The 133,588-nt window shown below is 44.6% G+C and overlaps 9 protein-coding genes, 3 long non-coding RNA genes and 3 pseudogenes across 14 annotated transcripts; 10 read left to right on the top strand and 5 right to left on the bottom strand.

The window, feature by feature from the left end:
* Nucleotides 1-2,374: 2,374 nt before the first annotated feature.
* LOC130140800 (vignain-like) lies at nt 2,375-3,989 on the bottom strand. Its single transcript, XM_056321243.1, has 4 exons — nt 3,499-3,989; nt 3,073-3,305; nt 2,850-2,990; nt 2,375-2,720 (listed from the first exon to the last, which is right to left on the bottom strand). The coding sequence occupies exons 1-4, from the start codon at nt 3,947-3,949 to the stop codon at nt 2,475-2,477; spliced, it is 1,071 nt and encodes a 356-aa protein (XP_056177218.1). The 5' UTR covers nt 3,950-3,989; the 3' UTR covers nt 2,375-2,474.
* Nucleotides 3,990-14,604: 10,615 nt separating this feature from the next.
* On the bottom strand, nt 14,605-15,501 carry LOC130140828 (uncharacterized). Its single transcript, XR_008818836.1, has 2 exons — nt 15,236-15,501; nt 14,605-15,163 (listed from the first exon to the last, which is right to left on the bottom strand). It is a non-coding gene; the product is annotated as an uncharacterized LOC130140828 (long non-coding RNA).
* A 280-nt stretch (nt 15,502-15,781) lies between these two features.
* Nucleotides 15,782-18,772, top strand: LOC115667989 (serpin-ZX-like). Its single transcript, XM_056321347.1, has 2 exons — nt 15,782-16,196; nt 17,841-18,772. The coding sequence occupies exons 1-2, from the start codon at nt 15,810-15,812 to the stop codon at nt 18,606-18,608; spliced, it is 1,155 nt and encodes a 384-aa protein (XP_056177322.1). The 5' UTR covers nt 15,782-15,809; the 3' UTR covers nt 18,609-18,772.
* A 7,521-nt stretch (nt 18,773-26,293) lies between these two features.
* Nucleotides 26,294-27,312, top strand: LOC130140833 (uncharacterized). 3 transcript variants are annotated; one of them, XM_056321361.1, is made up of 3 exons: nt 26,294-26,496; nt 26,626-26,910; nt 27,009-27,312. In XM_056321361.1, the coding sequence occupies exons 1-3, from the start codon at nt 26,430-26,432 to the stop codon at nt 27,080-27,082; spliced, it is 426 nt and encodes a 141-aa protein (XP_056177336.1). In that variant the 5' UTR covers nt 26,294-26,429; the 3' UTR covers nt 27,083-27,312. The 3 variants fall into 3 exon arrangements, with proteins under 3 accessions (XP_056177336.1, XP_056177335.1, XP_056177334.1); XM_056321360.1 differs by having other exon boundaries at nt 26,620-26,910; XM_056321359.1 differs by lacking the exon at nt 26,294-26,496 and having other exon boundaries at nt 26,503-26,910.
* A 1,580-nt stretch (nt 27,313-28,892) lies between these two features.
* On the bottom strand, nt 28,893-31,926 carry LOC130140787 (serpin-ZX-like; annotated as a pseudogene).
* Nucleotides 31,927-59,950: 28,024 nt separating this feature from the next.
* Nucleotides 59,951-60,577, bottom strand: LOC115666381 (uncharacterized). The gene has a single exon (XM_030588117.2). It carries the CDS (start codon nt 60,575-60,577, stop codon nt 59,951-59,953), a length of 627 nt encoding a protein of 208 aa, XP_030443977.2.
* An 8,972-nt stretch (nt 60,578-69,549) lies between these two features.
* LOC130140794 (uncharacterized) lies at nt 69,550-70,951 on the top strand. The gene is made up of 3 exons (XR_008818790.1): nt 69,550-69,781; nt 69,917-70,161; nt 70,432-70,951. It is a non-coding gene; the product is annotated as an uncharacterized LOC130140794 (long non-coding RNA).
* Nucleotides 70,952-73,465: 2,514 nt separating this feature from the next.
* On the bottom strand, nt 73,466-74,717 carry LOC130140793 (uncharacterized). Its single transcript, XR_008818789.1, has 2 exons — nt 73,796-74,717; nt 73,466-73,594 (listed from the first exon to the last, which is right to left on the bottom strand). It is a non-coding gene; the product is annotated as an uncharacterized LOC130140793 (long non-coding RNA).
* Nucleotides 74,718-74,737: 20 nt separating this feature from the next.
* LOC130140863 (serpin-ZX-like) lies at nt 74,738-77,271 on the top strand. Its single transcript, XM_056321412.1, has 2 exons — nt 74,738-75,127; nt 76,828-77,271. Exons 1-2 carry the CDS (start codon nt 74,738-74,740, stop codon nt 77,269-77,271), a joined length of 834 nt encoding a protein of 277 aa, XP_056177387.1.
* Nucleotides 77,272-86,881: 9,610 nt separating this feature from the next.
* On the top strand, nt 86,882-88,021 carry LOC115662897 (uncharacterized protein At4g26485-like; annotated as a pseudogene).
* A 9,692-nt stretch (nt 88,022-97,713) lies between these two features.
* On the top strand, nt 97,714-100,427 carry LOC115666698 (disease resistance protein RPM1-like). Its single transcript, XM_030588378.1, has 2 exons — nt 97,714-99,503; nt 99,617-100,427. Exons 1-2 carry the CDS (start codon nt 97,714-97,716, stop codon nt 100,425-100,427), a joined length of 2,601 nt encoding a protein of 866 aa, XP_030444238.1.
* Nucleotides 100,428-115,843: 15,416 nt separating this feature from the next.
* LOC115661663 (uncharacterized protein At4g26485-like) lies at nt 115,844-117,158 on the top strand. The gene is made up of 4 exons (XM_056321411.1): nt 115,844-115,956; nt 116,042-116,244; nt 116,451-116,652; nt 116,810-117,158. Exons 1-4 carry the CDS (start codon nt 115,844-115,846, stop codon nt 117,156-117,158), a joined length of 867 nt encoding a protein of 288 aa, XP_056177386.1.
* Nucleotides 117,159-118,197: 1,039 nt separating this feature from the next.
* LOC130140862 (uncharacterized protein At4g26485-like) lies at nt 118,198-119,593 on the top strand (annotated as a pseudogene).
* A 525-nt stretch (nt 119,594-120,118) lies between these two features.
* On the top strand, nt 120,119-121,041 carry LOC130140792 (disease resistance protein Piks-1-like). The gene is made up of 2 exons (XM_056321212.1): nt 120,119-120,240; nt 120,413-121,041. Exons 1-2 carry the CDS (start codon nt 120,153-120,155, stop codon nt 120,757-120,759), a joined length of 435 nt encoding a protein of 144 aa, XP_056177187.1. The 5' UTR covers nt 120,119-120,152; the 3' UTR covers nt 120,760-121,041.
* A 387-nt stretch (nt 121,042-121,428) lies between these two features.
* LOC115661660 (uncharacterized protein At4g26485-like) lies at nt 121,429-122,605 on the top strand. The gene is made up of 3 exons (XM_030583890.2): nt 121,429-121,618; nt 121,743-121,941; nt 122,064-122,605. The coding sequence occupies exons 1-3, from the start codon at nt 121,429-121,431 to the stop codon at nt 122,341-122,343; spliced, it is 669 nt and encodes a 222-aa protein (XP_030439750.1). The 3' UTR covers nt 122,344-122,605.
* Nucleotides 122,606-133,588: the final 10,983 nt, after the last annotated feature.

Here is a 133,588-nt window from a genome sequence, read left to right as displayed (position 1 = left end):
CGACTTTAGTTTATCTTAGGCTAACGGGTGGCTCATTGGGATTACGTGCTCTTGACCCGTGACCGACACTAAGTCAAATCACGTTTAAGTTTGCTCGAGCCAAGGCGACCTCGATTGTCATATAATTGCGAAGGTCTGTCGCTAGTTCCCTTCGGACACGATCAATCAAATAGACCGGTCTCGGTTGGCTCAAAACATTCCCTCGTCAATCCATATGGCCGAAGATCGAACCCAGATCGAGTTCTTTGGTCGTGCGAACTCAGTCCCGTAATGGCCTTACCCATAAGGTTAGCATCCCGTGAATGCGCATTTCCGGGTGAGATCTCAATATAGTGCATTGATCAATATTAATTTCCTAAATCCCGGGAAAAGGATCGAAAATTCAGACTGTTACAATTCTTCCCCCCTAATAAAAATTTCGTCCTCGAAATTTACAACTATACCTGCTATCCAAACAGATGGGGGTGATGACGTCTCATTATTCCTTTCTCCCAAATGGTACCTTCTGTCCCGTAATAATCTCAAACATCTTTGACCAATGGGACCGTCTTATTCCTTAAAACTGGTTCCTTCCCATTTGCCCCTAAAATCCAATATACATATTCCCAACATATCCTCTACAGTCCGTATAGTCCTAGGTTCCTTCTCGACTCCTTACAACCTCAAATCTAAGGTGTCCAGCCAGACTAAACTGAATCACCCTACTACTGCAATCCATTACATCATTATGTTTAACTAACCAATCCAAGCCCACAATTATCTCAAAATCACACATGATCAACACAGCCTATCCATCATATTCCCAATCCTTTCTAATACTGTAACGACCTGGGTCCCACTCGCAAGATATTGTCCGCTTTGGACACTAAGTCCTCACGGTTTTGTTCCTCCAAGGGCAGCTCATACTACCCCCAGAAAAGGCCTCTTGCAAGTTAAGGTTTCCTAAGCCTTTATAAGCAAGCCCAAAGCTCCCTCCCTAGGCGATGTGGGATAAGAGACATGCCCCCCCTTACCATCCTAGAAGCCTGCCGGAAGCCGCTCCTTGTCCAGGTCCTCGGACCCCGGCGACCACTCCCCGCCCTCGTCGGACCGGGTCGTTACAAAAACGATGACAGGAGATGATGATCGAAGAAGCCACAAGTTCCTTACGGGCATCAACAATCACACACCGCGTTCATTACTAATTTAGATGAGATTAACGCACACGAGCAAGCCCAGTTTAGAGAAGTGTACATGACTTTGCAAAGCTCATTAAACAGCCTGCAAACATCCGAACGAGAACTAAATGGAAATGCTAATAAAAATGGCAATCATCTTCAATAGAAACTACTTGCTTTTTGGGTGTGAACTGCAGTAATTTTTTGGAAAGTTTTGGCTACATGCAAGTAATTATATCTTCACAGTTCCTCACGGGCATCAACAATCACACATCACGCTCATTACTAAAATAGATGAGATTAATGCGCACAAGTAAGCCCGGTTTAGAGATATGTGCATGACTTTGTAAAGCTCATTAAATAGCTTGCGAACACGAGAGCAAGAACTAAATGGAAATGCTGATAAACAAGGTAGTGATTTTTAATAAAAACCACTTTGTTTTAGGTTGTGAATTGCAGTAATCTTTTGAAGGGTTTTGCTATGTACAAGTAATTGTATTTTCACAGTTCCTCATGGACATCAATAATCACACACCGCGTTCATTACTAAAATAGATGTGATTAACGCGCACAAGCAAGCCCGTTGATCATGTCATAATTGTTGATGTAGTGATTGTTTCGATAGAGTCGTCCTATCATTGCTCGTATTTGACGGACCCTCATTTGCTGCGGATGGATCGAAGGGAAGTACCCGGAGTAGGGATCGTGCTGGGTTACGTACAGGGTTATCATGGGCTTGCTTAATAGGCCTTTTTGCTGGGGACCTAATTTCTAATGGAAGTGTACTTGGCCTGCTTGTGCGCTACGTAGATAAGATGGGTTTTTGAAGTGAATCATCAGCTTATGGAAGCTTATCTGTTGGAGACTTGAAGCTCAAGAACTCAGCACAACCTCATTTATAAGCTATCGGGCATAGAACTTCAGATGCAGATCTAATTGGACGATTGCGTTAGTTGTCATTTATATGCTATGAGGCATAGAACTTCAGATGCAGATCTGATTGGACGATTGCTGTAGTTGTCACTTGCGTATTGGGATTGTTTCTCCATCAATACAGATGAAGGTGCATCATGCAGATGTGCTAGGACAGAGGAATTGAATCATTGTAGATCTCGCATCATTAAAATAAAATTCTAGGAAAGACCAACTTATCTCGCTGCCTATGAGACCCTATGAACACGCATAAAGGAATCATTGGGAGCAGAAATTATTTGTGTCTATGTGACGGGACATGCCCACTTCAAACAGAGGAAACAAATGAAAGCCAAGACACTCTTTATCACTAGTCAATCTTGAGTCAGTGCTTAGAGTTCATCCTTAATAGGAATAAACTCCACCAGGATTATTCGAGTTCTTGACGGGGTATGAGGCCCGCATGGCTATGCCACAGAGCCCTTCCTTAGCAGCGATGCCACGCTGCATCCTTATGTAGCCCTTCTCGCCCCAATCCGGACCCCACGAGTTCTTCACGATCCAGTACTTGGTCCCCTGGAGAGTGCTCCCATAGCCGATGATCGCGACTTCATGAATTGGCCTCGTGCCACACTGTCCAGTGAATATGCCCTGATAGTTTCGCCGATAAGAACGGTTCCAATGAACATATTCAGTAGCTTTTTAAATGGAAGCAAGGACGAGAAGTCTGCTAATTACTCGTAATTATCTCCAGTCAGATTTATATCGAGTAAATTTTACCTCTGAGTATAATTGGAAATCAACACCGCTGGCATCGATGGTCACAGAAATGGGCTGATTTGCAACCGCCTTCAGCAGCGCATCCTCGTCGTTAAATGGCACATATTCGTATCCGTCGATCGACACAACAGGAGAATTCACCTGCGTTTTCAAAGAGAAATTTATAGATTAATGACAACATTTCATAGGATATAGAGTTGAGCTAAGATTGTGGTTAATTAACCTTGGCGACGTCACAGGTCCCATGGATAGCTTGGTACGGGTAATTCGACTCGGACGTGATGCCCTTTTCCTTGATGAACTCGAATGCATATTCCTTGTGCCCGCTCTCGCACCCTTTGTTTGGTGGGGACGCGCAGTCCACCAGCTCTTGCTTGGAAAGAGAGAGGAGCTTGTTCGTCCTCAAGTAATTGATTCCCTCGACCGCTGCCACGGCCGAGAATGCCCAGCAACAACCTGTTCCATAAAAAACAACACCATGAAATTCAGCTGCAAGCAATCGAAATTTAATGAAACTGAAATGAGACATATGTGAAATTTAATGATCGGGTTTGGTGAAGAATCTTAGGATGCATAGCGACTCAAGACCTCATTAAAATAAGAGATGTGAAATAGTCTTAGAAAATTCTGCAGTGAATCGTATACATACCGCAGCCGCGTTGGTGCATGACATCGGTGACCGCGCCCTTCTCCCTCCAGTCAATAGACGGGGGCACCAGAGTGTCGTCCTCGTACATGAAGCTCGTGGAGCCGCGTTGCGCCCCATGGAACATCCTGTGGTGGTCATCGTCCGCCCCAGCACACGAGCTCCTCAACTCGTGGTTGGTCATGTCAGCGAACTTGTTGAGCTTCAACTTGTAGGGCTTGTCCTGCTGGTTCACCCGGTGGACGTGCATGACCTTCTGCTTGAACACGTTGAACCGGTTGTGCTTGTCATCGGGGCTCCGGGACACCCCGTGGTGGCTCTGCCACCGCTCATACAGGTCCCACAGGCTGTCCTCTGACGCCAGGTCCCTCTCGTGGAAGTCAAAGCTCTCGGCGATCCCGAGGATTGACACGAGCGCCAAGGCAACTAAGAAGAAGAGTTTCTTGAACCCCATTTCGTATTGGACAGCTCGAACTCAATGCAACGTGATGGTATGAAGGATGTCGGGAATTTGGAGGAGTCGAGTGTTGTTTATATAGAGGAATGACATGAAAACGGTGACAGGAGATGATGACCGAAGGAGTTACAAGTTCCTTACTATCATCAACAATCACACACCTTGTTCATTACTAAAATAGATGAGATTAACGCGCACAAGCAAGCCCATTTTAGAGGCATGTGTATGACTTTGCAAAGCTCATCAAAACAGCTTGCAAACACCAAAACGAGAACTAAATGGAAATGCTGATAAAAATGGCAGTGATCTTCAATAGAAACCACTTACTTTTTGGGTGTGAACTGCAGTATTTTTGGGAGGGTTTCGCTATGTGCAAGTAATTTTATCTTCACAATTCCTCATGAGCATTGACGCAAGACTAGATTAACGCGCACAAGCAAGCCCAGTTTAGAGATATGTGTATGACTCTACAAACTCATTAAACAGCCTGCGAACACCAGAATGAGAATTAAATGGAAATGCCGAGGAACATGGCAGTGATTTTTAATAGAAACAAATTGCCTTTTGGGTGTGAACTACAGTATTTTTTGGATGATTTCGCTATGTGCACGTAATTCTATCTTCACAGTTATCACGGGCATCAACAATCGCACACCGCCTTCATTGCTGAAATAGATGAGATTAACACGCACAAGCAAGCCCAGTTTAGAGATATGAAAGCTCATTAAACAGCCTACAAACACCAGAACCATAACTAAATGGAATGCTGATCAATATGGCCATGATTTTTAATAGAAACCAATCGCTTTTTGGGTGTGAACTGCAGTAATTTTTTGGAAAGTTTTGGCTATGTGCATGTAATTATATCTTCACAGTTCCTCACATGCATCAACAATCACACACTGCGTTCATTACTAAAATAAATTAGATTAACGTGCACAAGCAAGCCCAGTTTAGAGATATGTGCATGACTTTGCAAAGCTCATTAAACAGCCCGCGAATACCAGAACGAGAACTAAATGGAAATACTGATGAACAAGGCGGTGGTTTTTAATAGAAACCAATTGCTTTTTGGGTGTGAACTGCAGTAATTTTGTGGAATGTTTTGCTGTGTGCAAGTAATTCTATCTTCACAGTTCCTCCCGGGCATCAACAATCACACACCGCATTCATTATGAAAATAGATGATATTAACGCGCACAAGCAAGCCTAGTTTAGAGATATGTGCACGATTTTGTAAAGCTCATTAAACAGCTTGCGAACACCAAAACGAGAACTAAATGGAAATGCTTATGGACATGGCAGTGATCTTTGCATGCCGAACAGGCGATTATGTTGACACGCTTTTGCACAATCTCCTCTGTCTTCAATAGAAACCACTTGCTTTTGGGTGTGAACTGAACTGCAGTATTTAACAGACATCAAAAGCTTTCCCACCCACTTGGCTTTTGCGTGTGAATCGCATTCCATATTCCGCCCCAATGCAATTGATTGACTCTTCTCTTACTGATAAACTAGTGGCCATCGTGCTAATTATGGCATCAGTGACTATGCAGCAGCAATCTGCACGGCTTAATAAAGCTGAATGATTTTCATATGAGAATAATTCAAGATGATCATATTACGTGCAAGGACAAGCAGTTTGATGTTATCAGCGGCAGTTTTGTTGTTAGGACAATAGTTTTTTTGCATCCCAGATATGCCATTTCTTATTCAGTGCTATTTTTTTTTAGGGATATATGCACGGGAGAACTCAATTGCACTGTCGCGACAAGTTTTAGGACTTCCAATGAAATTCCAAGCACAGGAAGTTCTTCGCCGCGAAGCCGGCGCTGCAATCGCTTCAGGGGTTTCCTCGGAGATAACCATCTCTCCCATGGTAGCGCCTTGGTTAAGTTCATGAGGTTTGGGCTTGGAAGCAAAGGGACCATGCTAGGCTCGACCCCTTCTTTTTCTTTTCTTTTCTTTTTTGCGCGCAACACGGCGTGAGCTTAGGCTTGCCAGGCCACGTCGTGTTCAGGCCAACACGGCCTGTTGCCCGCACGTGGGTGCTTTTAGGCTCTCCTTGTTTCGCAAAAAATGAGTGATTCACAAAATATTTTCCTCAAAACATCTTGCTTAAGAACGATCGCTGACAAAAATAAATGGATGAGAAATATTTTTCCCGGTTCACGGCAAAGTTTGATAATGAAAATATTTTTCATTAACTAGTTATTTCAAGGAGTGCAAGCCATCGTTTTTATGGGAATATTTTCTAAATTATTCAATTTTCGGGAGACAAACGAAATCCTAAGGGGTTGGACCAACGAGGCCTTTGTCAATCATCCATTATCTTGCTCTACTTTAATGATGTCTAAGATCGATTTGAACTCTTTCGGGCGCTCGGGAAAAAGTCCAAAAGAGAACATTTACAAACGTCTTGGGGCGTCCGTGTTTCGTTTCTGTATTTTGTCTCTTACCTTTTTCTTTACATCTTTCAGAATTTGACTATTGGAAATCTTTCGAGACATATTGACATGGTCATACACAATTATATATTTTTACAAAAAGTGAACGTTCGAGGAGTAAAAGCTCCACAAAAAAAGAAATGAGATTTGCCGGTTGAAAATCTCTTCCGGTGGAGGAGCATGAGCCGAGATTCACTCGTTGCTATCGGTTGGTCGGCATGTTGCCTTTGAATTAAGCCAATTGTTAGAAAAGATTTTATCGAAAACGTGGAACGTCACTGGAAGTGGTGATTGGGATTTTAGTTCATCAGCCCAGCCTATATAAAAGAAGGGTACGGAAATATAATTATTTCAGAAAATCGGCCATGGTTAAATCTTCGCCATACGAGGTGGCATGACCGAATGATATCACGTTAACATTAGATGGCACCGGCATCGATCTCCCGTCCGACAAGATCTTTTTCGCGACACCTAGGAAAGACTAACGTTTGAGGTGAGGTGGATGCTGGATGATTCCATCGTCATCCTCCCGCACTTACCTTTTTTTTGCCGCCATATTCACAGCATTCGATCCATTCCTCTCTCTCTCTCTCTCTCTCTCTCTCTCTCTCTCTCTCTCTCTCTCTCTCTCTCTCTCTCTCTCTCTCAATCGCCCGAGAGAAAGCGGAATCACCCATCATCGGATTCGTAGCAAAAACTCGATTTTGTGCGATACCCAGAACCGTAGATTTTACTAAAACTAGCAGTTACGGCGACTCCCAGGCTCGATTCACCCGCACCTCCTCCAGTTACGGCGAAGTTTGCAATTTGCGTCCACTTGCAAACGGTTTGCATTCGGGGATCTGCTTCGTGTCAAGACCTAATGTGTTTAATGATACTGACCCGACTTGTTGTGGTGGCGTTTGCTGTCTGTTGGCACCAGGTTTCATACCCTTTCAGAAAGCCAGAGGTTTCGGATATACTATTATTGTTCCAGGCACCGCCAATATTGCAGATTTCTTTTAATGGTATTTGAAAAATTGCGGTTAACCAAGTTGTGATTGCTCCGCAAAATTTGCACATTGCTTATTAGTTTCTTGCTTTGTTTGTTGCATGCAGGAAGTTGGTTCAGTTCAGAACAGTGTGTTAGTATTTAGTTGTGCGAAGCCTTGTTGACAAGAGCAAATGATGGTATAGCAATGAACATCAGGATGATACTAGGAAATATGGTCCGAAGAATCTCGATAGTAGTCCCACGAACAATCCTTTGCGGGATTGGATTTTTTTGATAGTGGAAATGCCAAAAAACGCGAACCAAGATCCATGATTTTGTGGCAAAGGCTGGGGACTACGTTGAAGTAAGTCTTTATCTTCAATCCTGCCCCTTTTATTCCGACTTGTTTTTTACATGTACCCTCCTGTCCACTCTCATGCGCGTAACAACTACGTTTCTCTTTGTACTAATTCTGAATGCCTGGTGGTGTTTATTGTAGGTTCGCGATGGTAAACTATTGGTGAACAGTGCTGCTCAAGATGAAGATTTCCATCTTAGAGCCACTTTCTTATGAGATGGAACCATTGGCGATGCTAATTTGAAGTCATACCAACTTAATTTGCTAATAGCATCACACAGCCGACATTTTGATCAAGCTTTCTGACCGTTTCAATTGCAGCTTATTCCTGAAGGATATGTATTTGTAATGGGAGACGAGAGGAACAACAGCTTTGACTCCCATAACTGGTGAGTTTTGAGTCTTCCGCTAATTCCTACTCCTTGTGTAAAGTGATAAATCGAGTAAATTGCATCTGGGGGAATAGAGAATTTTGCAACTTTTGTATGCACCTTCTATTATTTTAGTTGTTTTCAGAACGTTAGGAGCTTGGTTCTGTTTAGTTTTCGCAGTTGAGCAGAGTGATTATCATTTTTTGTTGTATATTTGTGTATGCGATGGTCATTCGCTTGATTTGATTACTATGAATTCTGACTCGTGAAGTTTTGATACATGCAGGGTCATTCGCAGTTTTGATTACTATGAATTCTGACCGCTTCCTATCAAGAACATTGTTGGCAGATCAGTGTTCCGGTATCGGCCTCCTTCCAGGGTCTCCGACACTAGATCTGAGCCTTAATCTGCAAAAGAAGATGTTGTTTCCTGACATAGCCTCATGCTCGCTGATAGGGCAATCGGCTGTTGACTCCTTATCTAATTTACGTGGTGATTTTTACAATTATTCTCCACTCTTTCCGTCTCATTGTTGAGCGTATGTGAATATGTTCGAGTCTTCCTTTAACCTTGCGCAGGCAGCTTGCTTTTGCCTGTTCTTGATGGATTGTCTCATCCATCTTGTGAATAGTGAGAGGTAAAAAGAACCGAGAAAAGATCCAAAAAAAAAACAGAAAAACCAAAAACCCAAGAAAAGGGAAAAAGAAGAAGAAAGACAGAGACTGATCCAATAGTTTGTTCATTGGTTTACTTAGCCAGTGTGGAAATTTTTGCCTTCCTGTAATGACATTTTGTTACATTTATAATAGAAGAGTGGCGAGAGCCTAAGATTTGAGCCGTATGTGGCACTATTTTCATCTGTGTTTGAAGTGTAGTAACCGAGAAATTTTCCAGTGTATTCTGTGAACTGCATAATCCTTTCTGTCTGTGTTGATTTAGTGAAGGGAGTGACGAAATTTAATCGGAATGCAAACCAAATGTTTGTGCCGTTCTAGTTGAAGGCATGCGTTCCTTGGTTAATTTCTTCAGAATGCTGTAGAAATTCATGAACAGTTAGAAGGGGATCCCTATCAACATATTATTTGTGCAGTAGATTATTTTCTTCAGCATCTCGTAGCTTTTCTGCTGGATTGCGCATTATTTTACTTTTGTCATTTCTTAGGTATGTATTAGCTTCTTCACCGTACGCATGTCTCGGTTCAACTTGGCAAACGTAATTCATGTATGCGAGGTCACATTTTTCTTCATCAAATAAGCTTAATTAATACTTTTCTTTAGTTATTAGGAAAAGGCTCTACGGCAGCGCCATGAAAAAAGTTCTTCAGCTTACCTCTGCCCTTTCCCTGAAGCCAGAGATTCATGGATACAGTCCATTCTTTAACCACCCCCCCCCCCCCCCCCACCTCTCAAAAAAGAAAAAACAAACAAATGAATGCAGATTCGAGAGGTATCCACGGAGTGAAACAGTTCGAGAGTAGTACAGTGGTGGTGATGAAGCCATGGATTATATGACATGAACACTGCAATGGGATTTTAAATGGATTATATGACATGAACACTGCAATGGGATTTTAATCAACTTAATGAAGCTAAATTTCTAGAGCCTACCCTTTCATGGTTGCATTAGAATTAAAATCAACCCCAGTCAAACCACTTGCTTTAGAATCACCAGCAGTCAAAGTCAAACCGTTTGCTCCTCCATTCATGTCCACTGTCTGGTATCCATACCAAGACGCACACAGCAAAAAGAACCCAAAATTCACGACGCTTAGTCCTGCCAATAACCAGTAGAAGTAATTCATGAGGGTGAAATTTAAATTTATGTCTTTTTTTTGGTTTTTGTAGAATATTTTTATAAATAATAATAGAAGCTCAATTAGACTCAATATGGCTCCCTAGCTTGTCGAGTGGAGTATTGGTGAGCTCGAACTCAACTAGACTCGAAATTAGGCAAGTTGATTTCGAGTAATAATTGAGCCGAGCCCGAGGTACTCACGAGCTGCTTGACTCACATTTCACCTTATCCTTGGCTTTTCCTATTATTATTATTATTATTTTTTTGTCAGACCTTGCTTTTGGCTTTTCTTATTGAGCAGGCGGAGAAAGGGTGCTTTTATGGGAAGGGGGGGAGGTTTCTTTTTGGAGGAAGAAAGCCTGAATCCTCAAAGATGTATTACTTGTTTTGTAATAGCAGTATTTCAGTCATTATCTGTTTTGGTGCTGCCCTTGTGCTCGCACTTGACATCCTGCTCTCCCGTGGCACTTATATAACCTCAATTGTGATGTAAATCTATTTGGTTCAAATTGCTCTCCCTCTTCACCTGCAGGGAAATTTGACGCTATCAGATAGTGGATTGGCTGAGAAGCAAATATACCACGCTGCACTTGATGGTAACTGCATGCAGAAAGGCGATTAAGTTACGCCATTGTCAATTAGGTTATTCTATGGACACGGTAGATATTAAAGTTCATTGGTCAGATACCTCATGCTGCTTGACGCAATCCCTTCTCTGAGCTAATGATTTGCATAGTTACACAACTACACATAGACAAGGTTGAAGCTCTCTTGTGCCGTTGCAAGTCTGATTAGTCGAGGCTGATCAATATGCACAGCAATGTACATTCGTTCTCTTTTAATTTTGACATTGAAAATCTATATGCAGTGTGTCATCCTCAAATTTCGACCCTATTCGGGATGTAATGAAATGATGATTTTAATCAATGCACTATTAGTAATTCTCGTTCTGAATTGATCACTCATGAGAGACTAACCGATAGGGAAAGACTGTTAAGGAATTAAGTACGCACGACCTGAGAACTCGACCATGGATTGACAATTCGACCATAATGATTGACGAGGGACAATTTTGAGCCATTATAGACCGATCAAGGGATGGTTATAGAACGATTCGCCAATAGCATACAATCGGATCGCGGGTGATTCTGCTTGACCGTTGTATGTATTGCGAACGATCCTAAACCCATTGACTGATGATCGCGTATTTCGGAACTAGTGATTGATCCCTCGCAATTACATGACAATCGAGATCATCCATGGTTCGAGAAAACTTAAACGTGGTTTGATAACGAATCAACCATGGGTCGAATTCGCGTAACTCCTAAAAGGCACCCGTTAGTTTGAGATATACGAAAGTCGCAATTGATTAATTTTTATCACGAATTAGACTCCGAATTTGGATGTCGAATCTCCGAGGATTTCAAAACTAAATTATCGGACACCGCCTCATTGATTTGCTCGTTTATCGGTTTACTCGAAATTCTCGGAAAAGGATTTAACGGGCCGAGAATTTGAGCCCAAGAGGAAGTGGGCCGGATGAAGGCACATTGGGCCTCAAGCCCAATGTGATTCGGCCACATGGGCCCAAGCCAAACCCAAGTGGCTCAATTTAGCCCATCGAACCCAATTTCAAGCCCAATTGCAATTCAAGCCCAAGTTTGAGCCCATTAGCATTTTCAAGCCCATTCATAATCCGTTTGAGCCCAAATTTGATTATACAAGCCCGTACGAAATTCTAGCTCGTATACGCGTATAAGTATTTTTATACCTTGTGAAATTACCAAAATGCCCTTCTTGCATTTATGACCAAGAAACCAAAGAAAATGATGAAGAAGACTTTGGGGGTTTGGCATTTATGTTGGGGAAATGATGATGAAGACTTTGGGAGTGGATAAAATCTTCCAATAACTCTCATTCTCTCTCTGTTCTCACGTTGGACCCCTCTCTCTCTCTCCTTTTTCCTCTTCCACGGCAACTTCCCCTTTTCTCTTTTTTTTGTTGTTCCTTCGGCTGAGCAAACAGAACAGCCCCCTTGCTGTTGTGTTGCTGCTGTGTTGCTGCTGTGGAGCAACCAACAGCCACGCCGTGACTCCCCGCCGCCGTGCGCAACCCATCCGTGCCGTTTTCCGTCGCCAAATCGCCTCACCGAAGCCAAACCGGTTCTGTGGCTGCTGTTCAGCCCTATTCCGGCCGCGTGTCATCATTCCGTGTCGATTCCGGACCGTGCAAAGCGTAGCCCTCGCCGCCGCCGACGCACCGGTGTCTCCGGAATTTTAATCGGGTGAGTTATCGCCCTAATCCCTTGCTTAGTAGGTTAAACTTGATTAGAGCGGATTAGTTTAAGTTAATTGTGCTTAGTACTAATTGATTAGGGATTAGTGATAATCTATTGGATTAATTATATTATTATTTTATTAATTTTCGGTAATTAAATAATAATATTTTATTAATTTTCGGAATTAAAAATATTATTATTTTATTAATATTTTTGTGGAAATTCCGAAATTAAATTGTGTTTATTTTAGGCTTAAATTGTGATGCCTAAGCTAGAATTTGCCTTATATATTGGTTTGCATGCCAAATTGAATTGTTTGGTTACGGTGAAATATAGAATTACGGGTATTTAATTAATAAACCCTAAGGTGTCGGGTTTATTTGTTAAGTTTTATGTGAGGAATATGTTGTGGATACTTGAATATAGAAGCATGCCAAGTTTGGGAATTTATTGATATGTGCATAATCACGTGTGAATATTTTGGTACATTTTTACGCGTGGAAGTTGCGATATTTCAACGTATTAGCACGAATTATGTTTGCATCGGCTATTGAAAATTATAATGATGGAACCTGAGTGTTGTTATGTGTGTATGATCACCTAAAGGTTCTTTTCGTGCCTGGTTATATCGGAAAACCGCATATCGGATGACCGCCAACCTAGGGTTTGGCTGTGGCCCTAACGGGTGTCCCCAATTTGGTAATTGGAAGCCGTCGCTGGTAGTAGGGGAGACGTAGTCATTCGCGAATCGGATTCGGAATGAACCCATTTATGGGATATGCCGTTATTGTGGTCGGGTGAGACGATGCCATGCCCGACGGGGCGGGATGATGCCCGGTTATGCCGGAAGACCGCCAACTTGATGCGACTAACGCGGGTTGTGCCGTAGCCCCTGGTGTGGTTGTAGTAATTGGAATACGCGTGAAAAATTGTGGTAGCATTGCGCTTGATTATAGAATGAAATTGTTAGGCACGTTATGGGACGGGCCGAAACGGTTTCACTTTATAATCAGGACACGTGTGAATGCATTGTGCTTGAGAAAATTGATGCGTATTCTGATTGTATTATATGCTTATTGCATTATTATGGCATACGGTGAATCATAACGTACAGGGCGTGTGCATGTGCCCGGGGCAAGGTAAGGTTGCCTGTGATTGTGTTGTGAAGTACCTGTATGTTCTATATTGAGTTGTCTGCCATCAATGTATCGTTGCATGGGTTAGGTACATCCGAGATGAGTTGACCTCCTAGTCGAGGCTTAGGTCGTGAACTCGCAGAGATTTATCTCATCCGTTGTTGTTAACCACTTTTCAGGTCATCCGATATGAGTACACGTACCGTTCCTTGGGAACCGGCTTTTTGAGGGAGAACACTTTTTGAGGTTATCCTCGTAGATAGAGGAGCTAGGTTAACCCGTACCTGTTCTGGTTGTAATCGGGAAGGTCCGCGTAGCGGATTTGTAATATATTAACCCGATGTATTGCTGATGATGTTGTTTAAATTGAGGTGTGTTTTCCTGACTATCCCTGTTATTGTGATTGGGAGTTTTTAATTCGCTTCCGCATGCGTTTAATCGTTAGTAATTCGATTGGTCGGCGATGCATCCTGGGACGTCGCATTTATAACGACCTTGGTGGGATGTTAACACGTCGGGGCGTGACATGCAGTCCTTTGCAAAGCTACGGTTATGAAGCTCTTCTACTGTTCTTAAGCTCTTATCTGTTTTTGGTGTTCTAGCCAGTGCGGAGTTGAATTTGCCCTCACTTCTTTGTCTAGGCGAACATGGGTTTGGTCTGCTTTTTCTTCTCTGTGCCCGTGTCTCAACATCTCTAATCCACACAAAACATATAACAGCAGGGAAATTTGAGTGATCCCTTAGGTGGCGAGTTCAGAACACTAGATCTTACAAGGCTTCTTACGTTGATGCAATGTTGATTTTTCCTCTGGAAGTACTATTCTGCGAATCTAGGGTAATGGGGTGTGCCGACAAATACGTGATCTCTGGATTTTTTTACTTTGGTCCTGTTCCATCTATGTATGAAACTCGTAATGATTATGATCTGAAGATGGGTTCTGTCCGCGATGATTCTTCTGATGCACAATTGAAGGACAAGTGGGCAAAACATGGTCAAGAGAGAGGGGTGGCTTCAGATTCCAGGTTCCATTAGACAGTAAAAATACTCTCCTCGGTGCTCTATACGAAGCAGTATGAGAGGTAAGACAGAAATGGAGTGTGTTATTGACCGACACCGCTTTGAAAATCACTCCACCTTACCTTGCAAATTGGTCTAATTGTGTGCTCCTCAACTGGTGTGCTATGTACTGTGGAAAGCAATTCCATATCCCGTGCAAGCAATTGCTGGGAAAGAAGAAAAGCAAAATTTGATGGCTCATATAGATCCAATCCATGTCCTTTGCAATCAATTGCTGAGTATGAAGTAAGCAAGTTTTGATGGCTCATATAGATCCAAGTGAATAGAAGTGAGTCCATGCTTCCTGCAACACGACAGTACACCTCTCGTGTTATTCCAGTTCATCCTCGTTGAAAGTCGACAAGAGTTTGCAAACTTGTGATGGACATGGATTTACGAACTATAGCCAAACAAGTTTTCATGAGGCAATGAACCTAGAACCGAAACAGCACCAACATGAAAGCTGGACGAAGACAAACAGCAGCAACAACACGAAAGCTCCCACCTTGAGGTCAGACGTCAACTTTAGGTTTCAAAGCAGCTTCCTGATTGAAGATATTCATGAACTCTTTGACCTTTCCTTTCGCGCTGCTTCTACCAATGCCATCTCGTTGACCCGTTGGCAATCCCTGCGATGCAACTTTTGTTACTCCTTTGCTGTTCGAACCGCGCCGACCATCTTGTTTCTTTACTCCTTTATCAGCATCATTCTGCCCAAGAGACTGTTCAGTACTCATCAGGAGACTGTTCAGTACTCCTTCTTCCCGTCTGCCATGACCTCATTACTCTCTGCAACTGGAAAAAAGAGATGCTGAATTCGAGATTTCATGGAAAGATATAAAAGCTACAACTCTGAACGTAGACTACCGTGTTCATCTTTATCACTTAGCAAAGAACGAAGAGGTTTTAATTTGGGCTTGGATAGTTCTTCCTCTTTCTCCCTATTCTGACGCAAACCTGTCTGGGGGAGAGCGTGGGATTTTGTTTCTCCTCTTATTGCATGGCATGGCATCACTATGACCATCTGATACTGTTCCTTAAGCTGCTCAAAGTTTTTGGTCTGCTAATATTGATGCCTGCTTCTTCAGCAGCGTGGCGTGTTTCCGCTTGGACTTGTAAGCTTGATTGCTCCATTGTCACGGGAGGCTGGAAGATGATGAGGTCAATAGAAGTTAAAACAAAGGCATTAATTGGAAATGTTTTACCTAACATCCTAAAGCGATTTCTATAGAGTATCCTTTTGCAGCCAAAAAGATGACGCGGAAAACATTTATTCAATATGATCGAAATTTGCCAAAACAAGTTTTCTTCTACTGTAAATGGAAAGCAAATTGAGACACGATAGCACCACCCTAGAATCACTTTTTTCTCCCGACCTAGCGGTCTCACAACCGAGCTCTCGAACGCGTTTCTTCTCACGTTCACACCCAGCTGCCAGAAAATGGACCTGAGAGAATCCATCGCCAACCAGACCGACGCCGCCCTCGCCCTCTCCAAGCAGCTCCTCTTGACCGGGGCCAAGGACTCCAACCTCGTCTTCTCTCCCCTCTCCATCCACATGGTGCTCGGCCCGATCGCCGCCGGCTCAGCGGCCCACCCAGACCAGCTCCTCTCTTTCCTCAAGGCCAAATCCACCGACCATCTCCACTCCTTAGCTTCTCAGCTCCTCCTCGTAGTGCTCGCCGACGACAGCGCCGCCGGCGGGCCCAAGCTGTCCTTCGCGAACGGCATTTGGATCGATAAGTCGTTGCCTCTCAGGCCTTCTTTCCAACAGGTGGTGGACGCGTCTTATAAGGCGGCCACTAATTTCGCTGATTTCAAAACCAAGGTTAGTTCTTTCTCTTTCTTCTGTTTATTGGGTCGAATACATGCGCGGCTTTCTTGGTTTCTTTGGTCGGATGGTTCTGGGAGGCTGAAGTGACTGTGCTTAGATATTTTAACTAGTTGTTCTACCCATTTGCTGTTTCGTGGGTGGAACGCTCTTTTGTGGATTGAAACGTAAGAATATGTTTTATTCGTGAAAACAGTTTTGAAAATCATTTCCTCTTCTAATTTTTCTTCGGTTTGGGATTTGAAATACTGCTCGTAATTGGTTTACTTGTTTAACAGAAACCTCCCGGAATGTTAAGGCAATAGCTCTTTCTTAATGAAGTATAATCCAAACATGCACAAACAACATGTAAATCCGCTAAAGTGAGCTCATAGTAACCTTGTGTTAGAGGCCTACATGATGAACATAAAAGAATGGTCACAAACTCTGGTAAGCTTCAAATGAAAAAAGTTCAAACCAGATGCGTTGGTCAACAATCATACAAAGTTTACTTAATCAGGGCTTTAGATGATGTTGTTTGAAGCTATCAAGTTGGAAGGGACCACGATCGTGCCCTGTAGGTGCATTTACAAGGATTTCCTATTTTCTGTCATATTCTAAGCATGTTAAAGACGTAAACTTTATGCTCCCAGATTGCAACTCGCTAGTGCAACAAGTTTTACCCTCCTAACCTTCCCATTCATCATCAATGTACTGATTTTCCACAGATTTACTACATGGGAATTTGTAGCAGGGGCAAATGTTGATATTGCATCTGGCTCTTGTGTAGTTCTCACCGTAGCCATAGATCATGTAAATACAGAGAAATCGAAATGACCATATTAGGAAAAGAAATTTAGCATAGTTATTACATAATACATTGCCCTCTCGCTGTGCGAACCCCAATCACAGGTTACGCTATCATTTCTAATTGGATATTTGCATACTTGTCATGATCAAGCAATTTCAGTATGGCTGTAGACCGGAGTGAGATGTGTCATTGTAGATGTTTCTGGAAAATATAATTGGAAATTAGTTCTACAGCTTCTGCTACTGGTTTCCACACGGTGCTTAACTTAAGGATCGTGGAGAACTGACTTAACATGCAATCACCATGTTGAAGAACATCTTTTGTAGTCAAATACTTCAAGTAGTGCAATATCGACTAGTCATACTCTCGCATATGTGCCATGAGTACTAGTGTGTTGCCTTTGGTAGGACTTTCAGCAGTCCACTATTTGAATTTGAGACTTTCACTTTGTTGGTGCATGGGGTTATAGAAACATAGGGTGACCCTTTTTCGTGGGGATTTCTTTGCTGATGGGCTTACCCTTTTTTTTGTGCCAATTATTTTCTTGGTTCTCTAATGTTCCTTTTGTTGCCTAATTTTCTATATCAATGGTTCCTCTATACTATTTTGAATTGTGAAACTGAAACTTTTGTTCTTTCTTCAGTCATGGTTGAGAATGTGGTTCCGTGCTAATTAACTTTAGTATTGACCCGTAATTTTCATCCTTCCATAAATGGCTCGGATTTGAGTTGAATTGCAGTCTTTTCTAAGTTCTTACATGAATGTCCTTTCTATTCGTTAAACAATGGCATTAGCTGCTTGCTTTTTGTATTGCCTGGTATTCTATGGACTGATTAGAAGAACCCCATTAGGCTATTGAGGTGACTAGCGAGGTTAATACGTGGGCTGAGAAGGAGACCAGTGGCCTCATAAAGGAGGTTCTCCCGGCTGGCTCAGTTGACAGTTCAACTCAACTCATTTTTGTGAATGCCCTTTACTTCAAAGCTGCTTGGAATGACAAGTTCGACTCTTCAAAGACAAAGGATAGTGACTTTTTCCTTCTCAATGGGAATTCTGTTCAAGTTCCTTTCATGACTAGTGAGAACAAGCAGATCCTCGCAGCTCACGACGGTTTTAAAGTCTTGGGACTTCCTTATAAGCAAGGGGAGGACAAGCGTCAGTTTTCGATTTACTTATTTCTTCCGGATGCGAGAGATGGACTCCCGGCTCTCGTGGAGAAAGTCTGTTCTGAATCTGGCTTTCTGGATCGCCATCTTCCCTACAAGGAATTGGAAGTGCGGGAATTCCGAATCCCGAGATTCAAGATATCATTTGGATTTGAAGCTTCAGAAGATCTGAAGAAGTTGGGATTGGTATTGCCATTTTCGGGTGGAGGATTGACGCAGATGGTGGACTCTGTCAATCTCTATGTCGCACGCATATTTCACAAATCCTTCATTGAAGTTAATGAAGAAGGAACAGAAGCGGCCGCCGCTTCTGCTGTTCTTATGTGTGGGAGTGTGCCTTTTCCGAAGAAGATGGACTTTGTCGCCGATCACCCGTTCCTATTCTTGGTGAGAGAGGATATGACTGGCACGGTGTTGTTTGTGGGTCAGGTGCTCAATCCGCTAGCCAGCTGATCATAAGTCGAACAAGAGCATTAGTATTCCTAACTCTATTGGCACTAAAACGAGAGGTTGTTTGGTTTATTGCATATGTTTTGATGTATTAATCGGTCAATGCACAATTAGGGAGGATGCAATATCTTTTCGTATTGTATCAATTATCATGACATGTTCGTGGACACCTATGTCTTCCAATGTCTTTGCCCCTTCTATTTATTTTTTCTGAGTAAAAGTATCGGGAATATTGCATCTAGTTCATTGATAATTCAAGTTTTTTTTTCTTTTTCTGTAAGCATCTGTGCCTATGAACACATTTGAGATTTGCGTGTTCAAAATCGAGTACGTCCCAAATCAGCTTGAGTACAAGTACTTCCGCATCTTGGATTCTCCCTTCGCCTTTCGCATCTGCATGAATAAGAGAGCTTATATGTCCGTATGCTTTGTTTGTGTGACTTGACTTAGTGGATGTCTCTATCAAAAAAAGGGAACACCACACTCATTGAATTCATTTTCACGGAGGGTGAGTCTGGACACAAATGCTCTTTCCATTATTCTTCATTCAACAATATTTTCCATGGCCTCCGAGAATCCACCTGCAACCAGGGCGAAGTCGCTCCGACACTCGGGAAGCACCTGTTCCCAACTAAGATTGAGGACTGGAACGTCATCTTCTCTCCCCCATTCGATCCTCGCCGTTTTGAGCCTGCTCCCCATCGGACGAACTCAAGCCCAGCTCGTCTTTGTCGTCAAGGCGAAGTCCATCGACCACCTCAACACCTTTTAGCTAACGGAAGGGGCACAGAGGGGCCGAAATTGTCGATCCGGAATGGCGTTTAGGTTGCCGGTTACTTGCCTCTCCGGAATTGTTTCGAACGGGCGGTGGGCATGTCACGCCCCGAATCCTATCGAGCTCGCGACACACTTCTCTGGTCAATTAATGCGACATCCCAGGGTATCGCCGACCTCACTTATAATTATTAGAGATTTGAAGCGATAAGCGGAAACCATAAATACCCGGACAATTAAAACTGGGGAGAATAGGGAGAATGCACATATTCGTTTCTCATTCAAACTCACATAATATTCACAATTTACAAACCACCAATATACATATGCACACCGTACTACAACCACTGATATCAAAAGGATCGATGACCTGGATATTCTATCATAAAAAAATGGTATGCTCCAAAAAGTCTAAACCCAACCCCTGCTCTAGCCTCTACGCCCTCTACTTGGCGCCCACTCTGAGTCAGACTCCTCGTCCTCTGAACCTGAATTCCCCTGGACAGTCTGTTCCTCCGAAGACTCCGGCTCAGTTTCAATCTCAATCGGGTGATTTATGTCACCCGACTCCGCTGGGGCCTCGTCTCGCTCCTCCGAATCGGACTCCTCATCAGACCCGTACTCTGGTACCAACTCAGGGTCAATCCACTGCTCATACGGGGGTATATACTCCGGTTCTCCTTCAGGCTCGGCGGGTTCGTTCTCAGATTCGGCCTCGGGCTCTTCCTCTTCCGGTTCTTCCTCTGGAATCGCCTCAAGATCCACGTCCATCGGATCGTACCCCACCTGCGACTCTTCAGGCTCTGGGTCATGCTCGGCCCCCGCAGGCTCAGGTGCTACAGGCGCTGGCTGCAGTCCTGACTGTGCCAGACTAGTTTCCAAACTAGTCATCTCACCGTCGAGAGGGGGTATAGCAGACGGGTCCAAGTCCCCGACTCCATCAAAGGGGACGTCAAATCCTCAGACGGGACCAAACTCGTCTATCCCGTCTCGGAAGAATTACGCGGTGTATGTATGGGCCTCCCATAGGGGTAATCCCACATCTACAAAGACTACGGTGGTATGCTTAATCCAGGTCATATGGTCATCTATAGGAAACTCCACACTATCGTGTTCGGTGTGCATCGGTACTCCAAAACGCTCAGGTGGTGGCGGCGGCGGAGGAGGATTCATTGATCGGGCCGAGGTTCTGAAAAATATTGGTTGAAACAACCATGAGATTACATCTCAGTAAGTACACCCCTAAACCCCACCTAGGCTATCACGTACCTCCAAACAATCACAAACATCACAGCACTCAACAATCATATAGCAGGCACCTCATTCACACTTACCTAGGCCTTTCCAGCGTGCAATCTGCACGTTAGCCACAATATTATATTTTCCAATCACATGCACATTCTCATAACATTTCACGCATTCGTTCCGATTTCATCACATCTTTTCTACACCACTCGCCGGTGACCCGCGTAATGAAACCGCTTCAGGTACACTGTGACCATCTCACACTTGCCTCGCTAGTGGCCCGCGTAATGGTACCCCCTCAGGCTCACTGCGACTAACTTATAACAACACTTCAAGGCCTGCGTAATGGTACCGCCTCAGGCCGTGTATTTTGCACGCGTAGTAGTACCGCCTCAGGCTCAACACCCACCACCTACGACACAACCCACGTAATGGTACCGCCTCAGGTTGGCCGTTTTTCGGTAATACCGGTCATCGTCCCGCGTAGTAGTACTGCCTCAGGACGGAAATATCCCCGCGTAGTGGTACCGCCTCAGGGATTTCCACGATCACACATGCCACACCACACACAATCTCTTACTCATTCACATGTTCAACACTCACTTGCTAATAAATTGGCCAATCACACGTGGCCCGTGTACGCATCAATTCACACACATTTTCATGCTCAATAAACATCCAATATGGCCAATTGACAATTAATTCAATTCGGCCCGAGCGTGCACATAATCAAGCATATTTCAATCAATCAATTGCACATTAATGCACCCACTTTCATCACCACAATTCAGCCACAGTTCAAAACGCACAACCAACATATAAATTGGCATTTTTCCATATCAAAACCACGGCAAATCAGTTCCGGCTCTTCACGACATTTTCCCACAATTAGTCGCCGGATCTAAATACACAATTTACATACCGAACCGTATTTTCCAGCATTCAAACTAGCAATTTCTAGCATATACTCGGCCTCTAAATTTCCATCAAAATCTCCCAAATCCATTTCTTAGGCCCGCTAATCAATTCCGTCCCAAAAAACTATACCAATCCGCGTCTAATTAAACCCGATTTCACTCCCAATTTTGTCCGTCGATACCCGACGTCCTAAATAGGGTTTAGGGCGCGACTTACCAAACTCTAGACTAACGCGGCTAGAGCGGAAAGCGGCGGTGATCGGCGGCGAGCGGCGGCGGCGGCGCTCGGCGGCGGCGACGGCCTCCTTGCCGCGGTTCACGGCCACGGGAGAGGGAGAGAGAGGGATGGCGGCGTGAGGGTGGTGGTGGGGCGGTATGGTGGTGGCGGGACGGCAGATGGGCTGTGGCCAGCGGCGGCGAGCGGCCAAGGTGGAAGAGAGAGAGAGAGCTCTCGGTGGGGGGGGGGGGGCTGCCGTGAGGTGAGGGGAGAGAGAATGAGGAGAGAGAGAGAGAGTCTTATCTCTTTAATAGTCCAAATTTGACCAATTTTGGCAAATTACCAACTTGCCCCTCTCTAATCTTTTTAATCAACGGCCGAGATTCGATCTTATCTTGGAATCGACGGCCGAGATCGAATCTTTTCCAAAATATCCAAAGGCAATTTGAGGATTTCTCAAAAAGTCCAAGGGCAAAATTGTCCAATTCAAAATTTAGGGCAAAATGACCAAAATGACCTTCCCCTTTAACACTTGCCCTTTATAAACTCCCAAGGGTAAAATGGTCACATTTTCTTGCCGAAATTGAATTTTTTTGAAGGATCCGGGAAAATCCAAAGCTGTACGTTCCAACCACAACGTCGTCCTAACGTCTCGTCGTGACTTCCTAATTTTCCGATGTCCAATTTGGGCTCTAATTAATAATTAAATTTTATTAAACGTAACTCGAGTGTTTCTCAACTAACGGGCGGCTTTTGGGGAAATTTGCATATTCGACCCGTGACTAATAATAAATCGAGTCACGTGCAAGTTTATTCGGTTCGTGACGACTTCGGTTGTCATTTAAATCGCGAGGATCGATTGATAGATCCGAGGGGCACGATCGTTCGGTATAGGTTCTGGATCATTCGTCAATTCATTTTGTAGTCCAGCGATGTAACGACTTAGGTCCCACTCGCAAGATATTGTCCGCTTTGGACACTAAGTCCTCACGGTTTTGTTCCTCCGAGGCAGCCCATACTACCCTCAGAAAAGGCCTCTTGCAAGTTAAGGCTTCCCAAGCCCTTATAAACTAGCCCAGGACTCCCCCCTAGGCGATGTGGGACAGGAGACATGCCCCCCTTGCCATCCTAGAAGCCTGCCAGGAGCCGCTCCTTGTCCAGGCCCTCTGGCCCCGGCGACCACTCCCCGCCCTCGTCGGACCGGGTCGTTACATTCTCCCTCCGTTTGGGCACAGCGTCCCCGCTGTGGCCCCACACGCGGTCGGGAGTCGGCTCTGATACCATTTGTAACGACCTGGGTCCCACTCGCAAAATATTATCCGCTTTGGACACTAAGTCCTCACGGTTTTGTTCCTCCGAGGGCAGCCCATACAATGTAACGACCCGGTCCGACGAGGGCGGGGAGTGGTCGCCGGGGCCAAAGGGCCTGGACAAGGAGCGGCTCCTGGTAGGCTTCTAGGATGGCAAGGGGGGCATGTCTCCTGTCCCACATCGCTTAGGGGGGAGTTCTGGGCTAGTTTATAAGGGCTTGGGAAGCCTTAACTTGCAAGAGAGGCCTTTTCTGGGGGTAGTATGGGCTGCCCTCGGAGGAACAAAACCGTGAGGACTTAGTGTCCAAAGCGGACAATATCTTGCGAGTGGGACCCATGTCGTTACAAGCGAAATCACCTGCGATCCACTACTATGACAGTGGCGAACTGACCCCTGGCTATACTTGGATCGGCCTACAGTGGCTCAAAATGTCACCTCGGCGATTTTATGGTCGAAAATCAATTCACGATCGAATTTTCTTTTAGTCGCATGAATTTAAATCCCTAATTAGCCTTTCCCTAATGGTTAGTATCCCAGGAATGATCAGTTCCGGGCAAGAACTAACTACGAGTACGTTCATAAACCCAAGCATTTCATAAATCCCAAATGGACAATTTTCAGGATATCACAGGGCACCCGCTACAAGGCCGCCATCGTGGCCTTTGAAAAAAGATTTTTTGGCCAATGTATTATCTTGTTCACTGCAAGAACTTTCAGTCTGTCATACAATATAAATATCTTTCTTTTTGCCGGCGAACATCGATTTGCACATTGCAATATTAGAAACTAATTTGTATGATCAAGAGTCAACCATTCGTCGGACAAGTATACCTGTATATGTTGTCTACGAAGCACAATGATATGCCCAGCTAAGGCTGTCATCATTGCTAAATTCTGCATTTTCGCCAAAGCATTGATTCTTTTCAAGCATTATCTACATGTATGATCAAAATTGTTTTTACAAAGAGTTCCAATTTACTGAGATTGTCACTCAAGTAAAATAACTTGCTCATCGCTTGAGTGACAATCTCACTTCGGTCATTAGCTATACTGAAATTACTTGATTATGACAAGTATGCAAATACCCAATAAGAAATTACAACGTAACCTGTGATTAGGGTTGACACAGCGAGAGGGCAATGTATTCTGTAATAACTATGCCAAATTTCTTTTCCTAATATGGTCATTTCGATTTCTCTGTATTTTATATGATCTATGGCCATGGTAAGAAGTGGACAGGAGCCGGATGCAATATCAATATTTGCCTCTACTACAAATTCCCATGTAGTTAATATGTGGAAAATCAGTACATTGATGATGAATGGGAAGGTTAGGAGAGCGAATTGCATTCTGGGAGCATAAGGTTTCCGTCTTTGATATGGCTTAAAATATGACAGAGAATAGGAAATCCTTGTAAATGCACCTACAGGGCAAGATCGAGCTCCCTTCCAACTTGATAGCATCAAACAACATCATCTAAATACCTGATTAAGTAAATTTTGTATCATTGCTTGGGAGAATCAGTTGACCAACGCATCTGGATTGAACTTTTTTCATTTGAAGCTAACTAGATTTTGTGAGACCATTCATCAACTTACTCTTCTATGTTCATCATGTAGGGCTCTAACACAAGGTTACAATGAGCTCAATTTAGGGGATTTACATACTGTTTGTGCATGTTTGGAGTATAATTCCCACCCAGGCGAAATCCAAAGCAAGCCAACAAGAAAGAGATATCGCCTTGACCAGACCAAATGTTCCTTTCCGGGAGGTTTGGTTTAACAAGCAAACCAGTTACAAGTATTTCAAATCCCGAACTGAAGAAGAATTAGAAGAGGAAATGATTTTCAAAACTGTTTTCATGAATGAAACGTACGCTTTCATTTCAATTCATGGAAGAGCGTTACACCCATGAAAAAGCAAATGGGTAGAACACCTAGTCAAAATATCTAAGCACAGTCACTTCAGCCTCTCAGAGCCATCCAACCAAAGAAACCAAGAAAGCCGCACATGTATTCGACCCAATAAACAGAAGAAAGAGCAAGAACTAACCTTGGTTTTGAAATCAGCGAGATTAGTGGCCGCCTTATAAGACGCGTCCACCACCTGTGGGAAAGAAGGCCCGAGAGCCTTTTTGGACTTTTGTCCAGCAATTACAATCGACTTTTGGATTTTGTACTTTCTTAGGTAGCAACTGCATATCATGGAGAGCTAAAAAGCAATGAACGGTTGCTCGATCTAGTGCCAAAGCAGAGTATCATGCAATGGCATCGACAGCTGCAAAGATTCCATGGATATCATTCTTTTTAAGAGATTTGGGTATTCATCTCTCTAGTCCACTAATATTATTTTGTGATAATATCAGTGCACTTTATATGTCGATTAATCAAGTGTTTCATGCAAAATTTAAACATATCGAATTAGATTATCATTACGTGTGAGAAAAGGTGGCTCTTGGAACACTTGTGTCTAAGTATGTCCCGTTTGTGCATCAAATTGCTGATCTTCATGGAACCATTGTCTACAAATGGATTTGGAAACTTATGTCGCAAATTGAAATTTGGGATTCTCCTATTCCCAATTTGAGGGGGAAGTAAAGATATTGATTTATCGATCAACGAAGAAGTATATAGAGATATCAATCAAAATCACAAGATAATTCTTGGAGATGCTAGAATCAAGTGATTCACAACTCTTATAATATAATGATCTTTTCATTTATTATTTTCATTGTTGTATTGTTTCCTTACGAATTGTAACATTTGTAATATATATAATGGAAATCATCTCAACAATGGTACGTTGAGATCAAGAATCAAATTCCTTTGTTCTTTTAGAGAGAAGACGAGGTTGGAGTCCTCGACCCGGGTCAAGAGGAGCTGCTTGGAGAGGGCGAGAGCAGCGTCGGTCTGGTTGGCAATAGATTCTCTGAAGTCCATTTTCTGGTGGCTGGTGTGAACGTGAGAAGAAACACGCGTTACTGAGAGCTCTGGTTGTGAGACGGCTAGGTCAGGAGAAAAAAGTGATTCCTGGGTGGTGCTATCGTGTCTCAATTTGCTTTCCATTTACAGCAGAAGAAAACTAGTTTTGGCAATTTCGATCATATTGAATAAATGGTTTCCGCGTCATCTTTTTGGATGCAAAAGGATACTCTATAGAAATCGCTTCAGGATGTTAGGTAAAACATTTCCGATTAATGCCTTTGTTTTAACTTCAATTGACCTCATCATCTTCCAGCCTCCCCTGTGACAATGGAGCAATCAAGCTTGCAAGTCCAAGCGGAAACACGCCACGCTGCTGAAGAAGCAGGCGTCAATGTTAGCAGACCAAAAACTTTGAGCAGCTTAAGGAACAGCGCAGATGGTCATAGTGATGCCATGCCATCCAATAAGAGGAGAAACAAAATCCCACGCTCTGCCCCAGACAGGTTTGCGTCAGATTATGGAGAAAGAGGAAGAACTATCCAAGCCCGAATTAAAACCTCTTCGTTCTTTGCAAATACTTTTTTATCTTTCCATGCAATCTCGAATTCAGCATCTCTTTTTTCCAGTTGCAGATAGTAATGAGGTCAAGGCAGACAGGAAGAAGGAAGCAGAATCTAAAAGTTTGAGGAGTACTGAACAGTCTTTTGGGCAGAATGATGCTGATGAAGGAGTAAAGAAACAAGATGGTTTTCGCAGTTCGAACAACAAAGGAGTAACAAAGGTTGCATCGCAGGGATCGCCAACAGGTCAACAAGATGGCATTGGTAGAAGCAGCGCAAATGGAAAGGTCAAAGAGTTCATTATTATCTTCAATCAGGAAGCTGCTTTGAAACCTAAAGTTGACGTTCGACCTCAAGGTGGGAGCCTTCATGTTGTTCTTTGCATTGTTTGTCTTCTATGTTGTTGCTGTTTCGGTTGTAGGTTCATTGTCTCATGAAAACTTGTTTGGCTATAGTTCGTAAATCCTGGAAAACGACATCGTGGAATCATCATGTCCATCACAAGTTGGTAATTCTTGTCGACTTTTAACGAGGATGAACTGGAATAACACGAGAGGTGTACTGTCTTGTTGCAGGAAGCATAGACTCACTTCAATTCACTTGGATCTATATGAGCCATCAAAACTTGCTTACTTCGAACTCAGCAATTGCTTGCAAGGACATGGATTGGTTTGCTTTTCTTCGTACCCAGCAATTGCTTGCACGGGATATGGAATTGCTTACCATAGTAAATAGCACACCAGTTGAGGAGCACACAATTAGACCGGTTTGTGAGGCAAGGTTGAGTGATTTTCAAAGCGACATCGGTCAATAGCACACTCCATTTCTGTCTTACCTATCATACTGCTTCATACAGAACACCAAGGAGAGTATTTTTACTGTCTAATGGAACCTGGAATATGAAGCCATCCCTCTCCCTCGACCCATGTTTTGCCCAACTTGTCCTTAAATTGTGCATCAGAAGAATCATCATGGACAGCACCCATCTTCAAATCATAATTATTACGAGTTTCATACATAGATGGAATCATGGAACAGGGCCAAAGTAAAATAAATCCAGAGATCACCTATCTCGTGGGCATACCCCATTACTCTAGATTTGCGAGAATAGTACTTCCAGGAGGAAAAGTCAACATTGCATCAATGTAGGAAGGCTTGTAAGATTAGTGTCCTGAACTCACCACCTAAGGGATCACTCCATTTTCCCTGCTCTTATTTGTTTTGAGTGGATTAGAGATGTTGAGACACGGGCACAGGGAAGAAAAAGCAGACCAAACCCCTGTTCACCTAGACAAAGCAGTGAGGGCAAATTCAACTCTGCACCGGAATAGAAAAGCTAGAACACCAAAATCAGATAGAGCTTAAGAATAGTAGCTTTGCACGGGACTCTGCACATAGATTTTTCAGTGTCGACATTAAAAGAGAACGAATGTACATTGTCCTGCATATCAATCAGCCTCGATTAATCAGACTTGCAGCAACACAAGAGTGCTTCAACCTCGTCTATGCGTAGTTGTGTGACTATGCAAATTGTTAGCTCAGAGGAGGGATTTCGTAGACAACGAGAGGCATTTGACCAATGAACTTTAATAGCTACCGTGCCCATATAATAAACTAATTGACAATGGCGTAACTTAATCGTCTTTCTGCATGCGATTACCATTGAGAGCAGCTTGGTATATTTGCTTCTCAGCCCATCCACTATCCGATAGCGTCAAATATCCCTACAGGCGAAGAGGGGGAGCAATTTGAACCAAATAAATTAATATCACAACGAAGGGCAATAATATAAGTGCCACGGGAGAATAGGATATCAAGTGTGAGCACAGGGCTTCACCAAAACAGATAATGACTGAAATACTTCTATGACAAAACAAGTAATACATCTTTGAGGATTCAGGCCTTCATCCTAATAAACAAACCCCCCCTCCCCATAAAAACACCCTTTCCCATGCCCCCTCAAAAAAGAAAAGCAAGGGATAGGGGCGAAAAGTGGGGTAAGCGGCTTGCGAGTCCCTCGGGCTCGGCTTGAGAGAGCATTTGTGTTGTGTTCCTTTCTTTTGATAGAGACATCCACAAAGTCAAGCCACACAAAGTATACGGACAAATAAGGTCTCTTCATTCACGCAACTGCGAAAGGCGAAGTGAGAATCCAAGACGCGGTAAGTACATGTACTCAATGCTGATTTGGGAAGTATTCGATTTTGATCGCGCAAATCTCAAATGTGTTTATAGGCATAGATACTTCCGGATCAAAAGAAAAACTTGAATTATCAAAGAACTATTCCCTATACTTTTATTATGAAAAAATAAATAAATAGAAGGGGCAAAGAGATGGGAAGACATACATGTCCATGAACATGTGATGATAATTGATACAATACAATAAGATATTGCGTCCTCCCTAATTGTGCATTGATGAATTAATACATCAAACCATACGCAATAAACCATACAATCTCTCGTTTTAATGCCAATATAGTCAGGAATACTAACGCTCTTGTTCGACTTATAATCAGTCGGCTAGTGGATTGAACACCTGACCCACAAACAATATCGTGCCAATCATATCCTCTCTCACCAAGAACAGGAACGGGTGATCGGCGACAAAGTCTATCTTCTCCGAAAAACGCGAACTCCCATACATAATAACAACAGAAGCGGCGGCTGCTTCTGTTCCTTCTTCATTAACTTCAATGAAGGATTTGTGAAATATGGCTGAGACATAGAGATTGAGAGAGTCTACCATCTCCATCAATCCTCCTCCACTCGAAAACGGCAATACCAATCCCAACTTCTTCAGATCTTCTGAAGCTTCAAATCCAAAGGATATCTTGAATCTCGGGATTCGAAATTCCCCCACTTCCAATTTCTTGTAGGGAAGATGGCGATCCGAGCCGATTCGAAACCGACTTTTTCTACGAGAGCGGAAGTCCGTCTCTCGCATCTGGAAGAAGTAAGTACATCGAAAACTTATGCTTGTCCTCCCCTTGCTTATAAGGAAGTGCCAAGACTTTAAAACTGTCGTACGCCCCTAGGATCTGCTCGTTCTCGCTAGTCATGAAGGGAACTTGAACAGAATTCCCATTGAGAAGGAAAAAGTCATTATCCTTTGTCTTTGAAGGGTCGAACTTGTCATTCCAAGCACCTTTGAAGTAAAGGGTATTCGCAAAAATGAGTTGAGTTGAACTGTCAACTAAGCCAGCCGGGAGAACCTCCTTTATGAGGCCACTGGTCTCCCTCTTAGGCCACGCATTAACCTCGCTAGTCACCTCAACAGCCTAATGGGTTCTTCTAATCAGTACATAGAATACCAGGTGACGCAAAAAGCGAGCAGCTAACACCAGTGTTTAACAAATAGAAAGGAAAGTCATGTAAAGAACTTAGAAAAGACTCCAGTTCAATTGGAATCCAAGCCATTTATGGAGGGATGAAAGTTACGGGTCAATACTAAAGTTAATTAGCACATAACCACATTCTCAACCATGACTTAAGAAAGAACAAACGCATCAATTTCACAACTCAAAGTAGTATAGACAAACCATTGATATAGAGAATTAGGCAACAAAAGGAACATTAGAGAACCAAGAAAACAATAGGTACAAGAAAAAAGGGTAACCCCGTCAGCAAAGATGTCCCCACAAAAAAACGGTCACCCTATGTTTCTATAACTCCATGCACCAACAAAGTGAAAGACTGATATTCAAATAGAGGACTGCTGAAATTCCTAACAAAGGCAACATACTAGTACTCACGGAACATATGTGAGAGTCTGACTAGTCGATATTGCACTACTTGAAGTATTTGACTACAAAAGATGTTCTTTAACATGGTGATTGCATGATAAGTCAGTTCTCCAAGATCCTTAAGTTAAGCACAGCGTGGAATCCAAGCACAAGCTGCAGAACTAATCTACAATTATATTTTCCAGAAACATCTACAATGACACATCTCACTCCAGTCTACAGCCATACTGAAATTGCTTGATCATAACAAGTATGCAAATACCCAATTAGAAATAACAGTGTAACCTATGATTGGGGTTCGTACAGCTAGAGGGCAGCGTATTCTGTAATAGCTATGCTTAATTTTTTTTTGCCTTATATGGTCATTTCTATTTCTCTGTATTTATATGATCTATGGCTATGGTAAGAAGTGCACAGGAGCCCGGTGCAATATCAATATTTGCCTCTGTTAGGAGGGTAAAACTTGTTGCACTAGCGAATTGCATTTTGGGAGCATAAAGTTTACGGCTTCAACATGCTTAGAATATGACAGAGAATAGGAAATTCTCGTAAATGCATCTACAGGGCACGATCGAGGTCCCTCTTAACTTGATAGCTTCAAACAACATCATCTAAAGCCCTAGTTAAGTAAATTTTATATGATTGTTTAGGAGAATCAATTGACCAACGCATCTAGATTGACCTTTTTTCATTGAAGCTTACCAGATTTTGTGACCATTCATCAAATTTACCCTTTTATGTTCATCATGTAGGCCTCCAACCCAAGGTTACATGAGCTCAATTTAGAGGATTTACATATTGTCTGGGCTTGTTTGGAGTAAACTTCACACCTAGAAGAAAAGCAAGCCAACAAGAAAGAGCTATTGCCTTAACCAAACCAGATGTTCCATTCCGGGAGGTTTGGTTGAACGAGTCAACCAATTACAAGCAGTATTTCAAATCCCGAACCAAAAGAAAAATTAGAAGAGGAAATGATTTTCGAAGCGTTTTTACGAATAAAACAAACTCTTACATTTCAATCCACGGAAGAGTGTTAAACCCATGAAACAGCAAACAGGTAGAACACCATCTAGTTAAATTCCTAAGCACAGACACTCAACCTCTCATAACCATCCGACCAAAGAAACCAAGAAAACCACACATGTATTCGACCCAAAAAAAAAACACGGAAAAAAGAGCAAGAACTAACCTTGGTTTTGAAATCAACAAGATTAGTGGCCACCTTATAAGACGCATCCGCCACCTTATAAGACGCATCCACCACCTGTTGGAAAGAAGGCCTGAGAGCCAACGACTTATCGATCCAAATGCCGTTTGCGAAGGACAGCTTGGGCCCACCGGCGGCGCTATCGTTGGCGAGCATGACGGCGAGGAGCTGAGAAGCTAAGGAGTGGAGGTGGTGGGTGGATTTGGCCTTGAGGAAAGAAAGGAGCTGGTCCTGGGTGGGCCCCGCGGAGCCAGCGGCGATCAGGCCAAGCACGACATGGATGGAGGGGGGAGAGAAGACAAGGTTGGAGTCCTCGACCTGGGTCAAGAGGAGTTGCTTGGAGAGGGTGAGGGCGACGTCGGTCTGGTTGGGGATCGATTCTCTCACGTCCATTTTCTGGCGACTGGTGTGAATGTGAGAAGAAACACGAATTACTGAGAGCACTAGTTGTGGTGTCACGCCCCGTACCCCACTGGAACGCAACATCCCGTCATGGTCGATTATGGTGCAACGTTCCCAGGAAACGTCGCCAACCCAATACCCAATCAGAGATCAATCGCATACGGAAGCACGTATATAAATAAATAAATAAATATATATATATATATATATATATATACACACCTGTACAAATAAACACATGAGACCAAGGTAGAACAACCAGCAATCAAACAACTCTGAAAATATATATACACTGGCATTGCCATAGAAAACTTTTTACAACCTTCAACTATACAACGATAGTGAAAAGCACACACCAGCAGCTACTCGATCAAAAGTGGGGGTCCGGTCACGCCGTCAGACCCCCCTATAATACCAAGCCACGTACTCCTGGGTGTGGTAGTAATCCTCCCCCACTTTCACAACAAAATCGAGTAATATCTCACATAGGCTGTTCCGTCTCCACAGGGATGTACGCTAGACGACCGCTGGATATGATGCGGTATCCCAAAAAGAGGTGGTGTCCTCGGCATCCTACGGCTGGGGGTCTGAAATGTTTCGGTTTACATAACTGTGAGATAAATCTCAGTGAGTTCAACCCCTAAACCTAGGCTAGGCTAGTATGCAATCTCTTGACCGGAAACAAATATTTATAATCACAACACGACAATAATCAAACCATTCTCAGACCCTGCAGGTTAGACGGATCAACATATAATAATCACGGCACATACGTGGCACGCATGATCACCCGTATGCCAATCACATACTCATGCACTGATTCTCACACCTTCGTATGCCAGTCTATGCATGTTCATGCATGCAAATGTCGTCGACATGTCATGCGTATTTCTCCGGCCCACTGGCCCACACTGGCACACTTGCCTAATTCATTATTATTACGACTCGAGTCATTAATTTTTCACGGCCCGATGCGTCTAGCCTGCTTTAAAGTGCATGAGGCGCAGCAACCGATCTGGCCCAGTGTCTCTAGCCTGCTTCAAAGTGCATGAGGCGCAACACTGTTCTCCTTGCGAACCAGAGCCTGCTTCAAAGTGCATGAGGATGGTCGCCTTCCGGATGTACCGGGCATCGTCCTGCTTCAAAGTGCATGAGGACGGTATCGACCCGAAGGTCACGACCCGAAGGCCCTTAGGTGATCACACAACTCATTATTATCTGAACCCAGCGTAAAACGCTTCAGGGTATTTTAGGTGATCACATGCTCATGGCAGACACGCATTCTCGCACAACTTCATCACATGCCTCACTCTTGGCATACACAATGCGTGTCCATGTTATGCAATGTAATGCACCACGAGCACCAACATAATTCAAACACTCAATATCACAACACGTGCTCAATTGGCCCAATTAATACCATGTGGCCTAACGTGCGATTCACAAATCAATAAGTAATTGCAAGCCAAACAGTGGCCAATCGCACACCACAATAATCAGCCACACAACAAGCGACATGGCAGTACACAATTAATCACACTTAAGTACAAATTACGTACCACCAGTCAACCCGGACATACCCGGTAATTTTCCAATGGGCTCATAAATTGGTCATTTAATCTAATTACTCTCCCCAATAAATCCTCAATGATTCACCACAATCTTCCCGATAATAATTCCTATCGATCGGTACACAATATTTTCACTGCCAGTACTAACATCCCTAAACCAGTCCAGAAAAACTCACTATCAGTCCTAATCCGGGTTTAAGAATTTTACTCACTTAATCAAGGGTCACGACGACGGGGAATGGCGGCCGATCACTGGTGAATAGTGCAACCGGCGGCGAATTCCCGGCGACGGTGTACGGACGGGTGAACAGTTCCCCTGTACGGGACGGCGTGAACAGTACCACACGTATGGACACTTGTACGGACAGATGGGAACGATGGCCGGCGAGGTGCCGGTGACGGCCGAGACGCACCGTACGGTCTGGATGAACAGTGACCGTACGAGGGGACGTGAGCAGTACCCGTATGGTCACTGTATGGACGGGCTGAACGGCGACGTATGGACATGTTGAACGGCCGGGTGTCGACGGAACGGCGATCGGAGCTCCGGCGAAGCTCCGGCGGTACTGTTCACGGAACGGAAAATGAGAAAAAGAGAGAAAAAGAGAGAAAAAGAGGGGGAAAGGGAGAGAGAAATGGACGGAACCGAGGCTGAGCTGAGGTTGGGGACCAAGAGGGTCGACGGCGAGGCACGGCGGTCGGCGGCGTGCTCCGGCGAAGCTCCGGCGAAAGAGACAATGAGGGAAAATTTGAGAGAAAATGAGAGAAAGTGTGGGAAAAAATGGAGAGAAAATCTGCTGAAGGCTGGTCTGGTCGTGGAGGGTGAGTGAGGAGAGAGAAATTTCAGTCCAACTTAGTCAAATTATAGGGCTAGGGTGCCATGTGTCAAAATTTGACAAAAAGGACTAAAATGCCCTTAATCAAATGGTTCCTATGCATTCTTATCCAAAAAGGGAGGGGCAAAAGGGTCAATGGTGTTCAAAAAAATGCAACTGGTAATTATCCATAATTATCCCAAATTATCCTAAAAAAATTCGGAACAAAAATAGCCGAGGGGCAAAATCGTCATTTTTCCGGTCCCAGGGCGAAATTCCAATTTTTGCACATACGCGTTCCATATGTGCGTGGCCAACATAATATGGCGTCGGATTCGTGAAATTCACTTTTTAAGCCCTCGAAAATCGACTGCAAAGTTCCGGGAATAAAATAATATTATTTTTCTAATTTTTGTCGAAATTCCAATTTTTGTCCATAACGACTCCCGGTATGCGTGGCCACCCAAAAATGGTGTCGGCCTCGAAAAATAACCTCAAACGGCCTCCGAATCCGGCCTCGGTGCCCATAGGGGCAAAACCGTAATTTCTTACCCCCGGACCGAAATTCCAATTTTCACTTGTACTAACCCCAAACGTGTGTGGCCAGCGTAATATGATGTCAGATTCCCCAAAATAATCTCTTAAGCCTTCGAAAATCGACCTCGAAATCCGGGTCCAATTCCGTGAACAAAGCTCGCTAAACTTTCAATTTCAGGGTCTCTCACTAACGGGCGGCTGTTTAGGGTTTACACGTATCGACCTAGAGTTATCCGAGTCATGACGGTCCCGATCACTCAAAGAATGAGAGGAATTATCATTAGTTCCAAAGGTCACGATCGTTCGATTCAAGCTCGGGGCCGGTTGGCCACGTGCACTCTCGGACTTGCGGACTCACCCGCGATCCGTTTGTACATCGTTGGCCTTGGCTAGACCAAACCCGTCACTTTTCCTAAGATCGGCCCACGTTGGCCCAAAATATTCCCTCATCGTTTCTCAAGATCGATACTCGGTTCGTGATCGGGCCCTTGGTCCACGTACCATTTTCCTAGTTAGCCGTACCCTTTTGGTTAGTATCCTGAGAGTGATCAGCTCTGAGCAAGACTTACTAAAATGAAATGCGAAATATTGTCAATTTTATTGATCCCGGAATTTCGTCGAAATTCGGGCTGTTACATGTGGAGCGTGAGAGAGAGTTAGAGATGTAAAATGGGTCTAGAACTCATGACAATAAATGGGTGATAAATGGATTACCTAATGAGTATTCAATGGGTCATAAATGAGTTACCTAACAAACTTAGATGAATCATAATAAGTTTATTTCAACTAATAGAACAACATGATACCAGCAATAATGTTATGTATACAAATCGCAAATGCATTAACACCCATAGCCGCATTCATTGAGTAGTATACTCGCTACAGGGGATAACATATGTAACAGTCGGAATTTTCGATCCTTTTCCCGGGATCGATGAAATGAATATTTTGGCCAATGCACTTATAGTGAGATCTCACCCAGAACCGCGCATTCTTGGGATGCTAACCTTAGGGGTAAGGCCATTACGGGATTGAGTTCGCATGACCAAAGAACTCGACCTTGGTTCGGCCTTCGACCATAAAAATTGTCGAGGGAATGTTTTGGGCCAACAGAGAGCGATCTATTTGATTGATCGTGTCCGAAGGGAACTAGTGACAGACCCTCGCAATTATATGACAATCGAGGTCGCCTTGGTTCGAGCAAACTTAAACGTGATTGGACTTAGTGTCGATCACGGGTCGAGAGCACGTAATCCCAACGAGCCACCCATTAGCAAGAGATAAGCTAAAGTTGCGATTGTTCGATTCTAGTCATTTCTTGGAATTCGGGCTCGGGAATCGAGAATTTTGAAAGTGACAATTTCGAGCGGCCGATGACGTTTTTGGCTTGGCCAACCTTGGGGCCACCCATTTCTGCAAAAAAATGGATTTCGGTTCGGGACCGGAAAAATTACGATTTTGCCCCTCTGGACTCCGACGTCAATTTTCGAGATCATATGAGATTATTTTTTGAGGGCGATGTCATTTTAGGGTGGCCACGCACATTTGGGGTTGGTATAGGCAAAAATTGGAATTCCGCCCCGGGACCGGAAAAATGACCATTTTGCCCCTAGGCTATTTTTGGGTTCCGAATTTTGGGAATTAATTGGGATAATTAATAATGGATTTTCAGCTGCATTATTGGACCTACAGACCCTTTTGCCCATCAATTATTGGATAGGGATGATTCAAGACCGTTGGATTAAGGGCATTTTGGTCAAATTTCCTGGATCGGCGACACGTGGCGCCCATTAAGCCCCTATATTTGACCGGTCTGACTAGCCCACTCTCTCTCTCCTCCCCCTCATTCAGCCAACTCTCCCGATCACACACTCTCTCTCCCACCTCTCTCTCTCTCTCTCTCTCACACTTTCTTCATCTTCGTTTCCTCCCATTGTCGCCGTGAAGACCGACCAGCCATCGCCGGAGCGCCGTCCAGCCGAGCTGCTGCCGCCGTGACGCTTCAGCCATCCCGTCTCTACGTCGCCATCCGTACGTCGCCGTCCGTACACGCCGCCGCCGCTGCTGTTCCGGCCACCGCCCAGCCCTGTTTGTCTCGCTTTTTAGTGTAAGTGTCTTCCCCAATCGTCACATAGGACTTCGGGTATCGTAGGACATGTTTAGGGTTCGGTTTAGGGGTTTATGTGGCTGTTTTGGGGGCTGAGATGAAGGCTGGTATTTGGTAGTCGTGGGCTGATTTGGGGACTGATTTGGCGAAAAAATTTGTGAGGATTTGGAGGCTCGATGATGGCTGTGATGTGTGGAGCGATCGCGGTTAATTTGTGTAATTGATTGGAATTATTGTGGCTTGAATGGGCTGATAGGAATGTTTGTGCTGGTTGTGTTTGTGGACTGAATTGGAATGTGTTCTGGACTGATTGTGGATTGGTGGTGTGCCGTATGCGTATGGCCGTAAGGTGTGGTGGTGTGGAAATGTGAATGTGCATTGAATTCGCGTGCTAAGTGTGTGTGGGTCGTGGGGTGTGTTCGTGTAACGAGAATGTACATTTGTGGAGTGTGTATGAGACGTGAAGTTGTGTATGACCGTGGGTGTGGTTGGTCGTGTGTATGTGTGGTTTGAGTGGAACGAGGATACAGAAATGTAGGATTGGTTGAAAAGGGTCCGTCCTGAGGCGTGTTCGTTTACGCGGGACGATGTCATCCCTGACGAGGTGACGATGCCCGGCCCGACGGGGTGACGATGCCTGACGTGGTCAGAAGACCGTTGACCTGATGCGTTTTACGCGGGCGCGGTAGAAGGAAAATGTGTGTAGGATTCCGTCCTGAGGCGTGTTCGTTTACGCGGGACGATGCCGTCCCTGACGAGGTGACGATGCCCGGCCCGACGGGGTGTCGATGCCTGACAAGGTCAGAAGACCGTTGGCCTGATGCGTTTTACGCGAGCGCGGTAGTGGTGGAAAAGTTGAGAATGAGCGGGAATTTGGCTTGAGGTGCGAGGTTTGCGAAAGTGATGCGTGGTGTGAGTCAGTGTGCGAGTGTGTTTGTATCGCGTGATGTGACGCTTAATTATGGGGTAAAAACTGCTAGGCACGGTATGAAACGTGCCCAAGTGGGTTTTATCTTATAATTGAGGCACGTACACGTCTGTGATTCATTGCTGCGATATGTTGGTTGTGTTATTGTCTAACGTGCAGGGACGTGTATAATGGATTCCAGGTAGGGTCGTGTGTGGTTGTTAGTTGATTAATTGTCGTGTGTTATGCATGTTTTCGTCTGGCGGTATGTGAGTGCCTACGTGGGGTTTGGGGTTGTATACTTATTGAGATTCGTCTCATGGTTGTATAACCACCACTTTCAGACCCCCAACCGTAAATCCAGGGAGCCCGCTTCCTCTTTTTGAAGCACGAAGAACAGCCATGGTGCCCAGTGGAATTGCAGACGATGCCTAAGAAATTTTCCGGAGGATCAAACCGGATGAATCAGGAGCGGAATGGAGGAGGGCGACCCGTAGGCTCTCCCTAGGGAATTTAAGGGGTTGCGTAGAATAGGTTGACCGATAGTGAAGTTAAGATAACCTGACCCCTGATCTTTTGTTAAGCCGGTGACTGTGGATGTTTAATTGCATATTACGCTTGTAAATAACGTTTGTATATTTGGTGCAGTAATATTTCATGAAATATTGCTGTTGTTGTCTGATCGTTATGGTGTTCTACCCTGTGGTCGTCATCTTTTTGTCCGGGGTTTTTTTTAATAGCCGTTTCCGCATGTGGCTCTGATGTTTGGGTTGGATCGGCGACGTTCTTGGGACGTCGCATCATATCGACCGCTTCGTGGGATGCTCGCGCTTCGTGGGGTGCGGGGCGTGACAACATAATACTAATAGCTTGCGAATGTGGAAAGAGGCATGAGATTTAACCTTAGCTCATCATTTTCCAACACCAAACAGACCTTGTTATTGCTAGTCTCCGAGATCTTTGACGGAGTGTACTTATCGGGATGCCACCACTTCTTCGACTGGAGAGGCACTCCAAATAGCTTCTACATCTTGCTTCTACTGCAATTAGTCGCATCTTCCCCATCGAGAATCATGACGGAGCTCCGTGAAGTGTTGGTTGGAGAGTCTGTAACATTATTACCGACTTGAGCAATGTGGTTCTTAAGACATTCATCACGGGAAAGTTCCTGAAAGCCTGGTTTGAAATGACGGAATTACTCGGAGCGACGGGCTTCAAATGATTCTGTACGAAGTAGATGATGTCATTGTATAGCTTCCTCATGTGAGCGAGCTCGGGAGCAAGCATGTCATTGCCTCTTCTCAGCTTCTCTGTTAGGATGCACGTGTGAGTTGTGGTAGAAAAGTCTCACATTGAATAATTAATGTGGTGTTGAGCAGTTAATATATCCTAGTTGGCTCATAACTCATTGGCTTAAGCTTATGAGTGAAGGTGGGTCCAACTGAATATGTTGATGGGCTCGGACTTGAGCTCTCTCTTGGTGATCTCCTTAGGTGAAGGTATCTGGCTTCTTAAACCTAAGTGAGAGACAGTGGAGATTGTTGTTTTATCTGTATCAGCAGTTGAAGGTAACTCTCCCTCTCATTCATATGGTGGGAAAGACTGAAGAGAAGCTGATGCATGGGACGACAAGAAGCGGTTTTTGACTTTGTCTCCGCAACGCAACTTAAGAACTCTAAAATATGATTAACACAGACAAGTGCCACGTGATAAAACAGGTTAAATAATATAATTCGCATGACAAATTTGCAAAGTAGTTGCATAATCTAGGATGACCATGAAAAACTTTGTGCTTTTTATACAAGTTTGAAAAACTACGGTAGTACAACCAGTGATACAGTGCCTTCACGAGCAATAGTAATTCGAGAACACTGAAAACTTTCTATCGCATGTCTTCTGAGTACTACCGCGATCTTGCATTATCGCAACAATCAATCATGACAGTAAACCGGGCACTCTCAACGGTTCCTGGGATTGGACCAATTGAGCTAGAATAGAAGATCTCGCAATCTTTCGGTCTTGTGACTATATATGTGTTCAAGCTGATTATTCGTACAGTTGTGCAAAGAGAAAGTGAGAATCCAAGGTCCTGCGACAATATGTGTGTTCAAGCTGATTTGGGATATCTAATTTTGAACACGCAAAGTTCCAACGTATTTATATGCATAGATTCTTAGGGATCGAAATAAAATTGTATTGATTAAGAACTATAAACAATATTCAAGATACGTCGTAATCGTACACATTATCACACGTACGCCAATCACATGCTCATGCACCGAGTCTCACACACTCGCATGCCAGTCCATGCATGTTCATGCATACAAATGTCGTCGACAGGTCACGTGCATTTCCCGGCCCACTGGCCCACACTGGCAATCGCCCAATTTATTAATTATTACGACGACTCGAGTCAACAACATTCATGGCCCGGCGCGTCTAGCCTGCTTCAAAGTGCATGAGGCGCAGCAACCGATCTGGCCCAGTGTCTCTAGCCTGCTTCAAAGTGCATGAGGCGCAACACTGATCTCCTTACGAACCAGAGCCTGCTTCAAAGTGCATGAGGATGGTCGTCTTCCGGACGTACCGGGCATCGTCTTGCTTCAAAGTGCATGAGGACGGTATCTATCCGAAGGTCACGACCCGAAGGTCTTTAGGTGATCACGCAACTCATTGTTATCTGAACCCAGCGTATGACGCTTCAGGGTATTTTAGGTGATCACACACTCATGGCAGGCACGCATTCTCGCACAATTCCACCACATGCCTCACTCTAGGCATACATAATGCGTATCCATGTTATGCGATGCAATGCACCATGAGCACCAATGATATTCAATCACTCAATATCGCAACGCGTGCTCAATTGGCCCAATTAATACCGTGTGGCCCAACGTGCGATTCACAATTCAATAATTAATTTCAAACCAATCATTGGTCAATCGCACCCCACAAAAATCAGCCACACTACATGCGACATAGCAGTACTCAATCAATCACAATTAAGCACGAATTACATACAATCAGTCAACCCGGACATACCCGGCAATTCCACCAATGGGCTCTTAAATTGGCCTATCAATCCAATTACTCTCCCCAATAAATTCTCATTGATCCACTACATTTTTCCCGATAATAATTTCCACCAATCGGTACACTAATCCCTCTCAGCATGTACTAGTATTCCTAAATCAGTCCAGAAAAATGTACCATCAGTCCTAATCCGGGTTTAGGAATTTTACTCATCTAATCCAAGGTCACGACAACGGGGAACGGCGGCCGATCACTGGTGAACAGTGAAACCGGCGGCGGAATTCCCGGCGACGGCGTACGGATGGCGTGAACAATGACCGTACGGGGGGACGCGGTGAACAGTAACCCCTGTACGGACACTATACGGACAGGCTGGGAACGGTGGCCGGCGAGGTGCCGGTGGCCGGCGCGACGGCCGTACGGACGGCGACCGTACGGCTCTACGGTACCCGACCGTACGGACACTATACGGATAGGTACGGTTGGCGTCGTACAGCATGGCTGGACGGCTGGGTGTTGATGGAACGACGATCGGAGCTCCGGCGAAGCTCCGGCGAGGCTCCGACGCTGCGGCGGTGCTAACCCGGGAGAGAAAAAGAGAGAAAAAGAGAGGGAAAGAGAGAGAGAAATGGGTCGGACAGGGACAAGGCCGAGGCTGAGGGCTGTGGTGGTCGACGGCGGGGCACGGCGGCCGGCGGCGGCGCTCCGGCGGCCGGCGGCGAGCTTCGGCGAGGCAAACCGAGAGAGAAAATGAGAGAAAGAGAGGATGATCTGCTGGTGGGGGTGGTCTGGCCGAGAGGGAGGGTGAGGAGAGAGAGAAAGCAGTCCAAGTTGGTCAAATATATCAACCCACAAGTGCCACGTGTCGCTGATCCGCGAAAAATGACCAAAACGCCCCTAATCTAACGGTTCTAAAGAGATAGGCTTAAATAATTTAGGGGCAATTAGGTCTTTGGTGCCAATAATGCAGCTGATAACCTCTGGTAATTATCCCAACAATATTCCAAAAATTCGGACCCGAAAATAGCCCAGGGGCAAAATCGTCATTTTTCCGGTCCCGGGGCGAAATTTCAATTTTCGCACATACGCGTTCCATATGTGCGTGGTCAACATAATATGGTGTCGGATTCGCGAAATTCACTTTCTAAGCCCTCGAAAATCGACTGCGAAGTTTCGGGAATAAAATAATATTATTTTCCCAATTTTTGTCGAAATTCTAATTTTTTGCCATAACGACTCCTGGTATGCGTGGCCACCCAAAAATGGTGTCGGCCACGAAAAATAACCTCATTTGGCCTCAAAAAACGACGCTGGCGTCCCGAGGGGTAAAATCGTAATTTTTCACCCTCGGACCGAAATTCCAATTTCCAACTGTACTAACTCAAAACATGCGTGGCCAGCATAATATGGCGTCAGATTCCCAAAAATAGTCTCTTAAGCCATCGAAAATCAACATCGAAATCCGGGCCCAATTTCGTGATCAAAACTCGCTCGATTTCCAATTTCAGGGTCTCTCACTAACGGGCGGCTGTCTAGAGGTTACGCGTATCCACCTAGGGTTATCCGAGTCATGATGGTCTTGATCATTGAGAGAATGAGAAATTATCACTAGTCCTAGAGGTCACGATCGTCCGGTTTAAGTTCAGGACTGATTGGCCACGTGCACTCTCGGTCATGCAGAATCACCTGCGAATCCGATTGTACATCGTTGGCCTTGGCCAAACCAAATCCGTTACCTTTCCTAAGATCGATTCACATTGGTTCATAATATTCTCTCATTATTTCTCGTGATCAGTGTCCGCTTCGCGATCGGATCCTTGGTCCACGTATCGCTTTCTAATTAGCCATACCCTATTGGGTAGTATCTCGAGAGTGATCAGCTCTTGGTGAGACTTACTAAAATGAAATGCGAAATATTGACAATTTTATTGATCCCGGAATTACATCGAAATTCGGGCTGTTACAACTCTTCCCTCCTTACAAAAATTTCGTCCTCGAAATTTGTAGTCTACACTTACTCCTCAAACAAGTGGGGGTGTTGACGTCGCATGGCCTCTTCGCTTTCCCTGGTGGCACCTTCCGTTCCGTGGTGCTCCCATACAACTTTGACCATCGGGATCGTCTTATTCCTTAGCACACGGTTTTTCCGATCTTCGATCCTGACTGGCCTTTCCACGTACGACACTTTGTCGTCCACGTCTATTTCCTCGTATCTTAGGACGTGAGTCGAATCTGGTTCATGCTTTCTCAACATTGACACGTGGAAAACGTTGTGCACTTGGGACAGGTTGGGAGGCAGGGCAAGTCGATAAGCCATATCGCCAATCTTTTCCAATATCTCGAATGGCCCGACGTACCTTGGACTGAGCTTTCCTTTCTTGCCGAATCGGGATAATCCTTTCATTGGCGACACCTTGAGAAATACATGTTCTCCCATCTGAAACTCTAAGGGTCGTCGTCTCCGATCGGCGTAACTCTTTTGGCGACTCTGCGCAGTTTTCAGTCTATCTCGGATGATCTCGACAGCTTCCACCGTCTGTTGTACTAACTCTGGGCCTATTATACTTCGCTCACCAACTTCGTCCCAACATAATGGCTTTCTACAAGCTCTGCCGTATAAGGCTTCGAACGGCGCCATTTGAATACTCTGTTGGTAGCTGTTATTATAAGCAAATTCCACTAAATGCAACTGCTCTTCCCATTTGCCTTGGAAGTCCAATACACAAGCTCTCAGCATATCCTCAAGAGTCTGAATCGTCCTTTCCGATTGACCGTCTGTCTGCGGATGATAGGCCGTACTGAATTGCAACTTGGTTCCCATAGCCACTTGCAGACTTTTCCAAAAATTTGCAGTAAACCTCGGGTCACGATCTGATGTGATTGTCACTGGTACTCCATGAAGACGTACTATTTGCCGCACATATAATTCTGCATATCTTTCCAGCTCAAAGTCCTTTCGCACTGCCAGGAAGTGCGCTGACTTAGTTAAGCGATCCACTATTACCCATATTGAATCATGCCCTCTCTGGCTTCGTGGCAATCCCGTCACGAAATCCATCGTGATGTGCTCCCACTTCCATTCAGGGATCTCTAACGGTCTCAATAAGCCACCTGGCTTGCAGTGCTGTGCCTTCACTTGTTGGCACGTCAAACACTTGGCCACATCTGCCTTCATTCCGTTCCACCAATAATGTTGCCGTAGATTCTGATACATTTTCGTGCTGCCGGATGGATACTATAATTGCTCCTGTGAGCTTCCGATAAAATTTCTTCCTTGAGCTCTGCGTCATCAGGCACACACATTCTTCCCCGAAACTTAGACCTGTTAAACGGGTGGGTCGGGTCATAAATGGTCCGACCCAAATTAACCCATTAACCCGTTTATGACCCATTTATTCATAGTGTAAATATCCTGACCCATACCCGACTCGACCCATGCCCAACCCATACCCGACCCGACCCATATTGCCAAAACATTTTTATATTTAATCTAATCTAGGAATACTTGTTTCTTATGATTTTTTTTTAAAATTATATTGTTAAAATATTTTATGTAATACAAAGCTAGTGAAAATTTTTTATAATTTTTTTTAAAATTGAGGTTTTGTTTGTTTTACAAAAAATGCAACATTTCTAGAACATATTTTCCATAAAGTCATTATCCAAGAAAATAAAAAAAAAATTAATATATTTTTTAAAGGGTTAATACCATGAAAAACCCTAAACTGGTACACTTGTGATAATTTTACCCCAAACTATTTTTTTGATCATAAAAAACTCCAAACTGGTACACTTGTGATAAATTTGCCCTGAACTATTTTTTTTACCATCAAAAACCCCAAACTGGTACACATATGACAATTTTACCCCGAACTAATTTTTTAATATTATTTTTTATTTTTCGAATTTTTTTATTAATTTTTTTTATTTTTTCTTTACTTTTTTTTTCTTTCTCTTCAACCTCTAGCCGGTCGCCGGACCGGCGACCGGCCAGAGGTGGAAGCCGGCGAGGTCGGCCCCGCCGGCCACTGGTGAGGCTCGACCTCGCCGGCGTTGGACGAGGTCGGCCTCGCCTTGCAATGGCGAGGTTGACCTCGCCCAACGCCGGCGAGGTCGTGCCTCACCAGCGGCCGGCGGGACCGGGCCCTCACCAGATCCGGCGAGGCTCGACCTCGCCGGCCTCGGGCGAGGCTCCAGCCTCGCCGATCTGGGCGAGACTCGAGCTCGCCGGCCTCTGGTGAGCTCAACCCCGCCAGATCTGGCGAGGTGGAGCCTCGCCCGAGGCCGGCGAAGATCGAGCTCGCCAGCCTCAGGCGAGGCTCCACCTCGCCAGAGGCCGGCGAGCTCGAGTCTCGCCAGATCGGCGAGGCTGGAGCCTTGCTGGGATCGGGCGAGCCTCGAGGTCGCCGGGATCGGGCGAGCTCGAGGCTCGAGCCTCGCCGGAGGCCTGCGAGCTCGAGCTTCGCCGGCCTCCGGCGAGGTCGTCCCGCCCCGGTGGCCGGTCGTCGTGGCCGACCACCGGCCGGAATAAAAAAAAAAGAAAAAGAAAGAAGAGAAAAGAAAAAAGAAAAAATAAAAGAAAAAGAGAAAAAATAAAAATAATTAAATTTCGATTTTTTTTAAAAATCTTTATAAAGAGGAAGAGAGTGTGTGGATGGGTCTAGTGAGTGGGTTGGACATGGGTTCCAAACTCAACCCATTTAGACCCATTTATCTTTAAGCTTTAAAATTTAAAACCCATTTAAGGTTGACTCTTTAAAATTAAAGTGACCCATATATGACCCATTTATTTTTAAATGGGTCATATATGGGTTTAAGACCCATTTTGACACCTCTACCGGAACTTCAAGATTCCATTTTCACTCACTTGGAAATCTGACTTCCTCTTAGCGGTATCCAATCCGACAATCTTTTGGATCTCCTGGTCCGTAGACTGCAGTTCCTTGATTCTAGTTTGAATCTCCGGCTCAATTCGCAATGCAGCTAGCAGACTGGACATCTGGCTCACTTCGAACTTGAATTCTGAATCTCTGAGCCTTTCCAATAATGTCCACTCCTTGACCATTAGGTGCGCCATACTAGACTTGCGGCTTAAGGCATCAGCGACTCGATTCGCCTTACCTGGGTGATACAAAATGTCGCAATCATAGTCCTTTAAAAGTTCCATCCATCGGCGCTGCCTCATATTCAACTCTTTCTGCGAAAATAGGTACTTGAGGCTTTGATGATCGGTATAAATCTGGAATTTCTCTCCGCACAAATAGTGTCTCCAAATTTTGAGGGCGAAGACGATTGCAGCTAATTCCAAATCATACGTCGAGTAATTCATCTCATGAGGTCTCAACTGACGCGACGCATACGCAACTACTTTTCCATGCTGCATCAGAACACAACCGAGTCCTCTTAGTGACGCATCGCTATAAACCTCAAATCCACCCGGTCCAGACGGAATGGTTAAAACCGGGGTAGTTGTAAGCCTATGCTTCAACTCCTGAAAACTATTCTCACACTTATCGTCCCAAACAAACTTGGATTCCTTCTTCAGCAATCGCGTCAACGGCATGGCTATCGACGAGAATCCTTCTACAAAACGTCGATAATAGACAGCTAATCCTAAGAAACTCCGGATCTCGATCACCGAGGTCGGTCTAGGCCATTTCATTACCGCCTCAATCTTAGCTGGGTCTACAGAAATTCCATCTCCAGAAACTATGTGTCCAAGAAATCCTACTCGGCTGAGCCAAAACTCACATTTACTAAACTTGGCATACAACGCGTGTTCCCTTAAGGTCCGGAGCACTACAGCCAAGTGCACCTCATGCTCCTCAAGGCTCTTAGAGTATACCAGAATATCATCGATAAAAACTATCACGAACTGATCTAGGAATTCTGTCACGCCCCGTACCCCATTGGAACGCAACATCCCGTCACGATCGATTTTGGTGCGATGCTCCCAGGAAGCATCGCCGACCCAACGCCCAATCAGAGATCAAACACATGCAGAAGCACGTATATAAATATATATATACACCCTGACAATAAAACACATGAAACCAAGGTAGTACATTAAGTAAACAGCACCTCTGAAAATATGTATACTAGTATTACCATAGGAAACTTTTTACAAAATTCATTTATACAACGGCCGAGAAAACACACAGTCAGCAGCCACTCAGCAAAAATGGGTCAGCGTATATCACTTAGGGCTCCTCAGCTTCCTCGACCATGGCTGCAGGTCCATCCCCACAAGGGTGCACACTAGATGACCGCTGGATGAATTGAGGTATACCAAAAAGAGGCGCTCTCCTCGGCATCCTACGGCTGGGGGTCTGAAATGTTTCGGTTTACACAACCGTGAGACGAATCTCAGTGAGTTCAACCCCTAAACCTAGGCTAGGCTAGCATGCAATCTCCTGACCGGAAAATAAATATGTGAAACCATAGTGCAACAACAATCAAATAATCCTCCGACCCTGCAGGTTAGGCAGTTCAATATATAATAATCACGGCACGTACGTGGCACATATTATCACACGTACGCCAATCACATGCTCATGCACCGAGGCTCACACACTCGCATGCCAGTCCATGCATGTTCATGCATGCAAATGTCGTCGACATGTCACGTGTATTTCCCCGGCCCACTGGCCCACACTGGCACACTGGCAATCGCCCAATTTATTATTTATTACGACTCGAGTCAACAACATTCACGGCCCGGTGCGTCTGGCCTGCTTCAAAGTGCGTGAGGCGCAGCAACCGATCTGGCCAGTGTCTCTAGCCTGCTTCAAAGTGCATGAGGCGCAACACTGTTCTCCTTGCGAACCAGAGCCTGCTTCAAAGTGCATGAGGATGGTCGCCTTCCGGACGTACCGGGCATCGTCCTGCTTTAAAGTGCATGAGGACGGTATCGACCCGAAAGTCATGACCCAAAGGTCTTTAGGTGATCACACAACTCATTATTATCTGAACCCAGCGTATAACGCTTCAGGGTATTTTAGGTGATCACATGCTCATGGCAGACACGCATTCTCGCGCAAGTTCTTCACATGCCTCACTCTTGACATACGCAATGCGTGTCCATGTTATGCAATGCAATGCACCACGAGCACCAATATAATTCAGACACCCAATGTCACAACACGTGCTTAATTGGCCCAATTAATACCGTGTGGCCTAACGTGCGATTCACAAATCAGTAAATCATTGTAAACCAAACAATGGCCAATCGCACTCCATAAAATCAGCCACACCACATACGACATAGCAGTACGAAATCAACCACAATTAAGCACAATTGACGTACAATTAGTCAACCTGGACATACCCGGTAATTTTCCAACGGGCTCCTAAATTTGTCATTTAATCCAATTAATCTCCCCAAATAATTCTCATTAATCCACTAAATTTCCAAATGATAATTTCTACCAATCCGTCCTCAACCCAGTCTGAAATACACACTCGATACTATCTAAGCCACCCAAATTGTACCGATAATACCTAAACCATCCGTAAAAACGCACTAACAATCCTAATCCGGGTTGAGGAATTTTACTCACTTAATTTCTGGACCACGGCGACGGGGAACTGCGGCCGATCACTGATGAACAGTGAAACCGACGGCGGAATTCCCGGCGCGCGTACTGTTCACGCGGCACTATTCATGGAGTATTGTTCATGCGGTACGGGGACTTGTACGGACGGGCGAAAAACGGTGGCAGGCGAAGTGGCAGTGACGGCACAGTGGCCGTATGGCCCGGCGTGAATAGTGATCCGTACGGACGCGATGAACAGTACCGTATTGACACCGTACGGACAGGGCTGGATGGCGACGGAACGGCGATCAGAGCTCCGGCGAAGCTCCGGCGAGGCTCGGACGCGGCGGCGGTGCTTTACCGGGAGAGAAAAAGAGAGAGAAAGAGAGGGAAAGGGAGAGAGAAAGGGCTGGACAGAGGCGGGAGTGGCTGCTGGTGGTGCTGGCTCGGCGGGGTAGCTCCGGCTGGTATTGTTCCGACGTGAACAGTATCAGATGGACAGAATGTAGTCCACGAAGAAGATGAAACAATGAAGAAGAAGAGAAAGAAGGGAGGTCTCGGCAAAATGGCTGGAGGAGAGAGAGAGGGTCTGGTCAAATAGGTCAAAGATTGAATTAGTGGAGTCCAAGTGTCCTAATCTTGGCCAATTGGACAATTTTGCCCTTGATCCAAGGGCTAAGATTAATCCTCATCTAATAATTTAGAGATAAAATGGTCATTTGTCCTTAACCATGGTTGACCAGACCTGAGTTAAGCCTAACTAATCTTGGTTAACCCCCAAAAATGAACTAAATTTCGGAATTAGTGAAAAATGGCCTAGGGGCATTTTCGTAATTTTCCGATCCCGAACCGAAATTTCAATTTTCGCACATACGTGTTCCATATGTGCATGGCCAACATAATATGGCGTCGGAATCGCGAACTTCACTTTTTAAGTCCTCGAAAACTGACTGCAAAGTTTCGGGAATAAAATAATATTATTTTTTTTAATTTTTGTCGAAATTCCAATTTTTGGCCAAAACCACTCTAAATGTGCGTGGCCACCCCAAAATAACCTTGGCTGCGAAAAATAACCCTAAACGGCCTCCGAATCCAGCCTCGGTGCCCACAGGGGCAAAACCGTAATTTTTCACCCTCGGACCGAAATTCCACTTTTTACTCGTACTAACTCCAAACGTGTGTGGCCAGCGTAATATGACGTCAGATTCCCAAAAATAGTCTCTTAAGCCTTCGAAAATCGATATCGAAATCCGGGCCCAATTTCGTGATCAAAACTCGCTCGAGTTTCAATTTCAGGGTCTCTGGCTAACGGGCGGCTATTTAGGACATACGCGTATCGACCTAGGGTTATTCGAATTACGACGATCCCGATCATTGAGAGAATGAGAAATTATCATTAGTTCCAATGATCACGATCGTTCGGTTCAGGTTCAGGACTGGTTGGCCACGTGCACTTTCGGTCTTGCAGAATCACCTGCGATCCGATTGTACATCGTTGGCCTTGGCCAAACCAAATCCATCACCTTTCCTAAGATCGGCCCACGTTGGCCCAAAATATTCACTCATCGTATCTCGAGATCGGTGTCCCGTTCGCTGTCGAGTCCCTAGTCCACGTGCCGTTTCCTAGTTAGCCATACCCCATTGGTTAGTATCCCGAGAGTGATCAGCTCTGGGCGAGACTTACTAAAATGAAATGCGAAATATTGTCAATTTTATTGATCCCGGAAATACGTCGAAATTCGGGCTGTTACAATTCTTCCCCCCTTATAAAAATTTCGTCCTCGAAATTTGCAATCTATCCTTATCTACTCAAATAACTGGGGGTGTTGACGTCTCATAGCTTCTTCACTTTCCCACGTGGCACCTTCTGTTCCATGGTGCTCCCATACAACTTTGACCATTGGGATCGTCTTATTCCTTAGCACACGTTCTTTCCGATCTTCGATCCTGACTGGTCTTTCCACGTACGACACCCTGTCGTCCACGTCCATCTCCTCATATCTTAGTACGTGAGTCGGATCTGGTTCATACTTTCTCAACATCGACACGTGGAAGACATTGTACACTTGGGATAGGTTAGGCGGTAAGGCAAGTCGGTAAGCCATATCTCCAATCTTTTCCAAAATCTCAAATGGTCCGACATTCCTAGGACTCAGTTTTCCCTTCTTGCCGAATCGGGATAATCCCTTCATTGGCGACACCCTGAGAAACACATGATCTCCCACTTGAAATTCCAAGGGTCGTCGTCTTCAATCGGCATAACTTTTCTGGCGACTCTGCGCTGTCCTTAGTTTGTCCCGAATGATTTCTACAGCTTCCACCGACTGCTGTACTAACTCTGGGCCTGTGATACTTCGCTCACCTACTTCATCCCAGCACAGGGGCGTCCTACACGCCCTACCATATAAGGCTTCGAACGGTGCCATCTGGATACTCTGCTGATAGCTGTTATTATAGGCAAATTCCACTAAATGCAGCTGTTCCTCCCATTTGCCCTGAAAATCCACTACACAAGCTCTTAGCATATCCTCTAAGGTCCGAATCGTTCTTTCCGACCGGCCATCGTCATGGATGATAAGCCGTCTTGAATCAGTAACTTGGTGCCCAAGGCCTCTTGCAGACTTTTCCAAAAATTCGCTGTAAACCTCGGATCTCGATCCGACGTGATCGTCACTGGTACCCCATGAAGACGTACTATTTGCCTCACATACAATTCGGCATATCTTTCCAGCTCAAAGTCCTTTCGCACTGCCAGAAAGTGTGCTGACTTAGTTAAGCGATCCACTATTACCCATATTGAATCATGCCCTCTCTGACTTCGTGGCAAACCCGTCACGAAATCCATCGAGATGTGCTCCCATTTCCACTCGGGGATCTCTAACGGTCTTAATAAGCCACCTGGCTTGCAATGCTGAGCTTTTACTTGCTGGCACGTCAAACACTTGGCCACATGCTTGGCCACATCCGCCTTCATTCCATTCCACCGAAAATGTTGCCGCAGATTCTGATACATTTTCGTGCTGCCTGGATGGATACTATAATTGCTCCTGTGAGCTTCCGATAAAATTTCTTCCTTGAGTTCTGCGTCGTCAGGCATGCACATTCTTCCTCGGAACTTCAAAATTCCATTATCACTTACTTGAAAATCTGGCTTCCTCTTAGTAGCATCCAATCCAACGATCTTTTGGATTTCCGGGTCGGTAGACTGAAGTTCCTTTATCTTGGCCTGAATTTCCGGTTCAATCCTCAAGGCGGCTATCAGGCTAGATATCTGACTCACTTCGAATTTGAACTCTGAATCCCTGAGCCTTTCCAATAATGTCCACTCCTTGACCATTAGGTGCGCCATACTAGACTTGCGACTTAAGGTATCTGCAACTCGATTCGCCTTACCAGGGTGATATAAAATGTCGCAATCATAATCCTTTAAAAGTTCCATCCATCGGCGCTGCCTCATATTTAACTCCTTCTGCGAGAACAAATATTTGAGGCTTTTATGATCAGTGTAAATCTGGAATTTCTCTCCACACAAATAATGTCTCCAAATTTTGAGGGCGAAAACGATTGCAGCTAATTCCAAATCATGCGTCGGGTAATTCATCTCATGAGGCCTTAACTGACGCGACGCATACGCTACCACTTTTCCATGCTGCATCAGGACACAACCGAGTCCTCTTAGTGACGCATCGCTATAAACCTCAAATCCTCCTGGTCCAGATGGGATGGTTAACACGGGAGCTGTTGTCAATCTATGCTTCAGCTCTTGAAAACTTCTCTCATATTTATCGTCCCAAACAAACTTGGATTCCTTCTTCAGCAATCGCGTCAGCGGCATGGCTATCGACGAGAATCCTTCTACAAAACGTCGATAATAGCCAGCTAATCCTAAGAAACTCCGGATCTCGGTCACTGAGGTCGGTCTAGGCCACTTCATTACCGCCTCGATCTTAGTTGAGTCTACAGAAATTCCATCTCCAGAAACTATGTGTCCAAGAAACCCTACTCGGCTGAGCCAAAACTCACATTTACTAAACTTGGCATACAACGAGTGTTCCCTTAAGGTCCGTAGCACTACAGCCAAGTGTACCTCATGCTCCTCAGGGCTCTTAGAGTATACCAGAATATCATCGATAAAAACTATCACGAACTGATCTAGGAATTCTTTGAACACCCAATTTATCAAATCCATGAAAGCAGCTCGGGCGTTCGTCAATCCAAAGGGCATAACTAAAAACTCATAATGCCCGTACCTGGTCCTAAAAGCAGTCTTAGAGATATCCTCGTTTCTGATCTTCAGTTGATGGTACCCGGTCCTCAAATCTATCTTAGAAAATACTGAGGCTCCTTGTAACTGGTCAAACAAATCATCAATCCTCGGCAGTGGATACTTATTCTTTACTGTCACTTGGTTCAGCTGCCGGTAGTCTATGCACAGCCTCAGAGTTCCATCCTTCTTTCTAACAAACAGGACTAGCGCTCCCCATGGAGACGCACTAGGGCGAATAAAACCTTTGTCCAGCAATTCCTGTATTTGTACTTTCAGCTCCTTCAATTCTGATAGGGACATCCGATATGGTGCCTTAGAGATCGGTTCAGTTCCTGGTGCCAACTCTATCACGAACTCCACCTCTCGTTCAAGCGGTAAACCAGGTAATTCCTCAGGAAAGACTTCGGGGAAATCGCATACTACGGGTATATCCTCCAACTTAGGTTCTGCCACTGTCGGATCCACTACATTTACCAGATATCCTTCACACCCATCATCCAACAACTTGCTTATCTCAAGCGAAGAAATCCAAGGAATCGAGGTTCCTCCTCGGTTTCCCTGAAATACAAAACTAGGACATCCATCCGGATTAAATTGGATCGTCCTATCGCTGCAATCCAATACAGCTTTCTGTCGGACTAACCAGTCCATTCCAATGATCACATCAAAATCGAACGTGACCAATACTGCCAAGTCAATACTCTCTCCCTTACTCCCAATAATTATCTTACAGCTAGGGCATCCAAAAGAGACTATCACCCTATCATTCATGGGAGTCGATACGCAAAGCTCATTTTCAAGCAACACAAGTTTCATACCAACTAACTGAATAAACTGCTCTGAAACGAAAGAGTGGGTCGCCCCCGGATCAAACAACGCATAAGCAGCATGATCACATAAGGAAATCGTACCTGTGACCACGCCCGGCGCATTCTCAGCTTCTCTGCGCGCCATGGCATAAACCCTTCCTTGAGCTGGCGGTCGACCTTGATTAACCGGTGGGGGAAGTCTGGCCTGGTTTCCAGTTCGTGGCGGCGGTAGTCTGAGCGGTCCTGAGGGTTGCATCTGTGGGCAATCGCGAATTTGATGCTCCATGCTCCCACATTTAAAACATGCCCCAAATCTACTCGGCTGGGGATTCGGCTTTCCAATTGTCCGTCTAGCGGGTGGAACAAACCGCCTGTTTCCTGTCATAGGTCTCTTCCCCATACGGCGGTTGTCTCTGATCTGAGCAAATCGCGATCCAGAAGCGGCTGCTCTTTCTTGCTGATCCCGCTCTATAATCTGTGCTCGCTCATACATTTCCCCGAAATCCTTGATATTGTGCAATACAATCTGGCTCCGGAGATCCGGCTTCAAACCATCTCGGAATCTCCGAGCTTTGTCCCTCGGGTTCTCAACCATAGTCGGTACGAACTTGGCCAATCTTGCAAATTCTCTTTCATACTGATCAACGGTCATCTGACCTTGGCGCAGTCGCATGAACTCCATCAACTTTTTCTCTTAGGCGACTTCTGAAAAGTACTTTCCATAAAAACTTTCAACAAACATTGCCCAATTTAATTCTGTACCTTCCGGGAATACTCTACCCCTGGTGGCTTTCCACCAATCATTTGCACTTTGCTCTGCAACTGATACGCCGCCAGCGTCACTTTCTCTGTGTCGGTGCATCCCAATACCTCAAATGTCTTTTCTAACTCCTCTACCCAATCTGGGGCAGTTTCGGGGTCACCTTTACCATTGAACTTTGGCGGCTTCATCTTCAGAAATTGCTCCACCAATTGAGGCATCTGTCGGGCTATCGCTGGCTGGGCCTGCCCTTGCTAGGCTTGATTTCCTTCATTGCCAGCAATCGGCACAGCCTCAGCAGCCTGCGCATAAGCTGCGGCCCTTTCCTGAGCCTGCAATCCCATAACACGCCCTATCTCCCTTAGGGTATTCATCACATCATCAAACCTCGGATCTCTAACCTCACGGGCTCCCTCACTAGCCTGGGCTTGGGGCTCCTTTCCCCTTCTCCTGCTTGGAGTTTGAATGATATCCTCTAGTCGGCGGTGTCGGGCCTCTTGGCCTCCTGAACTAGGCTGACCCTGAGGTTCCTTACCCTTTCTTCTACTCATCCTCACGACTCAGCGATTCCACTACCTGCTATAATTCCATTAAGGAATTAAAGACTTAAACCAATCTATCCAAGTCTAAGTTCTAGGCAGGTACTAAAACAACAATCAAACAACCAGCATGCGGCCTAACAAGAGCCAATCAACACATCACCCAAGGAGTTCACGTACTCACATCAGGTCCTGCCGCACCTGCACTTTACGGGTCATACCAGTAGGCACTCAATCAAACACAACTGTCATGAGATGCATGTAGCACACGAGGTCACCCTACTGGCTACCCATGGTCTCATCGCTCCTTATCACTCCAGGCTTCGACCTAATTGGACCGAGCTGACCTTGCTCTGATACCAAATCAAACGGGGATGTCACGCCCCGTACCCCATTGGAACGCAACATCCCGTCACGGTCGATTTTGGTGCGATGCTCCTAGGAAGCATCGCCGACCCAACGCCCAATCAGAGATCAAACACATGCAGAAGCACGTATATAAATATATATATACACCCTGACAATAAAACACATGAGACCAAGGTAGTACATTAAGTAAACAGCACCTCTGAAAATATGTAAACTAGTATTACCATAGGAAACTTTTTACAAAATTCATTTATACAACGGCCGAGAAAACACACAGTCAGCAGCCACTCAGTAAAAAGGGGTCAGCGTATATCACTTCGGGCTCCTCAGCTTCCTCGACCATGGCTGCAGGTCCATCCCCACAAGGGTGCACACTAGATGACCGCTGGATGAATTGCGGTATACCAAAAAGAGGCGCTCTCCTTAGCATCCTACGGCTGGGGGTCTGAAATGTTTCGGTTTACACAACCGTGAGACGAATCTCAGTGAGTTCAACCCCTAAACCTAGGCTAGGCTAGCATGCAATCTCCTGACCGGAAAATAAATATGTGAAACCATAGTGCAACAACAATCAAATAATCCTCCGATCCTGCAGGTTAGACAGTTCAATATATAATAATCACGGCACGTACGTGGCACATATTATCACACGTATGCCAATTACATGCTCATGCACCGAGGCTCACACACTCGCATGCCAGTCCATGCATGTTCATGCATGCAAATGTCGTCGACATGTCACGTGTATTTCCCCGACCCACTGGTCCACACTGGCACACTGGTAATCGCCCAATTTATTATTTATTATGACTCGAGTCAACAACATTCACGGCCCGGTGCGTCTAGCCTGCTTCAAAGTGCATGAGGCGCAGCAACCGGTCTGGCCAGTGTCTCTAGCCTGCTTCAAAGTGCATGAGGCGCAACACTGTTCTCCTTGCGAACCAGAGCCTGCTTCAAAGTGCATGAGGATGGTCGCCTTCCGGACGTACCGGGCATCGTCCTGCTTCAAAGTGCATGAGGACGGTATCGACCCGAAGGTCATAACCCAAAGGTCCTTAGGTGATCACACAACTCATTATTATCTTAACCAAGCGTATAACGCTTCAGGGTATTTTAGGTGATCACATGCTCATGGCAGACACGCATTCTCGCGCAAATTCATCACATGCCTCACTCTTGGCATACGCAATGCGTGTCCAAGTTATGCAATGCAATGCACCACGAGCACCAATATAATTCAGACACCCGATGTTACAACACGTGCTTAATTGGCCCAATTAATACCGTGTGGCCTAACGTGCGATTCACAAATCAGTAAATCATTGTAAACCAAACAATGGCCAATCGCACTCCATAAAATCAGCCACACCACATACGACATAGCAGTACGAAATCAACCACAATTAAGTACAATTGACGTACAATCAGTCAACCCGGACATACCCGGTAATTTTCCAATGGGCTCCTAAATTGGTCATTTAATCCAATTAATCTCCCCAAATAATTCTCATTAATCCACTAAATTTCCAAATGATAATTTCTACCAATCCGTCCTCAACCCAGTCTGAAATACACACTGATACTATCTAAGCCAGTCCAAATTGTACCGATAATACCTAAACCAGTTCAGAAAAAATGCACTAACAGTCCTAATCCGGGTTGAGGAATTTTACTCACTTAATGTCTGGACCACGGCGACGGGGAACGGCGGTCGATCACTGATGAACAGTGAAACCGGCGGCGGAATTCCCGGCGCACGTACTGTTCATGTGGCACTGTTCACGGCGGTATTGTTCATGGAGTACTGTTCACGCGGTACAGGGACTTGTACGGACGGGCGGAAAACGGTGGCCGGCGAAGTGGCGGTGACGGCACGGCGGCCATACGGCCCGGCGTGAACAATGATCCGTACGGACGCGATGAACAGTACCGTACGGACAGGGCTGGATGGTGACGGAACGGCGATCAGAGCTCCGGCGAGGCTCGGACGCGGCGGCGGTGCTTTACCGGGAGAGAAAAAGAGAGAGAAAGAGAGGGAAAGGGAGAGAGAAAGGTCTGGACAGAGGCGGGAGTGGCTGCTGGTGGTACTGGCTCGGCGGGGGCAGCTCCGGCTGGTACTGTTCCGGCGTGAACAGTACCAGACGGATAGAATGTAGTCCATGAAGAAGATGAAACAATGAAGAAGAAGAGGAAGAAGGGAGGTCTCGGCAGAATGGCTGGAGGAGAGAGAGAGGGTCTAGTCAAATAGGTCAAAGATTGAATTAGTAGAGTCCAAGTGTCCTAATCTTGGCCAATTGGACAATTTTGCCCTTGATCCAAGGGCTAAGATTAATCCTCATCCAATAATTTAGAGATAAAATGGTCATTTGTCCTTAACCATGGTTGACCAGACCTGAGTTAAGCCTAACTAATATTGGTTAACCCCCAAAAATTAACTAAATTTCGGAATTAGTGAAAAATGGCCTAGGGGCATTTTCGTAATTTTCCGATCCCGAACCGAAATTTCAATTTTCGCACATACGTGTTCCATATGTGCGTGGCCAACATAATATGGCGTCAGAATCGCGAACTTCACTTTTTAAGTCCTCGAAAACTGACTGCAAAGTTTTCGGGAATAAAATAATATTATTTTTCCAATTTTTGTCGAAATTCCAATTTTTCGCCAAAACCAGTCTAAATGTGCGTGGCCACCCCAAAATAACCTTGGCCGCGAAAAATAATCTCAAACGGCCTCCGAATCCAGCCTCGGTGCCCACAGGGGTAAAACCGTAATTTTTCACCCCCGGACCGAAATTCCACTTTTTACTCGTACTAACTCCAAACATGTGTGGCCAGCATAATATGACGTCAGATTCCCAAAAATAGTCTCTTAAGCCTTCGAAAATCGACATCGAAATCCGGGCCTAATTTCGTGATCAAAACTCGCTCGAGTTTCAATTTCAAGGTCTCTGGCTAACGGGCGGCTGTTTAGGACATACGCGTATCGATCTAGGGTTATTCGAATTACGACGGTCCCGATCATTGAGAGAATGAGAAATTATCATTAGTTCCAAAGATCACGATCGTTCGGTTCAAGTTCATGACTGGTTGGCCACGTGCACTTTCGGTCTTGCAGAATCACCTGCGATCCGATTGTACATCGTTGGCCTTGGCCAAACCAAATCCATCACCTTTCCTAAGATCGGCCCACATTGGCCCAAAATATTCACTCATCGTTTCTCGAGATCGGTGTCCCGTTCGCTGTCGAGTCCCTAGTCCACGTACCGTTTCCTAGTTAGCCATACCCCATTGGTTAATATCCCGAGAGTAATCAGCTCTGGGCGAGACTTACTAAAATGAAATGCGAAATAGTGTCAATTTTATTGATCCTGGAATTACGTCGAAATTCGGGCTGTTACAAATTCTTTGAACACCCGATTCATCAAATCCATGAAAGCAGCTGGGGCGTTCGTCAATCCAAAGGGCATAACTAAAAACTCATAATGCCCGTATCTAGTCCTAAAAGCAGTCTTAGGGATATCCTCATTTCTGATCTTCAGCTGATGGTACCCGGTCCTCAAATCTATCTTAGAAAATACTGAGGCTCCTTGTAACTGGTCAAACAGATCGTCAATCCTCGGCAGTGGATACTTATTCTTTACTGTCACTTGATTCAACTGCCAGTAATCTATGCACAGCCTCAGAGTTCCATCTTTCTTTCGCACAAATAGGACTGGCGCTCCCCATGGAGACGCACTAGGGTGAATGAAACCTTTGTCCAGCAACTCCTGTATCTGCACCTTCAGTTCCTTCAATTCAGATAACGACATCCGATATGGTGCCTTAGAGATCGGTTCAGTTCCTGGTGCCAACTCTATCACAAATTCCACTTCTCACTCGGGCGGTAAACCAGGTAATTCCTCAGGAAAGACTTCGGGGAAATCGCATACTACGGGTATGTCCTCCAACTTAGATTCCACCACTGTCAGATCCACTACATTTATCAGATATCTTTCACACCCATCATCCAATAACTTGCTCACCTCAAGCGAGGAAATCCAGGGGATCGAGGTTCCTCCTCGGTTTCCCTGAAATACAAAACTAGGACATCCATCCGGATTAAATTGGATTGTCCTATCGCTGCAATCCAATACAGCTTTCTGTCGGACTAACCTGTCCATTCCAATGATTACATCAAAATCGAACATGGCCAATACTGCCAAGTCGATACTTTCTTCCTTACCCCCAATAACTATCTTACAGCTAGGGCATCCAAAAGAAACTAACACTCTATCATTCATAGGTGTCGACACGCAAAGCACATTCTCAAGCAATATCGGTTTCAGACCAACCAACTTAATAAACCGTTCGGAAATGAAAGAGTGGGTTGCCCCCGGATCAAACAATGCATAAGCGGCATGATCACATAAGGAAATCGTACCTGTGACCATGCCCGGGGCATTCTCAGCTTCTCTGCGCGCTAAAGCATAGACCCTTCCTTGAGCTGGTGGTCGCCCTTGATTAGCCGGTGGGGGAAGTCTGGCCTGGTTTCCAATTCGTGGCGGCGGTAATCTGGGCGGTCCTGAGGGCTGCATCTGCGGGCAACTGCGAATTTGATGCTCCATACTCCCGCACTTAAAACATGCTCCAAACCTTCTCGACTGATTACTTGGCTTTCCAATATTTCGCCTGGCGGGTGGGGCAAACCTCTTGTTCCCAGTTACAGGTTTCTTTCCCAAGTGGCGATTGTCTCTGATCTGGGTAAACCGCGATCCAGATGCGGCTGTCCTATCCACCTGGTCCCGCTCAAGAGCCTAAGCTCTATCATAGATGTCCTCATAGGTTCTCAGGTTGGAAGGTATCAACAGGGTACGAATGTCAGGCCTCAATCCTTCTCGAAATTTTCGCGCCTTATCTTCGGGATGTTCCACCATCCTCGGCGCAAACTTAGACAATCTAGCGAATTCCGCCTCATACTGATCGACAGTCATCTGACCCTGGCGGAGTCGCACAAATTCTGCTATCTTTCTTTCCCTGGCACTATCCGAGAAGTATTTCCCATAAAAATTTTCAATAAACACGGCCCAAGTCTGAGCGACACCTTCCGGAAATACTCTTCCCTTGGTGGCCTTCCACCAATCACTCGCATTGTCCTGCAACTGATAAACGGCTAGGGTCACTTTCTCCTGCTCGGTGCACCCCAACACCTCAAACGCCTTTTCCAGTTCCTCTACCCACTTCGGTGCAGCCTCGGGGTCACCTTTTCCCGTAAACTTAGGCGGCTTCAATTTCATAAATTGCTCCACTAGATGGGGCATCAGTCTAACCCCTGCTGGTTGGGCCTGCCCTGGATTGGCCTGATTTCTTTCATTACCAGCTATCGGGGCGGCCTTAGCTGTCTGAGCATAAGCTGCGGCCCTTTCCTGAGCCTGCAATCCCATAACTCGCCCTATCTCCCGTAAGGTATTCATTACTTCATCAAACCTGGGATCTCTAGCCTCACGAACTCCCTCGCTAGCCTAGGCTTGGGGCTCTTTCCCCCTTCTCCTACTTGGAGCTTGAATAATGTCCTCTAGTCGGCGGTCTCGGCCTTCTTGGCCTTCTGAACTAGGCTGACCTTGGGTCTCCTTACCCTTTCTTCTATTCATCTTGCTACCCGGCTATACAACTACCTGCTATAATTCCATTAAGGAATTAAAGACTTAAACCAATCTATCACAGTCTAAGTCCTAGGCAGGTATCAAACAACAATTAAGCAATCAGCATGCGGCTTAATAAAAACTAACCAACTCATCACCCAAGGGATTCGCATACTCACCTCAGATCCTGCCGCACCTGCACTTTACGGGTCATACCAGTAAGCACTCAATCAAACACAACTGTCAAGAGATGCATGTAGTAGACAAGGTCACCCTACTGGCTACCCATAGTCTCATCGGTCCTTATCACTCCAGGCTTCGACCAGATTGGACCGAGTTGACCTTGCTCTGATACCAATTCGAACGGGGATGTCACGCCCCGTACCCCACGAAGCGCGAGCATCCCATCTCCTGTCGTTTGTGATGCAACGCTCCCAGGATGCGTCGCCGACCCAACGCCCAATCAGAGATAAGTCACATGCGGAAACAACGTATATAAATATATATATATATATATATATATATATATATATATATATATATATATATATACACCCGTACAAAACAACACACGTGAGACCAAGGTAGAATAGCCATCAAACAAGAATATACACTTGTACTGTTATAGTAAAAGCCTTTTTACACTATCCATTTGTACAACTCCAAAAACCTCAACATCAGTATTTAACTGCCACTATATCAAAAAGAGTAGGTGGCACAGGTGGTTAGGCTAACTAGGATATGAATGCTATTCAAAAAGAGACGGTCTTCGCTTCCCATGGTACCGGCCTGCTCTAGGGCTCCTAGTCAGGGTCGAACGACTCGGTAGAATCATCTGGCAACTCCTCGGAGGCATCTTTACGGCTGGGGGTCTGAAAAGTTTCGGTTTACACAACCGTGAGACGAATCTCAGTGAGTTCAACCCCTAAACCGGGGCTAGGCTAGCATGCAATCTCCTGATCGGAAATAAATATTTGAATCACAATACAACAATAATCAAACCATTCTCTGACCCTGCAGGTTAGACATATCAACATATAATAGTCACGGCACATACGTAGCACACATTATCACACGTACGCCAATCACATGCTCATGCACCGAGTCTCACACACTCACATGCCAGTCCATGCATATTCATGCATACAAATGTCGTCGACAGGTCACGTGCATTTCCCGGCCCACTGGCCCACACTGGCAATCGCCCAATTTATTAATTATTACGACGACTCGAGTCAACAACATTCACGGCCCGGTGCGTCTAGCCTGCTTCAAAGTACATGAGGCGCAGCAACCGATCTGGCCCAGTGTCTCTAGCCTGCTTCAAAGTGCATGAGGCGCAACACTGATCTCCTTACGAACCAGAGCCTGCTTCAAAGTGCATGAGGATGGTCGTCTTCCGGACGTACCGGACATCGTCCTGCTTCAAAGTGCATGAGGACGGTATCTATCCGAAGGTCACGACCCGAAGGTCTTTAGGTGATCACGCAACTCATTGTTATCTGAACCCATCGTATGACGCTTCAGGGTATTTTAGGTGATCACACACTCATGGCAGGCACGCATTCTCGCACAATTCCACCACATGCCTCACTCTAGGCATACATAATGCGTGTCCATGTTATGCGATGCAATGCACCATGAGCACCAATGAAATTCAATCACTCAATATCACAACGCGTGCTTAATTGGCCCAATTAATACCGTGTGGCCCAACGTGCGATTCACAATTCAATAATTAATTTCAAACCAATCATTGGCCAATCGCACCCCACAAAAATCAGCCACACTACATGCGACATAGCAGTACTCAATCAATCACAATTAAGCACGAATTACATACAATCAGTCAACCCGGACATACCTAGCAATTCCACCAATGGGCTCTTAAATTGGCCTATCAATCCAATTACTCTCCCCAATAAATTCTCATTGATCCACTACATTTTTCCCGATAATAATTTCCACCAATCGGTACACTAATCCCTCTCAGCATGTACTAGTATTCCTAAACCAGTCCAGAAAAATACACTATCAGTCCTAATCCGGATTTAGGAATTTTACTCACATAATCCAAGGTCACGACGACGGGGAACGGCGGCCGATCACTGGTGAACAGTAAAATCGGCGGCGGAATTCCCGGCGACGCGTACGGACGGCGTGAACAGTGACCGTACGGACGCGGTGAACAGTACCTCCCTGTACGGATACTGTGCGGGACAAGCTGGGCACAGTGGCCCGCGAGGTGCTGGCGGCCGACGCGACGGCCGTACGGACGGTGACCGTACGGCGCTACAGTACCCGACCGTACGGGGGGACAGGTACGGTTGGCGTCGTACAGCATGGCTAGACGGCTGGGTGTCGACGGAACGGCGATCGGAGCTCCGGCGAAGCTCCGGCGAGGCTCCGACGCGGCGGCGGTGCTAACCCGGGAGAGAAAAAGAGAGGGAAAGAGTGAGAGAAATGGGTCGGACAGGGACAAGGCCGAGGCTGGGGGCTGTGATGGTCGACGGCGGGGCACGGCGGCGCTCCGGCAGCCGGCAGCGAGCTCCGGCGAGGCAAACCGAGAGAGAAAATGAGAGAAAGAGAGGATGATCTGTTGGTGGGGGTGGTCTGGCCGAGAGGGAGGGTGAGGAGAGAGAGAAAGCAGTCCAAGTTGGTCAAATATATCAACCCACAAGTGCCACGTGTTGCCGATCCGCGAAAAATGACCAAAACGCTCCTAATCTAACGGTTCTAAAGAGATAGGCTTAAATAATTGAGGGGCAATTAGGTCTTTGGTGCCAATAATGCAGCTGATAACCTCTGGTAATTATCCCAACAATATTCCAAAAATTCGGACCCGAAAATAGCCCAGGGGCAAAATCATCATTTTTCCGGTCCCGGGGCGAAATTCCAATTTTCATACATACGCGTTCCATATGTGCGTGGCCAACATAATATGGTGTCGGATTCGCGAAATTCACTTTCTAAGCCCTCGAAAATCGACTGCGAAGTTTCGGGAATAAAATAATATTATTTTCCCAATTTTTGTCGAAATTCCAAGTTTTTGCCATAACGACTCCTGGTATGCGTGGCCACCCAAAAATGGCGTCGGCCACGAAAAATAACCTTATTTGGCCTCAAAAAGCGATGCTGGCGTCCCGAGGGGCAAAATCGTAATTTTTCACCCCCGGACCGAAATTCCAATTTTCAACTGTACTAACTCAAAATATGCGTGGCCAGCATAATATGACGTCAGATTCCCAAAAATAGTCTCTTAAGCCATCGAAAATCAACATCGAAATCCGGGCCCAATTTCGTGATCAAAACTCGCTCGATTTCCAATTTCAGGGTCTCTCACTAACGGGCGGCTGTCTAGAGGTTACGCGTATCGACCTAGGTTTATCCGAGTCATGACGGTCCTGATCATTGAGAGAATGAGAAATTTTCACTAGTCCCAGAGATCACGATCGTCCGGTTTAAGTTCAGGACTGGTTGGCCATGTGCACTCTCGGTCATGCAGAATCACCTGCGAATCCGATTGTACATTGTTGGCCTTGGCCAAACAAAATCCGTTACCTTTCCTAAGATCGATCAACATTGGTTCATAATATTCTCTCATTATTTCTTGTGATCGGTGTCCGCTTCGCGATCGGATCCTTGGTCCACGTACCGCTTTCTAATTAGCCATATCCTATTGGTTAGTATCCCAAGAGTGATCAGCTCTGGGTGAGACTTACTAAAATGAATTGCGAAATATTGATAATTTTATTGATCCTGGAATTACATCGAAATTCGGGCTGTTACAATGCAATGTGATGGTATGAAGGATGTGGGGAATTTGGAGGAGTCGAGTGTTGTTTATATAGAGGAACGACATGAAAATGATGACGGGAGATGATGACCGAAGAAGTTACAAGTTCCTTACTATCGTCAACAATCACACACCTTGTTTATTACTAAAATAGATGAGATTAACGCGCACAAGCAAGCCCAGTTTAGAGGTATGTGTATGACTTTGCAAAGCTCATTAAAACAGCTTGCAAACACCAAAACGAAAACTAAAAGGAAATGCTAATAAAAATGGCAGTGATCTTCACTAGAAACCACTTGCTTTTTGGGTGTGAACTGTAGTATTTTTGGGAGGATTTCGCTATGTGCAAGTAATTTTATCTTCACAATTCCTCATGAGCATTGACGCAAGACTAGATTAACACGCACAAGCAAGCCCAGTTTAGAGATATGTGTATGACTCTACAAACTCATTAAACAGCCTGCGAACACCAGAATGAGAATTAAATGGAAATGCCGAGGAACATGGCAGTGATTTTTAATAGAAACAAATTGCCTTTTGGGTGTGAACTACAATATTTTTTGGATGATTTCGCTATGTGCAAGTAATTCTATCTTCACAGTTATCATGGGCATCAACAATCGCACACCGCCTTCATTACTGAAATAGATGAGATTAACGCGCACAAGTAAGCCCAGTTTAGAGATATGAAAGCTCATTAAACAGCCTGCGAACACAAGAACCATAACTAAATGGAATGCTGATGAACATGGCCGTGACTTTTAATAGAAACCAATCGCTTTTTGGGTGTGAACTGCAGTAATTTTTTGGAAAGTTTTGGCTATGTGCAAGTAATTATATCTTCACAGTTCCTCACAGGCATCAACAATTACACACCGCGTTCATTACTAAAATAGATGAGATTAACATGCACAAGCAAGCCCAATTTAGAGATATGTGCATGACTTTGCAAAGCTCATTAAACATCCCGCGAACACCAAAACGAGAACTAAATGGAAATACTGATGAACATGGCGGTGATTTTTAATAGAAACCAATTGCTTTTTGGGTGTGAACTGCAGTAAGTTTGTGGAATGTTTTGCTATGTGCAAGTAATTCTATCTTCACAGTTCCTCCCTGGCATCAACAATCACACACGGCGTTCATTACGAAAATAGATAAGATTAACACGCCAAGCAAGCCCAGTTTAGAGATATGTGCATGACTTTGTAAAGCTCATTAAACAGCCTACGAACACCAGAACAAGAACTAAATGGAAATGCTTATGAACATGGCAGTGATTTTTAATACTGATGAACATGGCGGTGCGTGACTTTGCAAAGCTCATTAAACAGCCCGCAAATACCAAAACGAGAATAAAAGGAAATATTGATGAACATGGCAGTGATTTTTAATAGAAACCAATTGCTTTTTGGGTGTGAACTGCAGTAATTTGTGGAATGTTTTGCTATGTGCAAGTAATTCTATCTTCACAGTTCCTCTCGGGTATCAACATTCACACACCGCGTTCATTACGAAAATAGATGAGATTAACGCGCACAAGCAAGCACAGTTTAGAGATATGTGCATGACTTTGTAAAGCTCATTAAACAGCCTGCGAACACCAGAACAAGAACTAAATGGAAATGCCTATGAACATGGCAGTGATCTTTGCATGCCGAATAGGCAATTATGTTGACACGCTTTTGCACAATCTCCTCTGTCTTCAATAGAAACCACTTGCTTTTGGGTGTGAACTGAACTGCAGTATTTAACAGACATCAAAAGCTTTCCCACCCACTTGGCTTTTGGGTGTGAATCGCATTCTATATTCCACCCCCCCCCAATGCAATTGATTGACTCTTCTCTTACTGATAAACTAGTGGCCATCGTGCTAATTATGGCATCAGTGACTATGCAGCAACAATCCGCACGGCTTAATAAAGCTGAATGATTTTCATATGAGAATAATTCAAGATGATCATATTACGTGCAAGGATAAGCAGTTTGATGTTATCAGCGGCAGTTTTGTTGTTAGGACAATAGTTTTTTTGCGTCCCAGATATGTCATTTCTTATTCAGTGCTATTTTTTTTGGGGATATATGCACGGGAGAACTCAATTGTACTGTCGCGACAAGTTTTAGGACTTCCAATGAAATTCCAAGCACAGGATGTTCTTCACCGCGAAGCTGGCGTTGCAATCGCTTCAGGGGTTTCCTCGGAGATAACCATCTCTCCCATGGTAGCACCTTGGTTAAGTTCACGAGGTTTGGGCTTGGAAGCAAGGGACCATGCTAGGCTCGACCCCTTCTTTTTATTTTCTTTTCTTTTTTGCGCGCGACACGGCGTGAGCTTAGGCTTGCCAGGCCACGTCGTGTTCAGGCCGACACGGCCTGTTGCCCGCACGTGGGTGCTTTTAGGCTCTGCTTGTTTCGCAAAAAATGAGTGATTCACAAAACATTTTCCTCAAAACATCTTACTTAAGAACGATCGCTGACAAAAATAAATGGATGAGAAATATTTTTCCCGGTTCACGGCAAAGTTTGATAATGAAAATATTTTTCATTAACTAGTTATTTCAAGGAGTGCAAGCCATCGTTTTTATGGGAATATTTTCTAAATTATTCAATTTTCGGGAGACAAACGAAATCCTAAGGGGTTGGACCAACAAGGCCTTTGTCAATCATCCATTATCTTGCTCTACTTTAATGATGTCTAAGATCGATTTGAACTCTTTCGAGCGCTCGGGAAAAAGTCCAAAAGAGAACATTTAAAAACGTCTTGGCGCGTCCGTGTTTCGTTTCTGTATTTTGTCTCTTACCTTTTTCTTTACATCTTTCGTAATTTGACTATTGGAAATCTTTCGAGACATATTGACATGGTCATACACAATTATATATTTTTACAAAAAATGAACGTTCGAGCAGTAAAAGCTCCACAAAAAAAGAAATGAGATTTGCCGGTTGAAAATCTCTTCCGGTGGAGGAGCATGAGCCGAGATTCACTCGTTGCTATCGGTTGGTCGGCATGTTGCCTTTGAATTAAGCCAATTGTTAGAAAAGATTTTATCGAAAATGTGGAACGTCACTGAAAGTGGTGATTGGGATTTTTTTTCATCAGCCCAGCCTATATAAAAGAAGGGTACGGAAATATAATTATTTCAGAAAATCGGCCATGGTTAAATCCTCGCCCCATGAGGCGGCATGACCGAATGATATCACGTTAACATTAGATGGCACCGGCATCGATCTCCCGTCCGACAAGATCTTTTTGGTGACAACTAGGAAAGACTAACGTTTGAGGTGAGGTGGATGCTGGATGATTCCATCGTCATCTTCCCGCACTTTCCTGTTTTTTTGCCGCCATCTTCACAGCATTCGATCCATTCTTCTCTCTCTCTCTCTCTCTCTCTCTCTCTCTCTCTCTCTCTCTCTCTCTCTCTCCTTTCTTTCAATCTCCCGAGAGAAAGCGGAATCACCCATCATCGGATTTGTAGCAAAATCCCGATTTTGTGCGATACCCAGAATAGGGCTGTCAAAATAACCCGGTCAAACACGATCCGACCCGACTCAACCCGACCCGACCTGAAAATTTTCATATTAGGTCGGGTTGAGCCTCGACTTGTTTGGGTAACAATCAAAATAATACCCAATTGTTTTGGGTTTATTGGGCTCGGATACCCAGCCCAACCCAAACAATGAAACATCTCTGTTCCACATCTCTCTCACACACTCTCTCGTCTCTTCTGGGTAGGTAGGATTTCTTGCAATCTACTGTTCCTGAGGCTGCGAAGTCGATTCCGAAAGGGGCCATGGCCAAAAGAATCATAGGGAAGGTCAAGTGGTTTAGCGACCAGAAGGGCTTCGGCTTCATAACCCCCGACGACGGCTCCAAGAATCTCTTCGTCCTCCAGTCCGAGGGCTTTCGCAGCCTCGTCGAGGGCGAGGCCGTCGAGTTCTAGATCAAGTGCGACTCATTATCCTCATCAATTTCAGGACCGTCGAGGATTCTTTCCTTTGGTTATTTTCGGTCGTCCAACGTCGGTGAATGAAGCGTTCTAGAAGCTGAAAATCGAAGGTTATATGTTCTATTCATCTGCAGTTGCTTATGTTTGAAAATGGTTCAGTCTTTCAAATCTGAAGGTAGGTAAGTGGAGCGATTTTTTGCAATCTTTGAAATCATTGTCAATAATTTTCAAAATTCTGCATTTAATGGAGGCGTTTCAGCTGCTTGGTCTAGTGTCTTCTTCGTCCTGGTTTATGTCTTCTTCAACCCAAAGGATCCTTAGCTACAGCGGGGGTGGTTACGGCGGGTCGGCTACAGTGGTGGCGGGAGAGGAAGGTACGGAGGTGGCTACGGCCGAGGCCGAGGCGGAAGCTGCTGTAACCTAACATTAATTTAAAATTAAAATATGAAACACAAAACCCGACCCGGCCCGGCTCAACTCAACCCGATCTGATCGTACAGCTGTATCATGTTTGGGTCTTGTCTTGGGTCGGGCCAAACGCATATGATCATTATATCGGGTCGGGTCGGGTCGGGCCGGGCATCATGAAAACCTGACCCGACCCGACCCGACCCGTTGGCACCCCTAACCCAGAACCGTAGATTTTACTAAAACTAGCAGTTACGGCGACTCCCAGGCCCGATTCACCCGCACCTCCTCCAGTTACGGCGAAGTTTGCAATTTGCGTCCACTTGCAAACGGTTTGCATTTGGGGATCTGCTTCGTGTCAAGACCTGATGTGTTTAATGATAATGACCCGATTTGTTGTGTTGGCGTTTGCTGTCTGTTGGCACCAGGTTTCATACCCTTTCAGAAAGCCAGAGGTTTCGGATATACTATTATTATTCCAGGCACCGCCAATATTGCAGATTTCTTTTAATGGTATTTGAAAAATTGCAGTTAACCAAGTTGTGATTGCTCCGCAAAATTTGCACATTGCTTATTAGTTTCTTGCTTTGTTTGTGGCGTGCAGCAAGTTGGCTGCCGTTCAGCCGATGTATTGAACAGTGTGTTAGTATTTAGTTGTGCGAAGCCTTGTTGACAAGAGCAAATGATGGTATAGCAATGAACATCAGGATGATACTAGGAAATATGGTCCGAAGAATCTCGATAGTAGTTCCACGAACAATCCTTTGCGGGATTGGATTTTTCTGATAGTGGAAATGCCATAAAACGCGAACCAAGATCCGTAATTTTGTGGCAAAGGCTGGGGACTACGTTGAAGTAAGTCTTTATCTTCAATCCTGCACCTTTTATTCCGACTTGTTTTTTACATGTACCCTCCTGTCCACTCTCATGCACGTAACAACTACGTTTCTCTTTGTACTAATTCTGAATGCCTGGTGGTTTTTATTGTAGGTTCGCGATGGTAAACTATTGGTGAACAGTGCTGCTCAAGATGATTTCCATATTAGAGCCACTTTCTTATGAGATGGAACCATTGGCGATGCTAATTTGAAGTCGTGCCAACTTAATTTGCTAATAGCATCACACAGCCGACATTTTGATCAAGCTTTCTGCCCGTTTCAATTGCAGCTTATTCCTGAAGGATATGTATTTGTAATGGGAGTCAAGAGGAACAACAGCTTTGACTCCCATAACTGGTGAGTTTTGTGTCTTCCGCTAATTCCTACTCCTCCTTGTGTAAAGCGATAAATCGAGTAAATTGCATCTGGGGGAATAGAGAATTTTGCAACTTTTGTATGCACCTTCTATTATTTAGTTGTTTTCAGAACGTTAGGAGCTTGGTTCTGTTTAGTTTTCGTAGTTGAGCAGAGTAATTGTCATTTTTTGTTGTATATTTGTGTATTCGATGGTCATTCGCTTGATTTGATTACTGTGAATTCTGACGCGTGAAGTTTTGATACTTGCAGGGGTCCGCCTCCTATCAAGAACATTGTTGGCAGATCAGTGTTCCGGTATCGGCCTCCTTCCAGGGTCTCGGACACTAGATCTGAGCCTTAATCTGCAAAAGAAGATGTTGGATCCTGACATAGCCTCATGCTCGCTGATAGGGCAATCGGCTGTTGACTCCTTATCTAATTTACGTGGTGATTTTTACAATTATTCTCCACTCTTTCTGTCTCATTGTTGAGCATATGTGAATATGTTCGAGTCTTCCTTTAACCTTGCGCAGGCAGCTTGCTTTTGCCTGTTCTTGATGGATTGTCTCATCCATCTTGTGAATAGTGAGAGGTAAAAAGAACCGAGAAAAGATCCAAAAAAAAAACAGAAAAACCAAAAACCCAAGAAAAGGGAAAAAGAAGAAGAAAGACAGAGACTGATCCAATAGTTTGTTCATGGGTTTACTTAGCCAGTGTGGAAATTTTTTCCTTCCTGTAATGACATTTTGTTACATTTATAATAGAAGAGTGGCGAGAGCCTAAGATTTGAGCCGTATGTGGCACTATTTTCATCTGTGTTTGAAGTGTAGTAACCGAGAAATTTTCCAGTGTATTCTGTGAACTGCATAATCCTTTCTGTCTGTGTTGATTTAGTGAAGGGAGTGACGAAATTTAATCGGAATGCAAACCAAATGTTTGTTCCGTTCTAGTTGAAGGCATGCGTTCCTTGGTTAATTTCTTCAGAATGCTGTAGAAATTCATGAACAGCTAGAAGGGGATCCCTATCAACATATTATTTGTGCAGTAGATTATTTTCTTCAGCATCTCGTAGCTTTTCTGCTGGATTGCGCATTATTTTACTTTTGTCATTTCTTAGGTATGTATTAGCTTCTTCACCGTACGCATGTCTCGGTTCAACTTGGCAAACGTAATTCATGTATGCGAGGTCACATTTTTCTTCATCAAATAAGCTTAATTAATACTTTTCTTTAGTTATTAGGAAAAGGCTCTACGGCAGCGCCATGAAAAAAGTTCTTCAGCTTACCTCTGCCCTTTCCCTGAAGCCAGAGATTCATGGATACAGTCCATTCTTTAACCACCCCAACCCCCAACACCAACCACCACCCCCCCACCACCCCCCCTCAAAAAAGAAAAAACAAACAAATGAATGCAGAGATTCGAGAGGTATCCACGGAGTGAAACAGTTCGAGAGTAGTACAGTGGTGGTGATGAAGCCATGGATTATATGACATGAACACTGCAATGGGATTTTAATCAACTTAATGAAGCTAAATTTCTAGAGCCTACCCTTTCATGGTTGCATTAGAATTAAAATCAACCCCAGTCAAACCATTTGCTTTAGAATCACCAGCAGTCAAAGTCAAACCGTTTGCTCCTCCATTCATGTCCACTGTCTGGTATCCATACCAAGACGCACACAGCAAAAAGAACCCAAAATTCACGACGCTTAGTCCTGCCAATAACCAGTAGAAGTAATTCATGACGGTGAAATTTAAATTTATGTCTTTTTTTTTGTTTTTGTAGAATATTTTTATAAATAATAATAGAAGCTCAATTAGACTCAATATGGCTCCCTAGCTTGTCGAGTGGAGTATTGGTGAGCTCGAACTCAACTAGACTCGAAATTAGGCAAGTCGATTTCGAGTAATAATTGAGCCGAGCCCGAGGTACTCACGAGCTGCTTGACTCACATTTTACCCTATCCTTGGCTTTTCCTATTATTATTATTATTTTTTTTTGTCAGACCTTGCTTTTGGCTTTTCTTATTGAGCAGGCGGAGAAAGGGTGCTTTTATGGGAGGGGGGGGTGAGGTTTCTTTTTGGAGGAAGAAAGCCTGAATCCTCAAAGATGTATTACTTGTTTTGTCATAGCAGTATTTCAGTCATTATCTGTTTTGGTGCTGCCCTTGTGCTCGCACTTGACATCCTGCTCTCCCGTGGCACTTATATAACCTCAATTGTGATGTAAATCTATTTGGTTCAAATTGCTCTCCCTCTTCACCTGCGGGGAAATTTGACGCTATCAGATAGTGGATTGGCTGAGAAGCAAATATACCACGCTGCACTTGATGGTAACTGCATGCAGAAAAGCGATTAAGTTACGCCATTGTCAATTAGGTTATTCTATGGACACGGTAGATATTAAAGTTCATTGGTCAGATACCTCTTGCTGCTTGACGCAATCCCTTCTCTGAGCTAATAATTTGCATAGTTACACAACTACACATAGACAAGGTTGAAGCTCTCTTGTGCCGCTGCAAGTCTGATTAGTCGAGGCTGATCAATTTGCACAGCAATGTACATTCGTTCTCTTTTAATTTTGACACTGAAAAATCTATATGCGAGTCCTTTGCAAAGCTACGGTTACGAAGCTCTTCTACTGTTCTTAAGCTCTTATCCATTTCTCGGTGTTCTAGCCGGTGCGAGTTGAATTTGCCCTCACTTCTTTGTCAAGGTGAACATGGGTTTGTTCTGCTTTTTCTTCTCTGTGCCCGTGTCTCAACATCTCTAATCCACACAAAACATATAAGAGCAGGGAAATTTGAGTGATCCCTTAGGTGGCGAGTTCAGGACACTAGATCTTACAAGGCTTCTTACGTTGATGCAATGTTGATTTTTCCTCTGGAAGTACTATTCTGCGAATCTAGGGTAATGGGGTATGCCGACAAATACGTGATCTCTGGATTTTTTTACTTTGGTCCTGTTCCATCTATGTATGAAACTCGTAATGATTATGATCTGAAGATGGGTTCTGTCCGCGATGATTCTTCTGACGCACAATTGAAGGACAAGTGGGCAAAACATGGTCAAGAGAGAGGGGTGGCTTCAGATTCCAGGTTCCATTAGACAGTAAAAATACTCTCCTCGGTGCTCTATACGAAGCAGTAGGAGAGGTAAGACAAATGGAGTGTGTTATTGACCGACACCGCTTTGAAAATCACTCCACCTTACCTCGCAAACTAGTCTAATTGTGTGCTCCTCAACTGGTGTGCTATTTACTGTGGAAAGCAATTCCATATCCCGTGCAAGCAATTGCTGGGAAAGAAGAAAAGCAAAATTTGATGGCTCATATAGATCCAATCCATGTCCTTTGCAAGCAATTGCTGAGTATGAAGTAAGCAAGTTTTGATGGCTCATATAGATCCAAGTGAATAGAAGTGAGTCCATGCTTCCTGCAACACGACAGTACACCTCTCGTGTTATTCCAGTTCATCCTCGTTGAAAGTCGACAAGAGTTTGCAAACTTGTGATGGACATGGATTTACGAACTATAGCCAAACAAGTTTTCATGAGGCAATGAACCTAGAACCGAAACAGCACCAACATGAAAGCTGGACGAAGACAAACAGCAGCAACAACACAAAAGCTCCCACCTTGAGGTCAGACGTCAACTTTAGGTTTCAAAGCAGCTTCTTGATTGAAGATATTCATGAACTCTTTGACCTTTCCTTTCGCGCTGCTTCTACCAATGCCATCTCGTTGACCCGTTGGCAATCCCTGCGATGCAACTTTTGTTACTCCTTTGCTGTTCGAACCGCGCCGACCATCTTGTTTCTTTACTCCTTTATCAGCATCATTCTGCCCAAGAGACTGTTCAGTACTCATCAGGAGACTGTTCAGTACTCCTTCTTCCCGTCTGCCATGACCTCATTACTCTCTGCAACTGGAAAAAAGAGATGCTGAATTCGAGATTTCATGGAAAGATATAAAAGCTACAACTCTGAATGTAGACTACCGTGTTCATCTTTATCACTTAGCAAAGAACGAAGAGGTTTTAATTCGGGCTTGGATAGTTCTTCCTCTTTCTCCATATTCTGACGCAAACCTGTCTGGGGCAGAGCGTGGGATTTTGTTTCTCCTCTTATTGCATGGCATGGCATCACTATGACCATCTGCGCTGTTCCTTAAGCTGCTCAAAGTTTTTGGTCTGCTAATACTGACGTCTGCTTCTTCAGCAGCGTGGCGTGTTTCCGCTTGGACTTGCAAGCTTGATTGCTCCATTGTCACAGGGGAGGCTGGAAGATGATGAGGTCAATAGAAGTTAAAACAAAGGCATTAATCGGAAATGTTTTACCTAACATCCTAAAGCGATTTCTATAGAGTATCCTTTTGCAGCCAAAAAGATGACGCGGAAACCATTTATTCAATATGATCGAAATTTGCCAAAACAAGTTTTCTTCTGCTGTAAATGGAAAGCAAATTGAGACACAATAGCACCACCCTAGAATCACTTTTTTCTCCTGACCTAGCCGTCTCACAACCAGAGCTCTCAGTAACGCGCGTTTCTTCTCACGTTCACACCCAGCTGCCAGAAAATGGATCTGAGAGAATCCATCGCCAACCAGACTGACGCCGCCCTCGCCCTCTCCAAGCAGCTCCTCTTGACCGGGGCCAAGGACTCCAACCTCGTCTTCTCTCCCCTCTCCATCCACATGGTGCTCGGCCTGATCGCCGCCGGCTCCGCGGGGCCCACCCAGGACCAGCTCCTCTCTTTCCTCAAGGCCAAATCCACCGACCATCTCCACTCCTTAGCTTCTCAGCTCCTCCTCGTCGTGCTCGCCGACGACAGCGCCGCCGGCGGGCCCAAGCTGTCCTTCGCGAACGGCATTTGGATCGATAAGTCGTTGCCTCTTAGGCCTTCTTTCCAACAGGTGGTGGACGCGTCTTATAAGGCGGCCACTAATTTCGCTGATTTCAAAACCAAGGTTAGTTCTTTCTCTTTCTTCTGTTTATTGGGTCGAATACATGCGCGGCTTTCTTGGTTTCTTTGGTCGGATGGTTCTGGGAGGCTGAAGTGACTGTGCTTAGATATTTTAACTAGGTGTTCTACCCATTTGCTGTTTCGTGGGTGGAACGCTCTTCCGTGGATTGAAACGTAAGAATATGTTTTATTCGTGAAAACAGTTTTGAAAATCATTTCCTCTTCTAATTTTTCTTCGGTTTGGGATTTGAAATACTGCTCGTAATTGGTTTACTTGTTTAACAGAAACCTCCCGGAATGTTAAGGCAATAGCTCTTTCTTAATGAAGTATAATCCAAACATGCACAAACAACATGTAAATCCGCTAAAGTGAGCTCATAGTAACCTTGTGTTAGAGGCCTACATGATGAACATAAAAGAATGGTCACAAACTCTGGTAAGCTTCAAATGAAAAAAGTTCAATCCAGATGCGTTGGTCAACAATCATACAAAGTTTACTTAATCAGGGCTTTAGATGATGTTGTTTGAAGCTATCAAGTTGGAAGGGACCACGATCGTGCCCTGTAGGTGCATTTACAAGGATTTCCTATTTTCTGTCATATTCTAAGCATGTTAAAGACGTAAACTTTATGCTCCCAGATTGCAACTCGCTAGTGCAACAAGTTTTACCCTCCTAACCTTCCCATTCATCATCAATGTACTGATTTTCCACAGATTTACTACATGGGAATTTGTAGCAGGGGCAAATATTGATATTGCATCTGGCTCCTGTGCACTTCTCACCGTAGCCATAGATCATGTAAATACAAAGAAATCGAAATGACCATATTAGGAAAAGAAATTTAGCATAGTTATTACATAATACATTGCCCTCTCGCTGTGGGAACCCCAATCACAGGTTACGCTATCATTTCTAATTGGATATTTGCATACTTGTCATGATCAAGCAATTTCAGTATGGCTGTAGACCGGAGTGAGATGTGTCATTGTAGATGTTTCTGGAAATTATAATTGGAAATTAGTTCTACAGCTTCTGCTACTGGTTTCCACACGGTGCTTGTAACGACCCGGTCCGACGAGGGTGGGGAGTGGTCGTCGGGGCCAGAGGGCCTGGACAAGGAGTGGCTCCTGGCAGGCTTCTAGGATGGCAAGGGGGGGCATGTCTCTTGTCCCACATCGCCTAGGGGGGAGTCCTGGACTAGTTTATAAGGGTTTGGGAAGCCTTAACTTGCAAGAGGCCTTTTCTGGGGGTAGTATGGGCTGCCCTCAGAGGAACAAAACCGTGAGGACTTAGTGTCCAAAGCGGACAATATCTTGCGAGTGGGACCCAGGTCGTTACAGGCCTTGTGCGACTTCATTATCCAATTTTTTGGGCCGGTTGTACTCCTTCTTTCTTCTAGCCCAATTAGCCAAATTTGAGCTCCAACAATACGGAAGTCGTCACTTGTAATGGCTACACCTGAGCTTATTAAGAAATTGGATGGGATAATCGATCTGAGGAAGCTCGAACTCATAAATTTGAAGAGCAAGGATGGGAGAACATCCAGAATATGGAGCATCTCTCAACACTTGGTCTAAGGGCAGAATCAGGGGAGTATCTTGAATTGGATCATATCCAGGACAAGCCCGGGTTTGAGTTTCTTCAACACCTTTACTTAAAAGGGCATATGCAAAAGTTTCCCAGGTGGGTTTCTTCCCTTGCAGGATCTCATCAAAGTCGGCCTAAAGTGGTCGAGATTAAACATCAACCCACTTCAATCTCTTCAGGGTTTGCCTAATCTGATGGAGCTCTATATGGTAGACGCTTTTACGGGGCAAACAATGAAATTCGAGGCGAACACTTTCAAGAAACTGAAGATACTTTCGATTGAACAATTCAGCGAGCTGACCATGGTGGCTGTGCAGGTCAATGCAATGCCTGCTCTCGAAAAGTTGACATTTTCCAAATGCGAGAAATTGAATATGCTTCCGTTGGGTATAAACATGCTCACTCGTCTCCAAGAACTGCTTCTGTGTAACATGAACCGGGAGTTCATCAATCGGCTCCGGAAGAACAGTGAAGATCGCAATTTGGTCAGCCACGACAGGGACATGCATTCTTACACTCTAGGCGAGGATCAGTTATGGGTGCGCCAGAATCTTCCTTGAAACTACAACCTCATGCCTTGGGGTGTTTCTCTTCAAATTTCAGCATTGGCTAATTGATTTGTGCAATCACGCTAGCACAGAGTATGTGTGCAAGTGTCGTTTCTTGCTTCTGTTTACCTAAGTTATGGGTCGTGTCATGAGCTCCGATCTGAAACTCTTTGATTTCAGTTTCGTTTGGCTTTCTCTGCTCTCAATAAAAAGGACTTCAAATGTCACCCTCGATTCTTTCCTGTTGAAGTTGCTTACTGGTTCATATATCTGTTTTCCTACATTATGAGATGATAAAAGATCCTCACCAGATCATGGGGATCTTCAAGAAGTAATCTTTCGTCTTTCACACAATAAGACCATGGGCTCGGCATTCATTGGATTACAGCTTTGATTTTCTAATCAAAGCTCTGGGCCGTGTTCTAATTGGCATTCAAATTGCCATGTGGTTCAAGGAATTGTCAAACAACTTGGCACGACCGTGTTTTTTTATCCAACGGTCAAGATCGCCCGCGTGCGAAGAAGCATGCGCTACCGTAGGAAAGCGCGAAGTAGGAACATGTCCAAATTGTGGACCAACATGACTTTAACACAATTTACTCTAATTTTACGACAGGGATATTTTGTCATCCGATGGTCGACATCGATTGCTTTTGATCCAATGGTTGAGATCACCCACAACAATCTTGTCGTGCGAAAGGCTTTGAGAGATAGAGAGGCTTCTTCTTATGCCACTTTCATTGTCATAATATATAAGGAAAATGACACAAACAGTCTATAAATTTTGGTCCAATGTGCAATTTGATTTAGGAACTTTTAATTTGTTCAATGTAGTTCCTGAACTTTAACCAAATATGCAATGTAGTCCTTGAACTTTTAGTACATGTTCGATTTAGTCTCTGAACTATATGAAAATATTCAATGTAGTCCTTTCATTAATTCAAGTTTAGGGACTACATTGAACATTTTTCATATAGTTTATGGACTAAATCGAATATGTACCAAAAGTCTAGGGATCGCATTGAACAATTAAAAGTTCAGGGACCACATTGAACATTAGGCTAAAGTTTAGGGACTACATTGAATAAATTAAAAGTTCAGGAACTAAATTGTACATTGGGTCAAAATTCATGGACTTTTTGTGTCATTATCCCTAATATATATTGTGAGATATAATTGGAGCTTCGAGTAAAATTATAAATATCATTTAAGTATTATTTTATATTTCTCTTTGTCCTCTGTTTCTTTTTTTAGTAATTTTTTTTCAATTCTTGCACATCAAAATGAAAGTCGTTTTTTGGTAAGCCGTCTAGGAAAATCTTTAAAAAAAAACTAAAATTAATAAAATTGAAAATTGAAAAACAAAATCAAATTTGAAACCCGAAAAAAGAGAGTTAATATCACGAAAAACTCCAAACTTGTACCATTTGACAAATTTACTCAAAACTAATTTTTTTAACCATGAAAAATCTCAAACTGTTATACTTGTGACAAATTTAGTCCAAACTAATTTTTAACTACCAAAAACCCCATACCGATACATTGTGATAAATTTACCCTCCGTTAAATTGAATTAATACTACGAAAAATTTTAAACTAATACACATGTGACAAACGGAGTATAAACCCCAAACTAATACCCATCAACTGCCACGTGTCATCTAACTCATAAATTTGACAGTAAAATTTAACGAAAACTAATAGAGGATAAAATTGTTACAGATGTACCAGTTTGGGATTTTTTGTGATAAAAAAATTAGTTTGAAATAAATTTATTATTTTTTTGTGAAATTAACCCAAAAAAAAGCAAAAATTAAACAGGAGATAGCAGAGTGAGGGTTGGGGGATGATTCTATAAGGCGGCCCTCTTTGCCGACTGGCGAGGGCAAGCACCCTTCCGCCGCTCCGCGGTGGCGCCACAACGGCTGTCACAGGGCTAAAACTTGCACCATGGCGTCAAGCACACCCCTTTGTCTCGCACGCACGATCGAATTCGAGCAATGTGATGTCAATGAACCGCTTCAAGCATGAATTTCAGGCGATGCCGAATGCGGGCGACACACGATCTAAGCAAACACCAATGCAGGGCAATCCCACGCTCACCAAACACTTGGGCACGGAGCTGCAATCGCCGTTCACGTTCTGGGGTTGAACATGATCAAGAACACTGGACAAAGGATCAGCGTTTCATCATGCACATCAAGTGTTCGACAAATGCCTTAGTGTTTGTTGGGGGAACTTCCAACGTTTCTTGATATTCAAAACCAACCATACAAAGTCTGATTATCCACGGTTGGTGTACTAGTCATGTCTAACTGGCATCGACTGGGCAGTCAATAAAGTGGGCAAAGTCCCACTTCGGGCAACTAAGGAGATATTTTGGGGCTTATAATGGGTTGGGGTCCCTTTCCTGGCGCAAAATTTCTATTCCCGGCGGCAGTAGGCAGCAAGGGTGAGTAATAAAATAGAGTTGTTATTTTTATTTCTCTTCCAGAAACAAAAAGTAAAAATTTTAACTTCTCATTTCTGTTTCAAAACTATTTCTGGACCAAAATTTATCCTAGAAATAAAAAAATGAAATTATTTTATTAAATGAATTTCTATTCCAAGCCTGTTCCAGTTTTTCCACCCGTTGTAACCTATCAAGATGGTATCAGAGCCACTCCTTGGCAACTGCAGAAGTTACCCAAGTGGGTTTCTTCACTGCAGAGTCTCATCAAAGTCGGCCTAAAGTGGTCGAGATCAAACATCAACCCGCTTCAAGCTCTTCAGGATTTGCCTAATCTGATGGAGCTTGATATGGTCGATGCTGTTACAGGGAAAACACTGGAATTCGAGGCAAACACATTCAGGAAACTGAAGATACTTCAGATTGAACAATTCGGCGAGCTGAGCGTGGTGGCTGTGCAGGTGGATGCAATGCCTGCTCTCGAAAAGTTGACATTTTGCAAATGCGAGAAATTGAATATGCTTCCCTTGGGCATAAAGATGCTCACTCGTCTCCAGGAACTCCTTCTGAACGACATGAATGAGGAATTCACCGATCGGCTCCATAAGAACAGTGAAGATTGCAATTTGGTCAGTCACGTCAGGGTCATCCATTCTTACACTCTTGGCCAGGATCAGTTATGGTTGCCTCAGAATCTTTCTTCATGCCTTGTGATGTTTCTTTTCAAATTTCAGCACTGGCTAATTGATTTGTGCAATCACACGAGCACAGAGTTTGTGTGTTGGTGTCGTTTCTTGCTGCTTTTTACCTCAAGTATGGGTCATGAGCTCTTATCTGGACTCTATGATTTCAGTTTCGTTTGGCTCTCTTTGTTCTCAATAAAAAGGACTTCAAATGTCTATCTCGAGTCTTCCTTGTTGAAGTTGCTTGCTGGTTCATATGTAAAGAGATGATAAAAGATCCCCACCAGATCATGGGGATCTTCAAGAAGTAACCTATGGTCTTTAACAAAATAAGACCATGAGCTTGGCATTCATTGGATTACTGCTTCTATTCACTAATCAAAGCTCTAGATCGGGTACTAATTGGCATTTAAAAGTGGGTTAAGCTGAGGTTTTCTTTTGTTTTATTTTTTATTTTTGCATTTACTGATAAATGTCAAATTGCCATGCGGTTCAAGAATTTGTAAAAAAACTTGGTACTTTAGTTGGCTCTAAACAAAGCAACTTAGTGCATGCATTGAATTGAACTAGTAATTCTTCCCATTCTCAAGCTTTTCTGATGAGTTTCATATTCTTAACCTCTCTTCTTTTTGATGCACCTAGGGGACCGGCGAACCCGTTATGCGACTAAACGAACCGACGGGCTCGAAGTCAACGATCTCGGATTGAGCTCAAATTTGGTCGGCTGAAGCGAAACGGCGTGCTGATCAATACTCACTGCCATGGCCGTGACTAACGATGGATTTTCGCGATTCGGAGTCGTTTAGATGGGTTTTTCTATTATTTTAGTATGTTTATGGGTTAATTTAGTAAAGGGCAGTTTCATAATTTTGCGTTTTGATGTTTGTTAATCCTAGTAGGGATAGATTTGGGGATATATAAGCTTGTTTTAGGGTTTCGTTTGAGCATACTTTGGATAATTTGATTGTTACTCGATTGAGAGAACAGTTTGTTCCTCGTTATCATTTCGATTCTTCTGTTTAGCCTAATTTCTTTCACGCTTCGGCATCAATTGGTATCAGAGCATAGGTTACCTGAATCAATGGCTAAACAGAATCGAGGTGGTCGAAGACAGCGTGCTCGTGGAGGCCGGGGGCGTGGAGTTGTTCCTGATGCAGATGAACAGCCACGTCTGAAAGACCTGCGAGATATAGAAATTCAAGAATAGAGAAGGCAAATCCAGGATTTGGAGCGACGTCTTGTGGAGGCAGGGCTTGACGCTCAATCCGAAGAAGAAGTAGAATCTGAGGATCCATCCGATGATGAAGAGGAGGACGTAAACCCATTCGGGGTTCTGAACCAGGGGCAGAATCGAGGAGTACGACCTAGAAATCAGTGCTCTTCTCAAAATTTCGGGATGAAGATTAAGATTCCCGGGTTTAATGGTAAGGCTCATCCTGATGAGTTTATTGATTTGTTACATACGGTAGAACGGATTTTTTATCTTAAAGACCTAACCGAGGGGCAAAAAGTGAAGTTAGTGGCTATTAGGCTGCGAAAACATGCTTCGATTTGGTGGAAACACGTGAAAAAGCAACGCGCTAGAGAGGGGAAGCCGAAGGTGGATCGCTGGGAGAAGATGAAAAAGTTGTTGCAAAATTTTTTTTTGCCTACCCATTATAGGCAAGAGGCGTTTATCGAGTATCATAACGTCAAAGCAAGGTGATAAAACAGTTGAGGAATTTACAGAGAAATTTGATCGCTTGCGGATGCATTGTGATGTGGCGGAGGAAGGCGAGCAGACGATTGCTCGATATCTGGCAGGGCTGCGATATGAGATCTCTGATGTTGTCCAATTACAGCAGTATTGGACATATGAGGATGTGTGCAAACTAGCCCTAAAGGTGGAGGGGCAGTTTAAAAGAAAGAGCAGTAAGTCCAAGTGGTATAGCAGCGGTTCTAAGTGGTCAGGCAGCAGTTCCAAGTGGTCAGATAAAGAGTCCCGAGGGAAAGCAGGGAGTTCTTCAGCCCTGGCGGCAGTTAAGGGCGCTGGTTCAAAATCTGCAAAAAAAGGAAAGCAGGGTAGTGCTGGATCTAGCAGGGGAGGAGCTGCAGGGCAAGCGATGTTTCAAGTGTCAAGGACTCGGGCATTTTGCTGCTGATTGTCCGAACCGACAGTTTGTGACACTTGTAGATAATCCAACTTTTGATGAAGACCCAACTTATGATGAATCTGATGGAGAGCAAGAAGATATGGGTCCAAATCAGGAGGACATTGTCTATGCCGATTCTGATGAGTCTTTAGTTGTGCGTCGGGTTTTAAATATTGCTGAGGTAGATGATGAATCGTGGCTCAGGCATAATATCTTTCATACTAAGTGCACTAGTGGGGGAAATGTGTGTAGTATGATAATTGACGGGGGAAGTTGCGAGAATGTGATATCTACCACTATGGTAGAAAAGTTGGGATTGAAAACTGTCGAACATCCTTAACCATATAAGCTGTCATGGCTTAGGAAGGGGAATGAGGTAAAAGTGAGCAAGAGGTGTTTAGTGCAGTTCTCGATTGGGAAGAAATATACTGATGAAATGTGGGGTGACGTAGTTCCAATGGATGCTTGTCATATTCTGTTAGGAAGACCTTGGCAGTTTGACAGGAAAACACAGCATGACGGATTCAAAAATACGTACACCTTCAAGTAGGATGGTCGGACCATTACTCTGGGTCCTTCAGATTTGAGAAAAGAATGGAAAAGTAATATGCTTTCCAAATCAGAGTTCCAGGAGGAGGCGGTGAATGCCCCAGAGCTTTTTGCTGTTGTAGTCATGGAGCAGAATCTTGATAGTCCAGAAATTTCAACTCAAGTTCTGCCTATACTTGAGGAGTTTGCTGATGTCGTACCAGAGGAATTGCCACCTGGATTGCCACCCATGAGGGACATTCAGCATTGTATAGATCTCATTCCAAGAGCTGCTATTCCTAATAAGGCAGCTTACAGAATGAATCCTAAGGAGCATGAGGAGATGCAGAGGCAAGTGCAGGAACTATTAGAAAAGGGTGCAATTCGAGAGAGCATGAGCCCTTGTGCAGTGCCAGCTTTGTTGGTTCCTAAGAAAGACAGGTTGTGGAGAATGTGCGTGGATAGCGAGAGTCAACAAGATCACGATCGGTATCGCTTTCCTATCCCGAGATTTGATGATTTAATTGATCACGTATGGAGCGACTATCTTTTCAAAGATAGACTTGAGGAGTGGATATCATCAGATTAGGGTGCGTCCTGGAGATGAGTGGAAGACCGCTTTTAAAACTCGAGATGGTCTGTATGAATGGATGGTGATGCCTTTCGGGTTATCTAACGCGCCGAGCACCTTTATGAGACTGATGAATCAGGTGTTTCATCCTTTTATTGGCCAGTTTGTCGTCGTATATTTCGATGATATTTTGGCTTATAGTGCATCGACTGATCAACACTTGCAGAATTTGAGAAGGGTGTTCGAGACATTGAGGGAGCAGAAATTATATGCTAATACCAAGAAGTGTCACTTCCTGACTGATCGTGTGACCTTTTTGGGATATATAGTAACTAAGGAGGGCATTCAGATGGACCCAGCTAAGGTTGAGGCTATTACAAATTGGGAGATTCCGAAAAATATTCATGAGCACAAATTGAACGCAAGGCATGCGAAGTGGGTGGAGTTCCTTCAAGTTTTCAGTTTTTCCATCAAGCATAAAGCGGGAGTGCTAAATAGTGTGGTAGATGCATTGAGCAGAAAACACTCTTTGCTGTCTACAATGCAGGTAAAAGTTCTAGGCTTTGATGCTTTTAAAGATTTATATGTTGATGATCCTAATTTTGGGGATATCTGGAGGAAGAGCAAAACGGAGCCTTTTCAGCAATTTCAGATCGTGGAGGGTTACCTATTTAAAGGTAACAGATTGTGCGTTCCTCAATGTTCTTTGAGAGAATCTATTATTATTGAGGGACATGCAGGCGGTTTAGCTGGGCACTTTGGCGTGGATAAGACGAAGGCCTTATTGAGTGAACATTTTTATTGGCCTCGGATGAAGCATGACGTGACGTGTTTTATAGAGGGATGCAGGGTATGTCATGTGGCAAAGACCAAGAGTACTAATGCTGGACTGTGTATGTCTCTACCTGTTCCAGTTGCACCGTGGGAGGATGTCAGTCTTGACTTTGTCTTGGGTTTGCCAAGAACGCAGCGGAGTAAGAATTCAATAATGGTGGTTGTCGATAGGTTCTCGAAGATGGCCCACTTTGTCCCGTGTAGCAAGTCCTATGATGCTTCACAGATTGCTCGATTGTTTCTGCAGGAGATTGTTAAGCTGCATGGAATTCCTAAGTCCATAACCTCATATCGTGATGTGAAGTTTGTGAGTCACTTCTGGCGCACTCTTTGGAGGTACATGGGCACAAGTTTGAAGTTTAGTTCCTCTCATCATCCTCAGACTGATGGTCAGACAGAAGTTGTCAATCGAAGCTTAGGGAATTTGCTGCGGAGTTTGATTGGAGATAATCCGCGATAGTGGGACTTGGCATTGCCTCAGGCAGAATTTGCATATAACAGATCTGAGAACCGAACTACAGGCAAGACTCCTTTTGAGGTGGTTTATGGGCGTAATCCAATTACTCCATTGGATCTCACACCGATACCAATTCTCAAGCAATTTAGTTCGGAAGCTGAAGAACATGCAAAGCATATCAAAGAGCTGCATTCCCAAGTCCATAATCAGATCAACATGCAGAACATGAAGTATAAGCAGCACGTGGCGCAGGAAAAGAGTCGTCTTCAAGGAAGGTGATCTAGTTTGGATTCACCTTAGGAAAGAACGATTTCCAGCAGGTAGGTTTGGCAAGCTTCAACCTAGAGCTGATGGACCCTTCAGAGTTTTGGAGCGAATTAATGACAATGCTTACAAGATTGATTTGCCGGGTAAGTATAATGTATCCGGAACTTTTAATGTAGCAGATTTGTCACCTTACTACGCTGAAGAGGAAGAAGATCCTGAAAAGATTGACGACAATGAAGACGAAGCAGATTCGAGGACGAATCTTTCTCTAGCAAGGGAGGATGATGCACCTAGGGGACCGGCGGACCCGTTATGCGACTAGACGGACCGACGGGCTCGAAGTCAACAATCTCGGATTGAGCTCAAATTTGGTCGGCTAAAGCGAAACGGCATGCTGATCAATACTTACAGCTATTGCTGTGATTAACGATGGATTTTCGCGATTTGGGATCGTTTAGATGGGTTTTTCTATTATTTAGTATTTTTTATGGGTTAATTTAGTAAAGGGCAGTTTCGTAATTTTGCGTTTTGATGTTTATTAATCCTAGTAGGGTTAGGTTTGGGGATATATAAGCTTGTTTTAGGGTTTCGTTTGAGCATATTTTGGATAATTTGATTGTTACTCGATTGAGAGAACAGTTTGTTCCTCATTTCGTTTCAATTCTTCTGTTTAGCCTAATTTCTTTCACGCTTCGACATCACTTTTGGTTGGCCGATGTCATACTCTTAACTGGAAGAAAATCTTCAATTGTAATAACATATATTATGAGATATAATTGGAACTTTGAGTAAAATTTTAAATATCATTTTAGCATTATCTTTTAATGTATTAATTTTTGTTTTAAGATGATATTTGTATATTATTTTATAAATTAAAACATTTTTATATGATTTATAATGTAATTAATGCAAGTGTAGTGCAAATTAATTTTGTTAGAAAATTCTCATTCCAACCCATTCTATTCCCACCAAACTTGATCTCATAACCGAACACAATAACATCAATTCCGTTCAATTCCCACGTTTCATGGAAAAAAAAGTATTGGAATCAGTATTTCATTGCATTTGGTTCTTTATCCATTCCATTCTGCGAATACATTCCATTTTGTCATACCAAACAGATCATTACATGACATTCATAAGATCGTACTTCCTCTTCATAATTCAATTCCATTACAAGGAGATCAGATAGGTGCCGTGTCCCCGTGAACAAAGATTTTATAAACCTAGGGCTAATCCCATTTTGTTACAAAACCCCAAAAAAAAAATGTTCTCGCTGAACTTTTTAGATTCCAATGCGAGCTCAATTTGAGCTTAGACTGCAATGTACCCATCTTCTTTTTTGTAAACGAAAATCTGTCGCTTATACTAGTCTTAGGGGCATCAAAGTAATCTTGGTCAGTCCCCTTGCCACTACTCTTCTCAAGATCCTGTGGACGTGAAAGGTCGTTCATGCATGGAGTTATCAAGCTTCTCGGCAAATGAGCTTTCAAACCGTAATTTTGGAAGAATAAAACCAGGAGACATAGCTGCTTTTTCCATTGAGCCGAGCGCTTGCACTTACTGTTCTGATCACGCGTAGTGACCTCTGGTGTTGAAGACACTCGAAACGCTATACATACCCACCTGCATGCACGCATCAGGACACAGGATCGATAGAAACTGTAATCATTTAGCTCCAAACTGATAAGGTTTGGATTGATGGCAGAGGCGAACTTGGATGGGAATGGACATGTCCGACGAGAGAAACGCATTAAGCACAACAGCTTGAATGGACATGTCGGACGAGAGAAACGCATCAAGCACTACAGCAATTTCCACAGGATACTGCTTGCGGGCGAGGGTGATTTTTCCTTCGCAGCTTGCACGGCCAGGAAATTCGGCTCCGCTGTTAACATGGTCGCCACCTCGTTCGACTCAAGAGGTACCTGCGCAAAATCACATGTCTCGGCCATTTCTTGGCGCATTCAGTCAATCGTATGTCGGAGAAAATAGACATCAACTTACACCAGAGCCCAATGCCTGTCGCTAACAATATCGAAATCGACAACCTAAAGCATTGTCTATCCTTACCATTTCTAAGGCTGTCCGTTAGTTTTAATCCTAGTTCTCATTTTAGTAAAATTTTCATGTTCCTTTTTATCCTTAGCTACGTTAAGGATGAGTTATGCAACATCAGCGATTGACAACTTAGAAACGATCGAGGGCTTTGGGGGCACCGTTTTGCATGAAGTGGACGCTCATACCATGAGTAAACCCCCCATTCTTAAGCACAAATCCTTCGATCGAATCGTCCACAATTTTCATCATGCTGGCTTCTACAGGCCCGACCCATCCTTACTACAGATTGAGTTAGTCTTCGACTCTCGAGCATTTCGTTATTGTCCCATAAACTTGTGCCTTGATCTATCTTTTTGTCTGTTATGATCTATCCTACATTGCAAATTTCACTATTTCGAAGGCAATAAAAGGAAAATCTGATTTCAGGCTTCACCGAGATCTGGTGCGAGGTTCCTGAAGAATGCGGAAACGATGCTCACCGAGGATGGAGAGATTCATGTGACGCACAAGACGGCTCATCCAAACAGCAAGTGGGAAATTGAGAAGCTGGCCGAGGAACGAAGCCTGTTTTTGGTCAACGAAGTGCCGTTCTCCGTGTGGGATTATCAAGGGTATGTCAATCTGAGTGGCTCAGGCGCAAAGCGTTATCAGACTTTTCCAATTGCTGAAGCCTCTACTTACAAGTTTAGCAAAAATGATTACGGAATGCATTGCGCTGGTGCGAGGCTGCCTGAAGAATGCGAAAAACGATGCTCGCCAAGGATGGAGAGATTCATGTGATGTAGAGGACGGCTCATCCATACAGCAAGTGGGAAATCGAGAAGCTGGCCGAGGAACATGATGCGGAATCTATTAGTGGTGCGTTTCTGGACCGATTGGACAGGCAGAAGTCCCAAACGGAAGGCGAAATAGTGATGTGACTAGAGCCGCTGGACCCGATCGACGACATCGGATTTTTTTTATGAGTTAATTTAAAAAGGCAGTTTTCTAATTTTGATGTTTTACGCTTTCCAATTTAGATTAGGTAACTTTCCTATTATGATTAGGTTTCTAATTCATATTAGATAACTTTCCTATTATGATTAGGTTTCCAATTTAGATTAGGTAACTTTCCTATTATGATTAGGTTTCCTATTGTAATTATGTTTAACCCCTATAAAAGGGTGTTTACGGTTGTTTTGAAGACAGAACATTCTTATCATCAATATTGAATTTCGAGATTTTTCTCTTTAAGCAAGGTTTTGCTTGAATTATTCGCGGAACGCTGCGTCAGGTGGTATCAAAGCCTATGGCGACTGGCGGTGGTCTTCGCGACGATGCTCAGGAGACTAAAGCCCCAACCCTTGGGGACAACGCGCTGCAACGTTTGGAGCAGCGTTTAATGGAACGCTTGAATCAACGATTCGATCAAAGTCTTTGTCGTTTCGAAGAACGATTTGACGAGTTAACAGAACGATTCGAAGGTCTCGGCGTTGATGTGAACCGGAATCGGCGGAACGACAGAAGGCCGGGTGTCGAGATCTTGCTCGCGGTGATCCCGTTGATAGGCACATTCGTCCCAAAAGCGAATAACCCTCTGTTTTCGAGAGAGTTTGGAAGAAGAAGAAACTGAAAATTTTGATGAGGAACGTGCTGATTATGGCGGCAGACGTTGTCATGGAGGATTTCAAAGAGGATATGATCGGAGAGATGGAAGACGACGCTATGACGATCGTGAAGGTAACGACTTTAAATTGAAAGTCGATATCTCTTATTTTAATGGTAGTCTGGGCATAGAAGAATTTCTGGATTGGCTTGCTGATATAGATAGATTTTTCGACTATATGGAGACCCCTGGTGAGAAAAGGGTGCGATTAGTAGCCTGTAGATTAAAGGGCGGTGCGTCTGCATGGTGGGAGAGATTACAGAATAGGAGAGAACGAGAAGGGAAAGAGAGAGTTCGAACTTGGACTAGGATGAGGAGGCTGCTGAAGCAAGAATTCCTTCCACCCGACTATGAGCAGATTATGTTCCAGCAATACCAACGTTGTCAACAGGGCAATCGGACTGTGCATAAGTATACGGCCGAATTTATGAGATTGGCGGAGCGGAATAATTTATTAGAGACGGAGGGACAGCAGGTGGCCAGATATCTTGATGGTTTGAAACCCTTCATTCGAGATAAAATTGGAGTGCAGTTTCTGCAAAATTTAACTGAAGCCAAGAATATGGCGATGAAGGCAAAATTGATGCAGCAAGATAGGGGAAGAAGAGGCTACGAAAATTATCGAGGTAGCAGCTCGAGCAGTTCGGTAGAAAAGAGCAGTTTCAATAATCGCTTCAACGCAGGGCGAAATCAGGAAGATAAGGCGGTAGAAAAGCGCCCTATGAACGAGCCGAGGGATAAGGGAACGCAAGCACAGAAAACTGCGAACCCTAACCCTTATACTAAACCAGCCGCGATAAAGTGTTACAGGTGTAATCAGCATGGGCACCGTTCTAATGAATGCCCTCAGAGAAAGACCGTAAACGTAGCAGCGAGAGAAGAGGCGAAAGATGGATATTGCTGTGCGTCGGATGGTGAGGACGATGATTTTGAAGATGAAGAAGAGGAGCAAGTAAACTGTGTGGTGCGTAGAATGATGTTGGCCCCAAAACAAGAAGATGATTCGCAGCGCCATCAGTTATTCCGAACCAGGTGCACCATTCTGGGAAAGATCTTTGCTGTGGTTATTGATAGTGGAAGTATGGAGAATATCATTGGGAAGGAGGCAGTGAAGAAGCTAGGGATACCCGTGGAGAAGCATCCTAATCCCTATACGTTAGGATGGATTAAATCTGGAGCGGAAAGCATTCATGTGACTGAACGATGCAAAATTCCATTCTCCATCGGTAAATATCATGATGAGCTGTATTGTGATGTAGTAGACATGGATGTATGTCATGTGTTATTTGGGAGACCGTGGCAATTTGACGTAGATGCTCAGCATTCAGGAAGAAGCAATCAGTATAACCTCGTGAAGGATGGAGTGAAGTATACGTTGCTACCACTAAAGAACAAAGGAAAACAAGCTGCTGAAAATAATTTCGTTACCCTTACGAGGAAATTTGAAGCTGAGGTTAAGGAGACCCGACAGATTTACGTGCTGGTCGTGAAACAAGCAATTGAGACTGAGGCTGAATTACAAGTGGAGGAGCAGCCCGAATCAGTTAAACCTTTATTGAAGGAATTTAGCGAACTGATGCTTGAAGAGATTCCAGATGGGTTACCGCTTATGCGTGATATTCAGCACCATATAGACTTAATTCCTGATGCTAGTCTGCCAAATTTACCGCACTACAGGATGAGTCCAAAAGAGAGCGAGATTCTAAAAGAGAAGGAGGAGGAGTTGTTGCGAAAGGGACACATTCAGAATAGCATAAGCCCATGTGCTGTTCCGACCTTGTTGACTCCTAAGAAAGATGGGAGTTGGCGGATGTGTGTAGATAGCAGGGCTATTAATAAAATAACCGTGGGTTACAAGTTTCCAATTCCAAGATTGGATGACATGCTGGATAGGTTGTACGGTGCTAAGTGATTTTCGAAGCTAAATTTGAAGAATGGATACCATCAGATTCGGATTCGGCCCGGAGATGAGTGGAAGACAGCTTTCAAAACAAAGGAGGGGTTGTACGAATGGTTGGTGATGCCTTTCGGACTTTCCAATGCTCCAAGCACTTTCATGAGGCTTATGAATCAGGTTCTGAAATCTTTTATTGGCAAATTTGTTGTAGTTTATTTTGATGATATCCTGATTTATAGTAAGACCGAGGAGGATCATCTGATGTATTTAAGGGAGGTGTTGACAGCCTTACAGATTAATAAGCTATATATTAATCTTAAGAAGTGCAATTTTTTAACTAATAAGCTGTTATTCTTGGGGTTTATTATTACTGCTAAAGGAATTGAGGTAGATGAGGCGAAGGTAAGAGCAATCAGAGAGTGGCCGACTCCTAAAACAGTTTCTGACGTTAGGAGTTTTCATGAGTTAGCTACTTTCTATCGGCGATTTATTAAGAATTTCAGTACTATCGCAGCCCCAATTACTGAATGTATGAAGAAAGGCAAATTTCTATGGGGAGAGGAAGCTGAGAATAGTTTTGCTATTTTGAAGGAGAAGTTATGTACTGCACCTGTTCTTGCTTTACCTGATTTTGATAAACTGTTTGAAGTGGACTGTGATGCTAGTGGAGTGGGTATAGGAGCTGTTTTATCTCAAGAGCGCAGACCAGTTTGCTATTTTAGTGAGAAGCTCAGTGACGCAAGGCAGAAGTGGAGCACTTATAATAAAAAATTCTATTCTGTCGTAAGGGCTTTGAAGACCTGGGAGCATTATCTGATTAGGAAAGAATTCGTCCTTTATTTTGATCATGAAGCTTTTAAGTATATGAATAGTCAGAAGAGGATTAGCAAAGATATGCATGCGCGATGGTGTCAATTCTTGCAAAAATTTCCTTTCAGATTACAGCACAAGTCAGGTGTGCATAATGTCGTAGCAGATGCATTGAGTAGGAGAGCTGGCTTGTTGATTACATTAAGCCAAGACATCTTTGGGTTTGAGCAGTTGAAAGACTGTTATGTAGATGATAATGACTTTGAAAAAATTTGGGAGTCATGTGCTGCTAGTCAACCTGTACAAGAATTTTATGTGCAGGATGGCTATTTGATGTGTAGCAACCAGCTTTGCCTTCCTCGAACATCATTACGAGAGAAGGTAATTCGCGATTTACATGATGGTGGATTAGCTGCACATCTAGGTCGTGATAAAACTATTGCTGCAGTCCAGGAGCGATTTTACTGGCCCCAGTTGCGTAGAGATGTCAGTAGGTACGTACAAAAGTGTTAAGTTTGCCAGACTGCTAAGGGTCAATCTAAGAATATAGGTCTGTAAATGCATTTACCTGTTCCTAACAATATATGGGAAGATCTGTCCATGGATTTTGTGCTTGGTTTACCACGGACACAAAGAGGCGTGGATTCTGTTTTCGTTGTGGTTGACAGATTTTCCAAGATGGCACACTTCATTCCTTGTAGGAAAACTTCTAATGCAGTAAGTGTGGCCAGATTATTCTTCAAGGAAGTGGTTCGTTTGCATGGTGTGCCCAAGTCTATTACCTCAGATAGGGATAGTAAATTTCTAGGGCATTTTTTGCGGACTTTATGGAAACTGTTTGATTCATCTTTGAATTTCAGTAGTACAGCTCACCCGCAGACTGATGGGCAAACAGAGGTGGTTAATAGAACTCTGGGAAACTTGATTCGAAGCATTTGTGGAGATAAGCCGAAGCAATGGGATGTTGCTTTATCACAAACAGAGTTTGCTTATAATAATGCAGTTCATAGTTTTATTGGCAGGTCGCCTTTTTCTGTTGTTTATACAAAGGCGCCTCAGCATACTCTGGATTTGGTACAGTTGCCTAAGCAAGCGGATAAAAGTGTAACAACGGATTATATGGCTAAACAGATTGTGGAGGTGCATCGTGAAGTCAAACAGAAGCTGGAGGAAGCTAATCAGAAGTATAAAGCTGCAGCAGATAAGCATCGGCCGAAGCAGGTGTTTGCGGTAAGTGATCAAGTCATGGTTTTTCTTCGTAAAGAGCGATTACCAGCTGGATCTTACAGTAAATTACGGCCAAAGAAGTATGGACCTTACGCTGTCAGCAAGAAAATCAACAATAATGCTTATGTTATAGACCTTCCACATAGCATGGGCATATCCAACACTTTTAATGTTGCTGATTTGTCACCGTTTCATGAGTCCACAGAGCCGTTATATCCAGATCCTGATTTTAACTCGAGGACGAGTTCTTTTCAAGTAGAGGAGAATGATGCGGAATCTATTAATGGTGCGTTTCTGGACCGATTGGATGGGCAGAAGTCCAAACGGAAGGTGAAACAGTGATGTGACTAGAACCGGTGGACCCGATCGACGACATCGGATATTTTTTATGAGTTAATTTAAAAAGGCAGTTTTCTAATTTTGATGTTTTACGCTTTCCAATTTATATTAGGTAACTTTCCTATTATGATTAGGTTTCCTATTGTAATTAGGTTTAACCCCTATAAAAGGGTGTTTAGGGTTGTTTTGAAGACAGAACATTCTTATCATCAATATTGAATTTCGAGATTTTTCTCTCTAAGCAAGGTTTTGCTTGAATTATTCGCGGAACGCTGCGTCAAAACAAGGCATGTTTTTGGTCGACAAAGTGCCGTTCTCCGTGTGAGATTATCGAGGGTAAGTCAATCGGAGAGGCCTAGGCGCAAAGTGTCATGGTACTTTCCCAATTGGAGAAGCATCTACTCACAAGTTTAGCAAAATGATCACGGAATGCATTGCGCCATGCTCTGCTTAACTTGAGCTCAGCCGATCATGTTGAGCATGCTCGACCCAAATGATCACCTGGTTGTATATTTAGTGTAGTTCTAAGCAGTTATCTCCAGCAGTGCTTAAAAGAAAGCTTTAATTTTGCAATCTAGCTAGGAATGGAGTACTTTTTTACACTTGTTTCGACAATGACGTACTTTTTCATGCATGCTCGAGCCAAATGTACGTAGTTTCAATGAAATTTTTCCGACGAGAAGGGGTTTGTAATGCTCTTGTTAAATGAACCCTGACCCAGAAACCCTAAGAAGAAAACTAGGAGACACATAACTACAATTCCATTGATCCCAGTGTTCTGTCGTCTGTTCAGGGACTAGGGTTACCTTCAACAACTAACGATGACACCAGAAATGGTATAAATGACTCGTGTATGCACAAAATTTCCTTGTCAATCTAGAGGTACCTGATATGTGCTTGTCTTGATATATTCCGATCAATCATGTTCTAGAAGAAATATGCTCTGTTGCAACTTAGTAGAAAGACATAGTCCCACACAAAGATATTCTCTTCCATCGGGCGGAATAGAAGATTGTTTCACGTTATAGAAACTTTTCTTTTTCTACATGAAACATTTTTCGTCGGTCATAGACTTGACCGGTTTAACTTAAATTTTGTATTTGTACAATCTTTTCTTTTTAATTTGCATATGAATTGGTCGAACGGAGTACTTGAAGATGTTGTTCAGTAGAGCGGGCAGTAATTTGGACCAATTGGATGGTCCGGGTCCGCTGTCCTGCATGGAGTAGACGTCCATGCCATGACCCAACGCCCAATTCACAAAAACAAACCTTCCGACCGAATTGTCTCCAATTTCCCGCACGCTAAATTTTGCGGTCGGGAGCATTCAAGTTCCAAATTGAGTAAGCACGCATGTTCTATGTTCGATAGTGAAGTTAATCAAACAAGACGATTTGGACCAACCTACATTGGTCTATACTGATTTATAGATCACATAAATAAATTAATGCGACGAAGGGTTAATATTTCAGGCGCTACCGGGAACCGGTGAGAGGGTTTCTGAAATGCGCCAAGCTGATGCTAACGAAGGACGGTGAGGTTCATGTGACCCATAAGACAGCTCATCCGTTCGACAAGTGGGAAATAGAGAAGCTGGCTGAGGAACCAGGCCTGCGCTTGGCTGAGAAGGCACGGTTCACAGAGTGGGACTATTCAGGTTATTGCAATGAGAGAGGATGAGGGAGGAGGTGCGCAAAGCTAATCTTACAAAATTGCCCTGCCTATTTATGGCCCTTCACCAAATCAATAATGACGGGAAAAGTTCTAAACCTTTCGCATTAGTGCCAATTTAGTCCTAAACCTTTTGCATTGGTGCCAATTTAGTCCTAAACCTTTTTTTTGTGCCAATTCAGTCTTAAACATTTTGTTTTTGCGCCAATTTAGTCGTTCCGGTCAATTTTGACCGGAATTTGCTGACGTGGACGCCTGCCGGCCGGCGGCCGGTCACCGGCGCCGATGTGGACAACTTTAATAATATTTTAATTTTTTTTAATTTTTATATTTTTTCCTTTTTATTCTTTTTTTTCCACTTTTTTTTTTGGTCACTTCCTTCCTCTGGCCGGTCGCCGGACCAGCGACTGGCCAGAGCTCGTCGGCCACTGGCGAGGGCGGCCTCGCCAGATCTGGCGAGGTCGGGCCTCACCCAACCATGGCGAGGCTCGAGCCCTCCCCGGAGGCAGCGGTGAGGGCGAGCCTCGCCTTGGTCCGGCGAGGAGGTCGGGCCTTGCCCGACCATGGCGAGGCTCGAGCCCTCGCCGGAGGCTGCGGCGAGGGCGAGCCTTGCCATGGTCGGGCGAGGCCCGACCTCGCCGGATCTGGACTATAATTTGTGACTCGCAACATGTTGTTGCTTTCATAGTGGCCCAAATACTATTATGCTACCAAGTCTATTATGGACTATAAAAAAATAAATAATAAATAATTGTAAATTGTTGTGTGGTTCATTCGTTCAAGTATTCGTAACTCGCAATATGTTATTACTCTCATAGTGACCCAAATACTATTATCCTAACAAGGCCCATTATAATAAGATTGACTCTGTCACTAAAATCGTGGTTTAAACCCTAAAATAATAGCTAATAATCATATATGGGAAATATGTCAATGATTTAAGGGTCCATTTGTTTTGCAGAAAATGCACAATTTCTGGAAAATATTTTCATTCCAGTGTTTGGCTGAAACCTGAAAATGATTTTGAAAGTATTTTCAGTCGTTTGGTAAGGAAAATCTGATGGGAAAAATTATCAAAAATTTCGTATTTTTTAATTTTTTTTTTTGTTTTGCTTCTTCCTTGGCCAGTTGTTGACCTCGCGACCACAAGTGAGCTCAAGCCTCACCCGAGGTCGACGACCTTGAACCTCGCCGCCAGAGGCCGTGAGCTCATCCAATCTGGCTAGGTCCGAGCTTGCTGACCTCGAGCAAGCAAGAACCTCGCAAAGGCCCTGAGCTCGCTCGATCTAGCGAGGCTCAAGCCTCGCTGCCAGAGGCCGTGAGCTTGCCTAATCTGGCGAGGGCCAAACTCGCCGCCCATCATCGTGGCCAGCAACTGGCCGAAGAAGAAGCAAAAAGAAAAAGGAAGAAAAGAAAGGAAAAGAAAAAATTAAAAATATTTAAAAGTTTCATTAATCAAGGACCTGAACTCGAGCACTGAGGACCCGCGCATGACCTTTGTGGACCTAGGCTTGAGGCTCGGGACTAGAGCTCGAGCGTCAGGGACCTGAGCACGGCCTTTATGGACCCAAGTTCGGGTGTCGGAGCATCGGATACAAGCATTAGGAGTTTGGGCTCGGCCTCAATGGACCCGAGTGTGGGCACCAGGGGCTCCGGCCTGGCCGCCGGAGACCTGGTCTTGAACGCCGGGACCCAGGAAGCAACGTTATGGTTTCTGTGCCCAAGCGTAAAGTTTCGATACAAACACCGATACTTAGTCATATTTTGGAAAACATTTTCCATATCTTTAAAAAAGAAAATCATTTTCCTAAATTTAAGCTTTTGTAAGAAAATATTTTTCGTTGACTAGGAAAACATTTTCGAGGGTGATTAGCTGTGACCATTTTGGTCCCAGGACAACATTCTTGTGTAGAAGTTTTAGGCTTGTGCTAACAATGCCGAGATCAACAGAGCCTACAGTGTTTATTTACTGTTTCAGTTTTGGGTTAATTGATGCGAGTAGACTATCTGCACACGAGTACATAGCAAATGGGACCGTCGAAGGAATCTGCTCTTCGTGAATGATCGGCATCTTGGTCGTCCTGATCGCCTCCTTTCTGCATTAATCAATATTTAATAGCCATGTCTGAGTCTGCAAATAATTTTTGCATCCAAGAAATTGGGATTATGTGGGATACGAGAGACGGAACAGCTAGTGTGCAGTAAAGGTTTCTTGGTTCTTGCTAAGCTGTCTGTAGCATAAGGAAAGAATCTTTCACAACTTCTAGAAGTCTGACCAGTTCATCACCTCAATGACGCAGTCAACCAAATAAATTTCCCTGGAAGTGTCTGTTGTCACCGTACACTTTTCAATTGGTTAGAACTGAATTTATTTTCTCTCGAACTTCTTCCAACCCGTATATGTTACTTATAAATCAAAGTCTTCGAAAGATTCCTGCATGAGACAAGTGCCTTATGGAGGCTCACTGTCTTGAAAGGTTTCCTTTTCTCCTTCATGGTGTTGGCGAGCGAAAACGGCTTGCCTAGATGTTGAAGCAACACCGTGATTGGTGGAGATAGTAGGCCTCTTTGCTCTTGCTAAGCTGTCTGTGGCACAATGCAACTTGAGGAAAGAATCTTTCACAACTTCTAGAACTCTGACCAATTCATTACCTCAATGAAGCTGTCAGCCAATAAATTTCCCTGAAAGTGCCTGTTTTCACCGTAGACTTTTCAATAGGTTAGAACTGAATTCAATTTTGCTTGAACTCTTCCCACCCGTATTTGTTATTTATAAGTCAAAGTCTTCGAAAGATTCCTGCATAAGACAAGTGCCTTACGGAGGCTAACAGTTTGTACAGTTGAAAGGTTTCCTTTTCTCCTTCGTGGTGTTTGGGAGCGAAAATGGCTAGCCTAGCTGTTGAAGCAACGCTGAGATTGGTGGAGATAGTCTCCTCCTTAATCCTCGAAGAGATCAACCGGAAAAAAGATGTCAAGGAGGATATTGATTGCATCATGAGATGGTTGAAGACCATGCGAGCTTTCCTGAGGGACCAAGAAGGAACTCAAGGCAACGAGGGTCATCAGGACAAGGTACACCAAATTCGAGATTTGGCATATGATATTGAGGATGCTTTTGATGACTTCATGTTCCACGTGCCGCACCATGTGCATACGCACATGATCACGAAATTTGCACACGGGGCTACTCATTTTCCCCAGCAAAGGGTAGTCCTTCATAAAATGTCTTCCAGGATCAAAAAAATTAGAACTAAAATCCAAAATTTTGGATATCTTGAACCTCTCCGCACTGGAAATACTACTTCTGGAGAAAGCGGGACCTCTGGTGTTGGGTCTGAAGATCATTTGGCCCACCGAGTTGTTGAAGAAGATGATATCGTGGGTTTCGAAGGCCATGTGGAATGCATTCGTGATCAGTTGCTATCCGGAGAACCCAAGCTTTCCACAATTTCCATTGCGGGCCCTCCTGGTTCGGGTAAAACTGTTCTCGCTAAGCAGGTTTTTGAGTGCAAGAGAGTTCAGGGGCATTTCGACTTCCATGCTTGGTTGCGTGTCTCTCCTTCCTTTAAGCGCGAGGAGATTTTATGGAGCATATTGACACAATTCTTTCCTGGGATGGATGGGTCAGTTCTCATAAAAGGAGTCGCCGTTAGAGAAATTTTCAGTAAATATATGCAGCAGAAACGGTTCATTGTTGTTCTGGACGATATATGGAGAATGCAAGATTGGGAAAAGATTGTAAATGAATTACAGATTGGTTCCAGCGGAAGTAGAATATTGATCACTTCTCGCAACAGTGGCGTTGGCGAGTCTTGTGTCGGATACCCCAACTATGTCCACCAACTGAATGGTTTACCATGGAAAGAAGCATTTAATTTATTTGGTAAGAAGGCTTTCTGGAGCCGCAATGGGATTTGCCCCCCCGAGTTGGAGGATTGGTCCGAGAAAATAATTAAGAAGTGTGAAGGGCTTCCCTTTGCAGTCATAGCAGCGGGCAACCTTCTGTCAAAGAAGGGGCAAATTCCACATGAATGGAAGAAATTGCACGACAGCCTCGGAGCCAATCTTCCTGTTATTGGGAGTATTCTGTTGCCAAGTTACAAGTACCTCCCGAGCAATCTAAGAAGCTGCTTTTTGTACTTCAGTATTTTTCCTGAGGACTATTCGATTCAGCGGCAAAGATTGATTCGCCTATGGATAGCTGAAGGATTCGTGAAGGAAGCGAGGAACACATCTCTGGAGGAAACTGCAGAGAATTATCTTAATGAGCTCGTTCAGAGGAATCTGGTTGATGTGACAGCGAAGGATATCGAAGGACGGGTGAGAAGTTGCCGTGTCCTGAATATTGTTCACGAATTCATCATTGACAAGGCTGAGGAAGAGAACTTTGTCGGATCTGCATCGGAAAGAAGCTCATCGTCACAGGGAAGAATCCGGCGCCTATCTGCTCAAACAGATATCCGCACAAATGTTGAACTTAGTCAAACATTAAGACACGTTCGGTCTGCTTTCATGCTCGGGCGAGGAAAGTTTCCGAGCTTAAAGTTTTTCCAGTTGTTAAGGATTTTAGATATGCAAGGCGCTCCGCTGGAGGATTTCCCCAACGGTGTTAAAGAACTTGTGCTTCTAAAGTACCTGAGTTTTCAAGAGACAAATATCAAGACAGTTCCCAAGTTCATAGAGAAGCTTGCCTTCCTCGAAACCTTGGACCTCAACAAACAAGAGTCACGCGGCTTCCAGGGAGCATTTTTCAGTTGCACCGTTTGTGTCATCTGCTTGTTTATAGATATGACGTGAAGAACTACATGACTTTTGATGGTGCAAAGGGCGTAGAGATGCTCAGTGGAAGAGGGGCCTTATCTAACATACAGAAGTTGTCCCTCGTAATGGCTACAACTGAGCTTATTGAGAAATTGGATGGTATGATCCATCTAAGGAAGCTCGGACTCATAAATTTGAAGAGCAAGGATGGGAGAAAAGTCTGTGAGTCCATCCAGAAAATGGAGCATCTCTCGACACTTGATCTAAGGGCAGAATCAGGGGACCATCTTGAATTGGATCATATTCAGATCAAGCCCGGGTTTGTGTTTCTTCGGCACCTTTACTTAAAAGGGCAACTGCAAAAGTTACCCAAGTGGGTTTCTTCACTGGAGAGTCTCATCAAAGTCTGCCTAAAGTGGTCGAGATCAAACATCAATCCGCTTCAAGCTCTTCAAGACTTGCCTAATCTGATGGATCTCAATATGGTCGATGCTTTTACGGGGCAAACACTAGAATTCAAGGCGAACACGTTCAGGAAACTGAAGATGCTTCAGATTGAACAATTCAGCGAGCTGAGCATTGTGGATGTGCAGGTCAATGCAATGCCTGCTCTTGAAAAGTTGACATTTCGCAAGTGCGAGAAATTGGATACGCTTCCCTTTGGTATAAAAATGCTAACTAATCTCCAAGAACTGCTTCTGTACGACATGAATGGGGAGTTTATCGATCGGCTCCGTAAGAACAGTGAAGATCTCAATTTGGTCAGGCACGTCAGGGTCATCCGTTCTTACACTCTAAGCAAGGATCAGTATTGGTTGCCCCAGAATCTTTCTTGAAACTACAGCCTCATGCCTTGTGGTGTTTCTCTTCAAATTTCAGCCTCGGCTAATTTGATCAGTGCCATCACACGAGCACGGAGTACGCGTGTTAGTGTCCTTTGTTGCTGCTTTTTACCATAGTTATGGGTCATGAGCTCTGATCCGAAACTCTGTAATTTCAGTTTCGTTTGGCTTTCTCTGCTCTCAATAACTTGGACTTCAAATGTCAATCTCGATATTTCCTTGTTGAAGTTGCTTACTGGTTCATGTATTCGTTTTCCTACATTATGAGATGATAATGGCGTGGCATCCATTGGATTGCTGCTTTTATTCACTAATCAAAGCTCTAGACCGTGTACTAATTGGCATTTAAAAGTGGGTTAATCTGAGGTTTTCTTTTAATTATTTCTTTTTTTTTGTTTTGCATTTACTGATAAATGTCAAATTGCCATGTGGTAAAAGAAATTGTAAAACAACTTGGTACCCAAGTTAGCTCTAAACAAAGCAACTTGGCGCTTGCATTGAATTGAACTAGTAATACGTCCCATTCTCAAGTTCCTCTGATGAGTTTCATATTCTTAACCTCTGTCCTTTTGGTTGGCCAATGTCATATTCTTGAGTGGAGGCAAATCTTCAATTTGATTAACAAAGATAGAGACGGAGAGTCTCTAAGAATGGGCCCGAACTCTCTTTTGGGCTTCTTCTCATGCCACTTTCATTGTCATTATATACTGTGAGATATAATTGGAACTTCGAGTAAAATTATTAATATTATTTAAGTATTATCTTTTAATGTGCTAATTTTTGTTTTAGGGATAAGTGCACTGCAAATCCTTAAACTTGTCACGAAAGTACAATTGAGTCCTAAAACTTTCAAAAAGTGCAATGTAGTCCTAAAATTTGTCACGAAAGTGCAATCAAGTCTTAAAACTTTCAAAAAGTGCAATCAAGTCCTAAATTTTGTTACGAAAGTGCAATCTAGTCCTAAAAATTTTAAAAAGTGCAATTCAACAAAATGATTTGATTTGATCAATTTGACAAGTTTTAAGACTCGATTGCACTTTTTGAAAGTTTTAGGACTCGATTGTATTTTCGTGACAAGTTTTAAGACTTCAAATGCACTTATCCATTTATTTTAAGATGATATGGGTATATATTTTTTATTTTATAATTAAATCATATTTATATTATTTATAATGTAATTAATGCATGAGTGCAAATTAAATTTTTTAGAAAATTCTCCTTCCAACCCATTCCATTCCCACCAAACTTGTTCTCACAACCAAACACAATAACATCAATTCCACTCAATTCCCACATTCACGGAAAAAAAGGTATTGGAATCAGTATTTCATTCCATTCAGTTCTTTATCGGCAAAAGGACACTATAAGTGTCATAAGTTGTGTACGGCGCTCACTTTGGTGCCATAAGTTTTTTTTGGATCACTTCAGTGCCAAATCGGAGGAAAAACAATCACTTAAGGCTCCGTTCGTTTGGCGGAAAATATTCTCCTTTTGGAAAATATTTTTCCGGAAGTCATTTTCCTGGAAAATGTTTTCCCGGAGCATAATTTTCCAGTGTTCGGCGATCAATATGAAAAAGTTTCGGGAAATATTTTTCGCCGACGACCGGCGGCGGGCGGCGTCCGGCGGCGGCGCGACTGCGGCGGCGACCGGCGACCGCGGCGGCGACCGGCGGAGGACCGCGCCGGGACCGGCAGGCGGCGGCGGCGGCAGCGGCGGGACCGGCGACCGACGGCCAACGTCCGGCGTTCGGGGCGCGGCGGTGGCCGCCGGCGACCGACGGCCAACGTCCGGCGTCCGGCGGCGGCGGGGGCGATATGAAAAAGTTTCGGAAAATATTTTTCGCCGGCAACCGGCGGCGGGCGGCGTCCGGCGGCGGGGACCGGCGCGGGACCGGGCGGCTGCGACGGCGGCGGTGCGGCGGGGACCGGGCGGCGGCGACGCGCGGGCGGTGCGGCCGGCGGCACCGACGGCCAACGTACGGCGGCAGCCAGCGGCGACGGGGGCCGCCCGGCCGGCGGCAACCGACGGCCAACGTCCGGCGTCCCAGGCAAGGCGACGGCGCGATCCACGGCCAACGCTGGTCGTCCAGAGCATCCGCGGCGGCCGCGATCGGCGGCGGCGTAGCCGGCGACCGCTGGCGACGGCCGGCGACCCGGCGGCGGCGGGCGGCCGCAGGCCGCTAGCCGAGGCGGGCGCGCGACTGCGGCTGGCGGCCGGCGCATCGACGGCCAACGTCCGACGTCCGGGCGGCGGGGCCGGCGACCGGCCATTAACGCCAACGCCCTACGCCCGGCAGCGGCGGCGACCGGCGCAGGCGACAGACGGCCGCGACCGACGGCCAACGTCCGGCGTCCAGCCCGGCGGCTGACGGCGGCGGCGACGGCCGGCGACCGACGGCCCAACGTCCGGCGGCGTCGGCGACTTCGCTGGCTAGGCGGCCGGCGACATGGCGGCGGCCGGGCGACCGGCGGCGACCGGCTGCGGAGACCGGCGACCGGCGGCGGCGGCGGCCGGCCTGCCAAGCTGCGGGCGGGAGGCCGGCGACCCGCGGCGGCGGCCGGCGGGTGCGGGGCGACCGGCGTGAGGCCGGCGACCAGGGTGGCGGCCGGCGCGGCGGCGGCGGCCGGCGGCGGCGGCGGCCGGGCGGCCGGCGGGCGGCGGCCGACCGCGGCGGCGGCGGGAGGCCGGCGACCGGCGGTGTGACATCCCGAATTTCGGCCCATTTTTGGGATTTATAAAACACGTAATTTGTCAGTGTGCTTATAGTAAAATCTCGCCCGGGAACTGATCACTCCCGGTTATCATTTTAAATTAGAGATTTCGCTAGAATCGCACTCGATCAAATTTGGCCGTTATTTGGACCCCGAACTTGGCAGTCGATTTCCGGGAGTTTCGGGACAAAATAAATTGGACGGTGTCAATATTATGGTAGCCAACGTTGAGATTGTCAGGAATGATGGAAAAATGGGAGTTTTTGACCACGTGCGAATTTGGACTAGTAGGCCTCCCTCGTTATAATTTGGTCTAATTAATTTGGCCTTTGTCTCTTTTTATGTGCGAGGCTTATTTTGGATCGGTAGAACATTTTCGGTTTTTAATTTGGGCCATCAGATCGCATTTAATATTTGAATGAAGTTTGTTTTCTTTTATTTCTCTCCTCTCTCTCTCCCTCTCCCTCTCTCCTTCGCGCACACGCTCCCCCCCTTCTGACCGCGCACGTTCCCTCTCACTCTTTCTCTCTCTCTCTCTCTCTCTCTCTCTCTCTTCTCTCCTCTCTGCCGCACGCAACCCCCCTGCAGAAGTCCACTCACGCCCATTCTCCCCCCCTCCTCTGACACCCTCTCTCCTCTCTCTCTTCTTCTTCCTTCTTCTTCTCTTTCTTCTTCCTTTCTTATTTTCTCGCTTCGGTCTTCTTCCTCCCCGACGAGTCGCGTCGGACTCCGCTCCGCCCGACGCCGTCCGCTCGTCGCCAGCCGCTCGTCGCCACCGCGCGTCGCCCGACCGCTTGCCGGCACTCGTCGCCGCCACCATAGAAGCCCCCACTCTCTCTCCTCCTCCCGGCCGATTGGGTCTGCTTCACCTTTGCCCAGCTCGCCGGCCGACTGGGTCTGCTTCACCTTTGCCCAGCTCGCCGACCGCCTGGGCTCGCCGGACCGCCGCGTGCTTCGCCGTCGCCGGCCAGCTCGACCGCCACGCCCGCGCCGTCCGCCAGCCCGCCGCCCGACTCTCGCCTTCTCCTCCTCACTCGCGCGCAAAGGCAGAGCTGAGCCGCATTGCTGCCTTTCGCGCCCGAGGCCGCCATTGTTCGCCGGCCGCCGGCCGGCCCCCGTCGCCGTCGCCGCCTCCGGTGCTTGCCGTGCCGCCGCCGTGTTCCACCACAAACAACCGGCAAGCCCCCTTCCCTCCCCTTTCTCTCTCTCTCTCTCGGTTTGGCCGTGAGAGGCCTTGAGCCGGAGGAGCTCCGCGCGCCGCCGTCACTGTTCCGGCGCGGATCCGTCGCCTCGCCCGGCCGTCCAGCCGTTCCATTTCTCTCTCTATCTCTGACCGCGCCCCTCTCTCTCCCTCTCTAGGCCGTGGATTAGCTTAGACCGTCGCCGCCGCTCGCGCCGTTCGCCGGAGCCGCCGCCGCCGTTACTGTTCCGACGAGGGACCGCCGCTGTCCAGCCGCCATTACCACGTGTTCAGCTCGGTTTGAAGCTTAGGACATCCGGTGAGTTTGACCCTAAGCCCTAATTAGGACAATTTGCATTTCTAGATGGGTTTTAGGGGTTAATTAGGGTATTTTAGGGGTTAAATTGTGGAGGTTGTTAGAGGCTGATATGGTGGCTGATTTCGAGGCTTAGTGTGATGATTTAATTGAGATTTAGAGGCCCGTATTGTGCTGTGAGTCGGCTGGGCATAGGCGCCTTAATTTGGGCGAAAATGTGAATTTGGCGGGTGCAAATTGAGGACCGAGTGGAGGCCGCTATGGGCTGATTTTTGTGGCCCGTTTGGTGACCGAGAATGATGATTTAATTGAAGTTTAGTGGACTATAGTGTGCTGTGATGTGGCGAGGCATAGGTGCCGTGATTTGGACGGAATTGTGGATTTAGCGGGTGAAATTGGGAGACCGAATGGTGGCTGTCTTGGTGGCTATTTTACGGGCTTAGTGCGACAATTTAGTTGAGATTTAGTGACCCGCGAGGTGCTGTGAGATGGCTGGACAGATTGGTTCGGAGTGGTCCAAGTTTGGAGTAAGTTCGGGGTTTAAATATGGATTTTAGTGCGCGCCTCATTTGATCTTTGTGGTGGCTGATTAGAATGATGGTTTGGGGAGTTTAATGGGGCATTTTGAAGATATTTATTGGCCTAGACATTGCGGTATAGTGGCTGGCCACGACAGGATTTGATTTAGGCGAGGCGTGATCAATTTGAAGTTTAATTGTGCAATTACCGGGAATGATCGCATTGATCAATTGACTAGCTAAATGAGCCTTGTTGTGATTGATTTTAGGATGCCATGTTGCTTGTTTAGCGGGACTAAGAATGGAATAGCTTGGCGGGCCTCGAATGCGAGGGTTCTTGTTATCCCGGTTGTGTGGATTGTGCATGGATTGTGTGTCAAGTTGATGCCATGGCTGATTTGAATTGATTGTCTGATTGGGCATGTTGATTTATGAAATTGAATATGCGTGGTGCAAATGCGCATGATTGCATCATGATTTGAGTAAGTGGTGCGGTGCAAGTGCATGCCCGAGTGTGAAGTTTATGGCCATGAGTTTGCATCACGAGCATTGGCACGGCATGTGCATTTACAAGTGTGCTCGAGTGACATGTGCATTGTGATCACCTAAAATGCCCTGATGCGTTTAACGCGGGGTTCAGATGAAAATTGGTGCTTGTGAATGTGTGATCACAATAAACCCTGATGCGTTTTACGCGGGGTAGTGAACCCGTCCTGAGGCGTTTAACGCGGGACGATGCCCGGATTGCCGGAAGACGGCCAACCTGATGCGTTTACGCGGGTTCGGTCCGTATATGGAGATCGGTGTTGCGCCTGATGCGTTTACGCGGGCTAGAGACACTGGGCCTGATGCGTTTACGCGGGCCAGGAAGTGTTGGATAGTGATAGACCTGATGCGTTTTACGCGGGTCGGACCTGATGCGTTTAACGCGGGTCGGAGGAGAAATTGATAAATGGCAAGTATGCTAGAGTGCAAGCGTGCGAAAATGCATTGATGAGGCGTGAGCACGCGTATGAGCACGAGCATAAGCATGACATGCGTTGTGACCAAATGATGTGTACATGTGCTGCGACTGGGTCCTATGTTTTATGCTTGAACTGTAAGTGCCTAACCTGTAGGGCAAGGTGAGTGTTGGATTTGGGCCCGAGGGCCTAAATCAATTATGATTTGCTTGGTGTGTTGATTTAGTACTCGTCAGGAGGTGCACTTTAGCCTAATTTAGGTTTAGGGAATTACTCGCTGAGATTTATTCTCACTGTTGTTGAAACCCAATTTTTCAGACCCCCAGCCTTGAGGATGCCAGGCGTATTGAAATGTTTTGGGAGGAGCCCCGGCTAGATATAGTGTTTGATCGCTGAGCCACGTACCCGCTTTTGACTTTTGAGGGTGGGCTGTATATGAATATTGTATATGTTTCCCAATGTCAAAACAAGTGTATATTTATCCGTGCTGGTTGTTGTATGGCTATCCTTGGTTAGGTGTATTTTAATGTACGGGTGGTTTTAATTACTTCCGCATGTGCTTTAAATCTCTGTGTTGGGTGTTGGGTCGGCGACGCGTCCTGGGACGTCGCACACGAATCGACCTTTGCGAGGGATGTGGCGCGCCGAGGAGTGCGGGGCGTGACATCCCCGTTTGATTTGGTATCAGAGCAAGGTCAGCTCGGTCCAATTAGGTCGAAGCTTGGAGTGATAAGGAGCGGTGACCTTGGGTAGCCAGTAGGGTGACCTCGTGTGCTATGTGTACCTCCTGACTGCTTGTGTTTGATTGAGTGCTTGTTTTAGTTGATCGTAAAGTGCAGGTGCGGCAGGACCCGAGGTAAGTACGCGAATCTCCTTGGTTGAGATGTCGTGCTATTGTGTAAGATCGCATCTTTGGTTGCTTGACTGTCACAGTGTATACCGCCTAGGACCTTAGACCGGTTTAGCTTGGTTTAGGTCTCTAATTCCTGAATGGGATTATAGCAGGTAAGTGAGTGGTGTGACCTTGTGAGTTTGAGTAGTTGAAGTTGAGGTCGAGGTAGAGGTCGAGGTCGAGGTCGAGGTCGCATAAGTCTGCAAGCTGGAGTTGCAGAGGATCCCAGAGTGGATGGAATTCTGAAGGCACATGAGGAGGTTGGAATTTTCATGGGAATGATGGGAACCAAGGTTGAGAGTAAGTTAATGCAGTTAGATAGACGCAATAGCTAGTTGAGCAATTTTCGAAATTGAAACCTCCGCAGTTTGATGGGAAAAGTGACTCCGAGGCTACATCACTTTGGATCTAAGGGTTGGAAAAAGGCTTTGCAGTGTTGGGGGATGCTTTGGTAGGGGACTTCAATGGGAAGTAATTTTCGGAGAGTGCACAAGAACAGAAAAAGACAGAGTTCCTCCTGGATGTCAGTCGATCAGTACGAGGTCAAGTTTGTAAGGCTACCTAAGTATGCACCAAGGATGGTCAAGGACCATGTGGATAGGACAAAGAGGTTCGGGGATGGATTGAAATCGGAACTTTGCAATCAGTTAGTACTCTTGAGTTTTAAGGGATTTCAATGAGCTGTGTGAGACGGCTCAATGGGTAAAATGGATATGAGTGAAATGGCTGCTGCTTTGGGACCGCGGTACGCGCCGGTTAGGGACAATAGGAACTTGGGAAAAAGGTCTATGATAGAGAATATGAGACTTGTCCCTCCGGTAAGGAAGAACTGTGGAGAGCCGAACTACTACTCCGACGCCGTATGTAGGTCTTGTGGAAAAAGGCATAGAAATAGTCATTGTCAAGGTATAAGTGAAGCATGTTGTGGATGTGGACAGCAAGGTCATCGAGTGAGAAATTGCTGAACTGATAGATTAGACCACTGATGCAATCACAGTGATCGCAGATAGGACATTAAGCGAGAGATGCCCTGAAGATCAATCAGAATCGGCTAAGGATCTAAGGAAAAGTATATGTTTTGGCTGAGAAGGAAGCAAAGGATGTGCCGTGAAAGTCGGTATGCGTTACGAGGTGATATTGGGTGCAATAGGAGATGAATTTGAAGTTATCGCTTGAGTGGTCACGAAAGACTTATAATTAATTTTATGGTGAATAGGCGCAATCGGTCTAAGGATTTATGGATTACTGCTGATATTCTTGGACGAGTTTGGAAAGATGAGTATTGCTTAGAAATTTCAGATTTTGTAAAGGATCGATGTGATTCGTTTTTGGGAGACTGTTGGATTGGAATTGGATGGATTGAGCTTGGCCTTGAAGTATAGAAAGATAATGATTTGGTGGCTAACTAGTCGGTTGAGGAACCAAGGCTAAAGGACATAAACGAGATGTGTAATCTTCCCGATGTCTTTCCTCAGGGATTGCTGGGATTGCCACCTGAAAGGGAAGTGGAGTTTGTGGTTGAATTAACCCTAGGGACTGAGCCAATCTCGAAGCCGCTCTATAGGATGTCGCTGTCAGAGTTGAAAGAACTTAAGGTTCAGATGCAAGAATTGCTAGACAAAGGTTTTATCCGACCGAGAGCGTCTCCATGGGGAGCGCCAGTCCTGTTCGTCAGGAAGAAGGACGGGTCGTTGAGGCTGTGTATCGATTACCGTCAGCTGAGTCAAGTGACAGTCAAGAATAAGTATCCCCTCCCAAGGATTGACAACCTGTTCGACCAATTGCAGGGAGCCTCGGTATTTTCTAAGATCGACCTAAGGACAGGGCATCATCAGTTAAGGATCCAAAAGGAGGTTATCCCAAAGACGGCATTCAGGACGAAGTATGGATATTATGAGTTCACGGTAATGCCGTTTGGACTAACTAATGCCCTGCTGCTTTCCTGGACTTAATGAACTGAGTGTCCAAGGAATTCTTAGACCAGTTCGTCATTGTCTTCATCGATGATATCCTAGTGTATTCAAAGAGTCCCGAGGAACATGAGGCACACTTGGAAAAGGTTTTAAGGATGCTAAGAGAGCATGCACTGTATGTTAAGTTTAGCAAGTGCGAATTTTGACTGAATCGGGTAGCGTTTGTCGGACATATAATTTCCGGAGAAGGAATCTCCGTGGATCCGGCAAAGATTGAAGCAGTGATGGATTGGCCGAGACCGACAATAGTTACTGAGGTGCGGAGCTTCCTAGGACTGACAGGGTATTATCGACGATTTGTGGAAGGATTCTCAGCGATAGCCACTTCATTGATGATGTTGCTTAAGAAGGAAAACGAAATTCCGATGGACGGAAAAGCGCAAAGAGAGTTTTCAGGAATTGAATATGAGCCCAAGGCGTTGGATGGAGTTGCTAAAGGACTATGATTGTGATATATTATATTATCCCGGAAAGGCCAATCGGGTAGCGGATGCCTTGAGTCGGAAATCGAGCATCGCGCAATTGTTGGTCAAAGAGTGGATTTTATTGGAGGGATCGCGGCATTCAGAATTTAAGTTCGAGGTAGGACACCTCTCTAGTCTGATGGCGACATTAAGGATTGAACCGGAAGTGCAAGCCAAGATTAAGGCGTTGCAGTCTACAAACCCTGAGATTCAGAAGATTTTGGAGATGGATGGCACTAAGAGGAAACCGGACTTCCAAGTGTCCGAGGACGAAATTCTTAAGTTTCGAGGACGTTATGTGTGCCCGATGATTGGGGACTTAAGGAAGAGATTTTGTCGGAGGCTCACAGGAGCAATTATAGCATTCACCCGGGCAGCACTAAGATGTACCAGAATCTCCGACAGCACTACTGGTGGAATGGAATGAAAGTGGACGTGGCCAAGCATGTGGCCAAGTGTTTGACGTGCCAACAAGTGAAGGCACAGCATTGTAAACCTGGCGGAATGTTGCAGCGTTGGGAATCCCATAATGGAAATGGAAGTACATTACAATGGATTTTGTAACGGACCGCCAAGAAGCCGAGGGGACACGACTCTATATGGGTGATAGTGGATAGGTTGACCAAGTCAGCGCACTTCCTGGCGGTGCGAAAGGACTTCGAGTTAGAAAGGCTGGCAGAGCTATATGTACGACAAGTTGTTCGTCTTCATGGGGTGCCGGTGTCAATCACTTCAGACCGTGATCCCCGATTTACTGCGAATTTTTGGAAAAGTCTGCAATCGACCATGGGGACTAAGTTGCAATTCAGTACGGCCTATCATCCGCAGACGGATGGCCAGTTTGAGAGGACTATTCAGACTTTGGAGGACATGCTGAGAGCATGTGAGTTAGATTTTTCAAGACAAGTGGGAAGAACAGTTACATTTGGTGGAATTTGCCTACAATAACAGTTTTCAGCAGAGTGTCGGGATGGCACCGTTTGAGGCACTATATGGCAGGGTGTGCAGAACACCATTGTGTTGGGATGAAGTGGGGGAAAGAAGTATAACGGGTCCAGAGTTTATTCAGCAATCGGTGGAAACAGTAAAGGTTATCCGGGAAAGGTTGAGAACTGCTCAGAGCCGTCAAAAGAACTATGTGGACCGGAGACGTAGGCCTTTGGAGTTTCAAGTAGGGGATCACGTTTCTCTCGAGGTATCGCCGATGAGAGGACTGTCTTGGTTTGACAAGAAAGGGAAACTAAGTCCAAGATATGTAGATCCATATGAGATTTTGGAAAGGATTGGATCGTTAGCATACTGCCTAGCCTTACCACCGAAATTGTCACAAATTCATATCATCTTCCACGCGTCGATGTTAAGGAAGTATGAACCAGACCCGACCCATAAGCTGAATCATGAAGTAATGGACGTGGACGACAGGGTGTCGTACGTGGAAAAGGCAGTTAGGATCGAAGATAGAATAGAGAGAGTGTTGTGAAACAAGAAATTTCAATAGCCAAGGTAATTTGGAAACACAATAGGATTGCAAGTGCGACGTGGGAAAGTGAGGAGCTGATGCGACACCAGTACCCCCATTTGTTTGGATAACTGGGTTGGATTGTAAATTTCGAGGACGAAATTTTTGTAAGGGGGGAAGAGTTGTGACATCCCGAATTTCGGCCCATTTTTGGGATTTATAAAACACGTAATTTGTCAGTGTGCTTATAGTAAAATCTCGCCCGGGAACTGATCACTCCCGGTTATCATTTTAAATTAGAGATTTCGCTAGAATCGCACTCGATCAAATTTGGCCGTTATTTGGACCCCGAACTTGGCAGTCGATTTCCGGGAGTTTCGGGACAAAATAAATTGGACGGTGTCAATATTATGGTAGCCAACATTGAGATTGTCAGGAATGATGGAAAAATGGGAGTTTTTGACCACGTGCGAATTTGGACTAGTAGGCCTCCCTCGTTATAATTTGGTCTAATTAATTTGGCCTTTGTCCCTTTTTATGTGCGAGGCTTATTTTGGATCGGTAGAACATTTTCGGTTTTTAATTTGGGCCATCAGATCGCATTTAATATTTGAATGAAGTTTGTTTTCTTTTATTTCTCTCCTCTCTCTCTCTCCCTCTCCCTCTCTCCTTCGCGTACACGCTCCCCCCCTTCTGACCGCGCACGTTCCCTCTCACTCTTTCTCTCTCTCTCTCTCTCTCTCTCTCTCTCTCTCTTCTCTCCTCTCTGCCGCACGCAACCCCCCTGCAGAAGTCCACTCACGCCCATTCTCCCCCCTCCTCTGACACCCTCTCTCCTCTCTCTCTTCTTCTTCCTTCTTCTTCTCTTTCTTCTTCCTTTCTTATTTTCTCGCTTCGGTCTTCTTCCTCCCCGACGAGTCGCGTGCCTGGACTCCGCTCCGCCCGACGCCGTCCCGCTGCGCCACTGCCGCTCGTCGCCACCGCGTCGCCCGACCGTTGCGGCACCCTGTCGCCGCCACCATAGAAGCCCCCTCTCTCTCCTCCTCCCGGCCGATTGGGTCTGCTTCACCTTTGCCCAGCTCGCCGGCCGACTGGGTCTGCTTCACCTTTGCCCAGCTCGCCGACCGCCTGGGCTCGCCGGACCGCCGCGTGCTTCGCCGTCGCCGGCCAGCTCGACCGCCACGCCGCGCCGTCCGCCGCCGCCGCCGCCGACTCTCGCCTTCTCCTCTCTCACGCGCAGCAGGCGAGCTCCGCCGCTCTTGCCTTTCGCGCCCGGCCGCCGCTGTTCGCCGGCTCGCCGGCGCCCCCGCTTGTCGCCGTCGCCGCCTCCGTGCTTGCCCGGTCGCCGCCGTGTTCCACCACAAACAACCGGCAAGCCCCCTTCCTCCCCTTTCTCTCTCTCTCTCGGTTTGGCCGTGAGAGGCCTTGAGCCGGAGGAGCTCCGCCGCCGCCGTCACTGTTCCGGCGCGGATCCGTCGCCTCGCCCGGCCGTCCAGCCGTTCCATTTCTCTCTCTATCTCTGACCGCGCCCCTCTCTCTCCCTCTCTAGGCCGTGGATTAGCTTAGACCGTCGCCGTCGCTCGCGCCGTTCGCCGGAGCCGCCGCCGCCGTTACTGTTCCGGCGAGGGACCGCCGCTGTCCAGCCGCCATTACCACGTGTTCAGCTCGGTTTGAAGCTTAGGACATCCGGTGAGTTTGACCCTAAGCCCTAATTAGGACAATTTGCATTTCTAGATGGGTTTTAGGGGTTAATTAGGGTATTTTAGGGGTTAAATTGTGGAGGTTGTTAGAGGCTGATATGGTGGCTGATTTCGAGGCTTAGTGTGATGATTTAATTGAGATTTAGAGGCCCGTATTGTGCTGTGAGTCGGCTGGGCATAGGCGCCTTAATTTGGGCGAAAATGTGAATTTGGCGGGTGCAAATTGAGGACCGAGTGGAGGCCGCTATGGGCTGATTTTTGTGGCCCGTTTGGTGACCGAGAATGATGATTTAATTGAAGTTTAGTGGACTATAGTGTGCTGTGATGTGGCGAGGCATAGGTGCCGTGATTTGGACGGAATTGTGGATTTAGCGGGTGAAATTGGGAGACCGAATGGTGGCTGTCTTGGTGGCTATTTTACGGGCTTAGTGCGACAATTTAGTTGAGATTTAGTGACCCGCGAGGTGCTGTGAGATGGCTGGACAGATTGGTTCGGAGTGGTCCAAGTTTGGAGTAAGTTCGGGGTTTAAATATGGATTTTAGTGCGCGCCTCATTTGATCTTTGTGGTGGCTGATTAGAATGATGGTTTGGGGAGTTTAATGGGGCATTTTGAAGATATTTATTGGCCTAGACATTGCGGTATAGTGGCTGGCCACGACAGGATTTGATTTAGGCGAGGCGTGATCAATTTGAAGTTTAATTGTGCAATTACCGGGAATGATCGCATTGATCAATTGACTAGCTAAATGAGCCTTGTTGTGATTGATTTTAGGATGCCATGTTGCTTGTTTAGCGGGACTAAGAATGGAATAGCTTGGCGGGCCTCGAATGCGAGGGTTCTTGTTATCCCGGTTGTGTGGATTGTGCATGGATTGTGTGTCAAGTTGATGCCATGGCTGATTTGAATTGATTGTCTGATTGGGCATGTTGATTTATGAAATTGAATATGCGTGGTGCAAATGCGCATGATTGCATCATGATTTGAGTAAGTGGTGCGGTGCAAGTGCATGCCCGAGTGTGAAGTTTATGGCCATGAGTTTGCATCACGAGCATTGGCACGGCATGTGCATTTACAAGTGTGCTCGAGTGACATGTGCATTGTGATCACCTAAAATGCCCTGATGCGTTTAACGCGGGGTTCAGATGAAAATTGGTGCTTGTGAATGTGTGATCACAATAAACCCTGATGCGTTTTACGCGGGGTAGTGAACCCGTCCTGAGGCGTTTAACGCGGGACGATGCCCGGATTGCCGGAAGACGGCCAACCTGATGCGTTTACGCGGGTTCGGTCCGTATATGGAGATCGGTGTTGCGCCTGATGCGTTTACGCGGGCTAGAGACACTGGGCCTGATGCGTTTACGCGGGCCAGGAAGTGTTGGATAGTGATAGACCTGATGCGTTTTACGCGGGTCGGACCTGATGCGTTTAACGCGGGTCGGAGGAGAAATTGATAAATGGCAAGTATGCTAGAGTGCAAGCGTGCGAAAATGCATTGATGAGGCGTGAGCACGCGTATGAGCACGAGCATAAGCATGACATGCGTTGTGACCAAATGATGTGTACATGTGCTGCGACTGGGTCCTATGTTTTATGCTTGAACTGTAAGTGCCTAACCTGCAGGGCAAGGTGAGTGTTGGATTTGGGCCCGAGGGCCTAAGTCAATTATGATTTGCTTGGTGTGTTGATTTAGTACTCGTCAGGAGGTGCACTTTAGCCTAATTTAGGTTTAGGGAATTACTCGCTGAGATTTATTCTCACTGTTGTTGAAACCCAATTTTTCAGACCCCCAGCCTTGAGGATGCCAGGCGTATTGAAATGTTTTGGGAGGAGCCCCGGCTAGATATAGTGTTTGATCGCCGAGCCACGTACCCGCTTTTGACTTTTGAGGGTGGGCTGTATATGAATATTGTATATGTTTCCCAATGTCAAAACAAGTGTATATTTATCCGTGCTGGTTGTTGTATGGCTATCCTTGGTTAGGTGTATTTTAATGTACGGGTGGTTTTAATTACTTCCGCATGTGCTTTAAATCTCTGTGTTGGGTGTTGGGTCGGCGACGCGTCCTGGGACGTCGCACACGAATCGACCTTTGCGAGGGATGTGGCGCGCCGAGGAGTGCGGGGCGTGACAGGCGGCGGCGGCCGGCGACCGGCGGCGGCGGCCGGCGACCTTAGTGAAGAAGAAGAAGAAGAAGCTCCGGAAAATAATTTCCGCTTTTGAAGAAGCGGAAGTCATTTTCCGTAGACTTAGGCTATTTTGTGAGGGGGGAAGGAAAATATTTTCCCACGGAAAACGTTTTCCGCCCCCCGAACACCGGAAAACCCGGAAAATATTTTCCGGGAGAATATTTTGCGCCAAACGAACGGAGCCTAAGTGCCAAAAGTTTTTTTTGGATCACTTAAGTGCTAAAATTTTTGAAAAATGATCATTTAAGTGCTAAAATTTTTTAAAAACGATCACTTAAGTGCCAATCTCCGGCGAGCCACATCAGCTTCAAAAATTAATAAAAAAAATGCCACGTCGGATTTCCGGCGAAAAATTGTGTACGGCGCCGGAGTTGGCACTTAAGTGATCGTTTTTCAAAAATTTTAGCACTTAAGTGATCGTTTTTCAAAAATTTTAGCACTGAAGTAATCCAAAAAAAACTTATGGCACCAAAGTGAGCGCCGTATACAACTTATGGTACTTGTAGTGTTCTTTTGCCGTTCTTTATCCATTCCATTCTTCCAATGCATTCCATTTGATCATACAAAACAGATCACTACATGGCATTTATAAGATCTTACATCCTCTTCATGGTTCAATTCCATTACAAGGAGATCAGATAGGTACGCGTGCCCCTCCCCGTGAACAAAGATTTTGTAAGGCTAGGGCTAATCCAGATAGGTACGCGTGCCCCTCTTCATGGTTCAATTCCATTACAAGGAGATCAGATAGGTACGCGTGCCCCTCCCCGTGAACAAAGATTTTGTAAGGCTAGGGCTAATCCCCATTTTGTTACAAAACCCCCAAAAAAAATGTTATCACTGAACTTTTTAGATTTCAAGGCGAGCTCAATTTGAGCTTAGACTGTGATGTAAACATCTTTTTGTTTTAAACGAAAATCCGTCGCTTATATTAGTCTGGGGGTCGTCAAGGTAATGTTAGTCAGTCCTCTTGCCATCACTCTTCTCAAGATCCCGAGGACATGAAAGGTCGTTCATGCATGGATGTATCAAGCTTCTCGGTAAATGAAGCTTTCAAACCCTAACTTTTTTGGAAGAATAAAACTAGGAGACATAACTGCTTTTTCCATTGATCCCAGTACTTGCACTTACTGTTCTGGTTACAGCAGTGACCTCTGGTATTCAAGACACTCGAAATGCTATATATACCCACCTGCATGCACGCATCAGGACACAGGATCGATGGAAACTGTAGTGATTTAGCTTCAAACTCATAAGGTTTGGATTGATGGCAGAGGCGAACTTGGATGGGAATGGACATGTCGGAGGAGAGAAACGCGTCAAGCACTACAGCAATTTCCACAGGATACTGCTTGTCGGCGAGGGTGATTTTTCCTTCGCTGCTTGCTTGGCCAGGAGATTCGGGTCTGCTGTTAACATGGTCGCCACCTCGCTCGACTCGAGAGGTACCTGCGCAAATCACATGTCTCGGCTATCTCTTGGTACATCAGTCAATTGTATGGTAGGGAAAATCGACATCAACTTACGCCAGAGCTCGCTGAAAAGACCGCGCATATTCTCAACGTCTATCCTTACCAATTTCTAAGGCTGTCCGTCAATTTTAATCCTAGTTCTCATTTTAGTAAATTTTCATGTTCCTTGTTAACCTTAGCTACGTTAAGGAGGAGTTATACAACACCAGCGATTGACAACTGGGAAACGATCGAGGGCTTAGGGGGCACCGTTTTGCATGAAGTGGACGCTCATACCATGAGCGAACACCCTATTCTCAAGCACAAATCCTTCGATCGAATCGTCTACAATTTCCCTCATGCTGGCTTCTGCGGCCCTGAGCCATCCTTCTCTCAGATTAAGTTAGTCTCCGACTCTCGAGCATTTCGTTCATTTAAAGCTGACAGCAATATTGTCACACAAACGTGTGCCTCGATCTTTCTTTTTGTCTGTAATGATCTATGCTACATTGCAAATATAGCAAGATCGAAGGCAATAAAAGGAAAATCCGATTTTCAGGCTTCACAAAGATCTGGTGAGAGGCTTCCTGAAGAATGCGAAAACGATGCTAACGGATGATGGAGAGATTCATGTGACGCACAAGACGGCTCATCCGTACAGCAAGTGGGAGATCGAGAAGCTGGCCGAGGAACAAGGCCTGTTTTTGGTCGAGGAAGTGCAGTTCTCTGTGTGGGATTATGAAGGGTATGTCAATCGGAGAGGCTCAGGCTCAAAGTGTAATGGTACTTTCCCGATCGGAGAAGCCTCTACTTACAAGTTTAGCAAAAATGATCACGGAATGCTTTGCGCCAATGCTCTGCTTAACTTGAGCTCAGCCGATCTTGTTGAGTGTGCTCGAGCAAAGTGATCACTTGTATATATGGTGGTGTAGTTCTAATCAGTTTATCTCAAGCAGTGCTTAAAAGAACGCTTTAATTTTGCAATCTAGCTAGGAATGCAGTACTTTATTTTTAGGCATGTAGCGACAATCAAACTAGATGTACGTAGTTTCCATGAAATGTTTCCTGCGAAAAAGGGTTTGTTATACTAGCCGGCTGAATGGTGTCCAAGATTGATTATACATAACTCTTGCCCACAATTAGGGAGGGGATAATTTAATTTTTTTTCTAACGTTTGAAGTCCTGCAATAATTTGTTTTTGATTTCAAACATAAAAATAGTCAATTTTTATTTTCGTTAATTTAGCTTCGACTTCATAATTTTCTGAACATTTCATCAGAAACCAGCTTTTTATACATGATATCTACACTTAATGATTAATATTTAAGATAAATGTCAAAACATGCACTAAATTCTCTTATCAATCGTATAGTAAATTGGAATTTAGATTATTATCCAAGTCTCATGGTTTTTGCCCTTATCCATTCAAAATTTTTGACTTCCTATCGTTATACTTCACAGGTAAGGTAGACAGATATGTGAGACTGATCGGATAGTTCATTGCGCCAAGGGTTTATGAAATTATAGACGTAATGATAAAAAAAAATCAACTCATAGACATGAAAAGAAAAAACAAGTTCTGTGTAATTACCAATTTTTTAAAACTTTGGGGAGTTGAGCTCAATTTGAATTTAAATCATATCCTTGGTATAAAACAGTCAAGGAGGTTCGTGTCGAGCACCTATCACGAGAGTATTATATCAAGTCTTTCCTCTTTGAGTCGAATCGAGTTTGAATTATAAGCTGCCTCGGATCGAGTTGATCAAATTAACTCTGACAAAAAATCCAAAAACTTGCAAATTTAACCTCATCCTTATTGTACCCAACATATATGCTTTGTAGGGCAAGTGAACCGTGACCTAGAAACCCTAGAAGAAATCTCGGAGACACATAACTACAATTCCATTGCCGAGTGCTCTGTCATCAGTTCAGAGACGAGGGGTTTCTTTTAACAACTAACGATGACACCAGAAATGGTATAAATGACTCGTGTATGCACAAAATTTCCTTGTCAAATGGTTTATCTAAAAAAAGATCTCCTTGTCAAAGCAACAAGCCCAGCTGAAGATGGCATCTGCTTCCTCTGTGAATGTTGACGACTCAACTCTGAAGATCAAGCATTATAGCACCTTTGGCGAAAGCATTTGCATCGGCTGCTGACACTGTTGCCATGTCCCTCGACTCTAGAGGTACCTGATATGTGCTTGTCTTGACATATTCCGATAAACCATGTTCTAGAAGAAAGATGCTCTGTTGCAACTTATTAGAAAGACATTGTCCCACACAAGATATTTCTCTTCCATCAGGCGGAATTGAAGATTTTTTCACGTTATTGAAACTTTTCTTTTTCTACATGAAGGTATTCATCGGTCATAATCTTGACCGGTTTAACTTAAATTTTGTATTTGTACAATCTTTTCTTTTTAATTTGCATATGAATTGATCGAAAAGAGTGCTTGAAGATGTTGTTCAGTAGAGCAGGCAGTAATTTGGACCAACTGGATGGTTCGTGTTCACTGTCCTGCATGGAGTAGACATCCATACCATGACCCAATGCCCAATTCAAAAAGACAAATCTTTCGACCGAATCATCTCCAATTTCCCACACGCTGAATTTTGCGGTCAGGAGCATTCAAGTTCCGAATTGAGTAAAGCATGCATGTTCTATGTTCAAGTATGAAGTTAATCAAACAAGACCATTTGGACCAACCTACATTGGTCTATACTAAGTTGTAGATCACATAAATAAATTAGTGCAATGAAGTGTTAACATTTTAGGTGCCACCGGGAACTGGTGAGAGGGTTTCTAAAGTGCGCTTAGCCAATGCTAATGAAGGACGGTGAGGTTCATGTGACCCATAAGACGGCTCATCCGTTCGACAAGTTGGAATTAGAGAAGCTGGCTGAGGAACCAGGCTGGCGCTTGGTTGAGAAGGCACGGCACACATAGTGGGACTATTCAGGGTATTGCAATAAGAGAGGTGGAGGGAGGAAGTGCGATGAGAGCTTCCCTGTCCGGCAATGCTTGACTTACAAGTTTGCCCTGCCTATTCATGGCGCTTCACCAAATCAATAATGACCACCAATGATCTCTACAAGAAGATGAAGGGTTTTGGTGTTTTGGGCTTGTTCATGGATTGGTAATTGCTATGTTATAATCCATGGTTGAGTGGTTCTATATTGGCCGCGTTTGTGTTCTATAAATAAAGCTTCAAATGATTGCTACAGTGTACCTACTGCATACCGTAGTACTTTAAATTATCGGTTGTTTCCTTTGTATGGTAATCTGCACGAGTCTTAGTTGAATGCATTGCGTTGACTAGAAAAAGAATGGAGAGATAGAAAGCAGCTTTCAGGGAAGGTGAGAGAGACTTTTCTTTTGGATCAGTGACAGAGACTAGATGAGGAAATCTTGGGAAGATAGAACAGAGAGAGTTGACATTCAAGATGTTTCAGTAGATTAAAATGCTGCCAAGTACGTACCAAACTAACGTCCAAACCAAGAGATATATATAGTTATATTTAGTATTTGTCTGATATTATAATAAGATTGACTTTGTCACTAAAACCGCTGTTTAAACCCTAAAATAATAGCTAATCAGATCTGGGAAATATGTCGATGATTTAAGTCGCGTGGAGGAGCGCGCGCATCATGTCTGGAGTGAAATTGCAAGAATGCGTGTGCTGTATCTTCATCGGATCGCATCATGTATAAATGAAGTCCCATCATATTTCTTCTCCAAAACCAGACACACTCGACTTCTTCATAGATACGTTCACAAACCTCTTCTCCAACATCCATTTCGCCCAAAAAAACAGTTGACATTGAGGGTGATGAGCTTATTTATCATTACATAAAGAGAAAAGTTTAATGTTATTTGCCGAACTGATGTCGTTGTTTCATGGTACAGCAAGAGATGATTATACAGATGGCAATGCACTGCGACAAATGCAGATCAAAGGCCATGAGGATTGCTACAGAAGCAGATGGTTAGTAATTAAAATTTACATTCTTCTGGAAAAAAAATGAAAAGAAATATATGCGATTGAGTCTTAATCTCTTTGTAGCATTTTCATCTTTTCAGATTTCATTCCAGTGCTTTACTTGCTAATTTGAGCGGGACACACGTCACATATTATTTCAATTTGATGTGTTTTCTAGAATTTCGGGTGTTCGTTTGTGGTAAATATATCGGAAATGTCATTTCCGTGGCGATAAGAGGGCCACACAGGGACCAGCTGGTCGTGATCGGAGAAGGTGTCGACTCAGCCAAGCTGACTCGATCGTTTAGGAGGAAATTTCATACCATTGCCATAGTGCGAGTGAGCAATGCAGGAAGCACTCGCCGAGGAACCGGCTATTATTCATATGATGATCATGAGCATGAGCACCATGAACGGGTACAGCAGTACTCACCACCGTCCTGTTATGTTCCGTATCCGCAATGTCCGGTCTACGAGGCGGTCCATCATGCTCCGAACCCGCCGAGTATTAGCACCATCATGTGATCATCAAGAGAGCTTTTTCCAAGTTCAAATTGCTTCTCAAAAGGGTTGTGTCCTTTGCAAGTAAATTGCAAAGTTCATGAGCATTTTTCTATAATTTACCCGTGAGTGTACATGGTGTTAATGTCTGTTGTGTTTTTTCTTCCTTGGCTACTTTCTGAATGAAGAAGGATTGAAGCAAATAGTAGAGCTCATCAAAAACCTCTTTGGAATGGAGACTGATGGACAATTTGTGTAGACGATGATGAGAAATGCCATAAAACAATCGACTCCTAGAGTTGACTATGAGCTATATTTCAATACTTATACTCTAATCATAGAACTCTTCATCTTCAGTCCGTTTTCATCTGATCGTCTCCATTAATTCCTCTCCGGTACGTACTTCGAAGTCTCTGAGAGGATGATGACGAGAGGAACGTGAAAGGTCGTTCATGAATCATGTCCATTGTTCTTGGAAAATGATGATCTTGGAAGATGAAATCAACTTTTATGGAGAGAGAGAGAGAGAGAGAGAGAGAGAGAGAGAGAGAGAGAGAGAGAGAGAGAGAGGGTTGTCAAAGTGCTATATAGATGCACGAGCTTCACAACCAAGTCCCTCAAGATGAAATCAGCATTCCACTGCTGGGTGGTTCAACTTCGAAGAAGAGATCACATTTGGATGTAATTTGATAAATGGTGAGGGTGAACTTATTACGTAACCATGGAGATGCACGTGAAGAAGAAGAAGAGAAGCGCATCAAGCATTACAGCAATTTACACAGGATGTTGCTCGTCGGCGAGGGCGACTTCTCCTTTGCCGCTTGCTTGGCCCAAGCATTTGGCTCTGCCGTTAACATCGTCGCCACCTCCCTAGACTCCCAGGGTACATAATGCACCATCCATTCCATTTAGTACGTTCACTTTTTTTTAAAGTTGACTCACTATTTTAAGGTCTCCAATTCATTGATTTCATGTGTTCGTTTTGCACGTCGACCTGACTGGAAAAGCGTCATCGAAGATGTTGTACAAAAGAGCAAGCGCCAACATGGAGATTCTGGAGGGACTTGGTTCCACCATTTTGCACGACGTGAACGCCCATACCATGACCCAGCACCCCGTCCTCAAGCACAAATCTTTCGACCGGATCGTCTTCAATTTCCCGCACGCCGGTTACAAGGGTCACGACCATTCCAGCTCCCAAATTCAGTAAAGCTCTCGAACTTGCCCCTTCCCATAACATATCTTGACACAACATACGCAAACAAACTTACCTTAATTGGTCCAAGAGACACTGCAATGGATGATGTAGCTGTGGGATTTTTCTTCAGGCGACACCAAGAATTGGTGAGAGGGTTCTTGAAGAGCGCGAGGTCGATGCTGGCCAAACATGGCGAGATTCACGTGACGCACAAGACGGCCTATCCGTTCAGCAAGTGGGAGATCGAGAAGCTTGCCGAGGAAGACGAAGAGCTGTGTTTGGTCGAGAAAGCAGAGTTCTCGGAGTCGGACTATCCGGGTTATGTCAATAAGAGAGGAGACGGGTTATGGTGCGATCAAAAGTTTCCAATCGGTCAATGCTCTACCTACAAGTTTGCCCTTCGAGGTTGATTCACGATTGCCATGTCGAATTTTAGTAATTTTATTCAAATGAAGATGAAGAATTCTAGTGTAATTTTGCCCTTCTCTATCCCTCGTCAGCTTCTCGCATCTCCCTCCCCGTCTCTCTTGCTGCTCATTGCGCCTCTACCCTCGCCCGCCAAAACCTCGCCGCCTCGAGCTCGAAGCCCACGCCGCTCGGGTCGAGGCCGTTCAACCGGAATTCTTGCTGGCCGCTCGCTTGGGCTTACCCAAGTACCAAACAAATACCCATCATAGCTTTTAAGAATCGATTGAGATGAACAAAGTACTAATTACTTAACGTGTACCCATTGTACCTTTTTACTTTTCTCGAGTCTTCTCATCTTCATATTCTTTTTTATTCTGTTCCCTAATTAGAATTCTTTACATATATAATTCGTAGTAAGATTCTCCATGGTACTTTCTATAGGATATTTTGACCATTTCACTCAAGATATTGACGATATAGATCTTTAGAAAAATATATTTGACCTAGGAAAAAGTGTCAGAAAAGTCCTAAACCTATTACATTTGTGCCAATTTAGTTCTAACCATTTTTATCTTTATGTCAATTCAGTTCTTCCGGCTAATTTTAACCGGATTTTTTTTACGTAGACGCCGGTCGGCTTACGTGGCACCGCCGACGATGACTTAGACAATTTTTAATAATATTTTAATATTTTTCGAATTTTTTTAATAATTTTTCTTTTTGCTTTTCTTTTTTTTCTTTTCCTTTCTTCTTCCTCCAGTCGGTTGCCGGTTCGGCGACCGACTGGAGACCAGGGCTAGCGAGCCCTGCCGGCCACTGGCGAGGTCGCGGCCTTCAACCTCGCAGCCTCTGCTAGCGGCTGGACAAGGCACGACCTCACCGAATCTAGCGAGGTCAAGCCTCGCCCATGGCTAGCGAGGCTTGACCCTCGCCAGATCCGGTGAGGTTGTACGTCGCCCAGCCGCTAGCGTGGGCTCGAGCCTTTGCCAGTGGCTGGGCGAGGCTTGCCGTCGCCGTCGCCATTGCCATCATTGGCGAGGGTGAGCCTCGCCAACGGCCAACGGGGTTCGTCAGCCCTGGCCTCTAGCCGGTCGTCGCTCGCTGGAGGAAGAAGAAAGGAAAAGAAAAAAATATTTAAAAATTTTGAAAAAAATATTAAAATATTATTAAAAGTTGTCCACGTCATCGCCAGCAGTGCCACGTAAGCCAGCTGGTAACCACGTTAGCAAAATCCTATCAAAATTAGCTGGAAGGACTGAATTGGTACAAAGATAAAAAGGTTTAGAACTGAATTAATACCAAAAAAAGGTTTAGAACTAAATTGGCACAAATACAAAAGATTGAAGACTTTTTCAACACGTTTCCAATTTGACCTATCACTTATGGAACGAGAAGGGACAGAGCAAGAAAAAGAGGCAACGGCCCATGGAAAGTAGGCGATCCAATTGCAAAGCCCGATCTCGTGCCATTCTTTAGTGATTGGATTTTTTTAGTGCTAACTTATAAAACAATATATACATTTGTAATCATGATGTAACTACCAATCTTACTTCGATTTATTAAGAAATTCATTTGATAATTTTGTTCAGTGCAATGTGCCAATTGGCGCACCTAGTTTGAAATATGTAAAGATTTTATGGAATCGACTGGGAGTTATATTATCTTATCTTATACTATCCAGTTTTAAGTCATGGTCATCATCCATTGAAATGATTGGAAGTGGCTTAACAAATGTATGTACAAGAAAAATCATTTGTAATATGACTAGAATAGTTTGAGGTAACACAGAGCAAAGTTCAAATTATGCTCTATATAGGCGTGTAGGAAGGGGAATAAATAACTTAGACACATGATATCAATTCTTTTTAAGTGTTACATGAATAAGAGTTTCTCAACATTTGGATCAAACGACCAAATTATGTGGCCGAATTCACTCACACCTGTGAATCGTTTACATTGTTTCTCGTCAAACACCAATCAATCGAGTAGGAGATTCTTGAGTACATTTTCAATTAATTCAAGGTATATTTATAGGATTTTTTCTTTATTTTTAAGTTATCCGAAATGGGTGAACTAAGAATGGGAGGACAAATGGGTGTTAGAAAATATCACGTCGAAACAAGCTTTTATCTGTTATCCCAATTAGATTTTATGACTCTATTTGGACCTGGGGTGGGCATCAGTCTAGGAATCCCTGGACCGGCCTTGGATCAGCCCAACCCAACCGATCCTGGTTTGGTTCCTAGGGGGACTAGCCGATCCCTAGTCTTGGGGCCACGAGAGCCCGTATTGTGCGAGTTGGTCCTTGGTCTTGAGGCTTTAGGATTGGTCCAACCCGGACCAATCCTGTAATTTTTTTTTTCCAAACTTTAGGAATATAACCTAAATTGTTCAGCCCTATCTATTCTTTTGCCCTTTTCCTCTCCCTCTCTTCAAGTCTCACTCTCACTCTCTCCCTCAATTTCACAGTAACAATTTCAAAGGTAAGTACCTCCATTCATTTTGCATCTCGGTCGACAATCACAGTAACAATTTCTTTTTGTTAATGTTTGATGCTTCAACATGAATAAACTTGAACAGAGATCTTAACATTTGAAATAACAATAACAAAACGGGGCTTGTAACTATGGTTCAGGTTATAATCTGTAATATCAAAATATCCCTTCTCATGCTCAAAGCAGAGATGAAAAATTTGTGGATCTAATCGTATAGCATTATGGGTTCTTTATTCAACTCACACAGACGAATATAAGTGATGAGATGTTCTATGAATCACACTAATAGTAATTTCAACCCAAAACTATTGTTAAGTATTAACTATGTTTGCTATTTGTTTTATTTTCAAGTGTTCATAATTTAGAGCGATATTTCAAAAATGAACAAGATATGAAGTTGTATAATTCATGGTTTATATTACATATTTTGAACTTTTTATTGTTTAATTTTATTTCACATGTTCGTCTTATGTGATTTGTTGTTTTTGGCAAGTGGAGATTTTTGTTATTGCCTTATCTTAGATTTCTGTTTGATTTGTACTAGTGTTATTGTAGATGAATATGGAATTTAAAAGAGTAAGTTTCTCATTTCAAGGAATACAAAAAAATAAAAAATAAAAAGAATGGGATGTTCTAGAGTTGAGCTTGTAACCAAACCAGACCCACAGGGTCAGTCTAGTTCTCGGTCCCAAGCTCAATAGGGTCAGTCTCTAGTCCCAAAAATTGGGGACCAACACGGTGCAAGTTGGTACGTGGGTTAGGTGTTGGACAAGGCCAACCTTAACCATGTTTACTCCTAATTTAAACGATTACTTGAGAAAGGAAACCACGTCTTTGATGTATTCCAGCTTTATTAACTTATAAGACTCTTCCTTAAGCAAGGAATTTGACTTAATGATAGATTTATGCTACTCTGATTAGGAAGAGTTTATAAAATCTCTATGCCTTCCATTGATTGTTCACGAAAAAGCTAGGACCCTCCATATGGGCAGCATTAATGAAAGTGTTGTTGGCGTCAATGAAAGCGATGTTGCTATCCATGGAGGATTTTATGATGCCAACAGCTAGTGCAATACATGTAGGCTTCGATCCAGGGTTCTCTATCACTACAAAGAGTGCAAGTATCGTTGCTCCAAGGGTTTGTTGAAGCAACGATACTTGCACTCTTTGTAATGGCTCACTTCACGATGAATCGTAATGATCTCTATATTGGATCCTTAATATACCAGCCGTCGTGAACTACTCCACGACAGCAACATTGTCTTCATCGACACCAAGAGCAATTCCATTGGTGTCGGCCACAAGGTCAGATAGGTGGTTAGTTGAAAAGAGGCCAATAAATGGGAAAGAGAGTTTCGAAGAAAACACAATGAGCAAGAGAGAGTCGAATTTATAGGACTTGATGTACCATTTACACATGCAAAAGTGTTGAAGCAACTATTCAGAGCATCTCCATATGCGTGTGATCTAATGACTACCGTGTGCCTGCTCTTTGTGCATTGCGATGTGCAATAAGCGTTTCATGATCCCTGCATGGCATGGCTTGAGAGCAGCATTCAATACGGTTGATAGGCCTAAAATTAACAGTACTTACTTTTGGAGGAAAACTAACTTAAAGAAAACTTTGATTGGGACTGGCCAATGTATCTCCTTGGGGTTTGATAATTGGCAAATTTGTGCGAGGTGGGCAAATGGGCATTCCTTGATGGATCTTAGTGGTGATTGCATGATTGTCTCTGATTGTTGTCTTTATCGATGCTGTTGGGATTGTAGTGGGCCTAATCACCCCACTCTCTCCCTTTTGAGCTAATACAGTTGACTTACTTACAGAAAAGAAAGACAAAAAGCATGAAGGACAAGCACGCATTTTGCATTGTATCCCAGCTTGTTATGGTTGGCCAAAAAGTAAAGCAGAAATTACACAATTTCCTCTTTCTGTGGGTGTCGCGACCGACCTCCCCGCTTTTTTTTTATCATGCAAAAAAGGGGGGGCTCGCCTGGCACGCGCTAAGTCTAGGTTCGGGACTTAACTCTGGCTCTCCCAAGCCCATACCATATCGCGACTTAGGGTTTAAGTACTTAACATGCAAATGGTTTATATCAAGGAGTCGCCACTAATCGATTTGGGGTGGGTCGATTAGAAACCCAAATAAGGTGATGGGAGAATCACCCTATTCCTACGGACCAGAGATTAACTGAGTTCGGGGACTTGGTTACACTAGTTGGATAACTAATGCCCTTTCGGTACCTTTTTACCCTGTTTATTTTTTTGAAAATATTTGTCAGGCAATTTGGATTGATTTTAGGACCTTTCTCCTAACATGTGAGGTGATCAAGCGAGTGCATAATCATAAACGATCAGCAGTCATGATAGATATGCAGCCTTAGGTTCTAATCCTAACTAAGTCAAATGACATTCAAAACACAACAATTCATGCAATTGTGTTTTAATTAAAAACATGCATAATAATAACACAACATGCAAAATACTACTGCACAACACTATAGGCTTATTTAAATTAAACATGGTAATTTATGCAATTATAACAACATGCATAATAATACAGCAACAAATTAAAATATTAGATATACCACATAATTTAGAAGAGAGAAAAAAATAATTCTAATTTTTTAAAAAAAAATAAAATAAATACGGAAAGGGAAAATGAAAAAAAAAATTAATTTTTTTAAAAAAAAAAATTTTTGGATCTGGGTCAGTCGGATCCAACCCGGGTCAACGAATCCGACCCAGGGCATTGACCCGGGTCGGATCAGCTGATCTGGGTCAGTCAGAATCGACCCGGGGCGTTGACCTGGGTCGGGTCAGTTGATTCGGGTCGGAACTGACCCGGGTCAACGGATCCGACCCAAGGCGTTGACCCGGGTCGAATCGGTTGATCCGGGTCGGGTCACCCCTGTGTACACAAACGCACGGGGGTCACCGGCGGAGCCAAAATTGGCCTTCCGCCGGCCGACCCATACCGGCCCCGACCAAGAATCGACTCCTGGAGAAACTCGCCAAGCCTCGCCGCTCACCTGGGTCGCCGTCCGACCGCCGCTCGTCGGCCGGCGACCGAATTAAAAACCGGCCTCTTTGAGGCATTTCGTCGAACACCTGGCGTGCGTGACCAAAACAAGCAGTTTTTGACCTACCTCGGGGATCCAGCGCACTCCGGCGACCTACCTTACCTTCGACGGTGATACACAGACCATAGGGGACGATGGTATGGTCCGAGATTCGTGTGAAACGGCCGGCACGAGTCCCGGCCAAACCGAACATAGAAACAGAGGCGAACAGGGCAACACCGAGGCCGAGAGAGAGCTCACCGGTTGACGACGTGGCTGGGGGATTCCCAGCTGCTCTGGGGACGACGGCGCGGCTACGGGGACCTGCAAAACGCACAAACCCGTCCTCTTTTTCTCTCTTTTCTCTCTATTCTCTCTCTGTTCTCTCTCTCTATTTTTCTCTGAAAATGGCCGACCGGCCTCTCTCTCTCTCTCTGGCTATATATAGCCGGCGACGACGCGTCTCTCTGCTCCGTTGCGTCTGCTGATGATGGCCTGCACCGGCCTACGCTGGCCCGTGACTTTCGTGGCCACTTAGGCTAGTGCAGAGCAGGGGGGCTGGTTCTGAGATGGCAGAGAGGAACAGGGAGAAGAGAGGACGGAGGGGATAAGGGAGGCCGGGAAAACGGGGAGGACGGGACTGGCAATTAATGCTAGTCCCGTCGGCGTGCTCCCCCGGCCCTGCTCTGGCCGGATAGGGATGGCGCGGGGCTGCGCCGCCGTGAGTCACCCTGCGGCCAGAATAGGGGCAAACAGGGGAGGCGAAAGGGACCGGCGACGGGGGGAGAAGGAAGGAGAATGGAGCTAGGCCGGGCTGGGCCCAGCCGCGCGGAGAGGGGGAAGAAAAAAAGAAAAGGGCATGGGCCCGCGGAGGGGAAAAAAGAAAAGGAAAAGGGCCCGGGTCCGGGGGGAAGGAAGAGGAAAAAGAAAAGGGCCAGGTCGGCCCGGCCCAACTCGGAAATTCTTTTTTTTTTTAAACACTCTAATAGACTCTATTAATACAAATGTGTCTAATTTCTATATGCAATGCATTTAAATAGAAATATTTTTTATTTTAGGAATTAAAGAAAATTAACTCCTAAATTTTGTGCAATTAATTTTGAGCAAATTAAAAATAGGTGTCAACAGCTGCCCCTCTTTGAAGGTGAGCTCGCAGAGTTTGAGCTCGCAGAGATTACGTTCAAAGATAAAATGACATCTAAATTTGGCCCATGCATGCTCAATGAATGTTATTTTTTGGCGAGACCGTGAGTCCCATTTTTATGATGTGATAAGATGATGCGTGCTAAAGCAAATAAAAACATACCTGGGGTTACTTACCTTGCCGAAGGGTAGAGTAATTCCAAATAGTTGATATTGTGTGTCGAGGACCCGAACCTGTCTTCGGTCGCCTTGACCGGGGAAATGGTTTGTTTAGAACCCGAACCTATCTTCGGTCGCCTTGACTAGATTTGGTTTGTCCAGGACCCGAACCTTTCTTCGGTCGCCTTGACTGGGAAAATCGCTTGCCTAGGACCCGAACCTATCTTCGGTCGCCTTGACTGGATTTCATTTGTCTAGGACCCGAACTTTTCTTCGGTCGCCTTGATGTGAACAGAGGCGGTTGATCCCATGCTCAAGAGGGGTACTATAACAATCGTAGGTACCTGGTGAACAGAGGGGTCAATCCAATGTTCAGTTGGTGAATAAAGGGGTCAATCCAATGTTCAGAGGGTACCATAACAATCGTAGGTACCTGGATTTTTGGAACCGGGCATGGGTAAAATGTACTTACCTGGGCACGTTCCTGCCTCTTAAGGGCGTGTCTCCTGTCAGACAAGTTTTTTTGTGCAAAGACATACGTATTCATCGGAGAAATAGACAACTGAGGCTATTCTTGAATATCGTATGAAATATCTTGACCAGCAAGTCAAGATGCTTTTCTTTTTCAAAGGAACACCCTATTTACCTTCTGGGCAGTTTGAAAAGAATTCTGATGAAATACCTGGGATTTCTTACCCGGAGGTTTGATGCATCATCTGCTGAATACCCGATCTTTTTCGGGGCATCTTTTTTGGGATGATAATGAAGGCTTCTCCAGCGCCCGAATTTTCGTGTTCTATCACTGGGGTTAAAACTCTGAGCTGTCAAAGACGATTAGCGCAAACATGCGTGCATTCATCAAGGATAAACAAGCTAGGCTATTCCAGAATGTGTATTTGAAAGTTCATGCATGATGATTTTGCCATGTTTGCATCACCAAATATCCACCGAGGGTAATTATCAATCAAGACAATTTTCGCTCGCAGGGTGGACTTCTCGAGATGCTGAACGAGGGATCTTCAGTCAGAAAGGACTTTCCACTCACTCTCATTGAAAAGGGTTGTTTGTCCCGTCCATTAAGGCAGAAACATCGAAAACACTCAATCTGACAATCATCATATCAACAAGGGTCTGAGTTTTCTCGCAAGCGGTACGATGCTACCAATCTGAGAGGTCGTCTTCAGGGTCGTACTGCTGGCTTGGTCAATGGCTTAACAAAGGAGACTGTCCAAGTCAAGGCCATGAAAGAAAATATTCCGCAATTATCTCCAGGTTTACAAGTCAAGAACCTGCAAAACAAGATAAAAGTAGTCTTGCTCGCACTTCCTCGAGCACTGTTTATAAACATTTGAAATTCCACGTTAATTCAAGTGCCCTAGTCAGAAGAGACTTCATGAGGAATGTAACGTGGGCTTGGTTTACAAGTTAAGGAACGAAATGATCATTGGGCTTAAAAATGTGTGTGAGGGTGAGAATTGGTGATCATCTTGGCATTGTCACCAGTCTTCTTCTCCACCATCAGGATCCTTTTGGAAAACTCCATGGGTAATCCCGTGCTTTGGCTTCTTGGACAGCTTTTTCTTGAGGAGCTTCTGCGTCAAGCATCTTCCTGGATACCATTTGATCTCTGTCCCAATTCCTTTCTCCAGAATAGGTTCGTCTTCATCTATCATGTGATAGATCTTTGTCAAGACAGAGTTCTGAAAGTAAGGGTTTGTATCGAAGAAGAACTCAAGTTTAAACCTTTTTGGGTCGTCTATTCTACACTGCTTGAGCACTTTCGTTATGCTCAGAGATCTTCTCAGCTAAAACTTCATTGTTTTTCAAAGCAGTTACCCAGAAATTAGGGACTCCTTTTCTTCATTTTTCTTTTTTTCATCGTTTTTCTTCTTCTCCTCCATGGGCATCGGCCTTGCTTTTACCAGGCACACTGCTTTTTCATGCCCCTAGTTTTCAATATTTTTTTGCTGTTCTTTTGATGTTGTCAGGGTTAGCCTAAACAAGTTTAAACAGAGTAATGTTATTAGGCTCTTGGAGTCTTCATCTTCATTCGGTACCTTGGACCATGATGCTCAAACTGTGGTAACTTTTACCTTGCCCCAGTGTGGGGGATGATCACCAATTGGGTTCGTACGAAATGAGATCGTCGGCTCAATTGGGCTAGCAAAGGATATAAGTGTATGGGATAGAAAAAGAATTACTCTTCGTCATCCTAGGGCACGTAAATTATCGTGAGATTTCATCTGCAATAATAACACTCAAAGATTAATGCAAGTGAGAGCAAGAAAATTTCTATTCATCTTTTTCACCTTGTACGAGCTGTTGCGGCTGATGATCATAGAAAATTTTAGATATTACAAACTCTTTATCCTTCTTGTCTTGCTTAGTTCCTAGGTGAAAACACCACTGTTATCAATGACATGTTGGCATTTTGGACAGGCTTTAGTTTGCTGCTCCTCTTTTGACAAAGCCCTCTTAGCGTCGACCGTCCTGCCGCCGATGGTGTGCTTATCTTGGAGGACCCTGTCGAGGACCACCGGATCCGTGAAAACAACGAGGCTGAAGCCACGGGGGCGGTGACCAAAAGGGGGGGACGCTCTTCTTGCTCCCTCTGAATTTGAATCCTCCCTGTGATGCTGATTTACCTCAAGCTGCCCCAATGTGGGGTGGTTCTTGACAGGGGTAATTTTAAAAGGATCCTTCGAGTGTATAGGCTCAAAAATGGTCAAGCAAAAGATTAATAGTAGTGTATGGGGCAGAGAAATGAACTGCCTCTCGTCATTTTGGCTACCGTACCTTATGCGAGAAATCCCTTCACCTTGTAGAAATGACACATTTTCGCTCATCTTGCAAGGGTTTGGTACGTGAGAATATGTATAGACTAAGGATTGCCTCTCATCATCCTGACACACCTCGTTCAATACATCAGAGCAGTTGACACCATTCGTCGAATTGTCAAAATTTTCATAGGGAATTGGTGAATTAAACAGGTAAAATTACCATGCGAAATTCTTTCCAAAAGACATGCGATGCATTTGGAGAAAGGTTAAGTATTCATTTGTTTTACATGTTTCCTCTTTCTTTGTTTCTTTGTACTCTTATGAAAAAAGTTTTTAGAGAAAGAGATACTTACCTATGCTACAATAGTAGGGCAAACCTGCAAGGTAATAAGAAATACCGTGTTAATGAACGGCTATTTGAGGGACAGAAATTGGGAAGGATACAATATTACCCTTCGTGATTCCCTTCATTTGAGATTAAATTAACAAATCCTTGAGTTTTCTCGGATGTTGACAATTTCCTTCTGACAAAAATATGAGCTTATGTTACAAATGAGAGGATTGAGGGTAAATTGAGAACGATACAAATTACCCTTCTTCCATTTTGCCTTCAAAGCTAGCAGAGTCTTTTCTCCTCTTTACTTTATTCAGTCTTCTCTGTCTCAGTCTGCTCCTCCATACTCTTGGTCTCGAAGCTCGAATGGAATCCTCTATAATTAGGGGTGCTTCCAAATAGAGGGTCATATTGTCAGCGCATGCTATGTTAATGCGGTTTCGGCATATTGAGGAGTTTCTTGTAAATGCTCCGATTCCTGACTGCACAGGCATGTGCAATTGCTTGCATGGGGATCTTCGCAGCAAAGCCAATTTCTGCTTTAAAGATCTTTGATGGATATGGGCGTGACTGCCATCGAGACTTCCATGGTTGTCAGGATCGGCCTTGACGCCATTTTGTCATGTACGAAATCTTTTTCGGTTAAACTTGTCATCAGGAGTGTCCTTATCAATAACTTTTTTGCCAATTCCCTTGTTATCAATAGGAACATAAAGATTATTTTAAGGATAGTACTTCTTCATAGCATCAGAGTTGACCGGGTTGGAGAATTGGCGTCCATCCATTTCAGTTAGAATCAAAGCTCCTCCAGGGAGTGTCTTTTTCACGGCATAAGGACCTTTATAGTTTGGAGCGAACTTACCTCCAAGCTCAGGGGGTAGTGGTAGCACCTTTCTCAGGATAAGATCGCCTGCTTCGAAGTGTCTTCGGCACACCTTCCGGTTGAATGATCTGGCTACCCTCTGTTGATAGCATTGTCTATGACAAAGAGCCTTCAGCCGCTTTTCATCAATCATATTCAGCTGCTCCAATCTTTGCTGCTTCCACTCTGCATCAGACAGTTTCACTTGGGACAATACCCGCAGTGAGGGAATTTCTACCTCAACAGGCAGGACTGCTTCCATGCCATACACCAAGGAAAAAGGGGTTGCCCCAGTAGATGTCCGAATTGATGTTCGGTATGCCATTAATGCAAAAGGCAATCTTTCATGCCAATTTCGGTAGTTCTCAGCAGTTTTGGCTAAGATCTTCTTAATGTTTTTGTTGGCAG

Source organism: Syzygium oleosum, unplaced genomic scaffold, assembly GCF_021117445.2.
Source record: "Syzygium oleosum isolate NSW1041296 unplaced genomic scaffold, Sole_v2.1 Sole_v2.22, whole genome shotgun sequence".
Taxonomy (NCBI): Eukaryota; Viridiplantae; Streptophyta; class Magnoliopsida; order Myrtales; family Myrtaceae; genus Syzygium; species Syzygium oleosum.
Note: the sequence above shows the minus strand (reverse complement) of the source record. Positions and strands in the feature narration are given on the sequence as shown.

Excerpts from the sequence above, each read along its gene's own strand:
- LOC130140800 (XM_056321243.1), bottom strand. The coding sequence starts at position 3,949 with ATGGGGTTCAAGAAACTCTTCTTCTTAGTTGCCTTGGCGCTCGTGTCA. Across the intron at positions 2,991-3,072 it reads GGACCTGTGACGTCGCCAAG|GTGAATTCTCCTGTTGTGTC; the intron begins GTTAATTAACCA and ends TTGAAAACGCAG. Across the intron at positions 2,721-2,849 it reads ATTTCCAATTATACTCAGAG|GGCATATTCACTGGACAGTG; the intron begins GTAAAATTTACT and ends CGAAACTATCAG.
- LOC115667989 (XM_056321347.1), top strand. The coding sequence starts at position 15,810 with ATGGACCTGAGAGAATCCATCGCCAACCAGACCGACGCCGCCCTCGCC. Across the intron at positions 16,197-17,840 it reads TCGCTGATTTCAAAACCAAG|GCTATTGAGGTGACTAGCGA; the intron begins GTTAGTTCTTTC and ends GAACCCCATTAG.
- LOC130140833 (XM_056321359.1), top strand. The coding sequence starts at position 26,511 with ATGGAGAAAGAGGAAGAACTATCCAAGCCCGAATTAAAACCTCTTCGT. Across the intron at positions 26,911-27,008 it reads AGTTGACGTTCGACCTCAAG|TTCGTAAATCCTGGAAAACG; the intron begins GTGGGAGCCTTC and ends GTTTGGCTATAG.
- LOC115666381 (XM_030588117.2), bottom strand. The coding sequence starts at position 60,577 with ATGGGATTGCAGGCTCAGGAAAGGGCCGCAGCTTATGCTCAGACAGCT.
- LOC130140863 (XM_056321412.1), top strand. The coding sequence starts at position 74,738 with ATGGATCTGAGAGAATCCATCGCCAACCAGACTGACGCCGCCCTCGCC. Across the intron at positions 75,128-76,827 it reads TCGCTGATTTCAAAACCAAG|GATCTCATCAAAGTCGGCCT; the intron begins GTTAGTTCTTTC and ends CTTCCCTTGCAG.
- LOC115666698 (XM_030588378.1), top strand. The coding sequence starts at position 97,714 with ATGGCTAGCCTAGCTGTTGAAGCAACGCTGAGATTGGTGGAGATAGTC. Across the intron at positions 99,504-99,616 it reads AATATCAAGACAGTTCCCAA|ATATGACGTGAAGAACTACA; the intron begins GTTCATAGAGAA and ends GCTTGTTTATAG.
- LOC115661663 (XM_056321411.1), top strand. The coding sequence starts at position 115,844 with ATGAAGCTTTCAAACCCTAACTTTTTTGGAAGAATAAAACTAGGAGAC. Across the intron at positions 115,957-116,041 it reads GGTTACAGCAGTGACCTCTG|CTTCAAACTCATAAGGTTTG; the intron begins GTATTCAAGACA and ends GTAGTGATTTAG. Across the intron at positions 116,245-116,450 it reads CACCTCGCTCGACTCGAGAG|CTACGTTAAGGAGGAGTTAT; the intron begins GTACCTGCGCAA and ends TGTTAACCTTAG.
- LOC130140792 (XM_056321212.1), top strand. The coding sequence starts at position 120,153 with ATGGTACAGCAAGAGATGATTATACAGATGGCAATGCACTGCGACAAA. Across the intron at positions 120,241-120,412 it reads GATTGCTACAGAAGCAGATG|AATTTCGGGTGTTCGTTTGT; the intron begins GTTAGTAATTAA and ends TGTGTTTTCTAG.
- LOC115661660 (XM_030583890.2), top strand. The coding sequence starts at position 121,429 with ATGGTGAGGGTGAACTTATTACGTAACCATGGAGATGCACGTGAAGAA. Across the intron at positions 121,619-121,742 it reads CACCTCCCTAGACTCCCAGG|CGTCATCGAAGATGTTGTAC; the intron begins GTACATAATGCA and ends TGACTGGAAAAG. Across the intron at positions 121,942-122,063 it reads CATTCCAGCTCCCAAATTCA|GCGACACCAAGAATTGGTGA; the intron begins GTAAAGCTCTCG and ends ATTTTTCTTCAG.